The sequence below is a fragment of the Haliotis rubra genome, unplaced genomic scaffold (assembly GCF_003918875.1).
Source record: "Haliotis rubra isolate DU_JTF1 unplaced genomic scaffold, ASM391887v1 Scf1187, whole genome shotgun sequence".
Classification (NCBI taxonomy): domain Eukaryota; kingdom Metazoa; phylum Mollusca; class Gastropoda; order Lepetellida; family Haliotidae; genus Haliotis; species Haliotis rubra.
This window is the reverse complement of record NW_025765100.1, coordinates 1-144179: the sequence shown is the minus strand read 5'-3', so window position 1 is coordinate 144179 and position 144179 is coordinate 1. Positions and strand designations below refer to the sequence as shown.

The window sequence follows — 144179 nt, the reverse complement described above, 5'->3', positions numbered from 1 at the left end:
CACTGGTTGAACTAGATAAAGCCTTCCCAGACTGTTCACCCGTCTGTACTGAGTGACGCAAACATTGTTCTTATGTAGGCTGACGTAACCATAAAGAAGAAGATTCTGTCCATATGGGTGGAAATTCCTTGCATTGAAAATGTGGGATCCTGCAGTTACTCAGACATCTGTGAGATTCTGGCGCCAGCCCAGTGTCCAGAAGCCTTCACGGAGAACAACATTCCCTGCAAGTGCCCGTTTCCAGCGGTGAGTCTACTGTGTGAATATGTCATAAAACGCCCATCAAACATTCCAACTCGTGTCCTGCCATTCACTTCCCACAGAGGTTACTTGTCATATCTTCCTACAAACCTCTGTTCTAATACGGCCATATTTCCCGGTTCTTGTAAAATCCCCTAGCGGCAACAGATCGCAACACGAATTATCTCCCTTCTTTCTATCCAATCAGAACACGTGTTACATCGACTTAGATTCAACTTGACTAACACAAGCAAATGTGGGGCCACAAATATCCCCCATCTGCCGGGGACTTGTGTTGATGTTACACACAAGACGTTTAATGGCTAGCTTGTCCGTTGTCAACGAGGGCGATGGAGACGCCACTGATCCGCCATAACATGACTGAGTTCTGTCTAGAAGAAACGTTTGCGCATCGCGCAGGGGAAGAAGTTTAGTTTTCTCGAAGCATACGGAAATTACCGAGGCCTTGCGAATGATCACTTTTGAAACAACGTCGCTGATTGCACAACTAAATCTGATTGCCTCCAATCACGAGTCTTGAACGCTCACACCATGAAAGGGCCGTATTAGAACAGGGTTACGTAGGAAGATATGACAGGAGTAGAATGGTGTCCTGCTAACACCTACACGTTTATCTACTCACCCGTGCCTGCTGCTAACACAAATGACCACTTACAGATTCACTTGACCCTTGACCTGGCTAAAACAACTAATCATTTCCATGTCCACCAGTTACATTGTCCTGCAGCAGGAAATAGCCTGCACTACCGAGCTTGCTGTTAACAAATATAATTACCCACCTGTCCAACAAATCCCATAGCCTGCTGCTAACAAATATGATCACTAGTTACTTTGGCATGCTGCTAAACTCGCTGGTCACTACAAAGCCTGTTGTAAACAATAAATACAATCATCTACCTGTCCAAAGAATTCCCTATATCTGCGGCAAACAATTATGATCACTAACATTTCCACTGGTGTGAGATACGAACTGATATGATGCATGCAGTATTGCCAATAATACCCTATCACATATATCACTATCGAATATCGATTTTCTGTTTGATAGATAGAATCAAACATGGATAAATACTTTCTTTTTCCTGACAGTTTATGTGTGGATATGAAATGAATAAAGGATAAACATCTGTATGATATTAACAGTTGTCAGGCAAAAAGGCGGATACTATATCACTATCGCCGTTCTGATTTCTTAATTTAAAGATAGCTTTATTAAAGGCGAAGAGGAACAGTTTCATAAGAAGAGCCAACGTCTTAATTGCAATGGATGCTAACACTGTTATCAAGCATGTGATACACAACATGATGATGATTGATGATGGTTGATGATGATGATGATGATTGACGATGATGTGATGGTGGTGGTGATGATGATTGACGATGATGAAGTGATGATGATGATTGTTGATGATGATGATGTGATGATGATGTGATGATGATGATTGATGACGATGATGATGCGATGATGATGATTGACGATGATGACGATGTGATGAGGATTGATTGATGGTGCTTCATGATGATTGACGATGATGATGATTGACGACGATGATGATGTGACGATGATGATGATGCGATGAGGATGAGGATTGATTGATGATGCTTCATGATGATTGACGATGATGATGCAATGATGATGATTGATGATGATGATGATTGACGACGATGATGATGTGACGATGATGATGATGTGATGAGGGATGATGATTGATTGATGATGATTCATGGTGATTAAGGATGATGATTGATGATGATGTGATGATGATGATGATGCGATGAGGATGAGGATTGATTGATGATGCTTCATGATGATTGACGATGATGATGCGATGATGATGATTGATGATGATGATGATTGACGACGATGATGATGTGACGATGATGATGATGTGATGAGGATAAAGACTGATTGACGATGATGATGAAGTGATGATGATTGACGACGGTGATGATGATGATGATTGAGTGATGATGCATCATGATGATTGACGATGATGATGATGATGATGATGATGATGATGATGATGATGATGATGATGATTTGACGTGCGCTTTCCGACAATATATACAAGAGGGATATTAGAAATTATACAGTTGACTTGGCTGATGTATAGAGTGATGACACTGCTAATAGTTGCAATAATAGATCATGGTTATGAAGCCATATCTAGTGGGACAAAGTGCAGTGGCCACTTAATCTTGATTGGTCTTCATTAGCCCTTATATTTTCTCCTTGTCCATCACTTCCTTGATAACGGTGATAGCATCTACACCGAAACGTCGCATCTCTTGCGAAAGTGAAAGTGTCTCTCCTTAAACAATAATAATTATTGTTCCTGTTCAATGCCAACGTTCCTGTTCCTGTTCAAAGATTTATCCAAGGCATCAATCAAACTGTCTAGGCATATTGCTGTTTTATTTCTAACGATTACCAATAACATTATTCTTTATTAGACCACATGTCCTTTATTTCGTCCAAATGTTACCAGATGCATGCTTGGAATCGTGCATCTGTTTAATTCCAAGCATTTGACACAGCACCGACTGATATCAAGGACAGACTTCTTCAACGTTTAATGAAGTCAAAGATTTAATCTCCTATCTCTTCATTTCTGTTGTGGTCTATGAAACATAAAAAGGAATATAATTTGTCCTAATGAACTAATACGGTGAGGAGAAATTTAACCACCATCAAATTGTACCATCAGTCTCCAGCCGCGAATAACAAAAACTATTATCTGGAAATTTTGGAAAGTTATGCTTAGGAACACTTCGTTACTGAAGGTTTACTATGAGGCGATGATATTTTGTGTGTTGTTCTGTGTAAATATCATCCACAAAGGTATTTAATCTTCTTGCAAAATAAAGGCTTGAAGTAGAATACACAATGCCATTTATTGATGGCAATATTGTTGTGACATGCTGTATTAACAGCTTTCGGCCGTGGGAACGGCGCCGATTTACCCTTATCAGGGTAGACTGTGGTCTGGACTACCAGTTGTCCGACTTCCTTTTTTGTGGAAGCTTCGATGGCTGAGTGGGTTAGATGGCTGACTTTGTGTGCTGGCGATTAGGTGCCTGACTCTGAGGGTATGGGTTCGAATCCGGGATGGGACTCGACCCAATAACAGTACCAGAATCTGTACTTTATTGAGAAAGTGTAATCCCAAATATAACATGTGTTAGGCTTGACGTTGGCTATCAGTATGTCTGCATTCAACTGGACACCTCCATTTCAGGGAAACTACACACTCCCCAGTACCCAGTTTGAGATCAACTTATCGAGCCTTCCAACCGGAGACTACTCAGGACAGATTGACCTCAAAATGGGCTCGGCCTCTATTGCCTGCTACGAAGTAGAGATTACACTTGGTTAAATCGAAATGTAGCAAATGGTTGCCAAATCATGATAATAAAGTTTTGTTTATTGCTCATTATTCTTCGGTACTTTGTTTGTAAACATGTTTTGTGTCATTGTATGTCCCGTTGGGGATCAAGCTGATCTGAACTTTAATATGTCGAAAGTACGGGTGTCTTCTTTATTCGTCATTTTTTGTTGTGTCGAACATCGGATAACACGAAGTATTAAAGTATGTTCCTTTAACTTCGACATATCGGTGTTTGTTTTCGACTTTTGCTGAGACAGATATTGTACTAAGCTGTATGGTCCTATTTAACTGTCTTGTTGGAAATAAGAAGGGCGATAAAATGCATTCTGTCTTGCCAGGCGCAGGTATTACCTCCCCTGACACTATCACTTATAGTCCGTTTGACAGTTTCATTTGCGACCGGTGAATTGCTCACTGACACAACTCCAATAATTGCAACGAAACCAAATTTTGCACAGTCACATGAAATCCACAGACCAACTCTGATGATTTGTCTCATAATTTTGGAAACACGAATAAAAATTTGTTTAACAAACAATCATTATTTTTGTCACTTGACACTATTTTTACGAGGGGTACCACTTGCTGGTAGATCACCCAGGTAATCAACACGCGTGTGCAGTGAAATTTCAATTTCAAACGCGCAACTCGCACACCTGGCTGTTCTACCAGCAAGTGGTACCCTCGTAAAAAATAGCGAAAAGTGCCAACAAAATAATGATCGTTTGTTAAAAAACTTTGTATTGTTAAAAATCATCGGTCTCAAATGAAATCAAATGGACTGTACACGGCTATTTGCCGAATAAAGTCCGTTTGCATCCGTCACCACTCGCCTATTTCCGTAACCTCCAAGAAGACACAAGTTGATCACGAACGGTGCGTTTGCTACAAAATCGTACCAGTTAAATGGCAAATAAACATACATTCCAAAGCAACAAATCGTCTTATATGGCATGAAAGTTAGCCATTTGTCCACACCAAATCGTCACTATAATTTCAGACATGAGCATGAAGAAGAGAAAAAATGTCGTTTATTTACAGACTGCCGTCATACAGGAGGAATATTGCTGAGTGGGGTGTTACACAACGAGCAAAGAAATCGGAAAGAGGAAATGGTCATATCAGAACATTAGAGTCAATAATCTGTGTGTTGGATGGGGCGCCTTTGTTGAATTGCAGTATGGTATCTCTGAGTCAAGACTAGTACAAGTAGATACGCACGCACTCGCACACACACGCGCGCACGCGCACACACACACACGCACACACAGACGCAATATCCCCAGTGACAAGCGTCACAAAACATGAAAAGGTACGTCAAGTGTTAATCTGGACAAACTCGTTCACAAGTCAAAGAAGTAAAACTTCATGTCAAAACTTACAACGGAAATACACCTCCAACCCACCCCCAAAACAATGTCTCACATGGATCAATTTTGTGATTTCGTACAGTTGATTTTTTCATATGACTAAGAAATGGAATAAAATAAACAAGATAACACACATATTCTAAAACCCTGTGTTATAGGCCGAGCACAAAGATCATATTGCTTCAAGTATGGTCAAGTTTTAAGATGAACGGGATACGACGAAGACTCCAAGAGTTACCTCCCTTGAATGATTTTTACAGCTAAACATTCTGATAGCTGCACCATTTATTAAAGTTGAACCTTAGCAACCCGAAGTTGTTTTGTAAATTTGTTGCCTCAAACTACAGTTGGCAATATTCTACACACATAACTGCCGTCTTCAAATGTTCAAGTCGCGGCAAGATGAGTGAATTATGATCAACGTCTGACGTCGTTGGATACATCGCACTCACCTATAACACAGAATACAACAACGCGAGCAGTTTTTCCCTCAAAGCATTTACAACTTTCTAAATGGCATTGTGTAATCATAGCTTTCGGCTGTGGGAGCCTTGCCAATCTACACTTATCAGAAGGGTACACAAAGTCCGCAGTCAAGACCAGTTATCCGACTTCCAGTGGCTGAGCGGGTTAGGCGGCTAACATTGAGTGCTGGCGATTAGGTGCCTGACTCTGAGGGTGTGGGTTCGAATCGGAAAGGACTCAACCTAAAAATCCTAGAATTTGTAATTTCACTAAGAAAGTGTAATCCCAATTCTAAGATGCCTAGCGGTTAGAACAATCGAAAAAACACATTATCAGACAATAAAGGTATAGTTTTTGATGACGTAACAATTGAATGACGTTTTCCCGTCACTGCGCAATTCTAGTGTGCCCCTCGTAATCGAACCATTTTACATTTCGTTACAGTGTAAGCGACGTGACGATGCATGTCAGTTGTCATCGCCTCGTACATCCTCCTACAGTAAACTACTCCGTTGCATCCCGTTTCTTAGTTTGCAGTTGCTTCACGCAGCTAACATCACTGGTGGAAACATTACGTTTATGTTTTGCGACGGTTAAAATGTCTCAATTCAACTCACAAGTTTTAGGTTAGCTTATTCTTAATTTAGGTCACCGACACCGTCGTTTGTTATCTGCCTTAAATTAATCGTAATTATCTTTAGAAAGTATTATATTTGGCATCTTAGAAAGAATGCAGTTCGCTCTACCACCATGTATAGTGTAATTAAGCACACTTTCGCCCTGACATATTATAACGTTAAAGCACTCGGACTCAAGCTTCCTCGTACTTTAACTATACTAGTTCAGGGCGAAAGTGTGCTTTATTACACCGTACAATCATGGTGGTAGAGCGAACTGTATTCTTAAATATAACATATGTTACATTTGAAAATAATGGCATTGTGTAATCAAAGCATTTACAGCCTGATATCTTAATTTATGATCTTATTGCACGTCAGATATTCATCCTGACGATGGGACATTAACACACTCGTTCTGTTGATACCATTACAGGCATCCTCTACAGCGAGTGAATAGGATTTTACGCCGCTTTTATCGATATTCTAGCAATATCACGGCGGGGACACCACAAATGGGCTTCTAACATTGTACCCATGAGGAGAATCGAACCCAGGTCTTCGGCGTGACGAGCGAACGTTTTTACCACTAGGCTACCACACAGCCCTTCCATTCCATTCCTCTCAGTAAACTAAAGTATCATACAGTTGTCGGATTGAATTGTTAACACAATCTCCGACTTAAATGTAGTGACCTTAATGCGCACAAATATGACAGATTTATATCTACATCATCTTGCTCTTGTGGCCACAACTATGAAGACTCTGCTCATTATTTCTTCTCATGTACTCTTTACAACGATATACGTCAAATTATGTATTTTTATACTAAAGGATTTGAACTAAAATCAATTTTGTTTGTAAACGAAAACTGTTCCGCTTTAGTAAACAAAGAACTTTTCCTTTCAGTGCACTCGTTTAAAAATGTAACAGGCAGATTTGATCAATATAATTTGTTTACATGACATATACTGTGGAAGATTGGCGTTCTTTCTCGTTTTTGCAACATTTATATATCATTCACATTGTACATTCATCATGACATGTTTACTCTTCTTTCCTTGTATCCCGGGGCGGTATTCATATAAGCTTATGCTTGTTTACCAATCCGGTTCCTTTCTTTGGAAATAAATATGATTAAATCACAATTGTTAACACATCCGTTTTACTGAAATGTAAATACACTCGTCAAACAGAAACACATCCAGTAAAGTATTGACACACCCTTTGGGCTGAAGTATCAAGTCATACATCAATTAATTCGTTAGACTACATGTTTAGGTGAGGTGAAATTGGGTTTAACGTCGCACTTAAGAATATTTCGCTCATATGACGACTAAGCTGGTTTTATAGTGCTAGGTCACTGAGATACCATGCCGCGGTTAAGCATGAATACCCCACTCAGACACAGTATACCGACTCCGAGTTGTTGTAGTCCTTGTTGTACCCATTAATGCCGAGCGCCAGGCAGGGACCAACAAGTACAATATTTTAACGTCTGTTGGTATGACGCGACCGGGGATCGAACCCGGGACCTTCCGCTCTCCGGGAGGACTGATATTTAGGACAGTGTATGAGAAATAAGAATGCAAACTATAAAATGTATCAACATGATTATGACATTTCAAAATGTAACAAACTAGAATGACTCGGCATGTAAACATAATATTGGTGACATTTTTATTAGTACACGAGATGAGTAAATCCATTCTATGAGGTGTCTTCACTAATGTGTTTAATCCGAGATGCTTTGCGATAAGGTTAAAATATGAATCCGCACAATGACTTTATGAAAACATATCCCACTTCTAACACCAAGTTTGGAATCAATGTTTATTTCTGTACATATAAAACGTCACTGCAAAAGAATACAGATTTGTATTTTATAAATATATCAAAACAATTTAAAAGGGTACAAAATGAAATTAAAAATATCTATATAATATATTATGATGAAAACATATGGTAAATTTTATAATAAATTGTATATTTATATACTTATCCTATCTCACTGTATGCACTCTCTCTTCTTCTACGACCATGTGTGGAAACGTGCTGTAGGCTAAGTTGACTTCCACCAACCTAATCAGAACCTCAGAATTCCGTGAGAGGTGCGCATGCGTAGAGAGGTCAGTTTGCGTTGTGCTTAGAAGAATGGTCAGCGACTAATTAATGAAGTAAGGAAAAGTTGGACAAGTTTTGGAAATTTTGAAGATTTTACGACTTTCGAAGCAGTGACAACCTGAAGAAACTTCCCGAAATCGTTTTGTTTTGCAGTGGAATGAAAACAAAAATTCTAATTATTTAATCCAAATTTTATTTCCCCACAATTGTAAATTTATATATACACTAACGAATGCAAGATACTGTACGAAAGCTTCAATACCTTGCTGAGGTCCGATTATGACCAAATCATCTCAAACGCGTCAACATCCAACACACAGATGTTCGTTCGACGCAACCATCTAACCATCTAACATTCTAACACTAATACCCTTACCCACAGTCTCTAACACACTCATTTAACACACACTCCCCGAAGTATCACGAAATACGTTTATATAACAAACATTCATTCATGGAATTCTCGTGCAGTAGCGTTTCCGCGAGGCGTTGTGTTCGCGCATTTACAACACATTGTCCGAGAACAAAACAAAACATCCATAGGATAACTGAACGTCCCAAAACGCAACTGTTCTATAACCTCATCCGAGAACATGCTCATCTGGTGTCCGCGGTCGCAGTGTTTCGGACATTCCATGAACTGTTCTTCAGTCCATTCCCCCCTCCATGATAGACTCCTGTCTATCATATGTTCTGCTGATATCCATGAATCATGAATCACAAAATGAAAAATGCACATTTCAATAAACAACACATCCTGTTTCTTGATCCTCTAAAATAGTCATTTGGTATCCTAATTCGAATCTTCAAAAGTCAATCCTTTACACAACGATCCTTCGAATTCAATCCTCCTGATGCCGACGATCCATGCTCCAGACGAACGATCCATCCTCCAGACGACGAACGATCCATCCTCCAGACGACGAACGATCCTGCTCCCACTGCTTGCATGAACATATCTCGCCTGAACCTCCACATGACTGATCTGCTTAATGTTCTCTCAAGTCATCCTCCGAATTCCACTCGAGTGGACACACCTTCGTCACAGGTCTCATCAGCGTAGTTTTCCCCATCTTTACTTGTACCACTCGAACATGTCCATCCTTGCCTGGATATGTGTTGATGATTCTCCCCAAAGGCCAGCTTCCACGTGGAGAATCTGGTGAAACTACGATGACGACATCATTTACCTTCAGATTGCGGTTAGCCTCTCTCCACTTCTTCCTGACTTGAAGAGTTGGTAGTAGCTCCCTCAACCATCTCCTCCAGAAGTGCCTCACCAGTTCCTGTATTCGTCTCCATCGTTTTCTGGGGTTGTATGACGTAGTATCAACACTATCTGGAGCAAATGTTCCACCGACTTGCCCGTGCATAAGATGATTTGGGGTCAACGGTACATCATCTTGGCAGTTAGCACTTTGATAAGTGAGTGGACGAGAATTTATGAGTGCTTCTGCGGCAGTAAATGCTGTAGTTAGCTCTTCATCCGTGACATCGCCTTTACCCAGAATGGCAAAGATAGCTCTCTTAGCTGACTTAATCATGCATTCAAATACACCACCAAAATGTGGTGCATGAGGAGGGTTGAATCTCCAGACGACTCCCTTATTAGTCAATGATGATCTCGCAGTCGCATCAAGTTGTTCAACCAGATCTCTCAATTCCTTCACAGCGCCTACAAAGTTAGTTCCGTTATCGGATACGACTTCTTTTGGCATTCCTCGTCTATTTGTCATGCGGAAGAAAGCATTCAAAAACGAGTCACTATCTAGACCATATGACATTTCCAAATGTACAGCCCTAGTGGACAAACACGTGAAAAGACACAAATATCGTTTTTGTCTCTTCTTTAACCTCCCTTGGATAGTCAGAAAAGGCCCTGCATAGTCCACTCCAACATGAGTAAATGCTCTCAGTGAATAGCTAACTCTCAGCTTTGGAAGTGGAGCCATAATCTGAGGTCTCGGTTGAGCTTTTTGTCTCCGACAAAAGGCACATTCTGTCTCCCATGCTCGAATCTCTTCACGAGCAGCAATGACCCAGTATTTTGAGGATAGAGCAGCTAAAGTTTGATTAGTACCTACTGCATGTTTACCCGCTTCGTGGTAATGTTTCACAATAAGCCTTGTGACCCAGTTCTTACGAGGTAAGATTATTGGAACTCGTGCTCCCCAAGACAAGCAGTCAGCATATTTCAGTCTGCCACTGCATCTAATTAGTCCCTCTTCATCGATTATTGGCTGGAGTCCAATGAGTTTGCTGTCTTTTGGAAGCTGTTTTCCTTTTTGCAGTGCAGAAAACTCTTTGGCAAACTCCTGTTGTTGCATCTGACTGATGATTCCCATTTCAGCATCTTCGATTTCGTCAACCTCCAAATTACCCATGTGTCGTAATTTTGGTGCAATACGTGCATTGGTAACAAATCTGCATACCCAAGCATATATTCTAGTCAACCTCTTCCAGTCAGAATATCTGGATGGATGAAGACGCCATGTATCATTCTCACCTTCAGACATAAGTGTAACAACTTCAGACATAAGTGTAACAACTTCCCTTTTTCTTGACAGTTTCTTCATTTCTAAAGTACTATCACTTTGAAATCCAACCATTTGTTCTGGCCATTCACTTTCTGTGAGTTTCAGAAATGCTGGTCCTGTCAGCCATGTACTACTGGCTAGGTTCTTCACTGATGTACCCCTGGTTAGTATGTCTGCAGGATTTAACCGAGATGGAACATATTTCCACTGATATGGACTGGTGTGTTCCTGGATATAACCAATGCGATTTGCCACAAAAGACTTGTAATTTCTACTCTGGCTTTTTATCCAACATAACACATTCATACTGTCACACCAAAAATACGTGTTGACAGTGGACATTTCTAACACCTTTGCTGAAGCAACAAACAATTTCACCCCAAGGCCTGCCGCCATCAGTTCCATTCTTGGAATGCTTACAGATTGAAGAGGAGCAACCCTGCTTTTGGAGGTAACTAAACGACTGACCAATTCCCCACTCTGGTAAGTATAGACTGCATATATTGCTGCCCCATATGCATCTTGTGATGCATCTGCAAATACATGAAATGTTTTGTTTCCTATTTCAGATTTGATTCTCAAGCACCGTGGTACTCTGATATTGCATAACTCTTTAACCTCATTTACCCATTTCAAAGTTCTAAGATTCAGATCTGGATCAAGCTCTTCATCCCATCCGAAACCTGATATCCACATCTCTTGAATCATCATTTTCCCCACAATGGTGAAAGGTGTCAAGAGTCCAAGCGGATCAAAGATCCTTGCAATTTCACTGAGAAACATTCGTTTGGTCATTCTCACAATGTCTTCAGGAACATTCATACAGAAACTGAACTCATCATCATTTGCAATCCACATAAGACCTAGTGTTTTCACTGAAGGCAATTCATTCTTGTTTATGTTTACCTTCTGTGCCCTAGATTCTAATGGAATTCCATCAAGGACATCCAACGAATTTGAAAGCCATTTTCTGGCGTTCATACCTGCTGTGCGCCATAGCTCACTCAGCTGATTGTACAGCTCTATCCCAGTCATGTCATCTTCTACCGAATCCATACTATCGTCCATATAGGTGAAGCTTACTACAGTCTCTACAGCAAGTGGAAATTCATTCTGATGTGCTTTTGCATGTTCTTGTGAAATGTATTGCGCTAAGAATGGTGAACAATTCAAACCGAACAACACCCTGTTAAACTCATACACCTGTGGTTCCTCATTTGAATTCATGGGTCGCCACAGAAACCTGAGGTATTTACGATCTTCAGGTTTCACCTCAATTTGTAGGTACATCTCCGAGATGTCACAAACAAGTGCTATGGGCTGCTTCCTAAATCGTAGCAAGATTTCAAAAAGATCATTCTGCAACTTCGGTCCTGGATGTATTATGTCATTGAGTGAAACACCCTGACACTTTGCAGAAGCATCGAATACAATGCGTACTTTGGTTGTAGTTCTGTCTGGACGTACTACTGGAAAATGAGGAAGAAACCATTTACTCTCATTTTCCAATGTCGATACTTTACGAATGTATCCCTTTTGCACATATTGATCTAGAACTGAGCAATAAGCTTCAGCCATTTCTTTGTCCTTCGACAGTTTCTTCTCAGTGCTAAGAAGACGATTGACAGCCATCTTATAGTTATCTGGTAACATCCGTGTGTCAAATCTCCAAGGTATACCTACTTGGTAGTGACCATTGTTGTACTGAAGTGTCTGTTTAACTTTTTCAACTGCACACAATTCATCATCATTGTAGTCATTCATGGTGCTACATGAAAATTCCTCTACTTCCCAGAACTTGTGCACTAAAGCGTTTAGATTCTGCAATTCTGTTCTATTGTTATCAATGAGAAAAGTACCTGCAAAATGTGTTTCATTTTCACCATGAACACGTCCTATGCATGTCCACCCAAGAGGTGTAAGTCTTGCAACAGGTTCTCCCTGACCACCACTTACCTCTTCATATGACCGATGAAGGTCAATGTAGTCAATGCCTATGAGGAGATCAACCACAGTACGAGAACTAAGTTTTGGGAATTTGATGTGATTCAAATGTTTCCATTTATGTCCATGTTTCTCCCAGTCTACTACTTGCATTTTGCCTGTAACTTTTGTTGTTGTAAGAGCTGACATTGATACATCAACTGAACCATCAATGCTTTCTAACCCAAAATTAACAGTCATTGATTCAAAACTCTCCTTTCTGCCATTTAGAACATTCACTGATACTTTCTGATAATGTCCTTGTAACCCAAGTTCTGCAGCTATATCTTCATTTATGTATGTCTGCGTACTTGCATCATCTAAGAGAGCATTGACTGTAATCCTGCGATGTCCATTTGTGATAACTACTGGGACTGTTCTCAATGCTGTGTATGACATGTCACACCTAGAAGTAGACATTGTGGTTGTTTGTGTTTCATCTACTGGATTTAGGGGGCGACTTACTTTTGCACCATCTGTCCAATCCCTTACTTTCCTATCAGTGTGAAGTAAGCGATTGTGATTTGCAAAACAACCACCTATCCCACATTCACTAAACCTAGTGCAACTCCTACCACAGTGGTTGGAGCCTAGACAACGGAAGCAAAGATTCAACCTCTTTGCAACCTCCCACCTCCGACTAACGCTCAATGCTTTGAACTTTGTGCACTTCCACATCTCATGACTTGCTCCTGGACACATTTGACATGGACCCGTTTGACTTTTATTCTCTTTATTGCCAAAGAAAGTCCCATTTTTACCCGATGTTTTACGTTCATGTGACCTCTGCTTTTCAGCAACCCCATTTATGACTTCACTGGCAATGACCTGAAACTCTGATTCTTGCAGAATCCATTCCCTAAGGGCTTCAACAGATTCCTGTCTCTGGGTCTCAAATATCCACCTCTGATATTGTATTACCATGGATTCTGTTAATTTCTTTAGTAATTGTGAATATAAGGTCCCATCACCCAACTCTTCTAACTTGTCTGATTCTCTAAGGTTTGCCACTAAAATATCAAGCATGTCTGCAAACTTCTCTAAGTCCCTGGCATTACCTGCCCTAATTGGTTTGAACTTTGTAATCTCTTCTAACTTCAAAGCAATGTTACGTCTTTTACCACCATATTTGCGTTCAAGACGTTCTAATGCGATGTCATATGCAGCCGCACTATGACCTAAACTCGCTATCACTTTCAGTGCTTCTCCGGTAAGACATTGTCTTAACTGTAACAGTTTGTATTCGGGGGTGGCTGGCGCCATGTCCACACAAGCTACAAATGCTGCTTTCCAATTCTCATACATTTTAATGTCACCATTAAATGTGGGTATCGACACCCTTTTGAGTTGTTTCCACATATCTACACCAAGCTCATGTGTTGTGACAGGGTTCGTTCTTCTGCGAACATCATAATGTGCTCCAGAACTTTCAACCACATTCAACTTGTCATCTAAACATTCGACGTTCTTCTCATGTTTTCCTGTGACCACGTTCTTATTTATGGCTTGTTCCTTGTCACTGTTCTGTTTGCATTTTGTATTCTTATCAGATTGTACTTTTTGCTTTGTCTGATCTTGAGAATGGAATAGCATTGATAAACCTGTTCTTATGCTGCTTACAGAAGTAGCATCTGATCTATCATTCAAGTATTCTTGTGCCATTTTAACAACATCTTCATTAATCCCTTCTACAGACGCAAGTTCTTTGTAGACTTGACTTTTGTTTTCAGTGTCCCCGCTATCTGAATATGCCTGGATCAAATCAACCATGATATTCACTGCCTTAAGGTGAAGTGAACTTACCTTGTCAATTTCATCTCTAACCTCCCGACGGGAAGGAACATCAACTTGTTCTATCAAGTTATACAACTTGTTCTTACATTTTGTGAATGCAGTTTTAGCTGCTGCTTTTTGTTTCTTTAATTTGATAATTTTGTCACCAACGTCTGTTTTAGGAACCTTTACCTCAACGTTTGAAGCTATTTGCTTCATCGATGTCTCCGACATGATGACAAACTAATCTGACTTGCAACTAACCTAACCTGCATGTAAACTAACCTTCCACTAATCTAACCTGTATCTAATCTTGACACGCAGCTAAACTCACCTGCAACTAACCTAACCTAACATAACATAACCACGCTCTGCTACCATTTTGTTTTGCAGTGGAATGAAAACAAAATTTTAATTATTTAATCCAAATTTTATTTCCCCACAATTGTAAATTTATATATATACACTAACGAATGCAAGATACTGTACGAAAGCTTCAATACCTTGCTGAGGTCCGATTATGACCAAATCATCTCAAAGCGCGTCAACATCCAACACACAGATGTTCGATTCGACGCAACCATCTAACCATCTAACATTCTAACACTAATACCCTTACCCACAGTCTCTAACACACTCATTTAACACACACTCCCCGAAGTATCACGAAATACGTTTATATAACAAACATTCATTCATGGAATTCTCGTGCAGTAGCGTTTCCGCGAGGCGTTGTGTTCGCGTATTTACAACACATTGTCCGAGAACAAAACAAAACATCCATAGGATAACTGAACGTCCCAAAACGCAACTGTTCTATAACCTCATCCGAGAACATGCTCATCTGGTGTCCGCGGTCGCAGTGTTTCGGACATTCCATGAACTGTTCTTCAGTCCACGTTTAGTGCAGTCTGAAAGGGGCACAGCATTCAGAGACTTAGAATTTTCGGACCGAGTGACGGACACAGTCCATGGTCCAAGTTTGACCATCATGGCATCAAAGGCGAAGGAAAATGGGAGAAAAGGGCACAGCGCTTTCCCAGTTGAAAAGCCCAAAACAGTTGGCAGGGGATAGACCATCGTCATTTGAAGTGGTCGAAAAACTGTCGACCAAATCTTTGACGATCGGTTCAAGACCGAACTTCACAAGTGAGTCAAGTGAACAAAGCCCGACTCCATCTTGTCCGGTCAGCGAGAGTCACGTTCCAGTGCCTTTAGCCACGCTAGAGGCTATGATGCAGGCGATGATAAACTCGCAGCAACAGCAGACTGACCGGCTAATTGCCAAGCTGGGGCCCCGTGCGGGTTGTGAAATGTCAGATTCGCAGCCGAGACCGAGTACATCCAGACACAGCCGAAGTAATCCGAATGAAACGGATGTTGTGGACAGCCATGACAGTTGTAGCGAAGGGGAAGTTGATGTTTCGGAAAACGAATATGATGAACTCGAAGGATTTTTCAAAGTCGTGAATATTCAAAGTCTGGTGATAAAGACAATTATGATGAGAGTGATGTGGCCAACTTAGTGTCAGAACTCAAAAGTTTCTTCGAAGATTCCGAGGAAACATCGGCAGATGTTAGGAGCGAGCTTGCTTCAACTGTGAGTGATGGTATCAGAAACAATGTCAACATGAAAAAACTCAAAGTTATTATGGATAAGTACAAGCGGCCAAGAAACTGTGAAGCACTGATCGTGCCTGCTGTCAAGGAAGAGGTATGGGACGAAGCTAAAACATACACTCGATCCCGCGACTTGAAACACCAACATACACAAGCCCTCATTAGGAAAGCGCTAATCCCAGTCGTTCAGACCACAGACAGCTTGATGTCAGCGGCCATGGGAAATACTAGTGTGAACATTAAGGACTTGTTGGTCAAGTCAATGGACACAATCAGACTCATGTCAGGGGCCATAAGTGAACTGAACAAAAGGCGGAGAGATGGATTCAAGCCTGATCTGAGTGGGCCTTACAAACGTCTCTGCTCAACAAAAATCACTACCAGTAAGTGGTTGTTCGGAGATGACCTGGGCAAGAAAATAAAAGAAATTTCTGACAGCAAACAACTCAGCAAGAAGATGGGTGAAAATCTCAGAAGAAATTCTCTGACAGGTATCGGCCGTACACAAAACAGACAATTTAATCAGGGCTACTCAGTCAACAATACTCGTGGCGGACACAGGTTCCAAAACCACAGAGGTCGTAACACCACGCCTCAACAACAGAACAAGTTCAAGATCCCTTTTTACAGAAGAGGGAGGGGGAGAGGAAGCCCCAGTAGACGATGTATCCCACACGGACATACAGGTGAAACAATTAAGCAATGAGTATGATTATATTCATACCAAAGATAACTTTGTAGCAGGGAAAATTGCTCAATTTTCTAATGTTTGGAAAACTATAACTTCAGACAAGTGGGTAATTTCATCCATTATGGGAGCAACTATAGAGTTCACTGCCTTACCACATCAAACTTTTATCCCAAAGCCAATTCTCTTTAATACCCATGAACTTGAACAAATCAATAGTGAGTTACACCACATGTATCGGACAGGAGTTATTGAAAAATGTGAGCACTCACAAGGGGAGTACATTTCTAATATCTTCATGAGGGAAAAGAAAAATGGTTCAGTTCGGATTATACTAAACCTGAAACATCTAAACAAAAATGTTGACACTCATCATTTCAAAATGGAGACTTTGAAATCAGCCCTGTATTTAGTTCGGAGAAATTGGTATTTTGCATCTGTGGATTTGAAGGATGCTTACTACACTATACCTGTAAAGTGTTCCGATAGGAAGTATCTCCGTTTTTTGTGGGACAATGAACTATACCAGTATACATGCTTGCCCAACGGACTAAGTTCAGCACCTCACATGTATACCAAGATCTTAAAAACCAGTGTTCTCTCACTTAAGAAAACTTGGCTATGCCAACACGGCCTATATTGATGACTCCTTGTTAGTTGGCGAAGATGAACAGTTATGTAAGAGCAATGTGGAAAACACTGTGCATTTGCTTGATTCGTTAGGTTTCACTATCCATCCTGACAAGTCTGTCTTAAACCCAGCAAAGGAAATTTCCTATTTAGGTTTCAACATTAATAGTGTAACAATGACTGTGAAACTTACAGAGGATAAGAGTGATAAGATCATTGCACACTGTAAGGCAGTTTTAGATCAGCAATCTATCACAATACGTGAACTGTGTGCTTTGATTGGACAGTTAAATGCAAGTGGGCATGGTGTGCAGTATGCTCCACTCTATTTCAAGAGACTGGAAATTCAGAGAAATTCAGAACTGAAAAACTCTAAGGGTAAATTTGATGCACTCATGTCTCTTTCATTGGAAAGTAGACAGGATTTAGATTGGTGGATACAAAACAAACATGAATTTTTCCACCCCCTAGATAGAAAACAGCCAGAAGTTGCAGTGAAAGCTGATGCCTCAAATCTAGGTTGGGGTGGTGTTTGTGGTCATCTTGAAACCGGGGGAAGGTGGTCTGAGACAGAAGTGGCTCATCATATAAACTATCTCGAAATCCTCGCCCTGTGGTTTTCACTTAAAGCTCTCTGTGCAGATAAACTCAACACCCACATTAGACTTCTCAGTGACAATGCTACAGCGGTGGCATATATTAACAAAATGGGTGGAACAAAGCGGTTATGTAACAGTGTCACACGTAACTTGTGGTTGTGGTGTATAGAACACAATATCTGGATATCCGCCGCTCACATACCTGGGGTATTAAACACTGAGGCTGATTGGCAATCTCGAAATTTCTCGGAAGATGCTGAGTGGGAATTAGACTCTACAGTGTTCTCATCTGTTTGTAAAGTGTTTGGTTCAGTACCAAATAGAGACCTGTTTGCTTCTCGCATCAATAAGAAACTAGACAAATTTGTGTCATGGCATCCTGACCCAGATGCTTATGCTGTGGATGCCTTTTCCCTGGCATGGCAGAGTGAACTTAATTACATATTCTGTCCTTTCAGTTTGATGGGAAGAATGCTTCAAAAAATTATCCAGGACGAAGCCGATGCAATAGTGATTGCTCCACTCTGGACCACCCAGCCATGGTTCAGCCTCCTCTTAGAACTCTCGATCGACTGTCCAAGACTTCTACCGAAATCAAACAGGCTGCTGCGACTAAATCATCTTCCAGAGAAAGTCCACCCCTCTGGCAGAAACTGCGCTTGACAGCTTTCAGATTGTCAGGGAACACTTTGAAAGTGAGGGATTATCGACAGACACTACAGACATTATCATGCAGTCATGGCGTGCAAGTACAAGAAAACAGTATGGGACGTATTTCAAGAAGTGGCTGCAGTTTTGTAGTCACAAATGCATCAATCCCATTTCACCAACTCTAAGAGACTGTTTGGATTTCTTAACTGAACTTTTTGATACTGGAGTGAGCTATTCAGCTATAAATAGTGCCAGATCAGCGTTATCTAGTTGTGTTAGTATAAATGGCACTCCCCTTGGACAGCACCCCATGGTTAAGCGATTCATGAAGGGAGTGTTCCATATGAGACCTGCTTTACCGAGATACTCGGCAACATGGGATGTCTCATTAGTCTTAGCTTACCTTAGGGACCTTAGCGAGTCTAATTTAGAAGATCTTTTGTGTTTGAGTAGAAAATGTGTTACATTGATTTTGTTATTATCAGGACAAAGACTGCAGTCAGTTCATTTGTTAGATTGTAGAAATGTTGAACTGAAAGACAGTGAGATAGTTATTAGATTTGGAGACCTCTTAAAACAGAGTAGACCAGGTTATCACTTAGGGGAGATAACTTTGACATCTTATCCAGACAAGAGACTGTTTGTTGTTCATTCCATACAACAATATCTGGAAAGAACTTTTGATTTAAGAGGAGATGAAACAGCCCTGTTCATTTCCACCCAAAAACCTCACAAACGTGTGAGTAAGGACACAATAGCTCGTTGGGTTAAGACAACTTTAACTCAAGCAGGTGTGGATACTGCTGTGTTTAAGCCGCACAGTATCCGTTCAGCTTCTACTAGCGCAGCCGCAGCGGCAGAAGTACCGCTCAGAACAATACTCACCACAGCCGGCTGGCAAAGTGACTGTTCTTTTAGAAAGTATTATAAGAAACCCATTATGGGAACTCCTGGTGACTTTGGAGAAAGCATTCTTAAAGCTTCTTGTATAACCTAGCTTTACATTCTTGTATTGAAGTTGTTTTGCATTTTTTACACTGTACAATATGGCTATGTGAAGATTGATTAAACCATTGTTATTTCAAAAAGATTTGCTGTTTTGAAAAATGAATAAATGTACACTTTACTCTAAACATCTCACGGAATTCTGAGGTTCTGATTAGGTTGGTGGAATTTACAGTTAAGCGAGACTTACCTGTAAGGTGATGATTGACTATAATTCCACCAACCTAAGAAGAACTGAGGGATTACGTGCCCACCCATCATGTTGATTGCCACCCATTGGTGGTTTTAAAGGTATACATTTATTGTTAAAATCTGACCTCTCTACGCATGCGCACCTCTCACGTAATCCCTCAGTTCTTCTTAGGTTGGTGGAATTATAGTCAATCATCACCTTACAGGTAAGTCTCGCTTAACTGTAAATTAAATCGTACTGGCCTCAGACCCGCCCTGACCTCTGCCCTCACTTCGACATCAGCACCTGTCAATCATCTCCGTAAGCGTGCAGCTCTCTCAGATGATCATGTGACTACATGTGCCTGTCATTCTCGTCTTGGAGCTTCCAGTAATCTGTGATGTGGGCAGGTCGGGTGGTATCCATCGCGTGAGATAGGATAAGTATATAAATATACAATTTATCATAAAATTTACAATTTTTAAACTTATCCTACCTCACGGTATGCAATAATCCCACGGTTGGTAGAAGGGCCGCAGATTACCCCGTCAATACATACAACCGGGAAGACGCATATCCCCAAGGAGGCCAGGAGAAAGCACCAACTCACGATATGCAGACTCCAACTTGAGATGGGTTTCTTGTAACCCCTTGGCTTACACAGCACAGGTTACAGGTCATTGGCTCCCTCCCTCTGCAAGCCTTCTGCGTTCTGCTGTTTATTTTGTTGACAGTAACATAGACAGATTCTTTAATACAAATGCATAAAATCTGTGATTTACAATGTGATTAGGTTGTCTGACAAAACATCCACTTGCACAGTTTGAGATCGACTGGGTCATTGGATGAAGAGATATTTACAAAAACCGGGTCCACATGCATTTCATGCCAAACTATAGTTCCGATTCCTGCAGATTGATTAACCAGCCTAATTGGCGAAGAAGCTGTATCGCAAACTGCATGTGACGAAGCAGAAGGGCATGATCGGGAGGACACGCCACTGATAGTGGGTGCCCTCGAAGACAAACCGAAGGAACTTGCGAAGAGCCGGAAAAATCGGGATGTGAAGGTACTCATCCTGGAGATCGAGACTGACCATGTAGTCTCCCGGCTTGATGATTGTTGAGAAGAGCCACCGACACCATACGAAAGTGAGGCGGAGGTTGTAGAAACATTTTATGGAAAACCTTCATATTGAAAATTAGTCTCAACTTGTCCGAATCTTTCTTTGGCACCAGAAAGATTGGCAAATAGAACCCCGGGTCGGTCGGAGCCAGGCCCAGGGCTCGATCGCAAGTTTCTGAAGGAGAGTGTCGATTGTGGAGCGTAGAACAGCCGTCTGAGATAGGATACGTTCGAGTAGCCAAGCTACCATGACAGCACTGAAGAAGTGCTGAATGTAGGAGGTTCGTGGCATGGAGATGTCGGGAACGTACACATTGTACACAGTGATGAAGGCCATATAAACAGTGATTGTAGGAACGTATAGTTTGCCAAATGAAGTGTTGGTCCGCCAGATGGAGTGAGAAAGTTAGTAGATACGTTGCATGGGATCGTCAGTCTACCGGAACATTGGTAAAGTTGATGGAATGGCAGAGGTAAAAAAGACCAATGACTCCAGACACGTTCGATAAAGAGGCGAAGGTAGTAACATCGATGCCTACGGACAGTCCAGACATAGCTGCAGTGACCTCTGAACTGAGGCCTTCAGCTAAAAACGAGTAAACCCAGCCAAAGTGAAAGCGTCTCGGCGATTCTGTCTGGCACCCTCGGTAAACTGTATCTCCCGGCTGACTGACAAACTCGACATAATCACTCCTACCGGGAATGGCACCGTTCATCATCACTGGCAATTAAAGGCTGGGATAGGTATCCGCTTCGTGGGACCAAAATAAGTCTGTCAGTTTGCTTCCTAATCAATGTCCCATCAAAAGTCTCCGGTAAACAAACAGTAGTCCGCCATTGCAAATGCTACTGCAATAACGACAAAACCCGGCAACACGGATGGCAATCAACCAGGCGAGTCCCAACCCATAAAATCTGGGTAAAGTGACGCTAGCTACTTGACCAAACATCACTACTGGTACCACGCGCAGAAACTGTGCATAAATAGACCAGCTTGATATGCAGGAATATTGTACGACGCTTCACTGAGTCTTGTTACTATACTACCCATCAAAAGTTTAGACTCACTAGTGTAAATGTAGCCACTTACTTCAGTCAACTGTTCTAATTGGATTTTGCAAAATATTCCATACTGTTTGAAGGTGCTGTTTACACATGAACTGGTGTATTGTAAAACGAATTCGTAACGTTCAAAAGATTATTGTCATGAGTTCAGTAAATGATGAAACTCAGTGAAAATTAGCGAATTCTAAACAAAACTTTACACCAAAATGCAGCTGTTCACATGCGCGATATTTGCACATGGTTTACAGAAATTTGATGCATGATACTCGTGCCATCATCAACATAAATTTTGCAGTTGGTTCCACCCAGTTAGTGGAGAAATTCATCTTCGATGTAACCATATATATATTCATAACATATAGTGAGTGCTTTAAGTGAGTCTAAACATTTGATGGGTAGTATATATACAGACTACTCGTAGCAGCTGTGTGGTGTATCACTGGGTGTAATCGCGGTTTTGTTTCGCAAGCCTCAGCACCCTTCCTTTCACATCATCGTCAAGTTTCTGGACAAATATGTCAAACCGGGTGGTTGTAGAGCTGATATCTACGTCGAAGGGTAGATAGATTCGGTGAATCGAATCATTCATGAAAGGTGAAGATCGGATGGTAGATGACGGAGGAATCTTAAAAATCCGAGATCATCAATCACCGCCGTAATGTAGAGGCCTGCGCTACTGACATAACTACTACCTCTGTGCAACCAACCGAAACGATGCACTAACTGGAAGCGCCGTACTGGATGAAAGCGTTGATACATAAGAAAGTGTCGCACTGGATGGAAGCGTTGATACATAAGAGAGCGGCGTACTGGTGTGAACGCTCTGTCTGTTCACAAACACCGTAGAAGCAGGAAGCGTAACCCCGAAGCCAAGCTGAGCACCGGTAAAAACTGTAGAAATGAGGTATCAACGCCGAAGTTGGAAAAAGTGTTGAAGTAGAACTGCAGTAGACAAAGTCACTGTAGGTACCGTAGTGTGCGAACTAGTAAACAAACCATGATGACAGTATGCGCATAGAGGGAACCAGATGATTCGGCGAAAGCTGACAGTCCAGCGAACACTGTCGGATCGGCGAATACTGTTGGAGCGGCGATCTGGTATGGTGCAGCGATCAGGATCGATTAGGTGATCTGGTTCGGAACTGTGATCAAGTTGGGTCAAGTGATCTGGTTCAGGACCGGTGCATTCTGTCTTAAACATCATACCATACAGTAATGGTGTACTGGACTGAAAGGTGTTCCAACCAAACAACACTTCACTAAGTTGAATCGTTGTTCTAATCGAAAAGGCACACTGGGCTGAAGTGTTGATCCAATCGAATGCGCCTGCAAGGTACGGGAAAGGTGTTGAAAGGGCCGCACTGGATGCTACCGTCATGGCTGATGTCACCACAGAAATATATGAGAGCGCCGAACTGGAACAAAACGCCGCATTGGAAGCAAGCGGCGCATAGGTTGAAGCGCCGAACTGATCCCTGTGGTTGAAAGCGCCGAACTGACTGCACTCGCCACATGAGAGTGAATGCTTTCACCAAGCGAACCCACCATAGCAGAGGGGGGTGGAGCACTCAACCAAAGCGGCGCTCTGGAAACAACCATCTGCTAAGGTAAAGGCCGTGACTGTGCTACAGAGGTTGTTAGCACTAGGTACCACTCTCGGAGCAGATAAAACTTGTCTGGAGACGGGACTAGACGTTTGATGACGAAAGAGACGACGGAGATACTCGCTCAAGTAGGAGTCTTGAGGCCACCTCTAAAAAATCTACGTCTAGATGCAACCCGTCGATATTCAGAAAAAAACATCATCATTGAAGCGTGAACAAACAGAACACCGATGTGACCAACTACAACAGCCTATACAATCCACACACAAAGCGTGTGGATCAGCAGCGGAAAAGTTGCTGTTGCACTGATCACAGTGTCTGCGTTTCTTTGTAGAACTTTGATTCCATTTATTTCCCATCTTGACAATCAAATAATGTCTAACTGTGAGAACAACACACGTCCACTCGGTGTACCGACAAGAAGAAAGAGAATGACAGGCACACGTAGTCACATGATCATCTGAGCGAGCTGAACGCTTACGGAGATGATTGACAGGTGCTGATGTCGGAGTGGGGGCAGAGGTCAGGGCGGGTCAGAGGCCAGTCAGATTTGATTCAACTTAGCCTACAGCACGTTTCCACTCATGGTCGTAGAAGAAGAAGAGAGGTGTATACCGTGAGATAGGATAAGTTTTAAAATGTATGTGCCTAACAAGTTATATCACATCATGATACTACTGATCAACTCAATTCAATTTGAAACTGAAATTGAATTGAATTGACTTGACTACTGGTGACAAGTGCGTGATATTTAAGACAGTGTATGAGAAATAAGTATAGAAACTATTAAAATGTATCAACATGGTTATAACATTTCAAAATATAACAAACTTGAATTACTCGGTATGTAAACATAATTAATGTTGGTTAGAAGTTCAGTTAGTACATGAGATGAGTAAATCCATTCTCTGTGGTGTATGCACTATTGTGTTTGATTCGACACGTTTTGTGACAAGGTGAAAATATGACTTTCCGCATGTACCTTTATGTTCCAAAGGTTGGACAAGGGTCATAAGTTGTCATTTGAATATCAATATAAAACTCCGGATAATGTCCTTATATAGTGATAAATACATGATCCTGTTATGATAATGAGATTACTATAAGACACCGGGTGCTGATACAGGGTCCTTACATAGACTAAGTGGTAAATACATGATCCTGTTATGATAATTAGATTACTATAAGACACCGGGTGCTGATACAGGGTCCTTACATAGTGATAAATACATGATCCTGTTATGATAATGAGATTACTATAAGACACCGGGTGCTGATACAGGGTCCTTACATAGACTAAGTGGTAAATACATGATCCTGTTATGATAATGAGATTACTATAAGACACCGGGTGCTGATACAGGGTCCTTATATAGTGATATATACATGGTCCTGTTATGATCATTAGATTACTACAAGACACCGGGTACTGATACAGGGTCCTTACATAGACTAAGTGGTAAATACATGATCCTGTTATGATAATTAGATTACTATAAGACACCGGGTGCTGATACAGGGTCCTTACATAGTGGTAAATACATGATCCTGTTATGATAATTAGATCACTATAAGACACCGGGTGCTGATACAGGGTCCTTACATAGTGGTAAATACATGATCCTGTTATGATAATTAGATCACTATAAGACACCGGGTGCTGATACAGGGTCCTTACATAGTGGTAAATACGTGATCCTGTTATGATAATTAGATCACTATAAGACACCGGGTGCTGATACAGGGTCCTTACATAGTGGTAAATACATGATCCTGTTATGATAATTAGATCACTATAAGACACCGGGTGCTGATACAGGGTCCTTACATAGTGGTAAATACATGATCCTGTTATGATAATTAGATCACTATAAGACACCGGGTGCTGATACAGGGTCCTTACATAGTGGTAAATACGTGATCATGTTATGATCATTAGATTACTACAAGACACCGGGTGCTGATACAGGGTCCTTATATAGTGATAAATACATGATCCTGTTATGATAATGAGATTACTATAAGACACCGGGTGCTGATACAGGGTCCTTACATAGTGGTAAATACATGATCCTGTTATGATAATTAGATTACTATAAGACACCGGGTGCTGATACAGGGTCCTTACATAGTGGTAAATACATGATCCTGTTATGATAATTAGATCACTATAAGACACCGGGTGCTGATACAGGGTCCTTACATAGTGGTAAATACGTGATCCTGTTATGATAATTAGATTACTATAAGACACCGGGTGCTGATACAGGGTCCTTACATAGTGGTAAATACATGATCCTGTTATGATAATTAGATTACTATAAGACACCGGGTGCTGATATAGGGTCCTGTTATCACAACTAGCCCAATATATCAGTCCGGGTGCTCTTACTGGCGTACTGTTATCAAAAATAGCAAAATATAACTCCGGATGCTCTTGCCGGCGTCCTGTTTTCACAACCAGCTTAATATAAAACACCGGATGCTCTAAGACAATAACAATAATGTTCCTTTCACAATAAGAATAATTATTTACAGGGTCTGTATTGCCGGAAAAACGTTACTATAGTTACTGGAGCTCACCTGATATGCAGTCAGTAGCATTACATGTCCATAAAGACAGACCCTGAGTTAATCGAAATATAATCTCATTATGTGAAGACACATAGAAGCTAAATGAGCTTAACTACGGAAGCCTTTTAGGGACATTTTTTCAAGATATCAAGTTGAAATTTCAACTTCTTCTCTTGACAGTTTAAGATCAGTTTCTTGAACTTTCAATTAAATATCTATCTTGTAATTTCAACCTAGTATCTTGACATTTCAAGAAAAATAATAAAAGCATGGCCCTAAAAGGCTTCCCTATTAAATTAAACATTCTTTTTGTGACAATCCAAGAGTATGAACAACACAAGGTCGCAATTGAAAATACTGAAACATACATGACTGTGTGTTGAAACTCCATAAATACCAAAGTTAAAATCATTTTGAATACACAATGCCGAGTAATAATGTGCATAGATAACTCAGTATGACTCAAATTCTGTGAAAGGGAACCGTTGCTATTCTAACGAAAGTGCTTGTAGCTCTGTTTACATTTTGTTGGAGAACTTAACCCCCAGGTTCTTGACTTGAATGACTGAGTGAACAGTGCCTGCTCCTACTCTTAGTGCTGTTGTGGGAACTTGGGCCTTGGTTCCCATGATCGTGTGTTCAGTTTTGTCGTCATCTAATTTCAAAAGTTTTTAGTAATCCATCCTCTGATGTCACTGGTGCCGTTCTCTCTTTGTTTTTCTTGTTTGATTGTGTCACTCCCTCTGATATTCGTGCCTTTGGTTTCAAATAATAAATATCACCAAGTTTTGTGGCGAATGTTCGTGACAGGGATGTTGGTCCTTCAATTGTGCCATCCACAAATCCACCAGCAGCCTTCTTTCTTTTCCTCTTCCTCTCCTTCAGTGGGGAGAGAAACGCCCGCCATGTGTATTCATTCACTTCTGGATTTATACTGAAAGGAAATATGTGGGTTTTTATGTATTTAGTTGTACAGAAGCCATTTATACGGTGGCATAATAGGCCCTATTGTAATTTAAAGAAAAAAACCATATGGCCCTATTATGCCACAAATATGAAGACAATGGTCTTGAAATTTCAAGACAAGAAGTTGAAGTTGATCGTTATCTTTCAACTTTCAATTTCAACAAAACTGAGTATCCAGCGTAAGAAAGATCTCCACAAGTACTAGTCTTCTTGTAACTTGAGATATGAAGACTTGAAGACGAAGACACGTTGATATTTTGACAAGTATGTTGATTATGATTTACAAGTCATAAACACTGTGTAAATGTTGCCAAAGCACCACAAATATAGTACCCAATTGTGGTGTATCATTGCCATTTCACAGTCATTGACTTGGGGAGTAGGTTGGAATAAAAGGATAGCTAAAGAACACATTTCTGAAGCTTGGCTTGAAAGTAATATGTTGACTCATAGTCTTCATTATTATATGTATTATATACTGAACATCAAAGAAACGCAACTCTGGCTTTTCTCAAGTTTCTAAATAGAAGACATAAACAAAAACGCTAATTTTTGAGATTTCAATCTTTTCGAAAATTGCGATTCTTATGCTGTTCAGTATATTTATACAGTGTGCCCGCCCTCCCCACTCCCTACCAGTAGCCACCCCCACACCAATCCTTCCAGACCAGTACAGAGGACGGTTGGTCCCTCAGATACTACTCTCAACCAACCTGATTTTGTTTGGTTTTCCCTGCACAGGAGCCCCTCCTTGACCGTCATCGGCAGGTGTATACGTCTCATCTAATTTATAGGATTTTAACTGTTGCCTCAGTGTGGACACTGCTGGAGTCAATGCATCTTGGAGCTGTTCGTAAACTTCGCAAAACTATCTGAAATGGATCGAACAAGAAGTTCTTGACGAATTGAACCCTTCCTGGGCTTGGATTTTTGAACAAATATCATTTCTCTTTCCAACGTCATCAATGCAAATCTATCTCCGTCAGTAAGGATGTGAACAATTGGCACTTCAATCATATCCACATCGAAATGAAGACCCTTCTTATACGCCCATTGCTGCAGGACAACCAGCTGAATAACTGCCTGGGCGTAGGCATTCTCGTCGAAGGAGCCCGCGCATTTAACTTCGATGGCGCCGACAGGAATGCCACCAACTTTCAAAACGTAATCAAGCCTGCAGGATGGCAGGCAGCTCATATCAATCGTCTCTTCGGCGTTCATCGTCAATCCAAGCTCTTCCAGCAGGGGACTCATCATTCCGAAGACGACGTGCTTAACATCCGCTTCAGTCATACTTCGGGTACTTTTGTCAATAGTAATCCTGCTGATGCCGGTGTAGTAATTTTGCATAGACTTTATGCTGTTCTTTTTAAAAGTAGACCAGTCCTTTTCGACGTGGTCAAGCCTCCACCAACGAAACACATCTCTCCTGAAGTCGATGTATTTACACATCATTGGCAGGGTCCAACAGCTGGCACTCGTTGATCTATCGTTCACTGTCATTTTCTCAGTCATGGATCGCTTTTGCTTTGCTTCTTTGTTTTGAAGAGTTGTGGTACACCCGCGTTTGATATCTTTCCGGCGTACTTCCGAGGGACGGGTAGCCATTGTCTGAACAGAAAGTATGATTGGAAACAGAGATCAACTCCTGGCTCTACGAAGACCCGTTTCCCATTGCACTATGTCTGAATCTATTCACGACGGAACTCCGGGAAGAAATGGGAAGGAACATCAGCTTTTCTGTAGATATGATGTGACATGTGAACATAGGTTTTCATAAGAGAACATAAGTCGTTCAAACCCTGTAAAATACTGCGCAGTATCTGTCGTTGATGGGGAAAGCCAAATATATTTATATACCATACTACGTAATGCACAGATTCGGGTACACAGGATCCACAAATTTCTATGCCTGTTATATTTGAACTACACATGTACCCTCCCAGCAATGAATACATTGATAAATTGCTCCCAAGACTGTTTCTTAAACCAAGGCTATTAAAAACGATTGGTCTTTGTAAGCGGATGTTTTAATGTTGTCAACTCGCCTTAGTGATAGCCTAGTTTATGGCTGATATAGGTCAGTATTAATATGCATGTTTATAAAGAGATATCACGTTTATTGTTGAAAGCCGTACACCGAAATGTTCAGTCCGAGAAAAACTTAATTCTTGGCCAAACAATCCTGGGACCGGCATCATGCGCATCAACAGTCAAGGCAATTGGCCCGGATACGATGACACGCCTCGACCAAGACAACAAACTTGACCACCTGGTGCTGCAATCGTCAATACAAATATAGGCGCTACGGTCTCCGGTGTGCAAGCGCAGCATACCAAGAGAACCTGTTTGACTAGTCTGCTCCCGACAGCCTGACCTCGTCAAATGAAACTTATTTTCTTCTTCGGAATGTGTGAATATGTCACTGAAAATTAGGGGCGGATACAGCTTTTGAGACGGGTGTGTGGTGTGTGTGTGTGTGTGTGTGTGTGTGTGTGTGTGTGTGTGTGTGTGTGTGTGTGTGTGTGTGTGTGTGTGTGTGTGTGTGTGTGTGTGTGTGTGTGTGTGTGTGTGTGTGTGTGTGTGTGTGTGTGTGTGCGCACACTATTGAGAAAAGGGAGGGTGCACACTTCATTTTTACCCGAGTTTCAATGGTCATTTAACAACTGCACACCTGCACCACCCCACCCACCCACCCACCCACCAACACACCCCGGATCCGCCTATGAATGTAATTGTGGTTCACAGACGTCATTGTGACGTACGAGGAACATATAGAATACATCGCCCATGTATTTCTATTCAATTTTCAACAAATATTTGCAACATGTGGTATTCTTTAGCAGTTCGTGACTTTACAATGCGATGACATCGTTGCACAGCAAGTCAAATGGCTGTACAGATAGTCTACCTGTTCATTGAAAACAAATGAAGAGTGATTTTTGATGATAAATAGAATCTCACCCTCGTGTCTTCTGATATCAAATATATATCAACACTCGTTGACAAAGTAAAACTATCCTCAGCAAGCCTCCGGTATTTGTAACTTTATCAACTCTGTTGATATAATTGATTTCAGTGGGACACTTGGGTGAGATTCTCTATAGCGTCGTTTTTTAAGAAGATTACTGAGCATGTCCGAGCAAGTTATATGTATAAACACTTTAGTGTTTGAACAGGGCTCTCAGATAAGATGCGTATCTGCGTAAAATACGCATTAATAATTTAGATATACTCATAAAAAGTCAAATCAATGAGTGAAAGATACGCATTACTTCCTCAGAATACAAGTAAGATTTTGTTTACATGCGTGAACCAAACCTGTCAAAATATTGTAGCGAAGATTGTCGAGTTTTGCGAATGAGCTCCCTTAATACTTCTAATTCACGTTCGGGGCACGCTTTGTTGAAAAGCTAGCCCTAAACAGCGTTACTGTCACAACGTGTCCAGCCAATATCAGTAGTATGGGTTCGAAACCCGGATGGGACTCAAACCAACAAAAGTACTAGAATTTGTACTTTATTAAGAAAGTGTAATCCCAAATAGAACATATGTTATAAATATCAGTAATAATACAATTTAGGGCTGCTGTAGATTACGTGATGGCCCTAAACCAGCGTAGGAAAACATTTAATGCAAAATGCTGAACGCGCATTATCATTTATTTCCTGTCGTCTGCAGTAAGAATGACTAACCAAAAGAAACTCGTTTAAAATAGCAAGGAAAAGTAAATAAAACCATGCAATCAGTGAAATACTCCTCCTTTTATTCCATTTGGCATTTTACTCCTCAATTTTAATTTTGAGGAGTGAAATACCCTTGAGTCTAAATAATTATGTGGAGCCCTGCTGTTTGTATGAATAAGATACGTCTTCGAACATGTCAAAACACCAAACACAAACGTACCGTATTTCCTCAAATGGGCACCTCACTCATACTGAGGGGTGAGCTTTTAGCAATATTCCAGCAATATCACGATGGGGACACCAGAAATGGACTTCACACTCATACTGAGGAATGCTAAGTATTAAAAAAAGATATCGATTTTAACTAATCAAAAGCATTCTTCAATATCATGGCAGAAAGCAAATCAAATTTATACTCTGCCATCACACCAGTTTCATCACACAAATCAAATGAGGATAAATCAGTTTTATTTGACATTACATACAGATGACAAAGTAAAATTTCATTTTTACAAATAAACTGGAACATATTTCAAATATTTAAAACATCAATAATATAACTTGAACAAAATATATTTGACTGTTCCTTCATCTAAACCGCTACATTAATGTTAAATAATATTGAATTATTTTTGGATGTTGGACCTAATTAATCACTACAATATTGCAACAACTTTTTTATTTATAAAGAAAAACACATAATTTTTTTCATTATTGAATTCAGATGCAATAAAATGATGAATACTACATCAAACCTTTCGTTAAAGTGAAAAATGGTAACTAGATAACACAAATATTACCCACAGAAAAGGTGAAGATGAAATTTTTTGAGAACTGCCTGTGGGTGGTTGCAATTTTCAGGTCATATTTGTGATAACTGCCTGTGAGTGGTTGCATTTTTCAGGTCATATTTGTGATAACTGCCTGTGGGTGGTTGCAATTTTCGGGTCATATTTCTGATAACTGCCTGTGGGTGGTTGCAATTTTCAGGTCATACTTCTGATAACTGCCTGTGGGTGGTTGCAATTTTCAGGTCATATTTGTGATAACTGCCTGTGAGTGGTTGCATTTTTCAGGTCATATTTGTGATAACTGCCTATGGGTGGTTGCAATTTTCGGGTCATACTTCTGATAACTGCCTATGGGTGGTTGCAATTTTCAGGTCATACTTCTGATAACTGCCTGTGGGTGGTTGCAATTTTCGGGTCATATTTCTGATAACTGCCTGTGGGTGGTTGCAATTTTCGGGTCATATTTCTGATAACTGCCTGTGGGTGGTTGCAATTTTCGGGTCATACTTCTGATAACTGCCTGTGGGTGGTTGCAATTTTCCGGTCATACTTCTGATAACTGCCTGTGGGTGGTTGCAATTTTCAGGTCACATAAATGATAACTGCCTGTGGGTGGTTGCAATTTTCCGGTCATACTTCTGATAACTGCCTATGGGTGGTTGCAATTTTCCGGTCATATTACTGATAACTGCCTGTGGGTGGTTGCAATTTTCCGGTCATATTTCTGATAACTGCCTATGGGTGGTTACAATTTTCCGGTCATATTTCTGATAACTGCCTATGGGTGGTTGCAATTTTCAGGTCATACTTCTGATAACTGCCTGTGGGTGGTTGCAATTTTCGGGTCATATTTCTGATAACTGCCTGTGGGTGGTTGCAATTTTCAGGTCACATTACTGATAACTGCCTGTGGGTGGTTGCAATTTTCAGGTCACATTACTGATAACTGCCTATGGGTGGTTGCAATTTTCAGGTCATACTTCTGATAACTGCCTGTGGGTGGTTGCAATTTTCGGGTCATACTTCTGATAACTGCCTGTGGGTGGTTGCAATTTTCAGGTCATACTTCTGATAACTGCCTGTGGGTGGTTGCAATTTTCGGGTCATATTTCTGATAACTGCCTGTGGGTAGTTGCAATTTTCGGGTCATATTTCTGATAACTGCCTGTGGTGGTTGCAATTTTCGGGTCATATTTCTGATAACTGCCTATGGGTGGTTGCAATTTTCAGGTCATACTTCTGATAACTGCCTGTGGGTGGTTGCAATTTTCAGGTCATATTTGTGATAACTGCCTGTGGGTGGTTGCAATTTTCGGGTCATATTTCTGATAACTGCCTGTGGGTGGTTGCAATTTTCGGGTCATACTTCTGATAACTGCCTGTGGGTGGTTGCATTTTTCAGGTCATATTTCTGATAACTGCCTGTGGGTGGTTGCAATTTTCAGGTCACATTACTGATAACTGCCTGTGGGTGGTTGCAATTTTCAGGTCATACTTCTGATAACTGCCTATGGGTGGTTGCAATTTTCCGGTCATATTACTGATAACTGCCTGTGGGTGGTTGCAATTTTCCGGTCATATTTCTGATAACTGCCTATGGGTGGTTGCAATTTTCCGGTCATATTTCTGATAACTGCCTATGGGTGGTTGCAATTTTCAGGTCATACTTCTGATAACTGCCTGTGGGTGGTTGCAATTTTCGGGTCATATTTCTGATAACTGCCTGTGGGTGGTTGCAATTTTCGGGTCATATTTCTGATAACTGCCTGTGGGTGGTTGCAATTTACGGGTCATATTTCTGATAACTGCCTGTGGGTGGTTGCAATTTTCAGGTCATATTTCTGATAACTGCCTTTGGGTGGTTGCAATTTTCGGGTCATATTTCTGATAACTGCCTGTGGGTGGATGCAATTTTCAGCTCATACTTCTGATAACTGCCTGTGGGTGGTTGCAATTTTCGGGTCATATTTCTGATAACTGCCTGTGGGTGGTTGTAATTTTCGGGTCATATTTCTGATAACTGCCTGTGGGTGGTTGCAATTTTCGGGTCATACTTCTGATAACTGCCTATGGGTGGTTCCAATTTTCAGGTCATACTTCTGATAACTGCCTGTGGGTGGTTGCAATTTTCGGGTCATATTTCTGATAACTGCCTGGTGGTGGTTGCAATTTTCGGGTCATATTTCTGATAACTGCCTGTGGGTGGTTGCAATTTTCAGTCATACTTCTGATAACTGCCTGTGGGTGGTTGCAATTTTCCAGTCATACTTCTGATAACTGCCTGTGGGTGGTTGCAATTTTCAGGTCACATTACTGATAACTGCCTGTGGGTGGTTGCAATTTTCAGGTCATACTTCTGATAACTGCCTATGGGTGGTTGCAATTTTCGGGTCATATTACTGATAACTGCCTGTGGGTGGTTGCAATTTTCCGGTCATATTTCTGATAACTGCCTATGGGTGGTTACAATTTTCCAGTCATATTTCTGATAACTGCCTATGGGTGGTTGCGATTTTCAGGTCATACTTCTGATAACTGCCTGTGGGTGGTTGCAATTTTCAGGTCATATTTCTGATAACTGCCTGTGGGTGGTTGCAATTTTCGGGTCATATTTCTGATAACTGCCTGTGGGTGGTTGCAATTTTCGGGTCATACTTCTGATAACTGCCTGTGGGTGGTTGCAATTTTCGGGTCATACTTCTGATAACTGCCTGTGGGTGGTTGCAATTTTCAGGTCACATTACTGATAACTGCCTGTGGGTGGATGCAATTTTCAGGTCACATTACTGATAACTGCCTGTGGGTGGTTGCAATTTTCCGGTCATATTTCTGATAACTGCCTGTGGGTGGTTGCAATTTTCCGGTCATATTTCTGATAACTGCCTGTGGGTGGTTGCAATTTTCGGGTCATACTTCTGATAACTGCCTGTGGGTGGTTGCAATTTTCAGGTCACATTACTGATAACTGCCTGTGGGTGGTTGCAATTTTCAGGTCACATTACTGATAACTGCCTATGGGTGGTTGCAGTTTTCAGGTCATACTTCTGATAACTGCCTATGGGTGGTTGCAATTTTCAGGTCACATTACTGATAACTGCCTGTGGGTGGTTGCAATTTTCAGGTCATACTTCTGATAACTGCCTATGGGTGGTTGCAATTTTCGGGTCATACTTCTGATAACTGCCTGTGGGTGGTTCCAATTTTCAGGTCATACTTCTGATAACTGCCTATGGGTGGTTGCAATTTTCGGGTCATATTTCTGATAACTGCCTATGGGTGGTTGCAATTTTCCGGTCATATTTCTGATAACTGCCAGGGTGGTTGCAATTTTCCGGTCATATTTCTGATAACTGCCTATGGGTGGTTGCAATTTTCCGGTCATATTTCTGATAACTGCCTGTGGGTGGTTGCAATTTTCAGGTCATATTTCTGATAACTGCCTGTGGGTGGTTGCATTTTTCAGGTCATATTTGTGATAACTGCCTGTGGGTGGTTGCATTTTTCAGGTCATATTTCTGATAACTGCCTGTGGGTGGTTGCAATTTTCGGGTCATATTTCTGATAACTGCCTGTGGGTGGTTGCATTTTTCAGGTCATATTTCTGATAACTGCCTGTGGGTGATTGCAATTTTCCGGTCATATTACTGATAACTGCCTTTGGGTGGTTGCATTTTTCAGGTCACCTACTGCAATGCCACACTCGCCAGGGTCATAAGTATATGAAGATGGAGAACCAATTGTGTTTGTAGACAAAGAAGCCCATCTTCTCATTCCAAAAGAAATGGGGATTGCACAGAATTGTGTAATGTTTTGTTTAAATGGTTTCTCCATTATCCTGAGTACACACTGTCAATACTTAAACTTAATTGTATTTAAATGTGTGACAGATTTCATACCACCTGCGAATACACTTGTTTGTACCAGGGTTGAAACAGTATGCTCCTACCAGGGTAGGGTACGTAGTGCGGTACAAGGCCTTCGGTTCGATCATAATGAAGAAAAACAAAGAAATGGATTGATTTTGACAAAATGATTTGATTTCTAAATATTTTAGAAAAGGTTAAGAAGGTTAATAAAATGACGGTACGAAAACTGCCGAATTTTTGGATTGCATTACGGTATACCGAACCGAAGGCAAAATACCATGGTTCTACTAATACCGCGGTATACCGTTTCACCCCTAGTTTGTACACACTAAGTTTCTCCATTACCAATGAATACCAATCCATGACGAATTCATTTTTCACCAATCTCTTAGAGCCAAGATAGTCGGAAGTTAATGTTAATGTATGGCACATACGACTATCTTAGCGCTAAGAGAGATTCGAAAATCTAGGCCCAGATCATTAAGATCATTACAATTCCTTTCAGGTTTCGCTTTAAGTTATATCGATCGGAATACAAAATATTACTTTGTTCACATAAAAAATCGTCAGTTTATTCCTTGTTTTATAGTTCTGTAATTGATTTTGGTAAAATTTGCTTGTTATTGCACAAAGATCTTTTTCATTTAAACACTCACTGGTCTAAATAAACATAGCATTAATGGCTAACAACAAACTATATCGTTTTAGAAATATCAATTCAAGTTACATCTTCATCTAATCATTATTTTACAAAGTACCAAATACACATGGAATACGTTCAGAAAGAGTGAACTGAAGTCTATTAAGCCAGTGACACTAAAGGTGTAAAATCCGTCTGGGGAACCATGTACTGTGAGACCCCATGGTCCTAGTATGGTGGCATTACCTATGCTGCTGGCGCCCTGTAGCCCCATCCATTTGCATCATGCCAAATACTCAGTTTGAATGTTCTATAAGGTCAGACCCATTTCTTTCTTGTTTTATGGATCAAGAATAAGACAAAAATAGAAATTAATTTTCCCCGCTCAGAAAAATACAATCCTAATGTTAATGTGATATAAGTGAAATACTCTTGAAATCAGTGTGAAACCCAACACTCACTCAACTTATTTTTAGTTGATATAAACAAACCAAAAGACTTCACTGTAAACATGGAAACTCATGTGGGATTTTGGTTGACAGTTTTTTGTTGTTTTTTTTGCCTCCTGCCTTTAGGTTTTCTGAGGACAAAAATCTGTAAAACAAGAAATAAAATTGGTCTGGCCTAACTAGTTATACAACAAATATGCGATATATTGCTTGTACTTATTCGGTCTATTGATAGTTTTTAAAAAAATTGTGCAACTGCAAAACTTGACCAAATCACAATATGGCTGAAATACTACCATGGCTTAAATGAAACTCACTCATTCACTGCAACACTCAGCAATATTTCAGCTTGGACAGCAACAACTAAGTACATGAAATATTATGTTGGTGAAAAAAGATCATGCTGATCTGGGTTTTAGGAGTCTACAAGGTTAAGAGTATTTGTGTCATCATGGCCAAAATATCTCCCGTGGGAAAAACTGTTTAAGCTAAGAATTCAGGACAGGAGGGGAAAAAACAGGGACAGACTAATAACATTGAGAGTTTAGTCTTTAATCGGTAAAATATTAAGTTTTATCAGATTTAACACCTGACCGGGCAGGTCTTACACTGTTGACATCCTAGCTCATATCTACCATCACAGAACACGATCACATTCAAGTTCAGGAGTGGTAGGGTAGCCTGGTGGGTAGAGCATTCCCTCGTCACACTGAGGACCGGGTTCGATTCCCCACATGGGCTCAATGTGTAAGGCCCATTTCTGGTGTCCCCGCTGTAATATTGCTGGAAAATTGCTAAAAGCCGAAAACTAAACCCACTCACTCGTATTCAAGCTTTGCTCAATTAAAAGTGAGTTGCACTTAAAGCACTTTAAACAGTATTCGAATTATATGAGTTAACATGGGATGAATGCGTTATTTGATGCAGGTCTCGGATATTGACCACTTCAGTGAACCACATGGGAATGGTGCAGACATACCTAGAAACATAACTTGTAGGGCTGTGTATCGGCAAATACATTGTACTGCAATATATTGAGATTCAGGTACCTGTATTGCGATACGTATTGCGACACATTGGGGGCCAAATTGTTTGACAGTGAGGGCCACTAATTGTACATGTAGATCCAAATCTCTACATGCTAAGTCCCTAAAACTAATTATTATGGTTCTGGTAACAGCAATCTCAAAATTAGGTTGGAGTGTTGAGGATTATATACTGAGTGAAACAAATAAAGGGTCACAAGAAAATTCCAGCGTTCGTTTAATATTTTCCAGTTTTCATCATCAGCTTTGAATAGAGCTGTGATGATAAAAACTGGAAAGTAATAAAGGAATGCTTGAATTCTCCTATGATCCTTTATTTGTTTCAGTATACCTTCCCTTTCATACAATTTCTAGCATATAAAGTTTTCTCTTTTGTCAACAGTCAATTACGAAGGGGGATCAATTGATAATGAAAGTCTGTAGATTTTTACTTTAACCATAGAGCTACTCACAAAATGTCATACAATATTTTTACCCAATCTGACTTCATACATTCACAATTATTTTACCCAATATCACGTCATACATATTTTTCACCTAATGTACTGGTTGTCAGAAGTAAATACTGCAATACATATCGTTTGTATTGAGAACTGCAGCATACCTGAATATTATGCAGCTGAGGTACAGATAAGCTGCTTATCTGCGTAAATTGCACAAATACTTATGTGAAAACTCAATTCCTTTTAAATCTATTGAGTACAAGTACGCTTGAATTTTTGTAAATACTCAATAAATATGATCTTACATGCGTACACACAAAAATGTCAAATCTTAGCTTGAGTACCAGTGGATAGAAAAAATGACATATAAAATAACTGAGGTATATTGAGAGGTTCTATTTCAGGACATGAACTTGACGTCTTTCTTATCGTTTTTCTTATTACAGATCAAATATAAATAACAAACACTAACATTTAAACTATATTGTATGTATAAAATTAATGGAAAATGGCAAAATACCCAATAGAGTTTGAATGAGGTGGGTACAGTTTATTATGTTCCTCAAAGGAAAATTAGGATACCCAATTGAGATGAACACAAGCGAGTACAGAACTCAATGACCCAAAAAGTTATCTGTAGCTCTAATGCAGACATAATAATTTGGGCAAACATGGATTTGAACCCATGGATGTGTTTCTGGCATTCCCAAGGGAAGCAACTCTGTAACCTGATCTGGATCAGACAATCCAGTGATCAACAGCATGAACATCGATCTACATAATTGGGATACAATGACATAATGTCAACCCAGTCAGCGAGACTTGCCACCCGATCCCATTAGTAAGCCTCTTACTGTAGCACTTTAAGACTGCAGGGCTACCAAAGTGCCTTAATCAATAAGAAGCTCTACTTTGTGAGAGGTGAAGTGTATTGATCATCCCAAACTATTTCCATAGGAAGTATTGCTTAGGTGAATTAAAGAATGGGAGCTAGTTAGTCATTTATGTACTGGAATCGACAGGGGTATTGCAACAAAAGCATTAATGATAGTTTTAATGTTTTACAGTAACTTATCACTTCAATGTGCCTGTTTGTTCATTAAAGTTCATTTCTTTACAAGAAAAAGATTATATATCTGTAAAAAACAAACAAACTATGATTCTTAAAGAATTCGGTCAAATTTACATTTAAAAGTACAGAATTAGTCGAAGGAATCCTCAAAGAAAACACAGTTCAGTAGTATACTCCCTTTCAACATGCTGAAAACATTATTTAATACATAAAACAAATTTTACTTAAAATGTACAATTCTACCAAATGTTTTTCCATAAATATTTTGGCAATCTGTTATTAATTAAAAACAACTATAACAAATACACACATCTGAATTTTGTTAACAACATGTAAGAGCCTTAAAATAAATAACTATCTAGTATTTAAAATTCATCATTATACCTTAAAAAAATTCAATATTAAAATACTATTCTGAAACAAAATTTCCTTTATACATAATTAATCCATTTGAATAACTAGCACTACAGTTTAATAATTCCATTTTCTTAGTAAACAAGAAGAGTTAAGGCTGTGAAGTTTGTCAGCGGGGATTACGTCAATTCGTCTTCTTGGGCTCTTTACTGAAATGAAATGAAAAGGCTTTGCAAAATAAAGTCTCATTAATATCAATTCTATTACTCCTATATGATACTCTGCATAGAAGATCTGACAACACTTCAAATTATCCACATCACCTGACTTTTCTAATCAGCCAATCAACACTAAATCTGCTATATTCTTTGAACAAAGAAGTGAAACATTTTAATCAGCAGATCTGATTTCTTAACTGCAAGAAATGAACATTTACAAGCAGTTCTGAATGGAGATAATAAAGGCAGCAATATCTATGCCCAACAAAACTTCGTGTGTCAACAAAGTCAAAAAGTCTCACCAACTGATCCCGTTAATTAGCCTCTTACAACAAGCACGGCTAACTCAGAAGACCCAATTCTAACCTTTGCAGGGTTGAACTTGACAAAGAGACTGATTGACTGAGTTTAGTTTTCACGCCGCTTTTAGACAATATCCGCCGGGGGACACCAGAAATGGGCTTAACACATTGTGCCCATGGAGGAATCGAACCGGGCCTTCCGGTGGTAATGAGCCAAGCGCTTTAACCACTAGGCTACCCCACGCCCGAACTTGACAAAGAGTCTTCCCAGGAGGAAAGACTGTAATGTGACTGTGAACTCCACTGAGCGTGTGTTGGATACTCAAAGGGAGCTCATAATGAATATCAAGTACATGCTGACAGCCAGAGCATACACCTGTATGTAGTTCAGAATCAATAATATAATCATCATCATCATGGCGATTGGGGGTAGCCTGAGTGGCTAAAGCGTTAAGCTCATCGCCCGAAGACCCAGGTTCGATTCCCCACATGGGTACAAACTGTGAAGCCCATTTCTGGAGTCCGCCTACCGTGATATTGCTGGAATATTGCAAACAGCGTGAAACTAAACTCACTCACTCATCATGATCATCATCACTTTCGAGCTGCTCGAGTGTTTTACCTAATTGTGGGCTGGAGACTTGTGAGGAGAGACATCCATGGCGATTCTCTTCACAACTTTAGGGCAAGTTTCAGGGACACACCTGATAAAATACAGAATCATATATCCTTCATTGAGAACATTGTTCACAGCTAGGACCATGCATTCCGAACACCTATCCCCTCTCTCCTTTTTCTCGTGTGTAATGGTGCCATCTCTCTTCCCACTGGCACTGTTTGTTTTCCAACTACAGTGGTCTCCCTCTTCTCACAGACATCGCCGGACCGAGGAGAAATGTTGGTTTAGAGGGATGTCGGTTTAGAGGGAGTTTTTAGAAACTCATAACAAGCACTTAACATGTGATTTCACCAATCTATGAATCTACTGAACATGTAATTATATATTTGATTTGCATTTTAGAAGTTGGTGAGTAATTAACAGTTTATCCTATTACGCCTTGGCAGGCCACCCGCTCACCCTAGCGTGTAGACTGATGCAATCTCTTGTGAAATTACAATGTCAGTTTCGAGAGAGTCAATTTGCACTAAAAACATGTTTTGGGACTAGATTTGAGTGTCAGAATTCGGAACAGAGGGATATCTTATTAGAGGGAGTTTCTTATATGATATTATATAGGGACAAATTCGGGTCCAAATAAATATGTCAGTTTACAGGGAATGTCGGATTAGAGTGAGTCCACTGTATATGGACCACACAATCCAGTAGTGGTGGTTCGATTAATTGAAATAATCGAAGATTGGTCGCAGTGACTAAACGACCAAGCAATCGATAATGTTTTCTCATAATCAAACACAAACAATTCAGGAACACTTGTTTTTATCAACAATATTTTTCACAAGGTTGGTTTTGTCTGTTACATTTCATAAGCACTACAAGCTCGTTCCAAGTCATGATTGAATTTATCTTAAAGACACCAAGAAAATTTATGTTCCTAGCATACTAGTCATCCTTTAAAGATGTGAACTTTTGCCAAAAACACCCCAAATAACGTTTTTTTCTTTATTTTTTTTTGTGCTTTAACAAATTTCATAAATGACGCTAACCAATTATTTTCGATGTTTGATCGGTGGTAATGAACCAATCATCAATTATGAGATTTTAACCAATTCCCAACACTACAATCCAGTGACTGACAACATGAGCACCAACTCACTCCTCCAGGGTAACATGATGCAGCAATTCAGTGAGTGAGTGAGTGAGTGAGTGAGTATGGTTTTACGCCGCTTTTAGCAATATTCCAGCAATATCACGGCGGGGGACACCAGAAATGGGCTTCACACAATGTGCCCATGTGGGGAATCGAACCCGGGTCTTCAAAGTGACGAGCCAACGCCTTAACCACTAGGCTACCCCAACGCCCCTCAGCAGCAATTCAGTGAGTTCCATCAGTTGATCTCTTGGGAACAGTATAAGTGATGATAATTGAAATTAGCTGTCTACATTGAATACTGACACTGCAATCAATGATGTAAATAAATCATAAAGTGTCCTCTATGTTGGTCATAATATCACTAAAAGAAGTTGACTTGTAAATGGCTTCACATTAGATATGACACTATGATTTGGGAATGCCTTAATTCCAATGTAAGACATTTTACTGAACTTGCTGCCGACTTTGGACCGAATATCATCTTCTGATGTTTGTGTGCTGCTCTATAGGGGTGAAACGGTATTTTGCCTTTGGTTCCGTATGCCATAATGCAATCCAAAAACTTCGGTATTTTCTGTTTTCATACCGTGACTTTATTAACCGTTTTAAACCTTTTCTAAAATGTGTAGAAATCAATTTTTGTCAAAGTCGATCCATTTCTTTGCTTTTCTGGATTATGATTATATCTCATATACCGAACTGAAACGGACAAATCCGAAGGCCTTGTACCACAATACGTACCGTACCGTGGTAAGAGCGTACCATTTCACCTCTACTGCTTAATGACACACTCCAGAATATTCCTGCTATATGGCAGGCTGTATATAATCAAATCTGGACGAGACATAGTGGTTGATATTGGGAGCATGAGTGAGTGGTTGATAATGTGTCAGGCTGTAAACCAAGTAACCAGACGGCCCACCCAATCCAACTGGTTGTCTCTCAAAGACACAATGTCACACATTTTCGACAATATTTTGGCCTAGATTATATATATTAGGGGCATATACACTCACTTTAGCTTCCTATTGATACCATAAAAGATTTATTATCCCTTACGACTTGCCTGAAATCAATAATTGAAACTTTGACGTGAACAGCTTCAAAACAGATAACACTTGCCAAATATGGAATGTAAACATTTGCTCCGTACATCGAAAACTGTCGCACGCGGTGTTGTCGGCGTCTGCCGAACTGGTTTCAATCACAAGTTGGGTTATAGGATATTCATAAAGAGAGCTCCAAGGGACATAACTCTATGGGGTTTGCTTGAAATAATGTTCAGCTGATAAAGGGTGCGGGAGTCCATTTAATGTAATGTTGCATTAACTCATTCGAACTTTTTAATTTAATATTGTAATTTCTAAGATGCTCCGGTGAAAGATCAAAGGTGCCGACAGTACTTTATCAGACGATAATGTGCACTTTTTACATTACGTCACAATGTATTGGCGTCACTGCGCCATTCTAGTGTGCCCCCTCGTAATCGAACCATTTTACATTACGTCACAATGTAAGCAGCGATCATCGCCTCGTACAGCCTCCTACAGTAAACTACTCCGTTGCATCCCGTTTCTTGGTTTGCAGTTGCTTCACGCAGCTAACATCACTGGTGGAAACATGACAGTTATGTTTTACGACAGTTAAAATGTCTCAATTCAACTCACAAGTTGTCAGCGACACGGTAACATTCTCAATGTTTACATTCCCACAATGCAATCGTGGAATGTCGCTTGACTACTCAGCTTCATCTGGATGCACTGATCTAAACTTATGTTGGTAGTAGAAATGCGATGTTCATATTGCCCCATATGGTTTACGTTAATCACAGATGTAATTAAAATAATTCAGAGAAGATATTTAATCCAAACGTAAACCGTCATCAAACTCTTATCATTTGGGTTTTTTCTGGTAACGTTCGTCTTAACGTAGGGGGACAGACACATCAATAGAACAGCGAGCCAGTTAGCCCTGTGCGAGGATTCTTAATTTAGGTCACCGACACCGTCGTTTGTTTTCTGCCTTAAATTAATCGTAATTATCCTTAGAAAGTATTAAATTTGGCATCTTAGAAAAGAAATACAGTTCGCTCTACCACCATGTATAGTGTAATAAACGCAAGCATCCTCGTGCTTTAACTATAATAGTTCAGGGCGAAAGTGTGCTTTATTACACTATACATGGTGGTAGAGTGAACTGTATTTCTTAACTAATTACGTAATATTTTCCGTAATAAATAATACGGTAGCTTCCCCGAGGGCTGATAGTTAGTATTATTGAGAGAAATGCATGATGTACTTTAGAGGTGTGGTGTGATATAGAGCCTTTAAGATAAATCAACTTCTCAACGTGCTGAGAAACCCTGAGGCTAATACAATCCTACTGTGAGGACACATACTGTTCATCGTCGGCTGAGACCTGATCAAAGCGGAGGCGCTTCAGACTTCTTGGCGCTGACTGTCGCTTGTATGCGGAGAGACTCTCTGTGATGTTCCTCAGCTTCTCGGACGACTACAACAACAACATCATCATGAACAACATGTCAGTGTCAGACACACACAACAAGAACATCGCATAGCATTATAAGCACAACAACACACAAACTCGCCAACAACTATGTTTCAAACTCAATACCTGGGTGACAAATTCAGGATTTAATTTAACTTACTATATGTCCGGAGAGCGAAAGGCCGCGGGTTCGATCCCCGACCACGTCATACCAAAAGACGTAAAAAGATGGTACTTGTTGGTCCCTGCCTGGCGCTCGGCATTAATGGGTACAACAAGGATTGGTCGGCTCGGAGTCAGTATAGTGTGTCTGAGTGGGGTATTCATGTTTCACTGTGGTATGGTATCTCAATGGGCTAGCACTATAAAACCAGCTTAAGTCTGGGCTTGTACAAGCAGCCACACATACACATACACACGCATGCACGTCGTCATATGAGCGAAATATTCTCAAGCACAAAGTAAAACCCAATTTCACCTCACCTCACCTTGAGTTTAAATAACAGTTTTTTGTAACATATTATCGATGACACAATATTTATGTCGAAAATGTTTGCATTTGTTCCCTTCAAGATATTTCAGATTATCAATCTGAAATAGCCAGATCTACTTACTGTTAAGTATTATCAATGTTTATTTACTCAGATGAACAACGAGCTTGTGACTTACTCCAAGACCTTCCCCGAAACTGTATAGCAGACTGCTCCTTGGTGTCAGCTGACTCGGTGAGGGTGGCAACTTGAATGGCGACTCCTTCAGCGGTGACACATAGAACCTCTTCCTGCCCTGAATACTGGTGAACATAAAATTAAAATGGGGTTTGCAATGAGATTCGAGGTTATAGCATATATGGGGAGACATCGGTGCTGCAGCCTGGATTTACTTGGAAATCCTACCTTTAGAAAATGTGCATCATGTAATTTTCTGTGTAAAATTGATATTTTATACTTATCCTGACTCATTTATTATTGCTTGTCTCCTTCCTTTCCCGAACGTTAGTGGAACACTTGTATCTCCTTTTTGAAGCTCCCTTTCAAAAGAGCAGACGTAAAATCACTACTCACCATGAGTTGTGTCCCTCTGGTTTTGGCGGGAAAACGGCGGCACCCGTCTTCCCATGCTTCACTCTCTCCGAATAGCTAGCCCGACACTCCGATTTACAGGGAAATCCAAAGTGCCTAGCGGGGAGGTTGGGAGGGCTTACCTCATGAGTCAGGATAAGTATAAAATATCAATTTTACTCAGAAAATTACATATTTTTCCTTATCTTGACTCATGTATTATTGCTTGTAGAATCCGTCGGATCTGGTGGTAGGACAAGCCACTTCTGGATTCCAATTAGTGATTTACGTCTTGCATACCCCCCTATGGGAACTTCCTGGAAGGACTTCAATTTACTGCTAGGCTCTGCTGCTGCTGTAACCCTTGCTTCCAGCTTTCTCTGATGGGGGGACCACAATTGTTAACTTTTGGTCCTTGCTTCTGTTAACATTTTTATGTGGATTTTGCAAGTCCATCTCTTGATGCAAGCATCAAGTGGAGAAGCGACCCTGGGTTAGGCTTGTGCAAGTCATGTGCAGGCGTCCTTACAAGTACTGGGTCTTATCACTTATGCTAGACCGAAATGGTGAATGCCAGAGGCGTCCTCGGTGGCAATGTCTCTCAGGTAGTGGTTGGCAAACACCATGTCCCATTTCCAGAAGCAGCCCTCCATTATCGTCGTGATAGAGCAATTCCCATGTAGAGCGAGTGTTGATGCCAGAGCTCTAATTTCATGTGGATTGGAGGCTCTTGGAGGATCAAGTCCTGCTGCTTTGTAGGCCCGTAGTATGACAGTTCTCATCCATATTGATATCGTAGTCGAGAGATCTCCGTCTGTGTAAGCTGTCGATATAGGGATGAAAAGACGCTTGAATTTTCGTCTCCTGGTCCTAGACCTTTGTAGGTAGACTTTTAATGCTCTTACTGGGCATAAGGATGGAGTCCTGTGTATCCTGTGGCCCAAGGACTGATGATAGTGCTGGGATGTGGAATTGTCTGTCCGGTTGACCTGGCAGTTGATTCTTTGCTATAAAGTCCTATCTCAGTCCCATATGCACGATGTTTTGATTTTTCGTCAAATCGTGTCCTCTCAAAGTCTAGAGCATGTATTTCCGACATCCTTGCTGCTGTTGCTAAGGCGATCAGGAATAGAGTTTTCTGCGTCAAGAACTCAAAAGATGTCCTATCTAATGGTTCATAAGCGTCACTGGTGAGATGCTCAGAACTATGTTGAGGTCCCACGCCGGAGCTTTAAATCTCTGTTGTTGGTCCTCCAGTTTAAAAGAGCGTAGTAAGGCCAGTAACTCTGGTACCTTAGTCAGTTTTACACTCGTCCTCATAGTGATAACTGAGCTCAATGCCGCTAGTTATGTTGAGAGTGTTGACCCTTTTAACCGCTTCGTTTGTCTTAGGTGACAAAGATAGTCCGCCACTTGAGGGTGTGTCGCTTTTATGGCTGTGAAGCCTGTTTTCAAAGCGTAGGTCTCGAAGCTTCGCCATTTGTCGTCGTACAAGTTGCGTGTTGACTTGCGTAAAGCTAGCGTGACTGCTTTCACTGCTCTGGCGGAATATCCTCTCTTATTCAAGCACGCCTTGATACGCTCCACGCGTGTAGCCGGAACACCTGTGGGTTGCCGTGTGCTTGCTTGGTGTGCGGATGTACTAGCAAGTTCGTCCTCTCTGGTAGTTGCAGTTGAGGCGGTCCTAGTTCTTGTATGAGAATGGGGAACCATATTCTCGCTGGCCAGTAAGGCGCGACCAAAATCAGTTGCAGGTTCCTCGTCTGTATGATTTTCTGCAACACTTTCGGTATTAGAGCTGGTGTATTAGAGCTCCAATGTGGATTGGAGGCTCTTGGAGGATCAAGTCCTGCTGCTTTGTAGGCCCAGTAGTATGACAGTTCTCATCCATATTGATATCAGAGTAGCGAGAGATCTCCGTCTGTGTCGCTGTCGATATAGGGATGAAAAGAGCGCTTGAATTTTCGTCTCCTGGTCCTAGACCTTTGTAGGTAGACTTTTAATGCTCTTACTGGGCATAAGGATAGGTCCTGTGTATCCTGTGGCCCAAGGACTGATGATAGTGCTGGGATGTGGAATTGTCTGTCGGGTTGACCTGGCAGTTGATTCATTGCTATAAAGTCCTATCTCAGTCCCATATGCACGATGTTTTGATTTTCATCAAATCGTGTCCTCTCAAAGTCCAGAGCATGTATTTCTGACATCCTTGCTGCTGTTGCTAAAGGCGATCAGGAATAGAGTTTTTCTCGTCAAGAACTCAAAAGATGTCCTATCTAATGGTTCATAAGCGTCACTGGTGAGATGCTCAGAACTATGTTGAGGTCCCACGCCGGAGCTTTAAATCTCTGTTGTTGGTCCTCCAGTTTAAAAGAGCGTAGTAAGGCCAGTAACTCTGGTACCTTAGTCAGTTTTACACTCGTCCTCATAGTGATAACTGAGCTCAATGCCGCTAGTTATGTTGAGAGTGTTGACCCTTTTAACCGCTTCGTTTGTCTTAGGTGACAAAGATAGTCCGCCACTTGAGGGTGTGTCGCTTTTATGGCTGTGAAGCCTGTTTTCAAAGCGTAGGTCTCGAAGCTTCGCCATTTGTCGTCGTACAAGTTGCGTGTTGACTTGCGTAAAGCTAGCGTGACTGCTTTCACTGCTCTGGCGGAATATCCTCTCTTATTCAAGCACGCCTTGATACGCTCCACGCGTGTAGCCGGAACACCTGTGGGTTGCCGTGTGCTTGCTTGGTGTGCGGATGTACTAGCAAGTTCGTCCTCTCTGGTAGTTGCAGTTGAGGCGGTCCTAGTTCTTGTATGAGAATGGGGAACCATATTCCTCGCTGGCCAGTAAGGCATCCACCAAAATCAGTTACCAGGTTCCTCGCCTGTATGATTTTCTGCAACACTTTCGGTATTAGAGCTGGTGTTGGAACAGCGTAAGGCGTTAGTCCTTCCCTAAGAGATGCTTAGAGCATCTGTTGCCCATGCTTTCGTGGATCTGGTATTGGAGAGACCTAATGTTACCAGTTGATTGTTGAATCTTGTGGCAAATAAGTCTATTAGTGGCGCTCCTATCTCTTGTATGATCTGTTTGAAGATCTCTGGATGTAGCATCCATTCTGTTGGGGATGGCTGAGTTGGACGAGATAGTGCGTCTGCTATCACATTCTTGGCTCCTGGAATGTGGCATGCTTATAATGGATGTTCAGATTGTCTATTATGCTGAACAGTTGAAAGCAGAGGTTCAGAAGGTTAAGCCCACCTTGTTGATCCTTGTCTGTTTATGTAGAACGCCACTGTGGAGTTGTCCGTGTGTACCGTTAGATGTGCATTCTTTAAAATGCTGGTCCAGTGGAGTATGGCGTTTATCACTGCTTTCATTTCCAGCATGTTGATGTGCAGATCTTTCTCCTCTATTGTCCATTTCCCAGCTGATACTTTGTTGTCGAGGTGTGCTCCCCAACCTTGAGAGATCGCCCACATAGAGATGCGTCTTGCACTCAGGCTCTGCTAAGTAGGTGCCTCCGCAAACATTCGATCTCTGAGTCCACCATAGTAGATATGGTTTTAGTCTGTCCGGGAGTCCGAAGGGGTCCTGATCGTCCAGATGTACATTCACGAAGACCTGTAGTGGGCGTAGTTGTAATCTCCCTCTCGCGACATATCTTGTGCTGACGGAGGGAGACCCAACAGACTCTGCCACTGTAAAAGAGTGGCCAATGAGAGAGTAGAGCTTGAGATACCATGTGTTGTATCTTCAGCCAACGGTCCTCTGGAACCGCTATGCGGTTTTCTGTTGTGATGAGCCGAATTCCTAGGAACTGCAGGTCCTGTGTAGGCTCTAGTTCCGACTTGAGGAGATTCACTAGCCACCCTAGTTGAGTGAGAAGCCTGATGGTGAAGTGTAGTTGAAGTCTGAGATGACTGGGATCTTGATGAGCTTGAATCCCATCGTCTAGGTAGAAGCACTCGTAGAACCTCGATGATGTAGGTATGTGACTATGGGCTTCGGCTACCTTGTAAACAACCAGGGGCCGATGATATTCAAAATGGCAGGAATTTCCATTGGTAGTGTAGATCCGTCTAGTACGAATCTCAGGTACTTCCTTGATTCCAGATGTATAGGAATATGCAGGTATCGTCCTGTAGATCTATGCTGGCCATGTGGTCCAACGGACGGACGAGACGATGTAGTAGTTGTGGTAGATGAATCATGCTGAACTTTGCTGGTTTTGCGTAGATAATCTCTGTTGAATGTCCTCATGTTGTAAATTAGTCGGAACTTTTCTTTGGAGTTTTTCTTTGAGTGCGAGGAAAACTGGGGAGTAGAATCCTGGTGAGATCTGGTCCTGGTCTATCACCTCTATAAGCGTCCTTCTCTAGTAGAGATGTGACCGCTTCTTGTAAGCCTCTCTGTCCGATGGGTTGCAAAGTTGAACCTCTGTGGTGCGTTTGTTAATGGAGGGGGCTGCTTGTAGTTGTATGTGATATCCGTCTCTTAGGATGTTGGATACAAATGGATCTTGAAGAATTTCCCAGTTCTCCCAGTAGCGTTGTAGGCGTCCACCAACTTGGAAAGAAGTTGAGCGAGGAGCGGCTGGGGTGGAAGACTCCAGTCGTTTCGAACCCAATCTTTCATCGTCTATAGCCTCTGGGTGCCCTGCCTGCGTCCAGGTAGTCCTCTATAGTTGCGGATGGGCGTGACCGAAAGAATCCCTTTCCTCCTTTGGAGGTCCCCATTTCTTTTCTCTTGATTTCTGGATGCCTGCAAATTTGGATTTGCCAGAGTAGTTAGGACATCTGTCTGATGACACTGGCTAGTGTATCAATGGACTTGATCAAGACTTCTCTAGATTCCTTTGTGACTCCCTTGGCGACCTTGTCAATCTCCCCTACGCTAAGATGGATGTTGTAGACCATGGAGCTCTGTACAGCGATCTTAGTGAAGCGTTCACTCCAGTTGCATGATGACAATAGTCCTTGTCTTCTAGCTAGCGTCAATGCTGCTGATATGGATGATAGATGCTCCAACATAAATTGGTGGTCCTTTTTCTGCGTTAGTAGGGCAGAATAAATCATCCGGTCTTCCTCTGCAGTAGAGTTCTTAAACTTGGTGATTAGCGTCTCATTAACTGCCCTGGATCTTTTAAGTCGAAGAACATCCTTCTGGTCATAGTGTCTATCTGTGCCAGCTTTTTGTCATCAATCTTGTAAGATTTGGTCCGGGAGGCGTTGATGATTTTATAGTTCTCATCTATCTTTTGTGCCTTCATGAGCGGGTCCATGTTGTATAGTGAGAACTTCTTTGCATTGAACTGTGGGATATTAGGAGCCTGGAACCGTTGCCTTCCTGAAGGCTGCATCTAAATCCTCTGGTACTTCGAGATGGGATCAATTGGAGGTAGAGTGATCGTGTAGCCACATCATCGCCCTTCATTAGGTACGTGAGTGCTTCATTCTCTTCCTTAGAGAGGGTGACGCTTAGGTCCAGTCCATTAGCCATCCATTATTTTATCTCTGAGTCCGAAAAATATGATACCGCCATCGCCCTCTGTATCATGTCCACTGGTATAAGAGATCGTTGACCATCCTTTGTTGGGGATCTGTGTGGGGATTCTGCGTGGCGATCTACGTGGCGATCACATTACGGGGATGAGCATGTTGAACTACGTGTAAAAGTTCTAAGAGGCGATCTGTAAAGGCGACCTGCGTGTAGGTGAGAGTCTTCTAGTCCGGGATTGCCTTCCGGGCGATCTTGTTGTTGACGCTGTTGAAGATAATTCAGATAACCTTCGCCGGCAGGTGAGAGATTTTGTTGAGGGTATGAGTCCCGAGGCCTCTCTCGACCTTCTAGGTGGTGTAGGTTTCTTTCTCTCATGAAGCGGGTCAGCCTGCGTGAAGGTTCTTTATTAGCCCTCATCATCCGATGACGATCTCATTGGTTCTGAAGAGCATGCCGCCCTCTTGGCGCAGGTTTGCTGGACGCCATGAAGCGTAGATCTGCTCTTCGTCCTAGAGCTAGATTCTCTGGTGGGCCTCTCAGATGTATCATCAGTGTGGGAATTCGATTCGTGCAGGTCTGGATCCTCTCTGAGGTTGATGACTTGAGCATGAGAGACGCCTGGCTGTCCATCATGCGTGGCTCTTTCCCTGCGCCGGGCTTCCATCATCTCCATCATCTGTTGAGAGAATTGCTGCATGAAGGCCCCAGGGTTGAATGTCTGCGGCGATTGTAGTGATGTCGATCTGAGATGGTAGCGATATGGTCCAGGGATCGCTGTGCCTCATGGATCTCTGCTGTCAGTGTAGAAGGTAACTCGGACTGGCGTAGATAGGGCTGCTGGCGCTACCGTTGCTGGACGCCTGCTTCCTTTTCTTATGCTGTATCTGTGGGATGATCAGCAGCGGCTCATCATAAAGTCCTCTCTCTTCCATCGGGACGATTTCGCTAAAAGTCCTCGTAATCTGCGAAGAACTCCCCGAGAGCTGCTTGAAATCTTAGGGTGTAAGAGGCTTCTTCTGCGACGAAGATGGCCTCTTCTTCTTCATTATGGGTTGAGGAGTTTTTCCGATGTAGAAGACCTTTCTTCGGTGTAATGGCGGACAACATCCCACGCCCATCTTCAGAGGACGCCTCCGGCAGGTCACTGGATGGAAGTATGTCGTCTGACAATGATGGACAGCTCTTGAGGGACTCAGCCGGTTTATCCATGACTTGCAAAAGTCATCTGGATTTATCCTTAGCACACCTAAGTACAGAGAAATAATAATTATTAAATTGAATTTGTGTAAATTGCTGACATAAGTTACAGCGAGAGCTGGAAGTACATATTGTTGTGCAACTGGGGCACAGTAAAATGGTCTGCAGCAGATAACCTAAACCATAATCTAAAACAGGTTTTCATGAAATGTAAACAACTGAACAATCACGTAAAAACCGTGAATAAACAGTCAAATTACGAATAAATTTCAAACCATATTGTAGAAGGATACTCCCTAAAGCCTTATAAAGGTAACTTATAGGGAAATAACTAATTAATCAAAGGATATAGTGCCGTATTGGAGACACAGGCGCTCTCCCAACCGTCCACTAGGGCGAAGAAGGAGAGAGTGAAGCATGGGAAGACGGGTGGCGCCGTTTTCCCGCCAAAACCAGAGGGACACAACTCGTGGTGAGTAGTGATTTTACGTCTGCTTTTTTTTAAAGGGAGCTTCAAAAAGGAGATACAAGTGTTCCACTAACGTTCGGGAAAGGAAGGAGACAAGCAATAATACATGAGTCAGGATAAGGAAAAATAATAGCTTTACGTTTCTACCATCGATAAATCGCTATCAGAGTCTCAACAATTGAATGCATCGATAGTTTGATGCATCGTTACAGCCCTAATTAATTGGCAGTTGCTTGTAGCTCCTTATTTGTTATGGAGGGATGTTTGCTGTTCTGATGTTTTGGTGCCCTTATGGCACGCCTAATTCTTTTTAGACATACCTCACCTTTAGTCATTTAATCCCCAATTCAAAACACTTGCGCCAAATGACAAACAAGCAAAAACATTTATTAACTTTACCGCCCAGGAAATCACTGGAACTATGATGGATGATGTAAAGAAATCTGGTTGTTTTTCCATTAAGAGTTTTGGGAGTACTGATAGTTTGGTTATTGAAGAGGAAATTGTGTATGTTAGATATATTGAACAAGATAACCTGTCCCACAATTCTTAGCTATTAAAGGTGCTGGGACAGCAGAACAAATGAAGCTTAAGAAAACCATTTTAAACAGAAGACATATCAGTGATAACAGAAAACAGGTTACATTTGTACAACAAATTTCATGATCATCATCATTGCTACAGTCATCTATTCTGAAAACATGTGAGTTACCTGCTCTTGGCTGTAGGGGGCCCTGTGAGGGGCCCTATAGGGATGGTCTCACTAAACATAACGAAGTTTTTGTTTGGTAAAAATATTTTATTGAAATATTGTTACAACTGTCGTAGGTTTTTTAAAATGGACATTTTAATGCTTATATGTACCCCAAGGAGGACTTCTTCTGAAAAAGAAATGTGGGCACACTTCTAAGGCACACTTAGAAAAAAAGTATTTCTATCCCTGTAGTGTTATAATCGGTATAACGGGTACCCGGGTCGGGTCGGGTAATAGGGGGTCAGGTTCCCAGGTAAGAAATTTGGACCAGTCCCAGCCCTAGTTCATACCCACCACCCTTGCTATAAATTACACGCCCCCGACACACACAGGACAACCCCCTACCTACCTGTAATGCTGGGAGGCAGTGCGGGGTGACATCATCTGCTTTGGAACTGGAGATAGTGTCGGAGCCTGAAAATACAAACAATGGTCAGATTGACATGAACAAGGTGAGTCTGGGAGCAGCTTTAAAGGCTGGTGACAGACAAAAGTATTTAATTCCCTGACCGAAATCACTGAAAGTTAGGCTTAATCATGACTGACACAAACCACCGATTTATCAGTGATTGAGTGAATGCTCCATATCATCATCTATATCATCACCATCATCATCTATATCATCACCATCATCATCTATATCACCATCAGCAGCAACATCATCACCTACATGAGCACAATGTCTGTGCACAATGACAAGCCATGAAAAAAACTTTCACAGAAGTCTGACCTCTTGAAATGGGTTTCCATGCATGTCAACTGGACTTTATTTGTTGTGTAATAATGCACTTGGCAATTTTTCCAGCTATGTGACAGTTGTCTGTAAATAATTGAGTTTGGACCAGACAATCCAGTGATTTACATTATGAGTATCAGCATGTGATGGGCTAAAATGATTAGCATCAAACAAGGCAGCACGCCAGATACCCGACTACTTTATTTGACAAGAAACTTGGTTGAAGGAAAACTGATTTCTATGGATAGTCAACTTCTTTATTGCAATGAGTGCGACGCTTCGGTGTATGTACTAACACCGTTATCAAGCAAGTGATACAACAACTGAAGCAAGGAGAATATATACATAGCTGCATAGTGAGTATATACAATTAACAAGGTTGATGTACATTGGATATTTGATAAGTGATTACAGCAGAGGAGGTTGATGTACAGAGTGATTGATTGTGATTAGAGTTGAGTTTATACAATTGATGAGTTGGACGATACAATAGTTGTGATTACAAGCACAAAGGAGGGAGCATGGAAGCCAGATGGACAAAGGAGGTAGGGAAGGATTACTGGTGGTGGTCTTTGATTAGGTTGTGATAGGCTGACGAGATGAAATAATAAATAAAGAAGTTGACTATCCATAGAAATCAGTTTTCCTTCATCTTCACAACTTCTAAAATGCCTCTCAAAGAAGAAACTTGGTTGCCAAAATGATGATGAAGATCTCACTGTCAAGATGTTAGTCTAGGCTGCTGAAGACACTACTAATTCAAACCTACATGGAATGCCATTTGGTCAAATGTAACTTATGTTTTATTTTGGAGTACACTTTCTCAGTAAAATACTGAACTACTTTGAATCGAGTCCCATCCGAGATTAAAACTTCAGCATAAGACACTAAAGTACCCACAGAGAAACTCTTCCTGAAAGGCCCAAGATTGAACCAGCACTTTACTGAGAAGGTGTAACCCCAAAGATGACATTTTACTGACCTCCACAAAGCAACAAGCATGGGTTGCTGAAGATCAGCAAGTCGGACCACTGCAGCGACTTACCATGGGCCTGTTGACTGAGAACTGAAGAATGTAGGTCTTCATATTCTGCATGAAAACTTTGTTGTAGAATCCGATGATAGAGTCGAACTCACTCCCATGTATGAAGGCACTCTTGTACACCTAGAGCAGACAAAACAACAGATGTAATCTCACGTAAAGGGTATGAAGGCACTCTTGTACACCTAGAGCAGACAAAACAACTGACGCGTAATCTCATGTCAAGTGTATGAAGGCACTCTTGTACCTTCAGGAGCAGACAAAACAACAGGCGTAATCTCAAGTCAATTGTATGAAGGCTCTTGTACACCTAGAGCAGACAAAACAACAGACGTAATCTCACGTCAAGTGTATGAAGGCACTCTTGTACACCTAGAGCAGACAAAACAACAGACGTAATCTCACGTCAAGTGTATGAAGGCACTCTTGTAAACCTAGAGCAGACAAAACAACAGACGTAATCTCACGTCAAGTGTATGAAGGCACTCTTGTAAACCTACAGCAGAGAAAACAACAATCTCAAGTCTAAAACAAGACTGACTGACTGAGTTTAGTTTTACGCTTTTAGCAATATTCCACCAACATCACGGCAGGGGACACCAGAAATGAGCTTCACACATCTCTAAAACAAGAAGACAAAGTCATCAATATCCCCGCAATGGTAAAATACTCTTCAGGAATATGTCAACTAGTTATGATGTCAAATGTCACATTTTTCGACATTATTCTAATGAAAACATACATATGTAATCTACTAATATACGAGCATGCTAGTATCAACAACAGACTGCCTGAGTGCTTCCATGCTTTGATGTACCTCAGTAATGCTGATACAGAAATACAGTGATACTGTTGAAAACCCACAAAGTGGAATTACAGTACTGAAAGGATTTTAAAGTTTTGCTCTGGAAAGCAGCACAAATTTCAGTCCAATTTCAGTCAATGGAGAACTTGTTGCCATGGAAATGCAAAAATTATTTTATTCGAAATCCAAAACCAGCTAAAAGGCACCGGTACCAGTTTACCACCAGGGCTGAAGAACTCTCTGAATGTGTTTTAGAGTTCTGCTCCAGAAAAAGACCATCTACCACCAAAAGAAAACTAACACCCATTTCAGTCAAAAGTAAAACTTGTTGCCATGGAAACACAAAACATATTTTATTTAGAAATTCCAAAACTACCAAAAGTCACCAGTTCACCAAAAGACCTATCTATGTGCCAAATTTGGTGAAGAAACTTTGAACGGTTTTAGAGTTCTGTTCGAGGAAAAGACCGAATTTTCATGGATGGACATATGGAAGCACGGAGTCCAAAATAATACCCCTCGAAAACGCGTTGTGTGGATATTAACCAAATAATATGAATAACAATGCTGATGACAAGGACAGATTAATATGATAGTGAGGCCATGTCGGTGTATAAGAACCTCACAGGGACAGTGGTTGTGTTTTACCGATTGATCCACATTTGCTAAGTTCCTGTACATGTGGACGATCGCCTTGAACTTGATCTCCTTCTCAACCACCTTGCAGATCCCGTACAGCGAACACATCATGATCTACAACACCAACCACACTATTATCACATCACAGTACTTGTTAGAGCTTATATGGTAACTTTGACAGATGTCAGGTGAGATATATCTTATGCCATGCCCACTTATTGTCTGGACCAGACAAACCAGTGATCAACAGCATGAGCATTGATCTATAGCCCAAGGGATAATGATGACATTCGGTCAACCAAGTCAGTGATCTTGATTCGATCCCATTAGTCACCCTTTGGATTGATTGATTGATTGATTGATTGACCACACAGCAATATTCCCCATAGGTGATGGTCTGTAAATAATCAAGTCTGGACCACACAATCCAGTGAGCAACAGCATGAGCATCGATTACATAATAGGGAAGACATGTGTCAACCAAGTCAAGAGTCTGGATCCCAATAGTTGCCTCTTACGACAAGCATGGGTTACTGAAGACCAATTCTAAAATGGATCTTCAAGGGTCCACCTCTTACACCAAGTATGGGTTGCTAAAGACCAATTCTAACCTGGATCTTCATGGGTAAACTGAAAACCAGCCATCATCCTGGCCAAATTGAACACTGCATATAAAGTATAATTGTGAAAAAAGGCATTAAATCAAGTCACCACCAACCTGGTCGATGTGTCTGTTTTTCATCAGTGCTGGCTTGTTAGTGATGCAGTATTCAAAACATGTCCAGATCTTTTGTTGCTGAAGGAAACATTTTAACTTTTAACTGAGTTCAAAATCATGGCAGTCCAATGGGACATTATGATAGGGACTTTCAAGCAAGCAGTAGCTACTGGCAACCTGCACAGGGACATAGGCAAGAGCACAATTCTACACTTGGAATTCTGCTATGAGGAAACATGTCATGTCTTCTAACCAGGGTGAAGTAGGTTGTGTATACTCATTGGGAACCTACACTGAGAATTCTAGGAGAAGTGAGGTAAGCCTACTAACTTGGGACATACACTGACCATTCTGAGAAAGGGTCATGCCTGCCTACTCACTTACACTGAGAATTCTGAGATAGGTTGTGCCTACTCACTTGGGACGTACACTGAGAATTCTGAGATAGGTTGTGCCTACTCACTTGGGACATACACTGAGAATTCTAGGAGATAGGTTGTGCCTACTCACTTGGGACGTACACTGAGAATTCTGAGAGAGATTTGGAAACCTACACTGGGGAATTCTAACAGATAGGTTGTGCCTACTCACTGGGAACCTACACTGGGAATTCTAGGAGATAGGTTGTGCCTACTCACTGGGGACCTACACTGGGAATTCTAGGAGATAGGTTGTGCCTACTCACTTGGGACCTACACTGAGAATTCTAGGAGATAGGTTGTGCCTACTCAATCGGAACCTACACTGGGAATTCTAACAGAGAGGTTGTGCCTACTCACTGGGAACGATACACTGAGAATTCTATGAGATAGGTTGTGCCCTACTCACTTGGGACGCACACTGAGAATTCTAGGAGATAGGTTGTGCCCACTCACTTGGGATGTGCACTGAGAATTCTAGGAGATAGGTTGTGCCCTACTCACTCTGGGACTTACACTGAGGAATTCTATGAGATAGGTTGTGCCTACTCACTCTGGGAGGTTGTACACTGAGAATTCTATGAGATAGGTTGTGCCTACTCACTTGGGACGTACACTGAGAATTCTAGGAGATAGGTTGTGCCTACTCACTTGGGACAGTACACTGAGAATTCTAGGAGATAGGTTGTGCCTACTCACTGGGGAACGATACACTGAGAATTCTAGGAGATAGGTTGTGCCTACTCACTTGGGAACGTGACACTGAGAATTCTATGAGATAGGTTGTGCCTACTCACTTGGGACCATACACTGAGAATTCTATGAGATAGGTTGTGCCCCTACTCACTGGGGAACGTGGCAACACAGAGAATTCTATGAGATAGGTTGTGCCTTCTCACTTGGGATCGAAATACACTGGAGAATTCTATGAGATAGGTTGTGCCTTCTCACTTGGAACCTACACTGGCAATTCTAACAGAGAGGTTGCACCACTCAATCGAACCTACACTGGCAATTCTAACAGAGAGGTTGCCTACTCAATCGAACCTACACTGGCAATTCTAACAGAGAGGGTTGCTCACTCAATCGAAACCTACACTGGCAATTCTAACAGAGAGAGGTTGCACCTACTCAATCGAACCTACACTGGCAATTCTAACAGAGAGGTTGCCCTCACTCAATCGGAACCTACACAGGGAATTCTAACAGAGAGGTTGCACCTACTCACTTGGGGCGTACACTGAGAATTCTAACAGAGAGGTTGTGCCTACTCAATCGGAACCTACACTGGCAATTCTAACAGAGAGGTTGCGCCTACTCAATCGGAACCTACACCTATTCTCGGAGATGCCTACTCACCACATCCTTGGTCACTTCCAGCATGGTGCACAACTTCTGGAGTTTGTGAAATCCTGTCCTCCCAACTGAAACAAGAGAAGTCATTCAGCATTCCTCCATCACGCTTCTATGCTTGTCGAACAATGCTCTCTAACCCACAACTACAAGAGTTTACACCCTGGTGCACCAGTCTTCATACAACGATATGGTTCATCATACATTTTATTCCTTTATAGATACAAGATCATAAACTTGCTAAAAATGTTACTACTACTGAAGGACACTCCCATTCCCATACCTGAAATCCCATACCTGCTGCAAACCCGTTTAAACGCGGGATAGAATTGATCTTCATTAACCCATGCTTGTCGCAAGAGTCGACTAAGGGGATCGGGTGGTCAGACTCGCCGACTTGGTTGACACATGTCATCATATTCCAATTTCGTAGATCAATGCTCATGCTGTTGATCACTGCATTGTCTGGTCCAGACTCGATATCTACAGGCTGCCGCCATATAGCTGGAATATTGCTGAGATTTTTCTATGATAGAGATTTTGAAATTATTGGGGTTATTGGAAATTTCACAGATAAATGTTTTCTGACCTTTGCTGAAGAAAAGGTTGAGAGACTGAGATCGCCTTGGTGCTGGAGCGGACGCTCCATCTTGACCGCCCGGATTCCCAGCTCCTCTGGAGGAAGGACTGGAGTTCACAGGAAAGGTGCCATTTGTTGCTGATGGAGGAATGATACCTGACCGTGGATGCATAGGTGAAAGATACCTGTCGGGGAAGAATGTAGGGCTGTACAGGAAGTGATACATTGCATACATATTGCATACTAAATATATTGCACATGCTGTTATGTGATTTTCACATTCAAAGTTCCACAATAGAAAATGAATGAATGAATGAATGAATGAATGAATGAATGAATGCCAATCCTCATCATGTATAACAATGTCACTTTAAGGTTAAAACACTGTGATGACAATTACAGCAGAGTATGTAATTTTTATAATAAAATTAATATTTTATACTTATCCTGACTCATGATTTTTTTTTGATAAGGAAAAATATATGCTTTCTCATCCTCTCTTCCGAACGGTCAAGTGGAAACTTGAATCCTTTCAATTCCCTTGAAGCTTAACGCATAAAATCACTCACCCTCAATTACCTTCCTTGGTTTCCCCGCCAAAACCCGCACATGACCTTGCCATGCTTTGGTCCTCACTCTCTCTCGATATATGCCCCACTCAGGTCTACAGGGAAACCCGCGGTGGTGAGAGGGGGACTGTTGGGAGGGCTTCATCTCATGAGTCAGGATAAGTATAAAATATTAATTTTACCATAAAAATTACATATTTTTCCTTATCCTGACTCATGATTATTTGCTTACTGAATCCGAGGGAAAGGTGGTGGTCCAGCCACCTACAGGAGTTCCCTGCATGATTGTATTCACATCAGCGTTCAGCTTGATTTACCCCTGGGAAGTTTCTTTTCTGCTAACTTCAGTATCTTCTCGATGCTAATTGGGGACCACCTGCTTATACATAATGTGTTAGAAGTATGCCTAGGTTTTGTGGATTCAGTATACTAGACACCTTGTCTAGATATTCTGCAATGACCCAATATGTTTGTGGCAAGAACATTACCGAACCTGGTATCGCGACCCATCTGTTAAGGCAAGAACATTACCATAACTGAGTCTATGTATCACTCATGCTGTTTTATCTCGTAAGATAGGGGAACATGGACTCTCAGCCGGTGGCAATGGAACAATTGCCTGGCATCAACGAGTCTGCATGACAAGGGTGAGATTCTTCATCATCTGGCCGGCATAGTGAGTTGCTGCGCTTATGACTAGAGGGCCGAATCGATGTATACCAGATACATCTTCCGTGGAGATGTCTCTCAGATAGTGGTTAGCGAAGACAGTGTCTGACTTCCAAAAGCAGCCTTCCATTATAGATGATATTGAGCAATTTCCATGTAGGGCGAGTGTCGAGGCCAACGCTCTTACTTCATGTGGGTTAGATGCTCTTGGAGGCTCTAACCCTGCTGCTTTGTAGGCTCTTAGGATCACCGCTCTGATCCAAAAGGAGACCGTAGTACGCGAGACTTCTACCGTCGTAGCGGGTGATAGCGGGATAAATAGACGCTTGAACTTCCTCCTTCTCATATCAGATCTCTCCAAGTAGATTTTCAGCGCTCTGACCGGGAATAAAGATAGATCTTGAGAGTCCTGTGGACCCAGGATGGTTGATAATGCCGACGTGGAATTGACGATCCGGTTGTCCCGGTAGCTGGTTCTTGGCTATAAAGTCCCATCTAAGGCCTAGATGGACTGCTACCCTTCTTCCCCGTGTCGACTCGCGTGCGGTTGAAGTCAAGGGTGTATCTCTGACATCCGAGCTGCAGTAGCCAAGGCAAGGAGGAATATCGCCTTTTGAGTTAATAACTCAAATGTCATCTGTGTCAGCGGCTCATATACCTCACTGATGAGGTGCTGTAGTACTATGTTGAGGTCCCAAGCTGGTGCCCTGAACTTCTGTTGTTGATCTTCTCACTTGAAAGTTCAGGGCACCTTGGTCAACTTCACCCCCTCATGGTGATGACCATGGTGATGACAGAGCTGATTGCCGGAAGGTAAGTAGACAATTTGGAACCCTTCAGATGTCTAGTGGACTCAAATGCCACAAGTCATCTGCTACTTGTGGATTAGTCGCTCATCTTGCCGTGGAACCCTTGTCGAACAGCATACTGTTCAAAGCTTCTCCACTTGTCATCATACAGGTTAGATCTACGTAGATTCACGTAGAGCCAAGGTTACTGCCTGGTCTGCTCTAGTGCAGTATCCTCGACTCTTCAAGCAGTATGTGATATCCTCCATAACGTGTAACTGGAACGCTTTTGGGTTGCCGTGATGCTGCTTGGTGTGAGGATGGACGAGTAGATTCGGCCAGTCTGGGAGTCGTAGTACTGGTTCGCCGTGATGATCTATGAGGTCTGGGAACCATAGTCCGCTGGCCAGTAAGGCGCTACCAAAGTCAGTTGTAGGACCCTCGTCTGGTTGATCCTGGCGTAGTACTTGTGGTAGTAGGATTCGGTGGAGGGAAGGCGTAAGCCTTCATTCCTTCCCATGATATTGCTAAGGCGTCGACAGCCCATGCCAGCGGGTCTGGCACAGGCAAGACGAACGTTGTCACCTGATTGTTGAAACGGGTTGCAAACAGATCTATGAGAGGGCGGCCGAGTTGGGATGTTATCCACTGGAACGCCTCGGATGTAACTTCCACTCTGTGGGAGACGGCCGTCGCACTGGTCTGGACAGAGCGCCTGCTAGGGACGCTTCTTGCCCCTGGGATGTGGCAAGCCCATCTTCAGGTTGATTTCATCTCTGCAATGTCGAATAGCTGGAACGTCAGTTGAAGCAGAGGCACTGATCTCGTGGACCCTTGCAGATTTATGTAAAAGGCCACAGTGGAGTTGTGTGTGTATCATCAGTACCTGATCTTTTAACTGCACCGCCCAATGTAGTACTGCTTCTATTACTGCTTTCAGTTCTAGCTGATTGATGTGCAGACCCTTCTCTGACCACAGCCCTGCTGTAACTTCATCGTTGAGATGTGCACCCCCAGCCTTGGAGGGACGATCCACGTAGAGATGTCTGTTGTAATTTGGATCTCTCAAATAGGTTCTGCCGCAAACCTTCGACCTTACTGTCCACCAAAGCAGGAATTTCTTTAGACGTTGTGGGATGGCGAACTTCTGAACATTGTCTAGATGAGCTATCAGGAACCTCTGTAGCGGACAAAGTTGCAATCTTCCTCTGCGGATGAGAGCATGTGCCCACGCCAGTAGACCCAAGATTAGCTGCCACATACTGAAGTCTAGTGGAGTGTTGAGGGCGTCTGGTATGCACGACTGGATGCTCTGCCATCGGGTTGTCTGGAACCAGGATGCGATTTTCCAACGCCAGGAATCTGATGCCTAGGAACTGTAGGTCTTGGGTTGGTTCCAACTCCGACTTCTGATGATTCACCAGCCAGCCCAACTGTGTCAACAGGTTGATCGTAAACTGCAGCTGTAGTTTGAGTAGATCTGCATCTTGATGTGCCTGGATGCCGTCGTCTAGGTAGAAGGCACTTCATAGGCCCCCTCTGATGGAGATAAGCGACAATCGGTTTGGTTATTCGCGTAATTAACCACGGGCCGATGAAATTCCAAAAGGCAGGACCTTCCACTGGTAATGACGACCGAACAGGAATTGGGTACTTCCGGATTCTGGATGTATCGGGATATGTAGATAGGCATCTTGCAGATCTATGCTGGCCATGAAGAAGTCGGATAAGGTCGGATAAGATGTCTCAGCTGGTCTTCTCTGGTCTCAACAGGTAATTTCTGTTGAAGCTCTTCATATTGAAGATAAGTCGGAACTTCTCTTGGAGTTCTTTTGGGTACTAGGAAAATTGAGAGTAATACCCGGCGTGAGTCTGCGTTGATCGACGACCTCTCCAGCACCTTTTGCCATCAACATCTCCATAGCCTCGTGAGCTTGTCTCCGCTGTAGCTGAGGATACTTGAAGACCAACGGTTGATCTGTCAACGATGGCGTCGACTGTAATTGGATGCTGTAGCCCTCTGTAAGACTTCTGTGACATAGTCGTCCTGTAGTACTCTCCAATTTTCCCAGTATAGACCCAGACGCCCACCCACGGATGACGGTTTTACAGGAACAGCTGGGGTGGAAGCGCGACCAGTCGCTCGAACCTGCCCTTCAGTAACGGGATGTCCTGCGCCACCAGAGGTCCATCCTCAGCCTGAGTAACTTCTAGTATTACTGGGACGATGAAAAGGATCCCGTGTTGCCGCCACGTGTAGTCGGGAACTTCTTCTCTTTGGTTCTCTGTATACCAGAGAAGCAGGATCATGGTTGACTAGCTTGAGTTGAATGACGCACCATGGAGTTGATCGTCTGTACGACTTGATCAACATCAAGTCTTTGGAGTCTTGAGATACTTCAGGTGACAACTGCCGGATGCCGGCCAAACAGAGTAGGCACTGCCTAAGGCTTCCTAAGTAGAGGCTTGGTGTAGACATCTGGCCACGCACAGGAACTCAGCAACCCTTGACGATGTAGAAGAGTGATGCCTGCCGATGTAGAAGCCAAGTGATTGGAGATAAACTCCTGATCCTCGCTGGACAACTAGTGTAGACCGGATCATCTTTTCTTCCTCCGTCTTAGGATTCTTGAAAGCGTACATCAGCGCCTCGTTGATTGCTCTAGACCTTGCTAACCCGTAAAAGGCCCTACAGGTTGTCGTATCAAGCTGCGCCTAATCTCTTGTCTTCTACCTTGTAACTGCAAGACTTCAAGTCAGTGACCAGGTAGAAATCTTCATCAACCTCTGTAGCCTTGTCGAATTGACTCATGTTGTGATGTCGGAACCATCTAGGGTTAAACTCGCGGAGTATGTTGCCCTTTGTGTCTTGAAGCCTTCTCAAAGGCTGCATTTCAGGTTGTCTGATACCTGGACAATGGGCTTCATCGGCGGGATAGTAATTCATTCAGAGTCATCATCCTTCATACAGTACGCCTCAGCAGGATTAGCGCCTTTGGACGGGGGCGATAACGGGAGACCATCAGCCACCCACACCAGCACCTCAGCTTCAGTGAAGACTAGGTCATCATCTTCAGTATGCTGCCCCTCATCTGCCAGGCTGTGATGTCACGGTCTAATCTCATCTCCATCGCCTGTATCACCCTACGGGTGATGGTATCAGCAAAGTCTTCAGCATTGAGGACCTCACGTTGGTAATCGGATGCTGCTGCGGACTACTGCAACTGACTCATTTGTCGGCCTCGTTGATAGCGCTTGCAAATGCTAATGGGTTCCAGCCTGACTTCTGCTGTCTCTGGCTCTGCAACGGCTTGGTAGACTGCTTGCCGGGATTCCAATTACCTGATAGTCTAACTGCATCACTGCTAGGGGTAGATCGGCATGTCATACCTGAGCGCTGACAGTATCTCAGGACTTTAAGCTGTCTGCTGCAAGGAAGACCTCAGGCTGCAACACTGGAGGACTTAAAGGGCTGGAACCATCTGCTTCAGCACCAGGCACACCAACATCTGTTGATGACGCTGCATAAGGGTATGTACCACCTTGACGATCTACCAGAGTGGGACAATCTAGATGAATGCCTGGATGACGAGGTCTGCTTCCCTGAAGAAGCTGCCTTTCTTCTTATGTTGCGATGCCGCCTCTGCCGGAGGGGACTTCCTTTACTTACAGTCCGCGGAGATACCTTCTCCCATCGGGTGACGCCGCAGACTTCGACTGGGATGACATCGTATATCAGCACAGCTTAAAACATAGTCACAGCAACTCACAACCCTCACAACTTCATCACTTTCTCACGCAGGCTGGTTAAACTCTGCCAACAAGGTTGTGTAATTTTAGAATAAAATTTCCAATGACATGTGAAAATTTCCACAAGTCAAATTTTCACAATTCAATTAATATATGAAGTCACAAATTCAATATATACATATGATTATACACAATAATCAACATCAAGACATAATCAAAAGATTAACCAGCCAAGAAGAACACCCAGGGTGTAATTCAAGCGTTGAGACGTGATGGATCACTGTTTACACATACATTTGTAAACAGACAGTCATCTGAAAACGGAGTAAAACGTGAATTAATTTGACACGAATTGTACAAATTTTGTTAATAATATGATAAATAACATACTAATAACCACATTCACTGTAGAATTTGTGCTATATATCCAAAATATTTGAAGTTATAAGCTGCGAAAGGACCCTGAAGTGACCGCCCAACCGTCTGCTAGGACGATAGAGGAGAGAGTGAGGACCAAAGCATGGCGAGGTCACGATGCGGTTTTGGCGGAAACCAAAGGAGGTAATTGATGGTGAGTGATTTATGCGTTAAGCTTCAGGGAATTGAAAGGATTCAAGTTTCCACTTGACCGTTCGGAAGAGAGAGCAAATAATCATGAGTCAGGATAAGGAAAAATAATCTTTTTTTATAAATTCAATATCCTTACGACAAAAATGGCTAGAGCAGGCACCTCAGCAAATAAGCAGCAAAAGGAGATATAAGTGGTGGATGGGCTGATATTAAAGTATTTTAACCAGTTATAGTGGACAAACTATACCTCAATCTCATTTCCTGAACATTATAGTTCATTTCTGAGCAAAAATGCATTATCGAAATTCCTTCTTTCAGACAAAACAATATTCTCAGACAAAATCTGATTATTTACAGACTGCCGCCATATACTTGGAACATTGCTGAGTGCTCAGTTAAAGAACCAGCAACCCATGCTTGTCATAAAAGGCGACTAACGGGAGCTGACTTGGTTGACCACATGTCATCTTATCTCAGTTGTGTGATTGATGTTCATGCTGTTGATCACTGGATTGTCTGGTCCAGACTCGATTATTTACAGAATTGCCACCATAAACCTGGGCCTAGATTTTCAAAGCTCTCTTAAGCTAAGATAGTCTTAAGTGCCATACATTAACATTATTAACTACTTAATTATCTTAGTGCTAAAAGAGCTTCGGAAATCTAGGCCTTGGAACATTGCAGAGTGCTGCGTTAAACAACCAGCCAACCAACCATCCCCCAGCCCATAACACCAAGCCTCCCTCCAAACATCTGCCCGTCAAAACATACAGTCAGACCCTTTAAATAATCTACAAATGTATTCAGCGAACAGGATCTCCTCTTGTCGATCTACATCACGAATCTACATTCTCACATGTCTGCAGCTGTGTTTGTGTTGTGGGAGTTTGGAGACGAAGTTGACGGAGACTGCGGTTGTGTCATCATGATGTCCGAGTTTTCGATAGCACTAAATAACGATGATCCCTGTGAACGAGAGAGAAAACTTACAGTAAAACAAGGGCAGATTTTTAAAATTTGTCCTTACACCAAAACTAGCATGAAATATAGAAGTGAGTGGGGTGAGTGAGTTAAGATTTTTCTTCACATCAGCAGTATTTCAGCCATACCGTGATAAAACAAGTTTTATGGAAAGATAGGAAAGACAATCTATAGTTTGTTACAATGCCTAACTGTGATGCATTGGCGAAGAGATCAATAATTAGTAATATCTTTGATCATCAATTTGAAAATATCTTAATTAAATATTTTGATGAAATACATTTATAAATTACACACAAAATCGACAGTTATGTTTTTATTCATGGTCGTATCAAGATTATGTTCAATTTGTGTTAAGGGGTGGCGTTACTGGAATTTTGTTAGAAATCACTGCATAAATGTGTCCCCTATCACCAATAAGTTGAAATATTTTGATTTCTTTTGGACCTCTTATCTTAATTTTCCTCAAAATGCTTTCAGCGATACTTAATGATATCTGATCAATACTTTTGTGAGCGATTATTTATGTCTACAATATGTATCAATAGGCAGCCTACATTATAATAGGCAGCCTACATTATACAAACCTCTTTCCAAGCAATGCTCTCCAAGATCTGTGTCTCAACCCACTGCAAGTGCTGAAGTGTTAAAACAACATGTTTGTTTGTTTGTTCATTGACAAAGCAACCAACAATCTTACACATCTATCCCAGCGGCCCTTCACACTCTGGCGCAGTGATGACCTAGCATTACATCACTGCCACAGGCTAATTTGAATATCATGTGACCGTATTTTTCTCTTGTTTGTACACAAACACGCATATTCGTAAATACGAAAAGACTGGCCTAACGCAAGCTTTTCTCCATCCTCTTTATAATGTATTATATTGTTACATAATTATTCTTCTACAACTTTCGACAGTAAGGTTCATTACAATATATATTTATATATCAAACAAGCTGCATCGTTTGCTCTCGGACAACCGATTACAGCGCGTGGAGCCGTAAAGCCCATTTAGCCACTAGTCAAGACGAAGTCCAAGGTTCAATTCCCCTCATGGGTATAATGTATGGAACCAATTTCTTGTGCGCCCCGCCGGCATAAAGCTAAACTCACTCATTCAACTCACTGTTTAATATACACTAAGCACAAACTTTGATAATTTCTCTGGTGAGCTTGGGTTCCGCTCGGATGTAGCTCTCCAGCACTTTGAAGAAGTCGAAGGCCTGGAGATTGAACACATTCAGCACCCACGGGAAGCAGAACTGGGAGTCTTCCCGACCAATCTCACCGAGGGAGGGATTGCCTGGAACACAAGGCATAGAACTGTAACATCCGTACTAGGGGACTACTTTCCTTGTAGCTCTAACATATGTACTAGGGGAGTACGTCTGTCATATGGACTACTTTCTTTGTAGCTCTAATGTCTGTCATAGGGACTACTTTCTTTGTAGCTCTAATGTCTGTCATAGGGACTACTTATCGTATACCTCTAATATTTGTACAAGGGGTCAACTTTCTCTGTAGCTCGAACTTCTGTACTGCAAAGACAACTTTCTCTGCAGCTCTTGCATCTGTACCAGGGGAACTATTTTTCGTAGCACAAACACCTGTACATGGGGACTACTTTCCTTGTTGCTCTAACATCTTTACGGGGGTCTACTTTCTCTGTAGCTGTAACATCTATGCAAGGGAACTACTTTCTTTGAAGCTCTAATATCCATACTAGGGAACTAATTTCTCTGTAGCTTGAACATATGTACTGCAGAGACTACTTTCTATTCTAGCATCTGTACTATGGTGGACTATGTTTTTGTTGTGCTAACACCTGTGCTAGGGGACTACTTTCTCTGTAGCTCAAACACCTGTACTAGGGGGAATTCTTTGTTGTAGCTCAAACACCTGTACTAGGGGGAATTCTTTGTTGTAGCTCAAACACCTGTACTAGGGGGAATTCTTTGTTGTAGCTCAAACACCTGTACTAAGGGGAATTCTTTGTTGTAGCTCAAACACCTGTACTAGGGGGAATTCTGTGTTGTAGCTCTAACACCTGTGCCAGGAAGAGTAACTTTCTGGCTACGTTGAGACATAAACATGAAATTGGCTTAGTAATGGCCACAAAGATGTTTTTACGTATGGCTGCATTTTTCACAAATCATTTTTCTCACCCTGTGTGAACTCTTGAAGTTGTGATGACCACTATTCACCAAACATAACTTTATATTCTGATTTCGCTTAGTTGAATCAGAGCCCAATTTTCTTTTCTCAATATGAAGGATACACATCTGTAAATTTGAAAACCTATCTCAGAAGTAACTTACACGAAAGCCCATATGTCATCAGCACTATCTCCACCGAGGCAGCAAGGAGAGATCGATGGAAACTGTCCGAACACAGAAGCTTGCTGAAGTCATTCGTGGACAACCTCTCGTGCTCCTGGATCACAACAACAAAAACAGTTCACAACGTATTACACTTTCAATCATTCAATCACAAAAGTTTTCAGCAATTATATTAAATATTAGTTCAAAGCTGCAATTCCACTTCGTTCAAATTTCATAAATTTGGGTTTTAGATTGGTTCATTGTCCAGTCATGACTGTGTGTTATCTATAGTTTCCTGAATGTATTTCCAATTTGGTAACATATATATAAGAGAGTTGGATTACATGCTCACGTAGTAGCTAAAATGTTGTAATATCCTTTTATTGAAAACAATACATACGTTTCATAAAGATTTAAGGAAAATATGAAATCACGTTGGGAAAGGTCAATGTACTTGGAAAGTGCATTGACCAGAGTAACCAAAGTTTTCTTGACTAACTTTTCTTAGAGAATAATAATTTCTACGAATTGTCATAAAGGAGGAGGAAAGATCATATCTTGTGTCTCTACACAATTAGGTGGATGGGCATTCGAGATATTTGGGATGTAGATGGTCAGTTGGTCGAAAAAGGGGCACACAGAGGATCTGAAATGATTTGATTCAGTATCTTCTGGCACCTACCAGTCTGAAATATTAGCTGGATATGTAAATTTTTGGTGGTAAATGGCGTAAAGCTAACTAACAATGTCATTTTATAACTGGAAGAATTTGATGGTACCATAAAGGTCCAGGAAATATGGTAATAAAGTAATTAACTATTCAGATGGGACATGAGTCAATTTTGTTTGACGTAGGACATTATTTCGGGGGGAGGAGGAGAGAGATCCATAATTGACAGGAATTGTATTTTGTCACTAGGATGGTAAAGTGGTGCACGATACTGGGCAAGTTCTTCCATTGAAGTTGTGAATCAGCGTTGTGTGTAGACCTGGAAAACTAGTCTGAAGACCTTTGTGTGAGAATTCTTGCCAACAATAAACAGGACTTGACCACCATACTGGACTTATCTTTGAATATCCATCTTAGCTACATCATCCCCAGAACAAGAGTGGATAGACAGATTGCCTAGGGAGAAGGGTCTAACACCCGGACACCCTCAGGTAACACTCTGCTAGCAGCAAAGTCACTACCATGACTCAGATATTCACAAACTTTATGGAAAACAGCTTCTTGTCAAGATGGACAATGGTACAAGAATCTGTATCAAAATGTCACGCTCACAAAATAAAAGAAGTTGTAATCCATAAAATTTGTCAATATTGTCTTACATACCTCTCAAAGAAGTCATTACAAAGATGACTCTTACATTCTCTTGCTGTTTAGAAAATATTGTTCAGACAGTTAATACAATCAAGATGAGACTGACCATTTCCTAGTTTCTCCCATACAAAATATCCCAGAGTTCACGAATAGCGTCAGATCCTCTGACAAATCCAGTAGATTCACCAACAGTCTGACATAAGTTTACAACCCGCCGGCCCCAGTGTCTGACTGTATATTTCACAATGACTTTGACTGAAATTGTTATATGTTTGTTAATAATTTCAATGCCAATTATAAGAAATGTTAACTCTGAAATGTGTGTTTAATTTTATTCTATGGGTCCTGTGAATTTGCAATGTGTCAGACAGACATCTGAAACTTACAGGACCCAATATCCTGTTACTTTGAAACACCATTAAGTGAACACAGATATCCATGAGATAATTTCAGATTATCAGTTATTTTATGTTATAAATTGAAAGACAAGGTGATAAAAGCACAAACTAGCAAAAATTTTGTCTACACATATGGCATTCCCAGGGTTCATACAGCCAAGAGCCCATGAGATTCAAGGGCTTTTCAAGGACTTTTCATGGACATATGATGTGTTTTCAAGCACCACTTTTTTTCCCAAAGTATCACAGACAAAGTTCATTTTCAGTTTTGTAAGGGACCAGGATAGATGCAATTTAATCAAAACGATCGATTGATCGTCAGTGGAACCACAACATATATTTTAATGGAATTTCAAGCACTTTTCATGGGCACAGTAAAAATTCAGGACTTTTTAATTACTTTTGTGGTAAATTTTCAAATTCAAGTACTTTTCATCGAAAGCAGTTAAATTTAGGCACTTTTCAAATCTGTGTGAACCCTGCAAACAAGATGACAGGAAACCTGTTTGATATTATAAAAATTTGTTTGTATGTTGGCTCATGCCGCACTCAACAACATTCCAGCTATTTGGTGGCGATCTATCAACAATAGAGTCTGGCCCAGACAATCCGGTGATCAACAGCATGAGCATCGATCTACGAAATTGGGACACAATGACATGTGTCAACCAAGTCAGTGAGCCTGACCACCCGATACCGTTAGTCGCCTTGTACGAGAAGCATGGGTTGCTGAAGACATATTCTAATGAATCTTCATGGGTCAATATTACATAAATACTGTTACAGTTAAAACAGCTGCCCAGCACCCACCATGTCCAACATGGACTCCATCACTCTGTAGTACAACCTCTTGACCATGGTGAAACGCTGTTCCGCAATGGTCATCTGACTGGACGTGAAATTGGACGTGAACACTCTCTCGAGTTCCGTCACTCTTTCTGCGATTGAGGTAGTTGGGTCGATTGCACAGTTCTGCCAAGAGAATATGTCAAATATAACTTCCCACCCTTTAAGAAATACTGAAGAATGTATATTCTGAACTTGGAAAGTGCTGTGAATTCTGTAAGTCATGGAGTTCAGATCTAAAAGATTTGGCAGATTTATCTCAAGTCACAGAATTCCTTTCATAGCAATCTGCAATTTAGTCATACCAGAAACATGTGATTATGTCCTCAAATCCTGCCACTGTTATTTCACTGGTCGCCCTGTGCTTCATATCAGATTGACTAATAACAGTTTGGTTCATGTTCTGCAGGTGAATGAGTGAGTTGGTTGGTGGGTGGTGAGTATGTGAGTTGGTTGGTGGGTGAGTATGTGAGTGAGTTGGTTGGTGGGTGGTGAGTATGTGAGTGAGTTGGTGGGTGGGTGAGTTGGTTGGGTGGTGAGTATGTGAGTGAGTTGGTGGGTGGTGAGTATGTGAGTGAGTTGGTTGGTGGTGAGTATGAGTGAGTTGGTGGGTGGGTGAGTATGGGAGTGAGTTGGTTGGGTGGTGAGTATGTGAGTGAGTTGGTTGGTGGTGAGTATGAGTGAGTTGGTTGGTGGGTGGTGAGTATGTGAGTGAGTTGGTTGGTGGGTGAGTATGTGAGTGAGTGGGTTGGTGAGTGAGTTGGTTGGTGGGTGAGTATGTGAGTGGGTTGGTGGGTGGTGAGTATGTGAGTGAGTTGGTGGGTGGTGAATATGTTAGTGAGTTGGTTGGTGGGTGAATATGTGAGTTGGTTGGTGGGTGAGTATGTGAGTGAGTTGGTGGGTGGTGAGTATGTGAGTGAGTTGGTTGGTGGGTGAGTATGTGAGTGAGTGGGTTGGTGAGTATGTGAGTGAGTTGGTTGGTGGGTGAGTATGTGAGTGAGTTGGTTGGGTGGTGAGTATGTGAATGAGTTGGTGGGTGGTGAGTATGTGAGTGAGTTGGTTGGTGGTTGGTGGGTGAGCATACTGGCTGACGTGTGTAGGTGAATGAGTTTGCCGGTGGTTGAGTGGGTGAGTGAGTGAGTGAGTTGGTGGGTGAGTGAGTGAGTGAGTGGGTGAACATACCATGGAGAGATGTGAGAGATAGGAGGTAGGTGGGCGAGTGGGTTTGCAGGTGGGTGAGTATGTGAGTGAGTTAGCAGACCAAACTTCTAAAGATGAATCATCAGGAGAGAACATATCCCTTCAGTCTGGTGCAATTCACAAATGGAGTTTCAATTAACTACCATGGGCGACTTTCAGGCCAGTGAAAATACAATAATGCTGTTAAGTGTTTCTAATATCCCAAATCATGAAAAGCCACCAACTAACCCTTGACTGATCAGTATAGCAAGTTTCAACACAAAATCTTCAACAGTTTAGGAATTCGGATACAGAAACAAAAACCAGACAGTGGACAGACAAACAAAGCAACTGATCATTTTATCCCCCCCTACTTTCAAACAGGTGACAACAAAGGGTCTAACAAATATGAAACCTGCTCTGCCCCAAAATCCCCCAAAGAGACAATGAGTGAGTGAGTTTAGTTTTTTACGACGCTCTCAGCAATATTCCAGCTATTTGGCTGCAGTCTGTAAATGATCGAATCTGGACCAGACAATCCAGTATATCAACAGCATGAGCATCAATCTACACAATTGGGATACGATGACATGTGTCAACCAAGTCAGCAAGCCTGACCACCTGATCTTGTTAGTCGCCTCCTACGACAAGCATGGGTTACTGAAGATCAATTCTAACCTGGATCTTCATGGATCCAAAGAGACAATGACCCAAATGTACATTCCTACCTTAAAGTAACAGAGGAGCTTGTCACTGGCCTGATCACTGGCCTGATTGCTGAGAATGGCCTTCAGTTGCTGAACAGTGTTCATGGCAGCTCTGTAAACATTCAATCAAATACATCCTAGGATATGCAAGAGACAATTGCAACATGGAAAACCTTTGGCAATCTGCCCAATGTTGAGAGTAGAAATTCTGAAGACATTTGAACTGGTCAAGCTGCACTGTACTTGCAACTATTCCTTAGTATCCAGTGGTTAAAGTGTTCTCTCAGCACGCCAAGTTTGATCCCCACATGGGTATGATGTGTGAGCCTTTAGCTGTGGTCTTGGACCAGAACCTGTAGCTACTCTCTTGGATCAGAGTCCACAGCTGTGCTCTTCGATCAGAGCCTTTAGCTCTGCTCTTGTTCAGAGTCCACAGCTGTGCTCTTGGATCAGAAAATGTTGCTCTGCACTTGGATCAAAGCTTTTAGCTCTGCTCTTGGATCAGACACTACAGCTGTGCTCTTTGATCAGAGCTCTTAGCCTGTTTCTTTAGACAAAGCCTATACGGATCAGAGTCTACAGCTGTGCTCTTGGATCAGACACTACAGCTGTGCTCTTGGATCAGACTACAGCTGTGCTCTTGGATCAGAGCCGTTCTTAGCCGTTCTTTTAGACAAAGCCTATACCTGTGTCCTTGTTATCCAGCATTGAAGTGCTTGGCAGTGATCTACCTTCACTACAGGGATAGAAGACTCATAAAGAGGCTTAGCTTTGTACTTAGTGGGTGGGTGGTCTTGTGCTCAGAGTCTAAGTCAAAAAACAGTTGAAGTTTAGCAACGTTGGTCAAGGAGAGTCCATGGGTGGGTGACCATGTTTGGCACCTCGACTCCTAAGAGTTTCTAGGACTTCAGTCCTGCCCCACAATGAAACACCTATGTGGTCACACTTTAGGCAAGTGAGTTTGTTCAAAATTGCCTCTGTTCACCCAGCAGTGAATGGGTACCTGGTGGGTAAGTCATCTGACTGTTAACCTTCTCGCGCCTCACTTGCTGACAATACTCATGATGTGGTTTGACAAACATCGATCAGGAGACCAGATTGCTTCTTTAGAGTTATGTTTGTACAATGAGGGGCAAACCAGTAAATTAATTGCTCTGAGAGTTACACACCTGACAGGTGTCATCATCTGTGGAGATCCCGACACACAGGACTGCTCCAGACTGGTTCTGTAAAGAACAACAACCATTAGTAGAATATTAACAAACTTTATGGATAACAACTTCTTTTATAACATATGTTATATTTGGGATTACACTTTCTCAGTAAAGTACAGATTCTAGTACTTTGTTGGGTTGAGTCCCATCTGGGATTCGAACCCATACACCAATAGTCAGGCACCTAATCGCCAGCACATAAATCCTGGATGGGACACAAACCAACAAAAGTAAGAAAGTGTAATCCCAAATATAACATGTGTTATATTTGACCAATTTCTAACTGGCTTTTTGTATTCATAACTTCTTTTTTCATGAGTGTGATGTTTTGACACAAATTCAATCTATGCAATTGGGATACGATGATGTGTCAACCAAGTCAGCAAGTCTGACCACCCTATCTTACAACAAGCGACATCTTAATGCTTATATGTACCTCCAGGAGGAGTTCTTCAAAGAATCAGAAACCTCTACAGGTTTGTTCCAATTTCTACTTTCCTACAGACCTGTGAAGATCCGGTTAGAATTAGAATTGGTCTTCTGCAACCTATCATTTTTAAATCCTACGACAATTGTAACAATATTTTAATAGAAAATATTTACAAAACTAAAAACTTGTTTTTGTCTTGTGAGACCGACCCTACAGGGCCTCCCAGGACCCCCTTCTGCCAACAGCAGGTAACTCACACCGTCTACCTCGTACCTCACTGTTCATTCTGTCGTTTCTGAGGAAGGACGTGCGTGTGTTCATTCTCAGGAATCTTTCCCTGTCTCTGAGGGTGAGGTGAAATTGGGTTTAACGTGGGTGCTTGAGAATATTTCGCTCATATGACGATGTGCATGGGTGTGTATGTGCGGCTGCTTGTACTAGCCCAGACTTAAGCTGGTTTTATAGTGCTAACCCACTGAGATACCATGCCGCAGTGAAGCATGGACGGACGCTCTAACAACTACACCACAGAGGCGGTCTATCCCTATGAAGATGAGTGATAAGAAAGGAGAAATTTCTACTGTTGTTACAAACTGACCTGTTCCTGTTATGGTCGGAGGGTATGAGGTGACTGTCATGTCGGAGAAAAAGCATCTCGTTGATATCCCCTTCCTTTTTATGTCGCTCGTCATACTGTTCTATCAGCCTCTCCAGCTGCAACAGAAAAAGGGACATCTCTGCATCAAAAGTAACCCAACACTTTGACACAACAATCTGAACGACAAATGATGACAACTAAATGAGAATGTTGTGCTCAGTTCTGCAAAGAAAGTCAAGTCTCTATAGCACAGTGTATCTGTTACATAAATTTGGACAGTAGTTGTAGGATAATATAATACGGTCTGAAACAGAACATATGCCAGATAATGTCAAATTTCTGGGGCTGTAAGTGAGTGAGTTTAGTTTTACGCCGCACTCAGCAATATTCCACTATATGGCAAAATTGAGTCTGGACCAGACAATGCAGTGATCAACAGCATGAGCATCGATCTGCACAATTGGGAACCGATGACATGTGTCAACCAAGTCAGTGAGCCTGACCACCCAATCCCGTTAGTTGCCTCTTACGACAAGCATGGGTTACTGAAGATCAATATTCTAACCCGGACCTTCACGGTTCTCTGGGGTTGTAACGAAACATTATGAGGCGAATACAATATGTATTACTCATATCGTATCGCATCATATCGTACAAAGCCAGAAATTACTGATATGGCAATGTCCCCCGCCACAGAAGAATGGAATATTTATAACACATTTACTACATCATTTTTTTATTTTTGTGTGTATGTGTGTGTGTGTGTCACGTACAAGATGCCTGAAATGACTGGTGTCTGCAAAATCACACAATGTAGGCTGTCGACATAATTGAAGACATTGGGTGCAATGTTTTATGAGATATCAAGAGTTTGAAAAGTGGTCAAAGTGTCTTGGTGACCTTGAAAATAAGGTCATGGTCACCAAAATCGACTGCTGGCTGGGTAATGCCCCCAATGTAGGCTGTCACAAAATTTGAAGACATTGGGTACAACAGTTCATGAGATATCGCGTTAAGAGTTTGAAAATCGTTCCACGTCTCGTAGTGACCTTGAAAATAAAGTCCAGGTCACCAACATCGACTGGTGTCTGTGTGATCCCCCAATGTAGGCTGTCACCAAATTGGAAGACATTGGGTACAACAGTTCATGATATATCACGTTAACAAGAATCGGGACGTACGGATGTACGGATGCCACTGAATACATAGTCCCCCGTTCCGCGGCGAAGGGACAACAAAGATATATGAAATACACAATGCCATTTTAGAAAGTGGTCAAACGTAACATATGTTATATTTGGGATTACACTTTCTTAGAAAAGTAAATGGAAGCCGCGGTGGCTGAGCGGTCAAGGCGTCTGACTTTATGTGCTGGCGATTAGGAGCCTGACTCTGAGGGTGTGGGTTCAAATCCCAGATGGGACTCAACCCGAAAAGTACTAGAATCTGTACTTTACTAAGAAAGTTTAATCCCAAATATAACATATGTAACAAAGATATACATTGCAAACTGTGCAATAATTTATATCAATGCATACGACAGGGCCACTTCAAAATAACTCAAGTTACGCTACTGCATGGCTTGGATATATTCAATTTTATGTATCTCACAACCAACAACAACCAACTATTTCCAAAAATAATGCTCTCTTAAACCTATTCATAAAAATATTCGATCTTAGTGACGACAAATACTGAATTGAATTCATGATGGGATACAGATTGATTCACCAAATATGCATTTGAATCCTAACAGGTCTACTAATTTCAGTATTATACTGAGTCACAGCCAGAACAGCCAGTGGTTGATACGAGGTGCAATGGCAAAGAGTCTTAGGAAATCAAACTAAAGAACCTGTACCTGTTACTTCAGGCCATTTGGGCGCTGGGCACCGATTCTAAACAGGGCCACCATGGGGCGACCTACTTACATAACATGACCTTGAACCTCAGACACTGAAGGTCAGGGTGTGGTACTTACATCCAGGTCTCCATCGATGTGCGGCAGTTCGTGGAAGAAGGGTTCGGTGCAGTTCTGCTGAATAAGCTGCACCTGTGAATGCAATGCATGATGTGATCAATACAAGACATGATGTCATCAATACAAGGCATGTCATCAATACAGAGCATGATGTCATCAATACAGGGCATGATGTCATCAATACAAGGCATGTCATCAATACAGAGCATGATGTGATAAATACAGAGTATGATGTTACCAATACAAGGCATGTCATCGATACAGAGCATGATGTCATCAATACAAGGCATGATGTGATCAATACAGAGCATGACATCATCAATACAGGGCATGTGATCAATACAAGGCATGATGTCATCAATACAGAGCATGACATCATCAATACAGAGCATGATGTGATACATACAGAGCATCACGTCATCAATACAGGGCATGTGATCAATACAAGGCATGATCGCATCAATACAAGGCACTGTGTGACCAATACAAGGCATGGTGTCATCAATACAAGGCACGGTGTGAATCAATACAAGGCATGATGTGATGTGATGATCATGTGATCAATACAAGGCATGATGTCATCAATACAAGGCATGTCATCAATACAGAGCATGATGTCATCAATACAGGGCATGATGTCATCAATACAAGGCATGTCATCAATACAGAGCATGATGTGATAAATACAGAGTATGATGTTACCAATACAAGGCATGTCATTGATACAGAGCATGATGTGATCAATACAAGGCATGATGTGATACATACAGAGCATGATGTGATCAATACAAGGCATGATGTGATACACAGAGCATGATGTGATCAATACAAGGCATGAAGTGATCAATACAGAGCATGTGATCAATACAAGGCATGATGTCATCAATACAGAGCATGGCGTCATCAATACAGAAACATGACGTCATCAATACAGAGCATGATGTGATACATACAGAGCATGACGTCATCAATACAGGGCATGTGATCAATACAAGGCATGATGGCATCAATACAAGGCACGGTGTGACCAATACAAGGCATGGTGTGATCAAAACAAGGCACGGTGTGAATCAATACAAGGCATGATGTGATCAATACAAGGCATGATGTCATCACTACAGAGCATGATGTGACCAATACAAGGCATGTCATCAACACAGTGCATCATGTGATAAATACAGAGCATGATGTCATCAATACAAGGCAAAATGTGATCAATACAGAGTATGATGTGACCAATACAAGGCATGTCATCAACACAAAGCATCATGTGATAAATACAGAGCATGATGTGATCAATACAAGGCATGATGTGATCAAAACAAGGCATGGTGTGATCAATACAAGGAACGGTGTGATCCATACAAGGCACGATGTGATCAATACAAGGCACGGTGTTATCAAAACAAGGCACGGTGTCATCAATACAGAGCATGAAGTGATCAATACAAGGCATGTCAACAATACAGAGCACGGTGTGACCAATACAAGGCATGGTGTGATCAAAACAAGGCACGGTGTGAATCAATACAAGGCATGATGTGATCAATACAAGGCATGATGTCATCAGTCCAGAGCATGATGTGACCAATACAAGGCATGTCATCAACACAGAGCATCATGTGATAAATACAGAGCATGATGTGATCAACACAAGGCATGTCATCAATTCAGAGCAAGATGTCATCAATACAAGGCATGATGTGATCAATACAAGGCAAACTGTGATCAATACAGAGTATGATGTTACCAATACAAGGCATTTCGTCAATACAGAGCCTCATGTGATAAATACAGAGCGGGATGTCATCAATACAAGGTATGGTCTGATCAATACAAGGCATAGCATTAATACAGAGCATGATGTGATCAATACAGAGCATGATATGATCAATACAAGGCATGATGTGATCAATACAAGGCATGCCATCAATACAGAGCATGATGTGATCAATACAAGGCATGATGTGATCAATACAAGGCATGATGTGATCAATACAAGGTATGATGTGATCAATACAGAGCATGGTGTGATAAATACAGAGCATGATGTGATCAATTACACTGGTATTTCAGCTCCCCATACTCTCTATACTAGGAAAGCCTATGTTTTGCAAAGGGTGTAAAGGGACACAACTCCCGCATCCAGTTTGTGATACCCTCATCACAAGAACTGTTCAGCTCAAAAAAAGATTCCTATTCATTAACTGTCATGAACACTCACCTCTTCAATGCTTGTTTTGACTTGTTCAGCAAGTTTCAACAACATATTTGTTGTTCTGCTTTCTGTTGTTTTTAAACAACCAATGCGCGTATTACATCTGAAAGTAATGAAAGAAAAAATGCAAAATCAATAAATAAGGTACAGTCTGGCATTAAAATGTTGGGGATCTAAAATACATTTCATTTTGGTAAATGTGGACCAGTGGTTTTTAAAACACTGTTGTTTGTTTCCCACTCAAATGCGAACTTGGCAATACTCAAATATTGTAACAGTGGTCTATAAATAACTGAGTCCGGACAAACCAGTGATTGTTATTACGAGCAATGATTGGGATTCAAACCTCAACCTGCCCCTGGGCAGACACTCTATCCACTAGACCACTGAGAAAACATGTGTGGTGGAAGAAATCTGTATACACAAGGCTGGGAAGTGTTGATGACAGACTCAAACTTCCCATAGAAACCTGTCATCTTAGATCCTTTTGACCCGCAAAGATCTGGGTTAAAATGGATCTTCAGAAACCCATGCTTGTCATAATGGGCGACTAACAGAATCAGGTCGTCAGGCTCGCTAACTTGGGTTTACACATCGTATCCCAATTGTGTACATTGATGCACACGCTGTTGATCACTGGATTATCTGGTCCAGACTCAATTATTCACAGACCGCCCCCACACTCCGGCACAGCGATGACTTAACATAACATCACTGCCACAGGCTAATTTGCATATCACGTGACCGGACTTTTCTCTTGTTCATAATCAAATGCGCATATTCATAATAAGAAGAGACTGGACTCACGAAAGCTTTTCGGCGCTCCCTTCATAATGTTTTACATTGTTACATATATATTTTTCCACAACTGCGACAGTAAGGTCTATGACAGTACATATTTAGATATCAAATGGCTGCATCGTTTGCTCTTCATCAGCTTCGATGACAGCACGTGGAGCCGCACAAACTATGTAAACAAAGGATCGCTACGCAAATCGAAATAGTGTTACATGTTTTAGGATATTTTCTCAATGAAACCAAACCATTCTATCAAAGATGTTTAATTAGTTGTGTAGACTTGTCAAAAATAAAAGAGCTGAGAAATATATAAATTATATTGAATGGACGGTGCAAGATGTGACGAATCGTCACATTTTTCTGGCCATTGGCAGAGATACTATGCTGGCTTGCCGCATGGAACTCTGGGTAGGAGAGTGAGACCGCCCCTATATAGCGGAATTATTGCTGAGTGCCAAGTTAAACAACAAACAAACCAATATTAGTCAGAGGCCAGAGATAAGCGCATTATCCCGGTAAAATACGCATAGAAAAGTTACAATTACGCTTTGAAAAATAATTTTTGCGTACCAATTACGCATTTAAAAGGTTAGATACGCAAAAAGTTTAAAACAAATGCGTACGGAATATATTTATAAAAATCGCTTGCGTAATGAAAAGTTGTACTGATAGTATAGGACAAGTGTTGTACTGTCAGTATAGGATGAGTGATTTTTTATGAAATCATTTCCATAATATATAAGTTGGTTTTGATTAGGTATGACATAAGGCAGAACATACCTTACTTAGGTGAGTAAAATGACTGAAATAGGCACATATTTGAAAGCAGTGGGTAACGGAAAATGAAATACCCACTCAACATTCATAATACCCACTCCAACAAAATACAGTGGGTACAGTACCCACATGAGCTAAATCTTATCTGGAGCTTTGATTAGTTCTTTTAAATCTTACCATATGGGGGATTCAGCAGAAACGACGGCGTTGTTCGGAGGACAAACTCTAAACAACACATGAGCAACAACACAGCATGATTCAGATCCTGGTTGTCCACGAGGAAGTGATCTGAAAAACAGGATTATTTTTATAATTTCAGTCGTGCTACCTGGACACATTGAATGTATTTCATAAATGCCATTTCAATTTTTGATTAGCCATGTCACGCATAATAAGCACTATTCTAATCCCTGCAGTGACTTGTCCAGATTGGTCATGTGGTTCAAGTGCACTTGCTTATGGCACAGGTGTGTTTGAGTGAGACGTTTTCTATTCTTGAGGAATAGAGCATAGGAAGTTTAGGCTAGATTTCGGGAGAATGATAGGTTTGTTCCGTTTGGGTTCAAATGAGAACGACATATCATAAAATAACTCGAAATTGGGATAAGTCAGAGATGCCAACCCTGAATCTAAGAAAAACGGAGTCATGACTGGCTGAAAGCTAGGCCTGAGCATCAAAGGTGTGAGTTTGGGGGTGAGCGAGTGGTGAGCTCTGCCATTTTGTTTCACTTTCATACAGACTATGACATGCATTCAGGAAAAACTTTGTGAAACTTCATCGTCAATAACACGTAATGTACACAATCGACATCCAAAGGATCACACGCTAAGCTTCTGAATGCTTTTACCAGTGTTCACTCAAATAAATCACTGGTGACTTAGAAATTGTACATCGTAAAAATAAATTCAGAATTTTTCTCTCAAAAATCGGAGTTTTTAAAGAGAAATCGGAGAGCAGATTTTGTGTTTGAAAATCGGAGTGCTTGGGATCTCTGATAAGTGCACAAAACATAAATAAGACACAAGGTCCTGAAACCTCTGTACCCAACAGGATCTGAAATCTGACGTTTTTTGCTCAATCACGGAAAAAGTTGTTTAAGAACTTTCATGGAATATTGTCATATTTTCACGCTTCACACTGGGGGTGACAAATGGCTGGTGGAACAGCGCCTGACTAGCTGGGGTCATCTCACCTGGCTGTGCTGAGTTGCACCTGAATGTGTGCTGGTGCTGTTCCACCAGCCGTATGTCACCCCTCGGTGTGAAGCGTGAAATAGCACTATTTCAAGATATTTAATCATTCATCGTTTCCATTTGAACCCAAACTGACTATAAGACATAACTAAGAGTCAAGATAAAGAAAAAACACACACTTATTTTGAATTCTATAACAACTGATCAAATTGAACTCGAAGGCTCTTTGAAATTCTCTTAAGACAAGGGAGGTAATTAAACTGTAGATTTTGCCTTTTTCCAATGAAACATCTCTCTGACTTGGAACCTTGTACACAAAATAACCTACAAACATTGAAGGAAGAACAATACATTCATATCTCACTTTTTGTATGTAAGAAGATCGTCCAACACAGCTTTTTCCTAAATGACACTCCTTCAGATTCAGGCACTGGTGGCATCACATTCTCGCGGAAATATACATTTTCCCTGAAAATAGAACATTTGACATCAGAACTTAATGGAAAAACTGGCCAACTGAACAAAGGCTTGCAATATCATATACCAGCCAAGATGACCTTAAATAGGTTGATACCTATACCCATGATCACCTTTACATATTATGCATGGAAATTTTTGCCAAAAAAAACTGGTCAATAACTTGATAGGAGACAATCCGAAAATCAAATGTTAGCATGAACCATGCCTCTTATACACAAAAATTGACAATGAATGCAACAAATTTTAATAGCACGTCCACATTGACACAAAAAAAGTCCAAATACTTTCCATAAGATTTCAATCAAGTAACAATAAGTTATCACTGAGTTTGGTACTAGCTGGGTTATGGTATCATTTGCAATTTAATTACTGTAACCGTGTGATGATCATGATACACAATACAATAACAGTAACTGAATTACAACGATATTACAACATAGTATCAATAATAATATTTAAGTGTCTGGGACCCCCATTTTGTAGTCCAGGAGCCCTGAAATTAGTAATAATGGTAATAGTCCTCTTATATGGCGGTCATATCCACGCACATTACATGCTCACGGCGCTATGTACATTGAAACATTACTATCCCCAGTCACAGGACACGATCATAAGTATGAGTCCCATGGACCCTCAAATACAGGACTCAAAGTAAATCACTGATGAGCAAAATAGGATCAACATGAACAGTGCTTATCTCTGTCCAACACGTTAGTTCCAAATATCTTGCAAAGCATAATGCAATTCATATACCTGCATCAGAATTATGTAGCATCTATATTGTACGCTTCTAAAATGCCACTCAAAGAAGCAATTCATATACAGAATTATGTAGACAACACACAGCCAACCCAAATTGCAACTAAATTTATCATAACTGTAAACATAGTTCTAACTTGTTATGACTGTAAAGAGGTAAGATGCATTATACTGCTAAGAGCACCAATAAAATGGAAGAAGCTTTATTATCCCATCTTATGTCAGAACTTTATTTTTGATTGGTTCATGTAACCTTCAACAAATTACCAAGTATGCCTCGTGCATGGCTGTACACCTAAATAAAACCTTACACGGGATGCATAAAACTGACTGACTGACTGAGTTTGGTTTTACGCCGCTTTTAGCAATATTCCAGCAACATCACGGCTGGGGACACCAGAAATGGGCTTCACACATTGTGCCCATGTGGGGATTCGAACCCGGGTCTTCGGCATGACGAGCGAATGCTTTAACCATTAGGCTACCCCGCCGCCCCGGATGCATAAAAACCTGTATAGGATTAGTAATAGTGAACATTTATTAGCCCAGTTCGCAGATACTTCCATAAGCCGTTATGAACACATTAACCTTTTTTGCACATTTTTCCGGTTTAAAAATAAACATTGATAAGACAAACCTGATTTGGATTGGCTCCAAAAAACGTAGCCGAATGAAACTATTGAAGAACTGCAGAATGGACTGGACTGAAACATTTACTGGGTATAGTACTATAGTACAAGGTATAAAGCCATTTATTCCCCTCCTGAGAGAGGTTCAAACCCATACTCACTATAACGTCTTGTTACTTCACAATTTGCCTACTGGCAAACAAGGATAAGTTGAGCACGACCTGACAATTGACCCTTACCCAGATAGCATTCGAACGTTGGCCCAATGTTGGCAAAACCATTGCCAACGTTGGGCCAACGTTTGAATGCTATCTGGGTATTAGCATGTATGAATGCCGCTGACTGGCGCTTGCCATTGTGAGCGAAGGGGCCCCAGGTTGTCCGTGATCAAGTGTAGCGTGATGGGTGAAGAGAGAGACAAACCGGTGGAATACATTCTTTCTCCATGTACATAATAACATTGTATGCCACTTCTCGGGTCTGAGAATGTATTATCTGACTTTGACATGCTTAATTCTCTCGAAAAATATATCTATACATCCAAATATTACCGACCAGCTGCACCGACCACGTGAGAGTCTTATGAGCAAGGCCTGTGCAACTACGCGTGGAATCAATTTCATCGTCATGCACTGCACATGCACTAGCCTACATCTGCTTTAACTTTCACAAACCAAATGGATTTGCTCATTGCCATGCACCACCTACTTCTCGTAAACACGTTCTCTTGCGCCGGTCCAACTTATCCTTGTTTGCCAGTAAGTTCCAAATTCTAATAATGACTTACTCGTTAGAATCCTCATCTGTTTTGGGGTCTTCTCTAAATACAGATCGGCATAGCCTACAACATGAAGATAACACATTAAATATCAGTGAACATCTGGATTAGAACTGGTCTTCAGCACGCCCATGTTTGTTGCAAGCTGTGAACTGATGCAATCGGGTGGTCAGCAGGGGTGGAATTAACTTTACAATTGCTTGTGTACTCCAGTACAGGGCACATGTAAAATCACTTGCCCTGATAATTTTTCCGCTATATACCAGCCGTTTTCTTGTCGATTTTTTATAAATAAACAACATAATTAACATTGGAAAGTCAACTAGACACTGGTACAGTGTGATATACAAATTTGCTTGCCCGACAGAAAAAAAACACTGGACTCAGATGTCGGGCAATGGGATATTTCCACCCCTGGTCAGGCTTGTTGAAATGGTTGATCTAAGTCATCGAATCCCAATTGTGTAGATCAATGCTCATGATGTTAATCACTGGATTGTCTGGTTGAGATTTGATTATATACAGGCCGATGTTATATAGATGGAATATTGCTGAATGCAGTGTTGTACAACAACCAAACATACACCAGGTGACATCTGGCCTTATAACATCTTAATAATCGTTCCATTGGCGTTCTAGAGGTTGGTGCGACCGCCCCCGTGGTGTAGTGGTTAGAGCGTCCGCCCAGAGAGCGAAAGGTCGCGGTTTCGATCCCCGACCGCGTCATACCAAAAGACTTTAAAATATGGTACTTGTTGGTCCCTGCCTGGCGCTCGGCATTAATGGGTACAACAAGGACTGGTCGACTCAGAGTCTGTATAATGTGTCTGAGTGGGGTATTCATGCTTCACTGCGGCATGGTATCTCAGTGGGCTAGCACTATAGAACCAGCTTCAGTCTGGGCTAGTACAAGCAGCCGCACATACAAATACACACGCATGCACGTCGTCATATGAGCGAAATATTCTCAGGCACGAGGTAAAACCCAATTTCACCTCACCTCACCTCTAGAGGTTGGTGAGAACAGGTACTCCACCATGGAGAACAACTTGCAGTTTATTGCATTTAGTGTTGTTTAAGTATAGACTATGAAATAGATTCATATTCCAACTTCAAAATGACGTAAGAATCTATATATCGCTAAATATGTTCTTATTTAAACATTTCTGGTACAATGGACCACAAAGATATTCTGAAGATATTTGTTTTTGTTTGTTTGTTTAATGTCGCACTCAAAAATATTCCAGCTACTCCAGTAGTCTGTAAATAATTAAGTCTGGACCAGACAATCCTGTGATCAGCAACATGAACCCAGTATTCACAAGTATGGGTTCCTGAAAACCAATTCTGAACCAGATCTTTACGGGTCCAGTGTTAGCAGAATACAGAGAAAAAACACGCAACTGTTGCATCCAGGAATTTGGGATTAAGGGGACATCCCCCTTAACCATTACAAAAGAGGGGGACCTGACACCAAGCAGGGGGGATTACATATTGACTGCAGATAGGTATTTACTGTAATGCTGATGCCATCACAGCAATGATGTAGGTGAAGAAACCACTTTGGGTATTTGTCATGAAAAGAGAGAGAATAATGAAACTTGTTTGGTTTAACAAACGGAAGATTATATCAACACGATTCGTGGTGTTGCTTACATATTTACCAAAGATGCTTTTGATTTGCGATATGCAAATGTGTACACGAGACCCACACATGTTATGCAGGTGCATGAATTGACATAATATACGTGGGTACGTGGTCATTTATATTGCGTGAGATGTCGCACATTGATTTTCATTTTCTGCGGGATATGTACGTTAATAGGGGTGAATCCCACTATCGCGCAGCCTGGATGCAACACTGAACAAGTTGGAATACTTTCTAGTAAGTATTACCCAAATATGATATTCAATGGGTTTGTTACATCTTGAATGCCATATTTTTTTAAAGTCCCGGATGTGATAACTATCAAACATAAATTTAAACAGAGTGAAATGTCAACAAGTAGGCCTACTATTTTCATCCTTGGCAGATTTTGTTATTTAAACTGCTTACTTTTCAAATGTGTGGAAGAGAGCGGACACGATACAGTAGTTTTTCTCCAGACTAAGCAGATGTAGCCGGACGGACTCGCTGACAACTACCCTCTCTTTCAACACTCGCATCCTCCTGAAGAACTCTGTGATGCTGAAACACATCAAAGTACAAACATGATGGCTGTCTACCATGTTTAGTAAGATCTTGGATCACATCAGGTAGCCTAGTGGTTAAAAGCCTTCTCATGTCAAGCTGAAGACCCGGGTTCGATTCCCCACATGGGTATAATGGGTGAAGCCCATTTCTGGTGTCCCCCGCCATGATATTGCTGGAATATTGCGGCATAAAACTATGCTCACTCACTCACACGCTCAATTCTGACCGGAGTAAGGACTGACATTTTTTAACAAGATTCATTCAGAGTAGTACACACAACCATACATAACAAGGTCTGTGCCTAGTGGTTAAAAGCGTCACTAATCACGCTGAAGACCTGGGTTCGATTCCCCACATGGGTACAATGTGTGAAGCCCATTTCTGGTGTCCCTGATGTGATATTGCCCTAATAGTGCTAGAATAGGTGCCTCAGTCTGATAGTGCCGGTTCGAGTCCTGAATGAGACTGAATCCAAAATGTACTACAATCTGTACTTTCGTGAGAAAGTGTAATCCCAAATATCTCATATCTTACATCTGACCACATTCACCACAGGTATTGTGTTTTCAGGAACACTTTGATTTAAATCTTGGATAAATCTCTGATGGATAAATCTCAAAGGCTGCCAATGACATAAGCTGACTCTGTCAGGTGAGCTTCAGCCTTCTTGTACTGTAACCATGGTAACCATTGACTTACTTGAGGTTGGTGTGTTGTAGCAGGTTGGTGAGGGTGATGCTGGGATTGCCGTCAAGGTAGCCGCACTGCAATTGGGGGTCTAGTGGACCGTAGGGCATCCTAAAATCAGAGGTAAAACTCAATCTAATATGTTTATAAGACTGAATAGTGAATAGGTTTCCTGAATGCCATTTCAACAAAATAAAAGCAAGAAGTGATAGTCCAAAATGTTCAGACACTCGTCATGCAGAAGACCCGGGTTTGATTCATCACATGGGTACAATGTGTGAAGCCCATTTCTGGTGTCCCCCACTGTGATATTGCTGGAATAATGCTAAGAGTGCCCTAAAACTAAACTCACTCAAACTCAAATGTTTCTCTTGTAAGATAAAGAAACATGTTTGCTTGTGTTTGTTTGTGTTTGTTGGTTACACATTGCACTCAGTAATATTCCAAGAAGGCATCCTGCTAATCATCAAGCCCGGACACAAAACTTGACCTGCCATCAGGCTGACATGCGCTATACATGTGGGTGGACTGAACCCACTGTAGGATACACCTGTGTTGATAGATTGAACCCACTGTAGTATACACCTGACTGAGCCCACTGTAGTAGACACCTGACTGAACCAACTGTAGTAGAGACCTGACTGAACCCACTGTAGTAGACACCTGACTGAACCCACTGTAGTAGACACCTGACTGAGCCCACTGTAGTAGACACCTGACTGAATCAACTGTAGTAGAGACCTGACTGAACCCACTTTAGTAGACACCTGACTGAGCCCACTGTAGTAGACACCTGACTGAACCCACTGAAGTATACACCTGACTGAACCCACTGTAGTATACACCTGACTGGACCCACTGTAGTAGACACTGACTAGACCCACTGAGCCCACTGAAAAGTACACACCTGACTGAACCCACTGTAGTATACACCTGACTGAACCCACATTTACCTGTACACCTGACACCTGAACCACTGTAGTACACACCCCTGACTGAGACCCACTGTAGTATACACCTGACTGAACCCACATTGTAGTACACCTGACTGAACCCACTTAGCCCACTGTAGTAGACACCTGACTGAACCCACTGTAGACTGAACCACTGTAGTACACACCTGACTGAACCCACTGAAGTATACACCTGACTGAACCCACTGAAGTATACACCTGACTGAACCCACTGTAGTACACACCTGACTGAACCCACTGAAGTATACACCTGACTGAACCCACTGAAGTATACACCTGACTGAACCCACTGAAGTATACACCTGAATATACCCATTGTAGTATACACCTGACTAAACCCACATTAGTACACCTGACTGAACCCACTGTAGTATACACCTGGCTGAACCCAGTATACTACCTGACTGAACCCACTGTAGTATACACCTGACTGAACTCACTCTAGCATACACCTGGCTGAACCCAGTATACTACCTGACTGAACCCACTGTAGTATACACCTGACTGAACTCACTCTAGCATACACCTGGCTGAACCCAGTATACTACCTGACTGAACCCACTGTAGTATACACCTGACTGAACCCACTGTAGTACACACCTGACTGAACCCACTGTAGTACACCTGACTGAACCCAGAGTTGACAGCACTTACCTCGAGTCCACCATCGCCATGTACAAGGCACATGTGAATAGGTCAAAATAAGAAGACTGAAAAAGAGAGAAATCTTTAAGATCGCATCTTTAATTCTTGTATATCTTATCTATAACTCTAGCAGATCTCATCTTGTATTCTTGTATATCTTATCTATAACTCTAGCAGATCGCATCTTTAATTCTTGTATATCTCATCTATAACTCAAGCAGATCTTATCTTTAATTCTTGTATATCTCATCTATAACTCAAGCACAGCTCTCATCTTTTATTCTTGTATATCTCATCTATAACTCAAGCAGATCTCATCTTTAATTCTTGTATATTTCATCTATAACTCAAGCATAGAGCATAGATCTCATCCTTACTTCAAGGAGCTGGTCCCCCCTTTAACACCTGCTGACAGAAAAGCACATCTCACCTGACCCTCCCCAGGACTGCTCCCCATCATCAGACACTTCAGCTGGACCAGAGCCTTTTTCTTTACATCCTCTGACAGCTCGAGCTCTTCACACAACTTCAGAAAGTCAGTATCCATTTTCTGAGCTGTAGGCACCTTGGTGTTTTCCTTGGTCATATCTGTGCCCTGGCTGCAAAACAAATACACAACTGTTTGACGTTCACCAGACACTCATTTTCAATGGTTTCAATAAAAGATGCACAATATTCTCAGCTCGATTTCTAACACTCGGATGATCATGATCAGACAGAGACGTAATGTGTATGTGAGACGGCCTACTGTCTCTTGTTTGTGAGACAGGTACGATCTATGATATTAAGTGAAGAGTTTGACCCTAATTAAATCAATCACCGAGGAACAAAGTATGGTGGTTAAGTGTCAGTCGTGAATAAACAGGTTTCTAGGTCTCAGTCTTTGATAATGATTGGACTTTCAGACATATACTTGATGTAGCTATTGTTCAGATTCTGAATAAACTGCTGTACACCTATTCTTCAGGTGTGATAAAATTGAATGAAGATCTTATTTTTCCAAGTTATTCTTGGGTTGTTGGAACTGAAATAAGGATCCGTAAATGCTTCGAAATTTTGCAATTGAAATAAAAATGTAACCATGTACAGTCATCCCTCACAATAACGCTCTTCGCAATAGCGCGGATTCGGTTAAACCGCGGGGTAATCCGTGGCTCCCATAAAAAAAGTTGCCCAGTGATCACACATATTCACATCATCGAAAATAGCACACCAACAAATCCGCTGTTGAGCTCTGGTTAATCACGTTGTAAACTAGTGAAATTCAGTGCCGATTGCAATTAACAATGTTTATCGTACATATCCATGTTTCTTTAGATGCTTAAAACATGCAGAGTTCCAGCTATATGGTTGTGGTCTGTAAACAGTCTGGACCACACAATCCAGTGATTGCCATAACAAGCATTGATCTGTGCAATCGGGATACAATCACATGCATGACAAACCAAAGATTTTAACAAAAAGGATGGGATGCTGAATACTAATTAAATCTAACCCTGTTCTTTTCAGGTCTAAAATGGGATGTGTTAGTCACCATATTGCTCCATGAAATCCTGATACATCAATAGGACTGAGACGATTCACTGTGATACATTTAAGTTTGATACAGCTATCGTATCGTGGACTGGTGTATCGATATAAAACGATACACAACTTTTTTTTCAAAACAGTATTATCTTAAACATGTTACAGTACTTATTTAGAGAAAAATACGCAAGTATGATAGAGTTACTTGTTTGTTTATTACAATAGTGTTATTGTTAAACACAAACAACTTGAAATAAATTATTTTAAATCTTGATACTGTGTCATTCTTTCAAGGTGTATGTATTGTGATACGTTTCGTATGTAAAATATTGCGATATGTTTTGTATCGTGACATAGTGTATCGTCCTGCTCTATACATCATCTCAATCATTTTTCACATACGTCATACTGACATATCCATGCCATATTGTCATACTGAGAACATGGTGAAGGGGTAGTCCAGTGGTTAAAGCATCACTCATTAAGCTAAAGACACAGGTTCGATTCCCCAATAAGTGCAATGTGTAGCCCCTTTCTGGCGTCCCCCGGCATGATATTGCTGGAAAATAGCTAAAAGTGGCGAAAACCTAAACCCACCCATTTGTGCTGTTGGGAGGTTTAATTGAACAGATTACTCTTCATTAACAGTATAAAATACAAGAACAAAACAGCTTGAAATGAAGGGACAGGTATAATGTAATACTAGTTGGTTTTGGCAGCTTTGATTCTTACTGTGACAATTTTTTAATGAATTTGTTCAACCATCAACAACATATAGGTACATGACACGGAATCGTTCATTCACTGCCAAGTGGTGTTTATTAATTAACTAATAACATTGTAACAATTTCGACTTTTAACATGCTAAATGAATTGTCAAAGTTCAAGTATGTTTGTCCATTGATTAACCCCATACAGAGGGAGGTGGTCTGTAAATAATCAAATCCGGACCAGAAAATCTAGTGATCTATGTAATTGGGGAACAATGACATGGGTCACCCAAGTGAACCATCTGACCATTAGTCACCTCTTACGACAATTATGGGTTGCTGGGGACCAATTTTAGCCAAGATCTTCACGGGTCCAAACACAATGCAGGCATGGCTTAAAATCATGATGACTTGAATAGTCACATGTATTTCCAATAATGTTTTTAAACCAAGGACAAATGTGTATAACTGACATATATCAAGTGATATACGTTGCACTGACATACTGAATACTCAGTGAAAACTATCCATACCTAACAAGACTGACAACTTGTGCTTAAATATACAAAGGCAAAAACAACTATCCCAAACCACAAAGTGTTGTCCAGCAACTTGTGTCTAGTAAAACTCTGTGCACTGATAAATTTGACTTTTGTGTAATAATTTCAGGGTGTTTGAAATTTGAGTCTACATCTTGAAGAACAGTGTTGACTAACCAGTAATTTAGTCTGGACGATACAATCCAGTGATCAACATCATGAGCATTGATCCATGCAAATTAGGATACGATGACATGTATCACCCAAGTCATCGAGTCTGATCACCCAGTCGCCTCTTACAACAAGCATGGGTTAGTGGAGACCAATTGTATCTCAGAACTTCACAGGTCCAAATACAAAGGAGCCATGGCTTAAAATCATCACAATTCAGTCCCATGGATGAAGAATCTGAGACGATCTTCTCTTGGTAAACGCATACATGGCACAGTTGATCACCACTCTCTGACTCATCTGATTGCTGATCAATTTGTGGACTTCAAAATTCTTGTTAATACTGACTGAACATGGAGCATTTGGGGCATTTCTGATTAACTGTGTAAAACAAACCTTATAATATACAAAAGTCAGGTTTTTCCTGTGTCTGTCCTTCTAAACTTCAAACTTAGAAAGATTTCTTAACTTCAGTCATTCACACAGCTTATTGGTGTTCTGCCTGTAATCGGTGGCAGTGTGCATGTGCCCACTGTCTTGCTTTAACTCTAAGCTAGAATAAATCAAACGTAACCTGGTGAATACTAACAAAATGTCTTACCGTCAGCGTTAAGATCTAAACATGGATTGACTGTTCTCTTCCAAGTTGAAATAATTTTTACAAAGAGATCGGTGAAAATTTGTCAAAACAAACAAGGGAAGTAACTCTATTTACTAGGAAGCGAAAGAGCTCACTCGTTCACCGGGTTATTTTGTAATCCTTAAATTGAGATCAGAAACATATACGATTGAAATTTATGTATTGAAATATTGCCTATTCATATAAAATAAAACATATCAGAATGAAGGGTTTCCTCTGCCCGACGCGGTTACTTTGTAATATGATGCAAGCAAAATATTTAGTTCACCCCAGTACAGTTCTCACAAATCCAATAAAACGGAGGGTATAAGATCGCGATCGGCCTACCTATTAAAGTAAAGATAATGAAAATATTACGTACACATTCGGTTCAATACCAGTTAATTACAACTTTGACGACCGGTTGTGAAAACGACAGGTCGAAAGTGGGCAGGTCACACATCGACAAGTTGTGCGAGCAAATCAACAGTGCTCGACTGGGATAACCTACCCTGAATCCTGCGAACTGGCGTCTCTCTCTTCTAATTCAGTCGCCATATCGATTAACCGTTCCACAATCAATCATATAAGGTTTGATTTGGTGTATGTGATCATCGATTAGTCCGAAATGTTTACAATGATTCGGCACATCACAAACTTCATCCATGAAAGATTACCCGCGAAATTGTAGGTTACTACACAAATCGGACATTTTGATTGGCTACAGCTGACCCATGCGTACGGGGTCACCTGAGGTCAAAGTTGACTTCGCGCTATAATCTGGATTCTGGAAGCTGATTGGTTCGTTTTACTTACAGCGTTTACTATGCTGAACTAAAACAGGTCGATACATGTCGTCAGTTTTCAACGTGGATGTTTAAGTGACCGAAGAACAGGATAAGCATACTCACAAAGGAGGAGTATTGTTATCATTTTATGGCATTTAATATTTGGCATCATGAAAATTGTTTTGTTCTTAGGTAAGACCATTTTGAGTCTGACAAAAGTTAATAACAGCTAAAACTCGCCATAATTGCAAGGTTTTCGTGGCCTAACAATACCAAGCAATGTTAACCTATCGATTAGAATAATGATTTATGTGAATCATAAATAGAATTCAGAACTCCTAAGCGAACATTTGTACCTCAATCGTTTTCTTTTATGTGACTGCTTTTTTGTCTACGAATCTTTCATTCCATTGTTTTTTTAAAAGGCTACCCCTGTTTTCCTTGACATTTTACTATTTACCACATATTCTCTGATGTTTTTACATATGTATATTCATTTACTGATATCTCAAATTCGGTGATATATATCAATAAAACCAACGTATGTTTAGATACCATCTATCTAATTCTTGAAAAATCACATTCGCCTTATTCGCCTTGTGAAAGGCAAGAATATTTTTAAGTTTCCATGAAAGACTGATAGAAATATGGATGGATCTAATATCCATGTATATTCATGTCTTTCCAACTTCATGTATGTCTTCCATAGACTTCACGGGGCGCCGGGGTAACGTTCGCTCGTTACGCGGAAGACCCGGGTTCGATTCCCCACATGGGTACAATGTGTGACGCCCATGTCTGGCGTCCGCTCTTGTGATATTCCTGTAATATGGGATGGCCTAAAAGTCGGGCCAAGAAAAGTCGGGCCGGGCCGGGCCACCGGGTAATACTAAAAATGGATTGCAGAATATTAAAACGAAACCTGCACATTTAGGTCGATACTTTTCCTGCCTTCACAAATGCATAGTTTGATTGAAAATATATAGTTAATGGTGAAAAAACCCACACAACAACAATGACCACATACCGAGATTCCTGTAGAAAAGACACCGTCTTGTTGTTATGTGTTTTCCTTGATATGAGGGAAGGTTGCTTACTTCTCTTAGCGAGTGACATCCTGGGGTCCTGGGCAGGAAGTGACAGTGTTTTGACTGCTTTTCTTTCCTTAATTAAGATATTGGGGTTCCCTAATTAACCTTTATTGTCTCATGCTGAATGAGCACAGGATGTTTATGTTAAAGAACCACTAAACTTTGTTTTTTGTTACTCTTTTAACCATTACATATGAAAGATTTGTGGTTAGTCTTATGCGGAACACCAAATTTATTCTTTAAAAACTTGTGGTTAATTAATACCGAGCGATTAAAAGTGGCCAAAAAGTCGCCTGCTTCCCTCTCGCCCGCCAACGAAACCACAGACAGGTTACGTAACTCTGTCGCCAGAGCACTGCAGTGACGTCATATGAGGAACGATTTTCAGTTAGTTGTATAGAAAATGTGTAGCACGCTCATCATTTTGATGATTTCTCGGCATCAACGATGACATGCCGAATCGTTGCTTTGTCGTCAATTGCTCCTAGGGGTCGGGCGATGGTGTCCCCATGTACAGATTTCCACAGGACCCCGCAGTTCGTGCTAAATCGGTTATGTTTGTGAGTGCGAAGCGAGCGTTGTGGAAGCCTGAAACGATATCTTACTTGTGTTCAGATCGCTTCACTGAAGTTATAGAATCAAAACTACTTACTAGTTGTTGTAAAATATGCATATGATTGATGACCATAAAGATTTTCTATGACACAACTTGTAACATAACGATTTCTTCCTCGGAAGTGAGGTTGTGGTCGAAGTAACAATAATATTGTAAGTAGTATTATATTGACACCCACCTCGCTGCCACGAGAGAAATTGTTATGTTATACGCTATGTCATGCAAAATCCTATTGGCCATCAATAAAATACATATTTTACTACCAGTAGAAAGTAGTTTTGATTTTGTAACTCGGTGAAAACAAACCTAAATACCATTTATCCTCAGACTGGCGGATGTTCCCGACAGGGCGCCGCCATTTTTTAAAAATAAACAAATCTGTTAGAATTAATGAGATTATAGTTTGTTTTCATCAAGTTAGATAATCAAGACTACTTTCTACTCGTAGTTAAATATGTATTGGAATCATAACCAAACGGATTTTGCATGACACAACTTATAACATAACGATTTCTTCCACGGAAGCGAGGTGGGGGTCGAAGTCACAATACTGCGCGATAAATTTCTTGCTACATTCCCATGGTTAATGTCCACTCACCAGTATGTAGATACTAGTCAATGTGCGTCTTTATATTTGGTCTTATAATCCTAATTAGTTTATTATCATACTTGTATCCATTTTGAAACTAAATAAAATAATAAAAAGCAGACGATCTGCTGATACTTATAGTGAATTTATAACAGAACTGTAATATCTAGACATTTTATAGTTTGCCAATGTGAATCATAATTCGCACACACACCCTAGTGCATGTTGTCTGACTCATTACACAATGATTCTGTTGAATGCTACGACAAATGAATAAAATCAAAATGCAAATATTAAAATTAAAACAGATTAAAGTTATAGGAACAATATCAGGCCATTACCTTGTTCGAGGAATGTATCCATCAATATCCACAAAACTGTTCCAAATGATGTGTCTTTTAACAGTTTAATATACGAAAAAGTGATAAATCTTTTCAGGTATTGGTGTATAGTCTCATTGGTCACCCAAGATAGCACACCTGGCAACTAATTGCATAATGTCCGCCTTTCTTTAAAAACAGTAATTTAGTTAGCCAATAATGGGCAATCAATCAATGTATTGCCGGTTAGTCCTTTGAAAGAAGGACGTTGTTTTACGCAGACACCGACACGACAGAGTGTATTCAGTATAGATTAGTAAATCTACATACATAAACACTACCTTTTGACAATTCCGCTGTGTAAGATAAAAGTAATTAATCAATCAGCGTGTTATCGGTTAATCCTTTGATCGATGTTTATAATGTTGAATATTTACTCCAGACACAAGAAATGCCAAATGGGAACCTTTGTCGGGTAATCTAAGTGTGTTACCACTAATTATACCTGTTATAAATTCATTAACTGACCATCAAGTGAATGATGACAAATAACATGTGTAGGTTTATACCACCTAACACGGGTTACAACAAGGGAGTATTAATTACTGTATTGCATGTGAAAACGTATGGGCCGACACTGTTTTGAGAATACAAACAGATTTTTACATGACATGATTAAATATCGAGGTAAAAAAAATACAGAAATGGGATCAATTTAGATCAGTCATTATACAAATAGGGCCTAACGACACCAATCGATTTTGACAGAATCGTCTACGAAAACAAGTTGTAACTCGGAAACTAGGCAAAGCAGGAGACAAAATTAAATGACAGTAGATTGTGAGAACATATAGCTTTTATTTTCCACAACAATTGTCACGATTTCAGGTTTATACAAGCCTGTAAACAAGATCATTTAACCCCTAAAATGTAGATGAATTCTGCATCGGCCCGCAAAGCTATTCCTCATATGACGTCACAGACGCGCGCCGCTCTGATTGGTTGAAATTTCGTTCGCGGGTGAGAATTGTGCACTGTTGTCAAAAAGGTCGATTTAAGTCAATTAAAGGTCGAAATGAGTAGTTTTAATGACGGGGTTTCATTTATAACGATGCCAGTTAGTGATTGATGTATTTTTACCCCCCTAGGGTTTATGTGACCTTTAAAGAGACGTGGATATCGGCGAGTGTCAATGGGCAAATATGACATGATTATGTATATTAAAAGAAATATTTGAAATCACAAAATTTTGTTATATGTTATTAAGGATCAAACAAAGTATGCATTCACAAACACAAAAATTCTTATGTGTTTTCATTGTAAACAATACCAGTCCAAATCAGATAGCCAGCGCGTATGCATATGCTTATATTTACTAATACACATGAAACACAAAATGGTATTATATCTACCTAAATACCACTTCATCAAGTAAAGTAAAAGTGAAGCCCCTTTCTCTCTCCATTCCTAACAATTTAGGGGAAAAAAGTCCTCGGAAAACAAAATCCGCAATCAAAAGTGTTTAGTCTCTGTTCGGCCCGACTTGGCCCGTGCTGTCAAAAACAACCTAAACCTCACACGTGTATCTTGAAATGTGTTTATATCCATAGATTAGTAATATATGTACCTACATACCACTTTACAGAGTCTCAAAGCGTAGTATTTGAAGCAAAAACGTTGCTGAAAGTGAAGCTCTCTTTTCTACATATTCTCAACAAAGACACTGTATCACAAGCGTTCGGTCAGCCTTGGCTCGGGCTTCAAAAACAACTTTCACCCCACACATGTCTCCTGATTTGTGTTTAAATCCATAGATTAGTATTATATCTACCTAAATATCAATGTGTGATGTTACAAAATGCCACATGTAAATATAACTGGTTCGGTAAAGTGAAGCCCTTTCTCTCCCAAACACAACATAGCCTCAATCAAAAGTGTTAAGTCGCTGTTCGGCCCGACTTGGTCCGGGCTGCCAGAAACAGCTTAAACCTCACACATGTATACTGATTTGTGTCTATATCTAAAGAATAGAGTTATATCTATCCAAATACGTCTTTATAAAGTCTCAAAGCGTTGTATTTGAAGCAAACATGTTGCTTAAAATGAAGCCCTAATTTCTGTACATTCTCAACAACCACATAGTATAACATGCTTTCGGTTCGGCTTGGCCCGGGCTCTCAAAAACACCTTTAACCTCACACATGTATCCTGATTTGTGTTTAATTCCATAGATTAGTATTATATCTACCTAAATAGCAATGTTTGTCGTTACAAAATGCCACCTGTAAAGAAAACTGCTCCGTTAAAGTGAAGCCCTTTTCTCTCTCCATTCACAACATAGCCTCAATCAAAAGTGTTTAGTCTCTGTTCAGCCCGACTTGGCCCGTGTTGTCAAAAACAACCTAAACCTCACACGTGTATCTTCAAATGTGTTTATATCCATAGATCAGTAATATATGTACCTACATACCACTTTACAGAGTCTCAAAGCGTAGTATTTGAAGCAAAAACGTTGCTGAAAGTGAAGCTCTCTTTTCTACATATTCTCAACAAAGACACTGTATCACAAGCGTTCGGTCAGCCTTGGCTCGGGCTTTCAAAAACAACTTTCACCTCACACATGTATCCTGATTTGTGTTTAATTCCATAGATTAGTATTTTATCTACCTAAATATCAATGTGTGTCGTTACAAAATGCCACCTCTAAAGAAACCTGCTCCGTTAAAGTGAAGCCCTTTTCTCTCTCCATTCACAACATAGCCTCAATCAAAAGTGTTTAGTCGCTGTTCAGCCCGACTTGGCCCGTGTTGTCAAAAACACCTTCAACCTCACACATGTATCCTGATTTCTGTCTATATCTCTAGAATAGAGTTATGTCTACCTAAGTACGTCTTTATAGAGTCTCAAAGCGTAGTTTGAAGCAAACACGTTGCTTAAAGTGAAGCCCTATTTTCTATACATTCTCAACAACCACACAGTATCACAGTCATGCTTTCGGTCCGGCTTGGCTCAGGCTCTCAAAAACAACCTTAACCCCACACATATGTCCTGATTTGTGTTTAATTCCATAGATTAGTATTATATGTACCTAAATATCACTGTGTGATGTTACAAAATGCCACATGTAAAGAAACCTGCTCCGTTAAAGTGAAGCCCTTTTCTCTCCCCAAACACAACATAGCCTCAATCAAATGTGTTAAGTCGCTGTTCGGCCCGACTTGGTCCGGGCTATCTGAAACAGCTTAAACCTCACACATGTATTTTGAAATGTGTTTATATCCATAGATTAGTGTTAGATCTACCTAAATATCACTTCACAGAGTCTCAAAGCGTAGTATGTGAAGCAAAAACGTTGCTGAAAGTGAAGCTCTCTTTTCTACATATTCTCAACAAAGACACTGTATCACAAGCGTTCGGTCAGCCTTGGCTCGGGCTTTCAATAACACCTTAAACCCCACACATGTCTCCTGATTTGTGTTTAATTCCCTAGATTGGTATTATATCTCTCTAAGTATCAATGTGTGATGTTACAAAATGCCACATGTAAAGAAAACTGCTCCGTTAAAGTGAAGCCGTTTTCTCTCTCCATTCACAACATAGCCTCAATCAAAAGTGTTTAGTCTCTGTTCAGCCCGACTTGGCCCGCGCTGTCAAAAACAAACTAAACCTCACACATGTATCTTGAAATGTGTTTATATCCATAGATTAGTGTTATATCTAGCTAAGTACGTCTTTATAGAGTCTCAAAGCGTAGTATTTGAAGCAAACACGTTGCTTAAAGTGAAGCCCTATTTTCTATACATTCTCAACAACCACACAGTATCACAGTCATGGTTTCTGTCCGGCTTGGCTCGGGCTCTCAAAAACAACCTTAACCCCACACATATATCCTGATTTTGTGTTTAATTCCATAGATTAGTATTATATCTACCTAAATATCAATGTGTGATGTTACAAAATGCCACATGTAAAGAAAACTGCTCCGTTAAAGCGAAGCCCTTTTCTCTCCCCAAACACAACATAGCCTCAATCAAAAGTGTTAAGTCGCTGTTCAGCCCGACTTGGTCCGGGCTGTCAGAAACAGCTTAAACCTCACCCATGTATTTTGAAATGTGTTTATATCCATAGATTAGTGTTAGATCTACCTAAATATCACTTCACAGAGTCTCAAAGCGTAGTATGTGAAGCAAAAACGTTGCTGAAAGTGAAGCTCTCTTTTCTACATATTCTCAACAAAGACACTGTATCACAGCGTTCAGTCCGGTTGGCCCGGGCTCTCAAAAACACCTTAAACCCCACACATGCATCCTGATTTGTGTTTAATTCCATAGATTAAATACAGGAAACGGGTGACAGCCGAAACAACACAACACAGTATTATCATTGATGCCTTTTGGCTGTTACCATTTGTCTGAAAACTGAGCAGAAATTTAAATACACATCTGTACTGAAAGCAAGTACACGGTAAATGAAGGTTGTGCATCAAACCGGAGACTTGGCCTTATGGCACTTTAATATAGTAAGTATTTGATGAATGCAAACAATAATCCCTATCTGAATAACATACCGCCGAAAGAGCACAGATAATATCTGAAGCCAGCTGCTTCTGTCCTGCTGGTCTCAGGTGAAGCCCATCGCAGGCAATGAACTCCTGCCTTACTCCCCCGGAAGACATGAAGTTAGGGTGGCCGACATAGGTCAATCCATTCTCACCACAAAAGTGTTTCACTTTCTCGTTGAGGGTGTAAGCCTTCTCGTTGAGGGAATCCTGATTTCCACGGCCTTGTCGCCATCTATTCCGGTATCTTGGGGTGACACCGGAAAGGAGTATCACAGCTCTGTGTAACATAGCATACAAAACATTATGTGCATCCACCAGATATTTTGCCCACCCGCTGAAATCTGAAAAATGGAATTTATCTAAACAATCTGTAGTCGGACACTGCCTTGGACGTTTGACCTCATATAAGTAAATGTCAGATTAAAAGAAGTTGTTATCCATAAAAACGTAACATGTATTCAAATGTCAGATTGAGCTTGACAAGTTTTTAAACGGGTGCATAAAATAAGATGGGTTCTGCTTCCTTATAATTTCAACCAGTTTCGCGAAGTTGTCAAAGACCTGCCCAGGCGTCCTAGGCATGTACGCCAGGTCGTTGATCCCAACGTGGACGATGATGAACTGGAAACAATGTTGAAGTAAAACTCACTTCAGAAATGACTCGATTTGGGCGGTCAAAACATAAGATACGCTTTTAGCATCCGATATCCACAATGATGGGTATATTATGACTACGCGCGTGAAATAATCCTCATTCTGTGCACAATCCGACATTCTTCAACTGTTTCCTACCTTAAAGTTCTCCATGTCCCACAAGAGATCGGGAATGTCAGCCACCTTGGCTCCGGACAGAGACCTTGTCACGATCCCTTCTTTCTGCATATAACGTCCAACATGCTTCAGCAACGAGTCGCCAACAAGTAATGCAGACATTTTCAGATCAGATGATTTGAATATAGGCTGCTACTGCCCAGCTCGGCCAGTTTTATATGGATGCATTTGGAGAAAGCTAGGCGAGACACTGTGGATTTAATGAAAACATACTTCTCCCACTGCTCTCTCTAATACTTCTATTGTCTGTATGCGTGTTCAGGAAAACAGGATTATCTGAAACGCTTGAAGTTCACAACATCAGGAAACGGCATCACCGAGTAACCTTTGGCAAAGCTCTCACAGTGAAAACAATGTTCTCCCGGGCCTGAGCTGGGCAAGACAGTGTCATTGCCGTGGATGTGTTTTCATACTTTCGTATGTTCAAATTATATAACCATAACATCTCATACGGCAAGTCATTTTAGCTGATACCTTCTGATATTTATTAAATTACTGATATCATGAATAGCTTCAGCCGGCTATCTATATCTGTACTAGTATGAATTGATGTTTATACTGTGGAAACTGTACGGAGAACATCCTGTATTCTGAAACCACTAAAAAAAACCCCACCTCTTTCAAGCATTTCATGTCATATAATTGGGTATAATATCTTCTGATATTTATTAAGTTACTTATATGTGTAAATCATATCACGAATAGCTTCAGCCTGCCATCTGTATCGGTACTAGTATTCATTAATGTTATACTCTGGAACATAACACGAGTGGAAGCATAAATACTTATATATATATAATAGAACCAATGTCTCATTTTTAGCATTTCTAATTTAGTCAGTGATTACATGGCCCTCTGTGATAAACGTTATGAAGAAACGGTGGAGTAATAATCAATAACACTGAAGGCCCCTGAACGGTAATTAAGGGCAACAATGGAGTATGTTAATTGAATCACAACACCTAGCTGATTGCAATTAGTCAAGGGGCAATTAAACAAGCTGGATACAGGTGTAATTAACAGGTGTATTAATTTCATTAGCCCGCACAGAGCCAGATTGAACACTGGGCTTCACTTTAAGCAACGTGTTAGATTCAAATACATGTACAAAGCTTTGAGCCTCAATAAAGAGGTATTTAGGTAGATATAATACCAATCTATGGATTTAAACACGTTTCAAGACACATCTGTGAGGTTTAAGGTGCGTTGAGCGCCCGGGCCAAGCCGGACCGAACGCTTGTGAAACTGTGTCTTTGTTGAGAATGTATAGAAATTAGGGCTTCACTTTTAAGCAACGTGTTTGCTTCAAATACAACGCTTTGAGACTCTATAAAGACGTTTTTAGGTAGATATAATACAAATCTATGGACATAAACACAAATCAGGATACATGTGTGAGGTTTAATGTGTTTTTGAGAGCCCGGGCCAAGCCGGACAGAAAGCATGTTATACTATGTGGTTGTTGAGAATGTATAGAAATTAGGGCTTCACTTTAAGCAACGTGTTTGCTTCAAATACTACGCTTTGAGACTCTATAAAGACGTACTTAGGTAGATATAACACTAATCTATGGATATAAACACATTTCAAGATACATGTGTGAGGTTTAGTTTGTTTTTGACAGCACGGGCCAAGACGGGCTGAACAGCGACTAAACACTTTTGATTGAGGCTATGTTGTGAATGGAGAGAGAAAAGGGCTTCACTTTAACGGAGCAGGTTTCTTTACAGGTGGCATTTTGTAACATCACACAGTGATAATTAGGTAGATATAATACTAATCTATGGAATTAAACACAAATCAAAATACATGTGTGAGGTTTAAGGTGTTTTTGAGAGCCCGGGCCAAGCCGGACAGAAAGCATGTTATACTATGTGGTTGTTGAGAATGTATAGAAATTAGGGCTTCACATTAAGCAACGTGTTTGCTTCAAATACTACGCTTTGAGACTCTATAAAGACGTGCTTAGGTAGATATAACACTAATCTATGGATATAAACACATTTCAAGATACATGTGTGAGGTTTAGTTTGTTTTTGACAGCACGGGCCAAGACGGGCTGAACAGAGACTAAACACTTTTAATTGAGGCTATGTTGTGAATGGAGAGAGAAAAGGGCTTCACTTTAACGAACCAGTTATCTTTACATGTGGCATTTTGTAACATCACACAGTGATATTTAGGTACATATAATACTAATCTATGGAATTACACACAAATCAGGATATATGTGTGGGTTTAAGGTTGTTTTTGAGAGCCCGAGCCAAGCCGGACCGAAAACATGACTGTGATACTGTGTGGTTGTTGAGAATGTATAGAAATTAGGGGGGTGGTGGGGTAGCCTTGTGGTTAAAGCGTTGGCTCGTCACGCCGAAGACCCGGGTTCGATTCCCCACATGGGCACAATGTGTTAAGCCCATTTCTGGTGTCCCCCGCCGTGAAATTGCTGGAATATTGCTAAAAGCGGCGTAAAACTAAACTCAGTCAGTCAGTCAGTCAGTATAGAAATTAGGGCTTCACTTTAAGCAACGTGTTTGCTTTCCAAACTACGCTTTGAGACTCTATAAAGACGTACTTAGGTAGACATAACTCTATTCTAGAGATATAGACAGAAATCAGGATACATGTGTGAGGTTTAAGCTGTTTCAGACAGCACGGACCAAGTCGGGCTGAACAGAGACTAAACACTTTTGATTGAGGCTATGTTGTGAATGGAGAGAGAAAAGGGCTTCACTTTAACGGAGCAGTTTTCTTTACATGTGGCATTTTGTAACATCACACATTGATATTTAGGTAGATATAATACTAATCTATGGATTTAAACACAAATCAGGAGACATGTGTGGGGTTAAGGTTGTTTTTGAGAGCCCGAGCTAAGCCGGACTGAAAGCATGACTGTGATACTATGTGGTTGTTGAGAATGTATAGAAATTAGGGCTTCACTTTAAGCAACGTGTTTGCTTCAAGTACTACGCTTTGAGACTCTTTTAAGACGTTTCTGGGTAGATATATTACTAATCTATGGATAGAAACATATTTGAAGATACATGTGTGAGGTTTAGTTTGTTTTTGACAGCGCGGGCCAAGACGGGCTGAACAGAGACGTAACACTTTTGATTGAGGCTATGTTGTGAATGGAGAGAGAAAAGGGCTTCACTTTAACGGAGCAGTTTTCTTTACAGGTGGCATTTTGTAACATCACACATTGATAATTAGGTAGATATGATACTAATCTATGGAATTAAACACAAATCAGGATACATGTGTGAGGTTTAAGGTGTTTTTGAGAGCCCGGGCCAAGCCGGACCGAAAGTATGTTATACTATGTGGTTGTTGAGAATGTATAGAAATTAGGGCTTCACTTTAAGCAACGTGTTTGCTTCAAATACTACGCTTTGAGACTCTATAAAGACGTACTTAGGTAGATATAACACTAATCTATGGATAGAAACACATTTGAAAATACATGTGTGAGGTTTAGTTTGTTTTTGACAGCACGGGCCAAGACGGGCTGAACAGAGACTAAACACTTTTGATTGAGGCTATGTTGTGAATGGAGAGAGAAAAGGGCTTCACTTTAACGGAGCAGTTTTCTTTACATGTGGCATTTTGTAACATCACACATTGATATTTAGGTAGATATAATACCAATCTATGGAATTAAACACAAATCAAAATATATGTGTGGGGTTTAAGGTGTTTTTGAAAGCCCGAGCCAAGGCAGACCGAACGCTTGTGATACAGTGTCTTTGTTGAGAATATGTAGAAAAGAGAGCTTCACTTTCAGCAACGTTTTTGCTTCACATACTACGCTTTGAGACTCTGTGAAGTGATATTTAGGTAGATCTAACACTAATCTATGGATAGAAACACATTTGAAGATACATGTGTGAGGTTTAGTTTGTTTTTGACAGCACGGGCCAAGACGGGCTGAACAGAGACTTAACACTTTTGATTGAGGCTATGTTGTGAATGGAGAGAGAAAAGGGCTTCACTTTAACGGAGCAGTTTTCTTTACATGTGGCATTTTGTAACATCACACATTGATATTTAGGTAGATATAATACCAATCTATGGAATTAAACACAAATCAGGATACATGTGTGGGGTTTAAGGTGTTTTTGAAAGCCCGAGCCAAGGCTGACCGAACGCTTGTGATACAGTGTTTTGTTGAGAATATGTAGAAAAGAGAGCTTCACTTTCAGCAACGTTTTTGCTTCACATACTACGCTTTGAGACTCTGTGAAGTGATATTTAGGTAGATCTAACACTAATCTATGGATATAAACACATTTAAAAATACATGTGTGAGGTTTACGGTGTTTTTTTGACAGCACGGGCCAAGTCGGGCTGAACAGAGACTAAACACTTTTGATTGAGGCTATGTTATGAATGGAGAGAGAAAAGGGCTTCACTTTAACGAACCAGTTATCTTTACATGTTGCATTCGATAACATTACAAAGTGATATTTAGGTAGATATAATACCAATCTATGGATTTAAACACATTTCAACATACATGTGTGAGGTATAAGGTGCGTTTGAGAGCCCGGGCCAATTCGGACCGAAAGCTTGTGATACTGCGTCTTTGTTGAGAATGCATAGAAAAGACAGCTTCATTTTGAGCAAGGTGTTTGCTTCAAATACTACGCTTTGAGACTCTGTAAAGTGATATGTAGGTAGATATAATACTAATCTATGGATATAAATACATTTCAAGATACATGTGTGAGGTTTTAAGTTGTTTTTGACAGCACGGGCCAAGCCGGGCTGAACAGAGACTAAACACTTTTGATTGAGGTTATGTTATGAATGGAGAGAGAAAAGGGCTTCACTTTAACGGAGCAGTTTTCTTTACAGGTGGCATTTTGTAACATCACACATTGATAATTAGGTAGATATGATACTAATCTATGAAATTAAACACAAATCAGGATACATGTGTGAGGTTTAAGGTGTTTTTGAGAGACCGGGCCAAGCAGGACAGAAAGCATGTTATACTATGTGGTTGTTGAGAATGTATAGAAATTAGGGCTTCACTTTAAGCAACGTGTTTGCTTCAAATACTACGCTTTGAGACTCTATAAAGACGTACTTAGGTAGATATAACACTAATCTATGGATAGAAACACATTTGAAAATACATGTGTGAGGTTTAGTTTGTTTTTGACAGCACGGGCCAAGACGGGCTGAACAGAGACTAAACACTTTTGATTGAGGCTATGTTGTGAATGGAGAGAGAAAAGGGCTTCACTTTAACGGAGCAGTTTTCTTTACATGTGGCATTTTGTAACATCACACATTGATATTTAGGTAGATATAATACCAATCTATGGAATTAAACACAAATCAGGATATATGTGTGGGGTTTAAGGTGTTTTTGAAAGCCCGAGCCAAGGCAGACCGAACGCTTGTGATACAGTGTCTTTGTTGAGAATATGTAGAAAAGAGAGCTTCACTTTCAGCAACGTTTTTGCTTCACATACTACGCTTTGAGACTCTGTGAAGTGATATTTAGGTAGATCTAACACTAATCTATGGATAGAAACACATTTGAAGATACATGTGTCAGGTTTAGTTTGTTTTTGACAGCACGGGCCAAGACGGGCTGAACAGAGACTTAACACTTTTGATTGAGGCTATGTTGTGAATGGAGAGAGAAAAGGGCTTCACTTTAACGGAGCAGTTTTCTTTACATGTGGCATTTTGTAACATCACACATTGATATTTAGGTAGATATAATACCAATCTATGGAATTAAACACAAATCAGGATACATGTGTGGGGTTTAAGGTGTTTTTGAAAGCCCGAGCCAAGGCTGACCGAACGCTTGTGATACAGTGTCTTTGTTGAGAATATGTAGAAAAGAGAGCTTCACTTTCAGCAACGTTTTTGCTTCACATACTACGCTTTGAGACTCTGTGAAGTGATATTTAGGTAGATCTAACACTAATCTATGGATATAAACACATTTAAAAATACATGTGTGAGGTTTACGGTGTTTTTTTGACAGCACGGGCCAAGTCGGGCTGAACAGAGACTAAACACTTTTGATTGAGGCTATGTTATGAATGGAGAGAGAAAAGGGCTTCACTTTAACGAACCAGTTATCTTTACATGTTGCATTCGATAACATTACAAAGTGATATTTAGGTAGATATAACACCAATCTATGGATTTAAACACATTTCAACATACATGTGTGAGGTATAAGGTTATTTTTGAGAGCCCGGGCCAATTCGGACCGAAAGCTTGTGATACTGCGTCTTTGTTGAGAATGCATAGAAAAGACAGCTTCATTTTGAGCAAGGTGTTTGCTTCAAATACTACGCTTTGAGACTCTGTAAAGTGATATGTAGGTAGATATAATACTAATCTATGGATATAAATACATTTCAAGATACATGTGTGAGGTTTTAAGTTGTTTTGACAGCACCGTGCTTCTCACTCATGAACGACAAAGGCATCCAAGTTGGGGTTAAAAGTTTAATATACCTTCTTCGCACATCGGCGGTTACATTTGAACTGAGCATGGGAAACACATGTACAGGTACTTCCGGAAGATACAAGGGAGTTAATTGTTTTTGTATTTTACATACCGCTAAAAACAAATGAGTAAAGTGACTGATGCGTATGTACAATATTCACAAAGCAATATAACTACAGTTTACTCCAACACCCCCACTTGAACTGTAGTTATGTACTATATACACATGATCAATGTCTTACTGGTTACTGAGTTTGACAAGTCTTCTCAGTCTGATTGATGACACCGGCTTGGTGAAGACATCAGCCACATTCAGTTCTGACGCAATGTATGCAAGTTCTACCATACCGCTCTGGACTTCAGATCTAATGAAATGGTATTTAATGTCTATATGCTTGGACCTCTGCTGGGTCACAGGGTTTCTCGCTAATGCAATTGCGCCCTGATTATCGACCATTACAGTAAATGAGTCACAGTCTCCACTCATGTCTTTCCACAATTGTCGGAGAAATTTACCCTCCTGTACTGAGGCTGCCATGGCCATATATTCGGCCTCACAGGTTGACAGCGCCACAGTTGGTTGTTTCTTACTTCTCCATGAAATCAGAGCTCCATTATCACTCAACCGGTATGCATAACCAGTAATGCTTTTCCTATCAGGTGATGATCCCCAGTCTGCATCTGAATATCCCACAAGTTCAAGTGGAAGAGATGATTTAAAATATTTCAAACCTTTGTCACTGGTGCCTCTGATGTATTTCAATGCTTGTTTAGCCATACCAAGATGAGTTGATGTTGGCTTGGCCATATATTGAGAGAGTTTAGTTACGACATAACATAGGTCTGGTCTTGTCGAAGTCATGATATAAATCAAACTTCCTACGATTTCCCGGTACAGTCTCGGATCATCAAGTTGTGTCGTCAGCTCGTCGCCTGATTTATCGACACCCTGTTCACAAGGAATGGCCTTTGGTTTGCAGTCCTTCATACCGAATTTCTCCAGCATCTTCTCCATATGTTTCGTCTGCTTCATTTCCACACTGTTTCCTTCCCAGCTGAATTCAATTCCAAGAAAACTTGACAGTTTTCCTAGATCCTTCATATTGAATCTTTCACACAATACATTTTTCACATGTTGAAGGTTTGTATCATTTTCAGCAGCAACTATGATATCATCCACCCACACTATCATAATCACAGGAGAACCATCCATACTCTGACAATACACACAGGGATCTGCAAGTGACTGTTCAAACTGCAGATTTTCTATGAGAAATGTATGAAGCAATGAATTCCAATTTCTACCACTCTGCTTCAGACCATACAATGATTTCTTCAATTTCCACACAAGCTTTTCACCATTTTCACCTTGAACCTCAAATCCTTCTGGTTGGTGAACATATATCTCACAGTCGATTGGCGCGTTCAGGTATGCTGTCTTGACGTCCATCTGATGAACTACCATATCTCGCTGAACCGCAAGCTGTAATAGAGTCCGAATTGAGGTCATTTTGGCAGTAGGAGCAAAAGTCTCATGGTAATCGATGCCTGGAACTTGTGAATATCCCTTGGCTACATACCTTGCTTTATATCTCTCACCGCCGTGACCAGATTTTATGTCAAATACCCATCTTCCCCCCCCACTGTCGATTTACCTGCTGGTGGGTTGGTGATTTCGAATGTCTCATTGTCACGTAATGCTGTCATTTCTTCCTCCATTGCTTGATACCAATTCTCTTTGTCAGGCGATGACATTGCTTCATCATATGTAGTTGGAATGCTCGCCATTTTGTAGCAGTAGTGTACAGTGTACATTGCACTATCCTCAGATTCAGATATGTCTGATTCACATACATAGTCCTCCATGCGTTTGGGTTTTGTAGTTTGTCGTTTGGGATATCTACGCGTTGGCTCGACTTCTTGTTGCTTTTGGTTTCCTTCTGTCATTGGACCTTTGTTCTCTTCATGTTGTGTTTCTTCTTTCTCCTGTTCTTTAGTTTCTTCAGCCTCAGGTCTCTTGTAGATTTCCTGTTCTTCCTCATAGTCAGGTTCATAAACAGTTTCTGTAAATGTTTCTGTGAATTTCACACATCTTATTCTTCTGACTTCATCCTGTTGAGGGAAGTAGACCAGGTAGGCTGGGCTTTCACGATCATATCCAACGAAAACACCTTTTTCGCTGCGATTGTCCAGTTTCTTCGTCCCTTGAACATAAGCAAAACAAGCTGTGCCGAAAACATGCATATTTGACAGATTTGGCTTCTGACCTGTCATAACCTCAAATGGTGTCTTGTTTAGTCTCTTGTTGTAACACCGGTTCCGAATGTACGCTGAAGTCATGATAGCATATGACCACAGAGTCTTGGGTAACTTGGCTTCAATGATGAGGCATCTCGCCATGTCGAATAGGGAACGCCATGCCCTTTCTACTGTTCCGTTCTGATGGGGTGAGTACGGTGCTGACCTCTGGTGACGTATCTTGTTCTTGATGAGAATGTGCCTAAATTTCTCGCTGGTGAATTCTGTCCCGTTGTCAGTCCTCAAGGTGACCACTTTTCCAAATGGTGCCATATCTGCTAAGAATTTTTCTGTAGCTGCTGGTGTGTCACTTTTCTGTTTCAGGAGATACAAGGTAACAGTACTTGAGTAATCATCAACAAATGATAGAACATATCTAAAACCACCACGAGCTGATGGCTCAATGGGTCCCGCTAAGTCACAATGAACCATCTCAAGTGTCTTAGTTGCTCGTTTGTCAGGTTTCCTATCTATCCACTGGAACATCTTTCCCTTAGCACAAGTGTCACATACATCATTCTGTGCCTTACCAGCAATCTTCATACCATTTACTGCCTCTTCTAGTTTCATGACATCCTTCATGTTACAATGTCCAAGAATCTTATGCCAGTCTTGGGCTGAATGAGTAACACATTTAGATGAAACAGTGTTGTTCAAGTAATAAAGTTTACCATGTTTTAGTATGTTGAAGGTAGTACCGTCTGGAGCCTTCAAACATGCTCTGTCAGGATTAAAATTGATGGTTGCTCCCTTGTTTGTAGCTGCCTGCACAGACAAAATGTCTTGGTTGAACGATGGAACATATAACGCATCCTCCAGAATCACTTTGTGTTGCTTACCGTCGACATCACACAAAGAAACACATGCTTCACCTTTAGCTTGGACAATCCCGTTAGTTCTACTTCCATCAGCAAACTCGATGTAGTGTTCAGATGTGCGGAAAGTCTCGTCAAAATTAACAAACTTGTCTTTGTCAGTTATGATATGTGTTGTAGCTCCACAGTCCACAAGAAGATTGTTAAGAAGATCCCCAGTTTCATCTTGAACACTAACCTTGAATGCTAAATATGAATGTTCTGGCTCACAATTTTCTTTCTCATTACTCACACTTTTGGCAGTATCTCTCTTCCGGCAAAATCTTGTGTCATGTGTTGGACTTTTGCATATGTCACACCATCGGCCTTGTTTCTTGTTTCCATTTGGATAATACTTCTTTGGTCCTTGTGTCTGTTGCTGATTCCTTCTTCTACACTCTGATGCTCTATGTCCGGGCTTTCCACATGAATAACACTTGAATGTCATAATACTGTCTTCACCTTTACGTGTATATTGTATTTTGTCAGTCTCTTCATAACTTCGCAGAGCCGTTTTAAACTCCGAAAAAGTCATGGTCTTATCTTTTTGTGTTACCACTATAGCAAAGGTTTTATATGAAGAAGGTAAACCTTTAAGTACCATTGCTATCAAGAGGCTATCGCTAATTGTCTCACCTGCCATTTTCAAAGAATTCGCGGCAGTCTCCGCCTTGATTACATAGTCAGTTGTACACTCCGTTCCCATCTTCAGCGATGTGAGTTCTGTGTATAACGAGATGACTCGTGGTTTTCCGCTCCCTAAATAATGTTCTCGTAAAATTTTCAGTGCTCTTCTTCCATCATCCTTAGCATCCCTCATTACGAGGGCTAAGCTTCTATCGTCCAGGCATTGCACCAACTCAGCAAAAGCATCAGCATTTTTGCTAGCAGAGGGGCTCTCTGACGACTCTTCGGTCGGTAATATCACGTCGTATAATTTCTGCAAACGCATATGTCCGAGGAATTTCACCTCCCATAGTTCATATTTCTCTTCCTCTCCGTCGAACATCAACCGTTGCCTGGGCCCATAACCTGTTGACATCGTGCTTCTCACTCATGAACGACAAAGGCATCCAAGTTGGGGTTAAAAGTTTAATATACCTTCTTCGCACATCGGCGGTTACATTTGAACTGAGCATGGGAAACACATGTACAGGTACTTCCGGAAGATACAAGGGAGTTAATTGTTTTTGTATTTTACATACCGCTAAAAACAAATGAGTAAAGTGACTGATGCGTATGTACAATATTCACAAAGCAATATAACTACAGTTTACTCCAACACACGCAGTAAAGAAAGCATGTTATACTATGTGGTTGTTGAGAATGTATAGAAATTAGGGCTTCACTTTAAGCAACGTGTTTGCTTCAAATACTACGCTTTGAGACTCTGTGAAGTGATATTTAGGTAGATCTAACACTAATCTATGGATATAAACACATTTGAAAATACATGTGTGAGGTTTAGTTTGTTTTTGACAGCACGGGCCAAGACGGGCTGAACAGAGACTAAACACTTTTGATTGAGGCTATGTTGTGAATGGAGAGAGAAAAGGGCTTCACTTTAACGGAGCAGTTTTCTTTACATGTGGCATTTTGTAACATCACACATTGATATTTAGGTAGATATAATACCAATCTATGGAATTAAACACAAATCAGGATACATGTGTGGGGTTTAAGGTGTTTTTGAAAGCCCGAGCCAAGGCTGACCGAACGCTTGTGATACAGTGTCTTTGTTGAGAATATGTAGAAAAGAGAGCTTCACTTTCAGCAACGTTTTTGCTTCAAATACTACGCTTTGAGACTCTGTGAAGTGATATTTAGGTAGATCTAACACTAATCTATGGATAGAAACACATTTGAAGATACATGTGTCAGGTTTAGTTTGTTTTTGACAGCACAGGCCAAGACGGGCTGAACAGAGACTAAACACTTTTGATTGAGGTTATGTTATGAATGGAGAGAGAAAAGGGCTTCACTTTAACGGAGCAGTTTTCTTTACAGGTGGCATTTTGTAACATCACACATTGATAATTAGGTAGATATGATACTAATCTATGAAATTAAACACAAATCAGGATACATGTGTGAGGTTTAAGGTGTTTTTGAGAGCCCGGGCCAAGCAGGACAGAAAGCATGTTATACTATGTGGTTGTTGAGAATGTATAGAAATTAGGGCTTCACTTTAAGCAACGTGTTTGCTTCAAATACTACGCTTTGAGACTCTATAAAGACGTACTTAGGTAGATATAACACTAATCTATGGATAGAAACACATTTGAAAATACATGTGTGAGGTTTAGTTTGTTTTGACAGCACGGGCCAAGACGGGCTGAAACAGAGACTTAACACTTTTGATTGAGGCTATGTTGTGAATGGAGAGAAAAGGGCTTCACTTTAACGGAGCAGTTTTCTTTACATGTGGCATTTTGTAACATCACACATTGATATTTAGGTAGATATAATACCAATCTATGGAATTAAAACACAAATCAGGATACATGTGTGGGTTTAAGGTGTTTTGAAAGCCCGAGCCAAGGCTGACCGAACGCTTGTGATACAGTGTCTTTGTTGAGAATATGTAGAAAAGAGAGCTTCACTTTCAGCAACGTTTTTGCTTCACATACTACGCTTTGAGACTCTGTGAAGTGATATTTAGGTAGATCTAACACTAATCTATGGATATAAACACATTTAAAAATACATGTGTGAGGTTTACGGTGTTTTTTTGACAGCACGGGCCAAGTCGGGCTGAACAGAGACTAAACACTTTTGATTGAGGCTATGTTATGAATGGAGAGAGAAAAGGGCTTCACTTTAACGAACCAGTTATCTTTACATGTGGCATTTGATAACATTACAAAGTGATATTTAGGTAGATATAACACCAATCTATGGATTTAAACACATTTCAACATACATGTGTGAGGTATAAGGTTATTTTTGAGAGCCCGGGCCAATTCGGACCGAAAGCTTGTGATACTGCGTCTTTGTTGAGAATGCATAGAAAAAGACAGCTTCATTTTGAGCAAGGTGTTTGCTTCAAATACTACGCTTTGAGACTCTGTAAAGTGATATGTAGGTAGATATAATACTAATCTATGGATATAAATACATTTCAAGATACATGTGTGAGGTTTTAAGTTGTTTTTGACAGCACGGGCCAAGCCGGGCTGAACAGAGACTAAACACTTTGATTGAGGCTATGTTGCTAGAATGGAGAGAGAAAAGGGCTTCACTCTTAACGGAGCAGTTTTCTTTACAGGTGGCATTTTGTAACATCACACATTGATAATTAGGTAGATATGATACTAATCTATGGAATTAAACACAAATCAGGATACATGTGTGAGGTTTAAGGTGTTTTTGAGAGCCCGGGCCAAGCAGGACAGAAAGCATGTTATACTATGTGGTTGTTGAGAATGTATAGAAATTAGGGCTTCACTTTAAGCAACGTGTTTGCTTCAAATACTACGCTTTGAGACTCTATAAAGACGTACTTAGGTAGATATAACACTAATCTATGGATAGAAACACATTTGAAAATACATGTGTGAGGTTTAGTTTGTTTTTGACAGCACGGGCCAAGACGGGCTGAACAGAGACTAACACTTTTGATTGAGGCTATGTTGTGAATGGAGAGAGAAAAGGGCTTCACTTTAACGGAGCAGTTTTCTTTACATGTGGCATTTTGTAACATCACACATTGATATTTAGGTAGATATAATACCAATCTATGGAATTAAACACAAATCAGGATACATGTGTGGGGTTTAAGGTGTTTTTGAAAGCCCGAGCCAAGGCTGACCGAACGCTTGTGATACTATATCTTTGTTGAGAATATGTAGAAAGATAAGCTTCACTTTCAGCAACGTTTTTGCTTCAAATACTACGCTTTGAGACTCTGTGAAGTGATATTTAGGTAGATCTAACACTAATCTATGGATATAAACACATTTGAAGATACATGTGTCAGGTTTAGTTTGTTTTGACAGCACAGGCCAAGACGGGCTGAACAGAGACTAAACACTTTTGATTGAGGTTATGTTATGAATGGAGAGAGAAAAGGGCTTCACTTTAACGGAGCAGTTTTCTTTACAGGTGGCATTTTGTAACATCAGACATTGATAATTAGGTAGATATGATACTAATCTATGAAATTAAACACAAATCAAGATACATGTGTGGGGTTTAAGTTGTTTTGAGAGCCCGGGCCAAGCAGGACAGAAAGCATGTTATACTATGTGGTTGTTGAGAATGTATAGAAATTAGGGCTTCAACTTTCAGCAACGTGTTTGCTTCAAATACTACGCTTTGAGACTCTATAAAGACGTACTTAGGTAGATATAACACTAATCTATGGATATAAACACATTTGAAAGATACATGTGTGAGGTTTAGTTTGTTTCTGACAGCACGGGCCAAGACGGGCTGAACAGAGACTAAACACTTTTGATTGAGGCTATGTTGTGAATGGAGAGAGAAAATGGCTTCACTTTAACGAGCAGTTTTCTTTACATGTGGCATTTTGTAACATCACACATTGATATTTAGGTAGATATAATACTGATCTATGGAATTAAACACAAATCAGGATACATATGTGGGGTTTAAGGTTGTTTTGAAAGCCCGAGCCACGGCAGACCGAATGCTTGTGATACAGTGTCTTTGTTGAGAATATGTAGAAAAGAGAGCTTCACTTTCAGCAACGTTTTTGCTTCAAATACTACGCTTTGAGACTCTGTGAAGTGATATTTAGGTAGATCTAACATAATCTATGGATAGAAACACATTTCAAGATACATGTGTGAGGTTTAGTTTGTTTTGACAGCACGGGCCAAGACGGGCTGAACAGAGACTTAACACTTTGATTGAGGCTATGTTGTGAATGGAGAGAGAAAAGGGCTTCACTTTAACGGAGCAGTTTTCTTTACATGTTGCATTTTGTAACATCACACATTGATATTTAGGTAGATATAATACCAATCTATGGAATTAAACACAAATCAAGATACATGTGTTACGTTTAAGGTGCTTTTGAAAGCTCGAGTCGAGGCGGACCGAACAATTGTGGCCGAGATAATGTTGAGAGTGTGGGGAGAGATCGTAGCTATCATATAAAGGGGCATGTTTTAAATACGATGAATAATGAATTTATGGGGTAGTATGTGATTGGATATAGATGTAATAAACCGATGGAAATGTGTATCGGAATTGACTGAAGTATTTATACGTTTTAAATCCTCGTTTCGTTTAACGATTCGACTTTTAGACGTAACCTCGGTCAGCCAGTTCACAGGCTTCTCGTCTTCCTGAGTTTTAGCCGATTTACTCGTAATAAAGTTATTATGGTACGCGTTTATGGCTTCTGATTGATCATTATTACCATGCGTGTATGTTGCATTAATTAATTGTAGGCATGGTGATCGTTAATGGGTTTATTAGCCAATTATATATTTGGCCCGTCTTGGCCCGGCCCGGCCCGACTTTTAGGCCATGAGAACCAACCGAGATTAGCAACTGTGGTGAGGAAAATAGACTATTATTTGTCCCTCCGTTGTCTTTGAAGCTATGTCGCTGCAACTGGTACACACGACTCACACCGGCGGCATAAATGTGTATCCCAATTTTGGTGGAAATCGGATGGTTGGTGTCCGAGTTACGGGTGTTTAAAGGTGGAAAACATGAGCTCCGAGGACAGGAACACTTGACCCCAATAGCTTGCTCTTTGACAGGCCGTAGCTCCGTTGTCCTTGGGTCTACGTTCAAAACAATTAGTGTTCTGGAATCGTCGTGTTCAAGTGTCCAAACGGTGCATTTTAGCGACTTGAGCCGTCCGGGCGAAATGGTAGGCATTTCGATTGTAGGACACATAATGCATTTGTGCAATTGTCAATGCCATATGGCCGACAAACGATCCAATTTTGTATATGCATGTAAGAACACGAAATGTTAAGCATCTTATGCTGATGCATACTGCCAGGTTTTACTGCCTTCTGTGCGGAACTCGAGCAGCTATACTGTTTATAATGTAGTATCTTCAGAATCTGACGAAATCCAATATGGCCGCCAAGCAATACACATTTTGACATGAACCCAAGAACGAAAAATGTTCAACATACCAAGTTACTACGTACTGCCAGATGCTAGCTGCACAGTTGACATAGTAATGTTGCTGCGATTTTTTGAAAATACATTTTAGTACAAAATAAACAACAGAAGCAAACATCTAGATATCCGTAACTAATCAAGATATCGCAACATAGCTTATGGGCATTGATATTTGAGGTATATGTTGTATATCTGCACATTTACAGCGTTCTGCAGTTCATACATTCAGAGTTATGGCTTGCGAAAAATGCCTACCCCACAAAATCTGCAAATTTCCGATAAACATCTTCAATCCAATATGGCCGCCGCATCACGTGACTTTTGACATAGGACCAAGAACAGAAAATGTTCAACAACCAAAGGCAACTTCAGAACAATCGTTTAAAGTGTTGTGTGTGGTAAGTTCCGTTTGGCACAAAATAGCAAAGTAGCCCGTGAAAGTTTTTGAAGACAACTTTTGCGCAAAAGTAGCGTCCAATATGGCGGCCATCATATAAACATAGGCACATTTGACGATGCTACTGTGTAGTAAGGTGCATAGACACAAAGTATGCAAAGTTTGAAAGCCGTAGCTCTTGAAGTTTCAGTGCAGCACATTTTGGGAGGAAAGTAGTCAGCATTTTGCTGAAAAACATCACCAAAAACTTCAATCCAAAATAGCGGCCAAACGGTGCATTTTAGCGACTCGAGCCGTCCAGGCGAAATTGTAGGCATTTTGATTGCGCATCTGCTCCAGAACTTTGGCACACATTGGAGCATTAGTTTTGGAGAAATTTGCATTTGAAATTGAAATTTTTGAATTAATTTTGAATTATCTGCCCTTTGCTATTGGTCCTACAGCCTACAGATTTTAAAGCGCGATATGTACCCCTCGGTGGGCATCTGGGTGATTTTTGTCAAGGCATTCTGTCCAGCGGTGCTCTCTGTAGCTCAGTTACAAAATACGGCGGAAGAATAAATAATAATAATAATAATAATAAAAACACGAACGATTACAATAGGTCTCCTGCCTAATGGCAAGGAGCCCTTACAATAGGTCTCCTGCCTAATGGCAAGGAGCCCTAATAATGCTAAACCAGTGATCATAGCAATTGAGACGGTGATGGTGATAATCACCTCACTGCCACAATATTGAAGTTTCCAAAGAGGCTTGGTTGAATATCAAGGGTAAGAGCTGATGTATACACAATTGCTTGTCTCTATATGTAACTCGGGATGTAATGTGATTGCTTGCTCCTCTTACATATCTCAGGAAACGACTCCAGAAGATTCCCCAACTAGCTGGGTCGAAATGTAGTGGAAGGGTCGGTAGGGTTGTAACACCCTGTATACACTAAACGCCAAAAGAAACGTTACCCTCCTTCCTTAATGAAGGAGGTACCTAGAGCTATCTTCAGCTGGCGTTGTGATCCGTGGACGCCCACTTCTTGGCCTGTCTACGGTGACCCCAGTCTGTCTGAAGCCCTGAATAGTCTTATAACCATGATCCTGTGGCATCCGAGGGCGTTGGCAACAGCAATGTATGTCGTCGACCCCATCTGCCCCATTACAATGGCCCTTTCTCTCTCTTCAGCTGTTAATCGTGGCATATTTCTCGTATCTGTGTATCATATCATGTATTCTAGGCCCTCTTCATACCCTATAGAATCATTATACATGTGAAATGGATGCAAATACTGCTTGAATATTACTGCGTTTTGGCGATTGATATTGCTATGTGTAAACAGGAAATGGAAAAATGTTACTTTGTAGACAAAAATGTTCACAAAGATAATTTTAGATGTTCCTAAACAATTTTTCACAATATCAAAGACACGTTTTACTTGTTTTCACTAACTGAAATAACTAATTCGAGTTGGGGGTCGTTTTTAACATCTTTTATCCTTATAAAGACACGAGGGCCTGTGATCAAAATCAAAATCACTGTTATTGGTTTATTTCATCATGGACGAATATAGAACAATTTAACTCTTCTGAAAAAGATGCATTTCACCTAAATATGAATGCATTTGAGAATTCATTTTCGTGTTTTGCATAAAACTGTGTTCGTAAGCTTTCTTGTAAACTAATACCTTCTTACATATCTTTGATGGTTTTTCAGTAATTCATAAAGGTAGGAGGGTAACGTTTATTTTGGCGTTTACTGTACATGGTAGCTTCCAGACTGTCTAAATATAGCACAAGTCCAAATATGACACACCATTGCCACTCACTGCCGATCCCCATGTACGATGTATTACCCTCGGAACACGGTTTCACAATTATTAACAGAATTTTAACAACAGTGTTTTGGAATAGCCTCTATTTGAAACACCTTAGGTGGCGCCAATATGCCTTATCTTTACAACAAAATAGAGCACGAACGTGTTTCATGTCGCAGTGTAACATGACAATGCACATAGCAAACTATTAAAAACTTCCTTCTAAAAATGACAGATATCGGAAAAAAGTGATGGTTTATCACGATGCACCTCAAGCATGCAAAAGTGGACAGGAATAGCTTGTTTTTGCTTGTTGTTTCACGCCGCACTCAGTACCATTCCACCACTATGGCAGCGGTCTTTATATAAGCTGTACCAAACAAATAGCACCCGGAGCAGTGCATGCCGTTATCTCCTGAACGACAGACTTTGTCACGTGATCTTCCTTGATTAACTTTGGGACAGTTCCATATGTTGTACAGTTTTGCGTCTAAAAGTAATAGGTGTCATGATTGTGGATGTTGTGTTCCTGTGTATCCTGCTGTTTGGGTCACTCTCAGGATTTATCCTGCCCACGACAAAGCCAGAAGGTACAGATGACATGTCCACAATGAAGAGACACGTGCTACTGTTGGAGCAGAATGTGGACATCCTTCAAAGAACGTCCGCGCAGCTTCGATCAGATCTAACGGCAACAATGACAGATCTTCAGAACACACAGACACAACTACAGACCGCACTGTCAGACCTACAGACCAGCAAGACACAACAAGGGTTCGCAGCTCTTGAGATATCCTCACTGAAAAACGAAGTGAATATCCTGGAGGGCAAGCTGAAATTGTCAGCAGACGACATTGCTGCAGTCCAAACGGAGTTAAATCCATGCCACACGGTAGCTCGAATGGCGATGTTCAGTTGAATCTGACACTGTTAGATGTCATGAGTCGCGATGTGAAGCTGAACACCGCTCTGTTCAGTACTTTACAGACGGATGTCCACATTATACAGAACAACCTCAGTTTCACATCCTCGGAAGTTGCAGCTCTGAAAAGAAACATGTCTGGTGTTGGTAAGTAGAAACTCTTTTAGAATGTATCCAGAGAAATCCACTAACACGCCTCAATGCTACAGTTCTAACAATCAATGCCCTGTTTAGTTCTTGAGTTTCTTGGGTGTGCAGTATGGACTCTAGACTAAGGCTTAGTCTCTGAATATATATAATTTTGATAGTAACAAACAAGCCCATTTATATTGAAAAGGAGCCCTTATAGGGAGACCAGAGGTTCAGAACCTGAGGAAATCTAGACTTGCTTTATTCAGGGCTTTAGCACTGCAGAGAGGCTTGGCAGTAGGGAAATTAATGTGGTTCAGGGACTGTGAGACAGACTGTATGGACTCTTACTGGTACCCTTCTTTCATTTTTCTGTATTGTTTAACGCCACACACATCATTACTCGCTCAACATGATGGCTGTCTGCAAAGAATCTAGTGTAAACCAGACAATCATGTGATCAACGTAATTAGGATACGCAACAATGACAAACTACCATATCTAAATGACCGTGTTAAAAAGACAAGAAATGCATATTGTAGAAGATAACCACGTTCTTGTTAACAGTCTTTGGGGCGGTGGGGTAGCCTAATGGTTAAAGCGTTGGCTCGTCACGCTGAAGACCCGGGTTCGAATCCCCACATGGGTACAATGTGTGAAGCCCATTTCTGGTGTCCCCCGCCGTGATGTTGCTGGAATATTGCTAAAAGCGGCGTAAAACCAAACTCAGTCAGTCAGTCAGTCAGTCAGTTAACAGTCTTTATTTTGTTATTTCAAACTTGACCGTTATTTCTACTTTCACTAAGTTGACAAGTTGGTGTCCAGTAATGACACATATATGGAAACTTTGGGCAACATTATCTCTACACTGTATATTCGTTGGAAAACACCGCAGCGCCATCACAGACTTTTTTGACCTCATGTCGTTTCTCCCTAGTCACTTACTTCCGGTTCGGACTATTAACCGGACCATAAAAAACAAAACCTCTAAATTAGAATGTGAATGTAAAAGAAGCGCTCGTAATAGTTAAATGCAAATTATTTCTCACACACGTCCTAAACCTTCTCGACGGACTTATATTTTGAATAAACCAATCACGTTCTTTATGTTTTTGGTTTTATTTATTTATTTATTTTTGAACAGCAACAAAGATCCCAGATGTGGCTTTCCAAGCACATGATCCACCCAGCCATACACCTTCATCATCCCCAGTGCTATTCCAGTTGGTAAACTACAACGCAGGCTCCGGATACAACAGCAACACAGGGAAGTTCACTGCGCCAGTCAGCGGTACCTATATCTTCTGGACACAGCTTGAAATGGGCGGAGGATCGAACACTGCCTTGTACGTCTACATAAAAAGGACAGGAGGGATGAATATGGCGGCTGGTTACATGGAAACATTGTCAACTTTTGGTGATGTTGATGCTTCTGCCCAAACTGTTGACCATCTGGAGAAGGGACAAGAGGTATGGGTGGAGATTACTACCACATATGAAATCTACCATAGTGCATCGTATTTCGGTGGTGCCCTTCTGTCCGTATAGGGTGATGAATGTAACAGTAATTACAAGTGAGGCAGGTTAGTTTTTGGCATTCCTATTTAAATATTATAGCCAAAATCTTAAAACAATGTTAACAAAATTATCTTTGTTGTTGTCAAAAATGTTGTATAAAAACATGTTTGCGTTTGTACCCTCAATGATCTTGAGTAAAGTCTGTAACTGTGACCGCGGTGTTCGTCCACTGCCATTTAATAGTCATTTGATCACTGGATTGTCTGGTCCATATAGCTGCCCAAAATATTGCTGAGTGCGGCGTTACAAACCATTCCCATTACCTGAAAGACACTTCTCCCTAACGGTAAATCCCAACCCTAGATCCGACATTCCAATCAAATGCGCCTATGACTTCGCGGTTAAATTTTGGATTAAACACAGTCCTTGTATCTAAAAATATACCTCAGATACCTTTTATGGTGTTCAGTCAAACTCAGTATCAAATAACGACAGATGTGCTGCAAAACGCCTCTGCAAAACTGACATACTTGGGAAAAACACACTGGCAATAGTTCCACGAGACGGCAATTGTTCTAGCAGTGTCTGTTTGAGTTCAGACGCTTTGGTTAGGTTTTGCTTGTTTAACGCCGCACTCAGCAATATTCCAGCTATATGGCGTCAGACTGTAAATAATCGAGTCTGGACCAGACAATCAAGTGATCAATAGTATAAGCATCGATCTACGCAATTGGGATACGATGACATGTGTTAACCAAGTCAGCGAGCCCGACCACCCGATCCTGTTAGTCGCCTCTTACGACAAGCACGGGTTGCAGAAGACCAGTCCTAACCCGGAGAGTTCAGATGGAATCCCGTCACAAAAACAATGGCTTACTTCCGCTCCACCATCACAGACCATCGCAAGATGTCTTGAGTGAGTGACTATTTGTACTAATTGATATACTGAACAAACAAAGAAACTTCACACTTCACACACCTAAATCCCATCGAACACGAATGGGATGCTCTTGGAAGAAGACCGCCGCCATATAGCTGGAATATTGCTGAGTGCAGCGTAAAACTAAACTCACTCACTCACTCTTGGAAGAAGCCTTCGTGCCTCGAGACTTAAACCTCAGGTTCTGAATAAGCTCAAATAAAGATGACCATAGTCCCTGTGAAATAAAAAAACGTAGCCCCATCGTGATATTTATTGCCTGGAGGGTACACCACATTAATGCCCTCAATCCTGTTTGTTTTGGGTTTTTTTGTTTTTTTTTATGCATATATATATTTATAATTAATCCAATTATATGGCACTGAACTATACACAGCAAGGGCATACTCTAAGCGCATACCACTAAAACGTTGTCAGTAATTAAGGAATGTATGAATCATTAGGCCAGGGCCTAGATTTTCGAAGCTCTCTTAGCGCTAAGATAGTCGTAAGTGCCATACATTAACTTACTTACGACTATCTTAGCGCTAAGAGAGCTTCGAAAATCTAGGCTCAGGTTTATAGGCAGCTTAGGAAGGAGAGCTACAGAGCTCAGTGGCTGAGTGTTTGAATGATCTGGCACCAAATGTCAACGTGCAGGGAGATAAAGACAAACTTCATGGATGAACAACTTCTTATTCGGGTGATGCGACGTTTCGATACCGATTCTTGTATTGTTGTCAAGCATGTACAGTTGTACAGACTGTGTAGTAGCAATGTTCTATACCGGTCTCTAGTTTGACTTTTGCCATATAATACAATGTTATTTTTATTGTGGTGATTGATGCCATTTTGGCAAAGTAAGGCTCATTTGTTGTGAACACCTGGTGTTATCACTGACTGACTGAACCCGTGAAGATCCGGGGTAGAATTGATCTTCAGTATCCCTTGCCTGTCGTAAGAGGCGACTAACGGGATCGGAGGGACAGGCTCTCTGGCTTGGTTGACACATGTCATCGGTTCCCAATTGCGCAGATCGATGCTCATGCTGTTGATCACTGGGTTATCTGGCCCAGACTCGATAGACCGCTGCCATATAGCTGGAATATTGCTGAGTGCGGCGTAATACCAAATTCACTCACTCACTCACTGAGAGTCTCCAAAATATTTCGGTATATCATCGCCATTGTAATCTTTCGGCAGATGCTACTTCTAAAATATATCAGGGGCGGTGGGGTAGCCTCGTGGTTAAAGCCTTGGCTCGCCATGCCGAAGACCCGGGTTCGAATCCCCACATGGGTACAATGTGTGAAGCCCATTTCTGGTGTCCCCCGCCGTGATGTTGCTGGAATATTGCTAAAAGCGGCGTAAAACCAAACTCAGTCAGTCAGTCTAAAATATATCAGTGAGAAATGACAAGTAGCCCTTTGAATTATTTCACGTTATATTCCAGAATTACAGTTTCATATTTAATAAATACGATTGATAACAATTTGTCCGCTGAATTGCAGGTAAAAGATCTTCGCTGAAATGGGAAATGTACTCTATTAAGGGTAAAGGTCTAGACATCAACATTCTAATTCAACTTATTATGTAACACGAGTTCTGATGGGTCAATGCTATACATTTCCGACCGTATAATCAGCATATACGGTCGCAATTTGAAAACCGATTCACCGAAAACTTTGAATGTATCCCTACACTATTGGGGTAACGCTGTTTCGCAGGACATTGTCATTTGCAGAAGCCATTGGTCAAATAACTCCCCTATCCAGCTTAAATGGGTGGAATTTGTGTTAAAAAAGACAAAACAGTATCATAAATTTAATTTTAAGTTCAAACAACTTACTCGCAACGGACTGTTGACCCAACACTGTTAGATCATGAAACAAGGTTTATGACGTCATTATGGAGCGTGACGTCACCTGCTATGACGTCATTTGACAACAGAACTGATAATGGCCCGTAGTTGAGGAATCAGCGGGCCGCTCATTTCTGTAACTAGAGGGTGATTTCATCATAATACCGTCCATTTTATCTAAAATACTATGATCTATTCATCATTGTCTAACTTAGTCTGTGTGCACATAATAAACGAGTGTAGTTTGAAAAGGGAACTACTTTCTCTGGCGATGGTGTAAGTTGAAGGAGTGATATGATTAACCTTTGACCTAGAGGAACTTTGACCTGGTTTAAATAATGAATTTCTTTCACGAAAAAACAGCGTAAAACGAGTTGAATTAGAATGGGGATAACTGTACTGTGTTTGACTAATTAGTTATCCCCTAAGTAACATGCTTATAAAGGCAGACCTCATTCAACTGTCAACAATTTCTGTCACAATGCCTACAGACGAGACAGATAACAGGCAGACCCTAGACTGCAGGGGGGATTTGTATATAAATTACATAACAATTCAGTTGGGTTTTTTTTTAATTCAATGACTGAAAAAGTTCTGTCATCACATATACATTGATTTAGTTGACATTGTCTTGCTAGATGTCACCTGTTCCTGACGAGGGGTAGGCCTGGCGGTATTCCGCATGTACACACTGTGTCACATCAATTTGTAACAATTTATCTAAAACACTTAATGTTAAATCTTTTTAAAAACCCGACCACTTACGACATAATGGGAATGTGTAAACCACACGTGTCAAAAATAAAGTGTCACAGACAATAGCAGAAAAAACTCATTAGAACATTTAAATTGTTTATTTTTATACAGCTACCTAATAACCAATATATCCCATATAAATTAACTTGTACAAATAGAATAACTTATATTGATCTTCAGTAACCCATGCTTGTCTTAAGAGGCGACTAACAGGATCGGGTGGTCAGGCTCGCTGGCTTGGTTGACACATGTCATCGTAGCGTAGATGGATGCTCATGCTGTTGATCACTGGATTGTCTGGTCCACGTCCGATTATTTACAGACTGCCGCTATATAGCTGGAATATTGCTGAGTGCGGCGTAACACTATACTCACTCACTCACTTAACTAAGTCAGAATGTTACATCAGTACAGACACACTAGAAGAATGCAATGTCGGTTCGCTGATTCCACTTTAAACTATTTCACCGTTGTTCCTCCAATGTGCGGTTACCTCCCTTGGTGTGTTCATTTTGAGAATTGTGCATAAACACGGTAGATTATTCAGCTTCAGTATATGTACTTATTTGATGGAAGCCCCATCTTAAATAGATCAAATTGACTCTTAAGCACAATATCGTGTTATCGCTTATTGTCTTACGCCGCTTTTAGTGATAGTAGCAGTAAAATTGACATTCAACAAGTATATACTCGGAAATGTACGTTAGAATTTGTCATTCGTCACGATTCGCCCCGTTCCGTAACCTGCACGGAATAACACGACTCGGTCACGAATGAATGCCTCGAAACATCTTGGTATATAAACTGCAGCAACACAGAACACCGAGCAAAAAGGAAATTACATAATTCGCCAAAACGGCACAGATACGGCACGACTTGCTCGCGAGCGTTTGTTTTACGCCGCACGCAGCAATATTCCAGCTGTGCGACAGCGGTTTGTCAATAATCAAGTCCCAACCAGAAAATCCAGTGATTGACAGCATGGCATCCATCCACGCAGTTTTGGATGAAATGCATCAACCAGGTTTAGTTTGTTTTGTTTGTTTGTTATTAAACGCCTCACTCAGCAATATTCCAGCTACTTGGCGGCGGTCTGTAGATAATCGAGTCTGGATAAGACAAATCAGTGATCAACAGCATGAGCATGGATCTACGCAATTGGAATACGATGACATGTATCGACCAAGTCAGCGAGCCTGACCACCCGATCCCGTTAGTCGCCTCTTACAACAAGGATGGGTTGGTGAAGACCAATTCTAACCCGAATCTTCTCGGGTATTACACAGATTTCATGTTACATCACAGAAGAAGACAGTGCAACGTGTGGTACATATAATATCTGATATTTTAAAGCACGGGTGTGGTTCAGACAGGCAAAAGATCGTAATCATGACTATTGGATTCGAACTCATAATCTGACTGACTGACTTTGGTTTTACGCCGCTTTTAGCAATATTCCAGCAACATCACGGCGGGGGACACCAGAAATGGGCTTCACACATTGTACCCATATAGGGATTCGAACCCGGGTCTTCGGCGTGACAAGCCAACGCTTCAACCATTAGGCTACCCCACCGCCCCGAACTCACAATCTACATCGTGCACCATGTTCTCTTTTAACTGCAATTATACGCTTAACATGACCGAAAACAAGACTTCACCAAACAGACCTCATCATAAAATACGAGTGGATAAATTTGGGGTTATGAAATCGTTTAGCGAAAATATGTGCCTCTACCAATTTAAAACCAACTTTGTAATTATTGTAGTATTTTTCATACTAAAGTTTCTGAAAATATGTAACTTTGACCAGAGACCATATAATATTATATGGTCTCTGCTTTGACTGAACCAAATAACTTCATTTTGAATTGAAAATGGTATCCCAACTGCGTTGATGCTCATGATGTCAATCACTTGATTGTCTGGTCCAGATTTACAGACCGCAGCCCTATAACTTGAATATTGCCGAGTACGGCCTTAAAACAACAGACAAACATAACAAATTTGATTTTTTTTCTCAGTTCAACAGCCACACGGCAACGTTCGCAATGTTTATACATTGTCGCGTGACTAGCTTCATCTGGATTTACCGTTCTAAACTTACGTTGGTAGTGGAAGTGCGACGCTCCATGTGGTTTACGATAAGCACAGACGTAACTAAAATTATATAGAGATGTTTAACCCGAACGTTAAATGTACCATCTTCTAGCTGGTTTTCACGGTAATGTGCGTCTTACCTAAGGGGACAGACACGTCACTGTAACAGCCCGTCAGGTAGCCCTGAACGAGGATGGTTAATTTAGGCCACCGATACCGTTTTGTTTGTTTCTGCCTAGATTAATTCCTGTGTGTATTAAATCTGGCATCTTAGAAAAGAACACAGTTCGCTCTGCCCCCATGTTTAGTGTAATAAAGTACACTTTTGTCCTCGTACTTTAACTATAATAATTAAGGGCAAACCTGTACGTTATTACATTACAGATCTACATGGAATGCAGAGAACGAACTGCATTTTCTCTAATGAACGTCCGTTTTATCACTGAGGAATTACAGGTTTTGACTGGTGTAATTCGGTTTAGGACAATATTGTCACACTCCGGCACAGCGATGGCTTAACATAACATATGGCTTACCGCATGGAACTCTGGGTAGGAGAGTGCAATATGTGTGTTACGTCACAGGACGTCATTCATGGACAGAATACAGACCATCGAAGGATAAGTGTATCGTCATAAAAATCACAAACCTTCTAATCTGTGGGTGATTTTCGATCGGACCAAAAGGTAAAGGCATTAGGGTATAGTTTCATGTTATAGGTGACACATAAGGAATCTGTTGAACGGTCAGAGATTCAGTATTGGGGCACTTGAAAGTTAGGGTTGATTACTGAGTCATCATGGCTGCATCTCGCTCGACAACATGGTCATATTTGTTTGTAACAACCCATTCGGTAATATATTACATCATATTTGACAACCTGGGATGATATCGCTACATATTGCTTGGTATCTTACCATTTCCGAAAATGTACCCTATCGCAAACCAGAGTACAGAAGTTGTGAGAACTATACCCCATAGAGAGATAGCAGCGATAAGGTGCTGACTCCTGGCTTGTTTGAAGAAATCCTTCGCGGCTCTCGCGCCGCGGCTACCCGAACGGCGGAGTCCATTTTAATCAAGCGGGACGTGGTCAATAGATGTCGGGGATGCTGATGGATTCTATACTTAATATGTCAATGTTTGTGATATTTGGAGAAGTTCTTTAGGAACCGTTCATAATTTGATGAAGGGGTGATGATTATTATGGAGAAGCATGCACAATATGTGAATGACAACACCCCACACCCCACACCCCACCCCATGTCATGTGCAAAACCTGACACACCCCTACATGTGAACAAATTGATGATTCCTGTTAGAATTGGTCTTCAGTAAGTACTAACCCATGCTTGTTGTAAAGGCGACAAATGGGATCGGGTGGTCAGGCTTGCTGACTTGGTTGACACATGTCATCGTATCACATTTGCTTAGATCAATGTTCATGCTGTTGATCACTGGCTTGTGAGGTCCAGACTCGAATGTTTGGCTGGAATATTGCTGAGTGCAGTGAAAAACAACAAACCCTCCACCCAACCAACCAGGTTTGCTGAGTGCTGTAGACCATACTTATTAATGAAATAGAATCAATAAAACACATATGTATGAAATAAAACATGCACTGACACAAAAGTCAGTATAATACTCAAAATGGTTTAAGCTCACTGTGCCTGCAGTAGGGATTAGAATGGATTATAGGTATAAACATGGGATTAAAAGCTTGGGGATTAGTGTTTATAGTTCATAAAAGTGACTTCCCACACCTTGATAACAGGAAATCCCCCATAGACAATGCTTTAGAACAGCAGTTTATTCTCATAAAAATCACACAAAGTGATATAGAGTACATACAGTGAAATTTAAAAAAGACACATATATTCTTTTACAGATTGTGCTGATTTTTGTATAATTGAATTAAAATCACAATTCATAAGATGGACAAATGGCAACAATTGGATTTGAGCGGTAGTATTCTGGGCCCTTATTCTCGAAACATTCGTAACCCTAAGACTTCTAAACTTTGATCGTAGCCAGTGTATTAAGAATGGGCTTAAGAAGTTTGTAGGGCTACGAACATATCGAGAATAGCTAGCCAGGTAATTTTGTTTGACGTTGAGAAGAGAGTGATGGACAGACAAGTAGAAAGTGGAATCGTAGAAAGTGGATTATGAGTATAAACATGGGATTAACAGCTTGAAAATTAGTGTTAATAATTTTCTCAAGAGTGACTTTGCTAAAAAGCGATGGGTACGTTTTTTATAAATGTATTCTCCCTTGAACCAAAGATAGATTTATTAAATAATGGTCCCTAACTTTCACGTAACACTCACAGACAATTAATTATGGTACAGCAAGTAAGCGCAATAAGCCTTAAAAACATTGCATTCCTTTTCCATGTTTGGCAGTCTGTAAATAATCATGTCTGGACCAGACAATCCAGTGATCAACGGTGTGAGCATCGATCTATGCAGTTGGGATATGATGACATGTGTCAACCGGGTCAGCTAGCCTGACTCCCCAACCCCGTAACTTGCCTCTTACTATAAGCATGGGTTACTGGAGGTTGCCCCTTTGTGAGCGTCATGGCTATCAATATAGATCATAAACATTGTTAACTAAGTATCGATCGATTATCGATAAATATCAGAGAAATAACTTCGGGCAAACGTGCCAAAAGGTCAGAAAAACATTAATATATTTCACATCACTCGTGACATGTTTATGCATTACTAACACAACAGCATCCTGAACATAATTTAGTGGTTAGAAGCAGTCCATGAATAAATACCTAACTTTGTATATTGTGTGAGTAAATTAACAAAATATCACATGAGTTAAAGGCACAATGTCACACCACGTTTCTCTAAAATACATAATGCATTTCCTTCAGTAGCACTAACTATCAGCCCTCAGGGAAGTACCATATAATTTATTAAAAAAAACAATTACATATTTAGGCCAGACCAATTCTATTTCTTGTTTTACAGATTTTTGTCCTCAGAAAACCTAAAGGCAGGAGGCAAAAAAATAAATCACCAGTCAAAGCAAAAACCCACATGAGTTTCCATGTTCATTCTTTTGGTTTGTTTATATCAACTAGAAATAAGTTGAGTGTGAGTTTAGGGTTCACACTGATTTCAAGCGTATTTCACTTATATAACATTATTAGCAGTAGGATTTTATGTTTTGAGCGGGGAATTTATTATGGTTTTTTTTTTTTCCCATCAGCAATATTTCTGATCATCAATTATTTAGCGAGCCCAGTCAGGGGCTTGGATTTTATTAATTACCATAGCATCTGATTAAGAATTGTAACACCTTGTGTAGGGCAGGCTATCGATATAGAGCAAAGAGATCAATAATTATTAACTAAATATTGATCAATTATCGTCATGAAAGTAATTTTTTACAAAAATGGCAAAAGGGTCTTCACATCACTGGTGAATAGTGACATATTAATAGATTATAAACAAAACTTGTCCGGAGCATTATTTAGAAGCAGTCCCCAAATGAAAATATAGCTTTGTGTATTGTGTCAGTAAATTAGCACTATGTGTCATTACAATAGTTTAGGCACGATAATATTGATGACACAATTTTAATATCAATAATCGGGGCGGTAGGGTAGCATGGTTAAAGCGTTCGCTCGTCACGCCGAAGACCCGGGTTCGATTCACCACATGTACAATGTGTGCATCCCATTCCTGGTGTCCCCCGCCATGATATTGCTCGAATATTGCTGGAAGTGGTGTAAACCACACTCACTCACTCATATTGATAATCATTGATAATACTTCCCATTGACGCTATTTCCGATTATTGATCTGTATAGCCAGCCCTAACCTTGTGTTTCAGGTCAAGATGCCAAGACAAGATGGGAGACTGTCTTGGGATGAATTAGTCATCATAATTGCTGGCTTCATCTGCCAGCAGTTTGAGGATATATTCCTTAGACTACGCCTTCATGCCCATCAGCTGGTCCTCCATCATCTTCATGGTGTCAACGAAGCCAGTCAGGAGATCCATCTGAGCAGATCTCACATGGTTCCTCAACAGTGCACAGGTAGGTGAATTATATTTCTAGAACCGAAATAATGGCCAAATTTGATATTCTTTTTCATATATTCAGAGGCCCAGATAAGCTGCGTATCCGGGTAAAATACGCATAGAAAATTTCCAATTACGCATTGAAAAATAATTGTTGCGTACCAATTAGGCATCGAAAATGTTAGATACTCAAAAAGTTTAAAACATATGCGTACGGAATATATTTATAAAAATCGCTTGCGTAATGAAAAGACATCGATTGCTATCAAGTTGTACTGTTAGTATAGGACAAGTGTTGTACTGCTAGTATAGGACAAGTGTTGTACTGTCAGTATAGGACAAGTGTTGTACTGTTAGTATAGGACAAGTGTTGTACTGTCAGTATAGGACAAGTGTTGTCCTGTCAGTATAGGACAAGTGTTGTGCTGTCAGTATAGGACAAGTGTTGTGCTGTCAGTATAGGACAAGTGTTGTGCTGTCAGTATAGGACAAGTGTTGTGCTGTCAGTATAGGACAAGTGTTGTGCTGTCAGTATAGGACAAGTGTTGTGCTGTCAGTATAGGACAAGTGTTGTGCTGTCAGTATAGGACAAGTGTTGTCCTGTTAGTATAGGACAAGTGTTGTACTGTTAGTATAGGACAAGTGTTGTACTGTCAGTATAGGACAAGTGTTGTACTGTCAGTATAGGACAAGTGTTGTACTGTCAGTATAGGACAAGTGTTGTACTGCTAGTATAGGACAAGTGTTGTACTGTTAGTATAGGACAAGTGTTGTACTGTCAGTATAGGACAAGTGTTGTACTGTCAGTATAGGACAAGTGTTGTACTGTCAGTATAGGACAAGTGTTGTACTGTCAGTATAGGACAAGTGTTGTACTGCTAGTATAGGACAAGTGTTGTACTGTTAGTATAGGACAAGTGTTGTACTGTCAGTATAGGACAAGTGTTGTACTGTCAGTATAGGACAAGTGTTGTGCTGTTAGTATAGGATGAGTGTAGATTTATGAAATCATTTCCATTATATTTAAGTTGGTTTTGCTTAGGTATGACATAAGGCAGTACATACCTGCTTAGTAAACTTACTCAATGACATATACTTAGGTGAGTAAAATCACTGAAAGACCCACATATTTCAAAGCAGTGGGTAACGGAAAATGAAATACCCACTCAACATTCATAGGACCCACTCCAAAAACAAATACAGTGGGTACAGTACTCACATGAACTAAATCTTATCTGGAGCTCTGTATATTCCTCCTTAGAGTACTTATAAGCATTTAAATGCCCATTTAAATTCCCTATGACAGTTGTAACAATATTTGAATAAAATACTTACAAATTTACAAAACAAAAAACTACGGTTTTGTCTTGTGAGACCACCCCTACAAGGCCCCACGGACCCCTACATCCAAGAGCAGGTAACTCTAGACTATAACCTTGTCCCTCACTTTCCATGCTGAACGTAATCAGACAGAATGTTGGGAGCGGGGTGGCCGTACCCCAAGGGGGAATATATTCAAAGAATCTGCAACCTCTACAGGTTTGTTCGATTCTTTTTCATATATTCCTCTTTAGGGTTCTTATAAGCAGAGAAGGGGAGGTGGGATATCCTAGTGGTTAAAGCGTTGGCTCGTCCCGCCGAAGACCCGGGTTCGATTCCCCACATGTGCACAATGTGTTAAGCCCATTTCTGGTGTCCCCCGGCGTGATATTGCTGGAATATTGCTAAAAGCGGCGTAAAACTAAACTCAGTCTAAGCAGAGAAGATAACCCCTCTCTGTTCTCTCCCACGCCAGTTTTGCCACTGTTTGCCACAGGAGACGTTCCCAGTAGTGACGTTCGGTGAATATGAGTGGCCTGGCAGGACGCTGACAAAACAGGTTCCTGGCTTGGAGACATCGCCGAATGGAGTCTGTTACTGACTGCTCCCTGGTGGTTTCCTGTGGTCACCCGAGCTGTTTCTGTGGCCCTTGCGAATCGGTCTTGCAGGTGTTGATGGACGCTATGACTGTCCTGGCGACGTGTTGTTACATGGGGTCGACAGGCTATATGACCACGATTCAAGTTTTCCTCAAACTTGACTTCCGGTGTATATTTAAGAAATATAGTTCCAAATATTTCATTGATACTTAAATGTCATTTCCAATATTACGACGTTTTCTCTTGCCTTTATGTATATATTTCCAAGCACGTTTTTCAAATCAAAATATGCCTCCTATTGTAATAGAGATGGGTTTTTAATCCACGAGAACTTGTCCAAGATGAGTTGAGATTGTATAATAGTTTTAAGAACATGATAAAGTTTTCCAGAACTAATATGCCTCCATCGTTGTAAAATGTTTTTTATCCACAAGAACTTGCCCTTGTCCTGTTGAATATATAATGGCACATCAATTTCAGACACTGATGTGACAACGCCACTGTTCGACCGACTGATGTGGCAGGAGCATGCTGACCTGTTGAGGAGAACTCATCTCCAGATGCTGCAGGTTCCTCGGATCCCGCTGCAGCAACAGCAAGGTATGAACATCCATAGATACATAGATAAGGAGTCAGCCTGTGAAGATCCAGGTTAAAATTTGTCTTCAGCAACCCATGCTTGTCGTTAGAGGCGACTAACGGGATCTGATGGTCAGGCTCACTGATTTGGTTGGCACGTCATCATATCACTTTTTCGTAGATCAATGCTCGTGCTGTTGATGGACCCGTGAAGATCTGGATTAGAATTGGTCTTCAGCAACCCATGATTGTCGTAAGAGGCGACTAACGGGAACTGATGGTCAGGCTCACCGACTTGGTTGGCACGTCATCATATCACTTTTTCGTAGATCAATGCTCGTGCTGTTGATGGACCCGTGAAGATCTGGATTAGAATTGGTCTTCAGCAACCCATGCTTGTCGTAAGAGGCGACTAACGGGAACTGATGGTCAGGCTCACCGACTTGGTTGGCACGTCATCATATCACTTTTTCGTAGATCAGTGCTCGTGCTGTTGATGGACCCGTGAAGATCTGGATTAGAATTGGTCTTCAGCAACTATTGGGGACCGGGTGGTCAGACTCGCTGACTTGGTTAACAATTACGCAGATATTTATGTGAAACTGAATTCCTTTTGAGACTGTCACGTACAGTATGCTGGAAATTTTGTAAATACTCAATAAATTTGATCTTAGTTCTTACATGCATAGACACAAAAATGTCAAATATTGGCTTGCGTAGCGTTGGAGAAATAAAATGAGGAAAACTGAGACGTTCTGTTCCAAAACATGAACTTGGCAACTTGCTGTCCTTCTTCCCATTTCCTATATTACTGATCAAATACAAATAACAAACACCAACATTTGAACTTTTTTATATTTTTACAATTAATTGAAAATGGCAAAATACCTAATTGAATTTGAGTGAGGATGGTACAGTTTATTATGTTCCTCAAAGGAAAATTAGGATACCCAATTGAGATGAACACAAGCGAGTACATAACTCAATGACCCAAAAAGTTGTCTGTAGCTCTGTCTATCTTGGTTCAGGATCTGCCATCTCACTGGAGCTCCTTTTCAATATATATAGAACGTGTTTGAGATGTGTTTATATTAAAGTAATGTATTTTCAGTGACTAAGCACTAGTCTCGAAATATGGCTACCAAGGATATACCTTGGTCTGTCTACGAGACACTTAGCAATGACTTTTGAGATTCTCAAGACTAATGGTTTGTCTCTGAATATATGAAATTTTGATAGTAACAAATAAACCCATTAAATTGAAAAGGAGCCCCAGTGAGATGGGAGATTCAGAACCTGATGGAATCTAGTCTTGCTTCATTTAGGGCTTTAGCATTGCAGGGAGGGCTGGGCAGTAGGGGAGATAATGTGGTTCAGGGACTGTGAGACAAGACTACATTGCAGGGAGGGCTGGGCAGTAGGGGAGATAATGTGGTTCAGGGACTGTGAGAGGGACTACATTGCAGGGAGGGCTGGGCAGTAGGGGAGATAATGTGGTTCAGGGACTGTGAGACAGACTACATTGCAAGGAGGGCTGGGCAGTAGGGGAAATAATGTGGTTCAGGGACTGTGAGACAGACTACATTGCAGGGAGGGCTGGGCAGTAGGGGCTGGGCAGTAGGGGGAGATAATGTGGTTCAGGGACTGTGAGACAGACTACATTGCAGGGAGGGCTGGGCAGTAGGGGATGTGGTTCAGGCTGGGCAGTAGGGAAAATAATGTGGTTCAGGGACTGTGAGACAGACTACATTGCAGGTGCAGGGAGGGCTGGGCAGAACTGGGAGAAAATAATGTGGTTCAGGGACTGTGAGACAGACTACATTGCAGGGAGGGCTGGGCAGTAGGGGAAAATAATGTGGTTCAGGGACTGTGAGACAGACTACATTGCAGGGAGGGCTGGGCAGTAGGGAAAATAATGTGGTTCAGGGACTGAGACAGACTACATTGCAGGGAGGGCTGGGCAGAAGGGAAAATAATGTGGTTCAGGGACTGTGAGACAGACTACATTGCAGGAGGGCTGGGCAGTAGGGGAAATAATGTGGTTCAGGGACTGTGAGACAGACTACATTGCAGGGAGGGCTGGGCAGTAGGGAAAATAATGTGGTTCAGGGACTGTGCAGGGAGACAGACTACATTGCAGGGAGGGCTGGGCAGTAGGGGAAATAATGTGGTTCAGGGACTGTGAGACAGACTACATTGCAGGGAGGGCTGGGCAGTAGGGGAAATAATGTGGTTCAGGGACTGTGAGACAGACTACATTGCAGGGAGGGCTGGGCAGTAGGGGAAATAATGTGGTTCAGGGACTGTGAGACAGACTACATTGCAGGGAGGGCTGGGCAGTAGGGAAAATAATGTGGTTCAGGGACTGTGAGACAGACTACATTGCAGGGAGGGCTGGGCAGTAGGGAAAATAATGTGGTTCAGGGACTGTGAGACAGACTAGGTGTTCTACTGCATCAGAATGTGGCTATCAAGCGGACTACTGTCCTAACAAGAAACAAAATGAGAAGTGTTTGTTTAGCTCAGTCATTGTCGATGCAAGATTTCCTGTTTGAAGCAAAACAAGTGTGTACACAATACACAATACCATTCAGAAAGTGATCAAATGTAACATTCTTATATTAGGGATTAAACTTTTGGCCATGGGAGCCGTGCCAATTTTAACTTATCTGAGGGTACACAGAGTCCATGGCCTAGACTACCAGTTGTTCGACTTCCATTTCTGTGGAGGTCGCTGTGGCTGAGTGGGTTAGGTGCCTGACTCTGAGGGTATGGGTTCGAATCCCGGATGGGACCCAACCCAACAAAAGTACAAGAATCTGTACTTTACTAAGAAAGTGTAATCCCAAATATAATATATATTATAGTTGTGTCTGTTTTCTTCTTCCTGTGAGAGCCTGTTACTTACCACTTCAGTGAGTATTAGAACAGTTTGTGACTTTCTCTTGTTAGGGTGTACGGTTTTCGACGGCTCCATAACTTGGTCTCAGCACAAGAGATGGCTACCCAAACATCTCCGGATCAATTCGGGACCGTGGCTGAAGCACCAGCAGAAGTTACCTGCCCTAAAGCTGTGACGTCAGGAACTGCGCCAGCAGAGGAATCACCGGCGCCAGCAGTCGTCAGCCCCAATGCTGTTTCATCTCAGACTGTGACAGCACCTGCAGCTGCAGCCGCAACGACTGCTGCCGGAATCGCAGAGGTTCCTAGTGGACAAGCCTCATCCACAATGGTATTTTACACTCTATGTCAGATAAAACTAATGGACGAAGGATTAGGTTAAATGTGTTCCATCATATTAGACAGTCCAGACTGAGATGTACAAGGGATGTTCTTTTTTTACAGTGACTGCAATGTTTCGTTCTGGATACTGACACTGTTATCAAGCATGTTATGATGTTTTGTTAGAGGATGGCAGTAACATAGCTCATGTGTGGCCAGAAATATGTTAATGTCCTCGGTAAGCAATTAATTTTAAATTGGTTAAAAGAATTTTGTTTTGTTTGACAATGTCCGTTGGTAAAAAGAACATGATCTTGTCATGAGGCATGTCATTTTCTCACCCGACTGCTCAAATGAATTTGTCATAACGAAGGGATGTAACTCTTTATTCATTGGTTGAAACTTTGCGATAAATGCTTACTAAGTAATTCATATTTTGCAATGAAAACTTGCAAATTTGATTTACATTTCATGTTTATTTTTTTGGAAATGAGAGTGAGCAGTATAGAGAAATATCAGAAAAGTATTTTATACTGGATACAGCACACAGGATATATGTCTTTTCTTGTCAAACAATATCCTCTTATTGAGTGACTTAGCAGTGGGATGGAGGAGCAAATGAGAAGCTCTTTGTACTACGTTGCTAGCTTGGAGTACTGTTTGTTGCAGACACAGGGAGACTCTGGCTACAGCAGCAGTGGGAGGCAGGATGGAGGTGGAGATGGAGCTGTTTCACGTGAACGTAAGTCCTGTTTTAATACTCAATGAATTTTGAAAAGAGGTGAGGTGAAATTGGGTTTAACGTTGTGCTTGAGAATATTTCGCTCATATGATGACATGCATGCGTGTGTATGTGTATGTGCGGCTGCTTGTACTGTCCCAGACATAAGCTGGTTTATAGTGCTAGCCCACTGAGATACCATGCCGCAGTGAAGCATGAATACCCCACTCAGACACATTATACTGACTCCATGCGGACCAGTCCTTGTTGTACCCATTAATGCTGAGCACCAGGCAGGGACCAACAAGTACCATATTTTTAAAGTCTTTTTGGTATGACGCTTCGATCGCCAACCGCGTCATACCAACCGCATCATACACGCATGCACGTCGTCATTTGCGAAATATTCTCAAGCACGACGTTAAACCCAATTTCACCTCACCTCACCTCATGATGTCAGTCACTGGATTGTCTGGTCGAGACTCAATTATTTACAGACTGACGCCATATAGCTGGAATATTGCTGAGCACAACTGTATGGATTTATCAGTTACCTTCAAATCAGACCATCACTCTATACTGCTGACCATCACTCTATACCGCTGTCCATCACTCTATACCTCTATACCGCTGACCATCACTCTATACCACTGACCATCACTCTATACCACTGACCATCACTCTATACCACTGTCCATCACTCTATACCGCTGTCCATCACTCAATACCGCTGTCCATCACTCTATACCGCTGACCATCACTCTATACCGCTGTCCATCACTCTATACCGCTGTCCATCACTCTATACCACTGACCATCACTCTATACCGCTGTCCATCACAATCTGCAATATATTTCTGTAATTTCAGCCTTGCCATTTCGCCCCGGTGACACGAACAATGCAGCCCCGAAGAACAGCTCAGACAGGAACCACGCCTCCAGCGGTGATGGAACCACCGCCAACAACTCTGATGATGAAGGCAGAGATGATGAAGAGCATGGATGATGCTGTTTAGTGATTAGTAATGCCTAATAAGACTGAAAGCGTAGTCCCCAGGGGTGTGGAAAATAACAATTCTAGATAACAGTCAATCACTGATGTGTCGAACTTTGATGTGTCGAACTTACAGCTGTCTCAATGTGAAAACTTGGTACTTTCGAATTTCTTTCTTTTGTATTTCTTAAGTAATCGCTTTCCACTGACTCATGCTAGACAACTGTTTTGGAACGAAACGTCACATGATAATATAATAAAGCAGTTATCATCCATAAAGTATCTTACCTTTCTTATAATCATTTTGCAGTTGTGTCAGACTGTGTTCATACATTGGTTTCTTCAACTTCGACACATTGGTGTTTGACTGTATAGCTTTGAAAACAGTCTAAGTAAACTTAGGCTCAGTATTATTCATTACACTGCTATACTGAATCTAACAAAACCTAGTAGAAGGTCGCGTCAGCTAACCTTTTCAATGGACCAATCAGAACACAGCTCACCAAATCGCGAATTTTGACATTCGCACATACCTTTTGAACTTTTACCTCGAAAAAGTGTTGTACCCGAACGATTCCAAATGCTATTTTCCATACGATCGCTTCCGAGTGATGCACATGGAGCACGCCACAACAGTGAGTAAACAATCGCTGAATATAGCGTTTTGTCAGTATTGTCAGGATGTCAGCTTGCGGAAATATTAGCTAATGATAACCATGTCAACAGAAACCCAAAAGCGTATATTCTGCAGGTCATAATATAATATCTGTGTTTTATGCGGGTTTTCATTTGTTGTGAGATCAGTGTTGGCTTACAGGGGAAGAGAAAATCCATTTTGTAAGTCCCGCCAAACCCTAAATAGTAGCCGTTGTCTGATTGGTTAAACTCCGTCGTCAGGTGTCACGTTTGATTGGACGGTCATAGGTCGCTCAAAGGTTACCTGCCGCGACCTTCCACAAGGCTTTGTTAGACTCAGTATAGCAGTGTAACGAATAAAACTGAGTCTAAGTTTACTTAGACTGTCATGTAGACATATCCTGAGCCTTGATGGGAGAATCAATTATTCGACGTGGTTGAAAAAGCCATGGATATACTAGTATCAGTCAGTATTAAAACAACAATTAATGAAAGACTGATAGTTTTTATAAAATAGGTTTTTGGGTAAGTGATCCGATTTACACTTGTAGTTTTGATGTTTCCACACTCCTGGTCTATCTTTATTGGTTACACATACTCATTGTCTCTAGACTTCTTTAGTTTTTGTTAGGCAAGTAGTTTACAAAAATAATGTCCAATTCCAGTCAGACAGAAGTTGTTTCCTCCTTAAAAAAATTCAAAAGGAATTGCTCAGTTTGTTGCAACTTTGTGAATTGTCGTTTTTGAGAAGTCGAAGGGAACTGTTGAAAGGCAGGATCTTCCAAAACAATAACATCTTCAGGTTTTCCATGGGACGAAATCTATCAGGGGATGTAGTGTTTAAGTCAAGGTCATGAACTTTTGACCTTGAAAATGAATAGTAGGGCTGGTTATTGATATTGATCATAGAGATTGACAATCGTTAACGGAACATCGACCCATTGTCGTGAACTTTGAGCAAATGCCAAAACCATCTGAAAGTAATCATTGAATTTCTCATAACTTTGACTGGGGACATATTTAGGCTTATATTACTAATTACTAAAATAATCATTTTTCCCATTGATGATAATTTCAATTACCAATCGTTTCAGTCCGCCATAATGAATAACATCTCCATCATAGGGTCAGGATGGGTTGAATCAAAAAGCAGTCTGCGTCATCAAATGGAAAGCTGTTATGTAATGTCAACTGCTCCCTTCAGTAAAAGCGTTATGAGCCATGACACTTTTGTATGTTTTTGACAGACTTAGTTTCTGGGTTTATGAATTTGTTAAAAACGTTGATAATATGGGGCATCTCAGATTATTTGTTTGCTATGTGAATATGGGAAAACAAATACTTCAATGAAATTTACTTTACTAAAATTACTATTTTTATACATTTTATAAAAAATTTAATGCAGTTTATATTTAATACATAATATATAAGTTCAGATAATATTTTTTTAAACAATTTACAAACAATTTATATTATATTATTATCGATTGTACATGCAGAGCCTATTTTCTACACACTTAAGTCATGAAAATAAACTTAATGGTTGTGATAGAGCTTGACTCCTATAATAATATTTTGAGAGTCTTTTAGAAAATTGTTGCGTCAAATATGCAGGAATCACTCGTCATGTAAAACCCTGAATACAGTAAAAAATCAGCAGCTGACCTACGTATTATTTATAATATTCAGTGAAACCACAAAATTATTTCTTGACATCTTTTGACCATGTTGATAGTGTTAAATTATAAAAATGACCACACTATCAAATTAATTTCATATTTGTGTTCCCTTTTATCCTGCCTTTCTTGGACTCATTATGTTACATTTTCGTATATCTCGCTTTGATGAATAACGTCAAAATTCAGGTAACAATATTGGTCTTGGTACAGACACACCTGCATGTTTTGTGAGATGGTCACAAGGTCAAGGTCTTATAGTATGCGATGAAACAGAAGTAGCAGATTTTGACTTCTGTTTTTTGGCACGAGCACTGTATATGCTGTAAGAAGCACCCTAGCACTTACAGACTTGACTTCCAGTAATAAGTTCAATAGATCCACCTGTAAGTTAAATTTAAAGTGATATGTTGATGTTATGCAAGTATATATATTTTCCAACATGGAGCATACATACATTGATAGTGAGAAAGGTTCATTTGGACTCATTGTCTTCCCATATTTATTTCCATAGGATTTAGAGGCATTAGGGGTAGCCTAGTGGTTCAAAGCGTTGGCTCGTCGTTCATTCCCCTCATTCAGGTGCAATCTGTTAAGCCCATTTCTGGTGTCCCCGCGAGTGATATTGCTGGAATATTGCTTTAAAAGCGGCTTAAAACTAAACTCACTCACTCACCCATAGGATTTGTTTTGTTTGTTTGTTGTTTGACCCTGCACTCAGCAATAGTCAGCAATGGCCGGTGGTCTGTAAATAATCAAATCTAGACCATACAATCCAGTGATCAACATCATGAGCATCAACCCTCGCATGGTGGGATAATGATGACATGTGTCAACCAAGTCAGCGAAAGCCTGACCACCTGATCCGTTATTAGCCTCTTCGACAAGCAGCATAGGTTACTGAAGAAGATCAATTCCAACCGGATCTTCACGGGTTATTGGCATGGGAATAGTGTATTCTTAAGAACTTTGTTACTTGTTCATTGGACATTCCATTAAACACAATCCATCATGAGACCTTTTTTCAACGACATCAGATCTGTTATGTAGTTTTATGTAGATGTGTAACCTAGGCAGCCTGTGTTGTTCTCCCAGGGGAGTTGAGAATGAATCTCGGGTCACTCAGCTCAAATGACCAGGTAATTGATGGTGTTGTGCCTTGAGCCCTACACTTAAGTCAGGAATCATACACATGATAAACATCCTCAAGGTTATTGTTGTTGTTGTTGTTGTTGATGTTGATGTTGTTTCTTATGGTATTTGTTTTTTCTGTATGCATAACTATTTTGAGGCAAGAATATTGGGTGACAAATAGGGTTGGGTATTGCCAAAATTTTTAGGTATGCGATATATTGTGATGTGTTAGTGTATTGCAATATGTATTGCAATATATTGTGAAAGTGTAACACATGGGTTAAGGTAATAAATTACGGTTTCCTCTTTCTTTTTGAAACAATGCCACTGGCCTCTGTCGCGACTCAGATGTAATTGTACAAGAGATTAAGTGAAAATGTTTCCAAATTGAAGACTTCGGCTCTAAAGTTTGGAACTATTTTTGTGTTAAGCTATTTTGGTTTTGTTTATCCTTCACGAAGTGCTGGTACCAATCTATTAAAATTATATGGTTTAAAAAGTCACGTAGAAATGCAATTATATGACAAATAAACATTCTCAAAACTATTGATGTATAATAATACAAAGGAAATACAAGTATCCTTAGTAGTTTTGACTACATCATGAAAAATTACTGATCATATCGGTGACCTAGTTTGTGAAA

At 40.9% G+C, this 144179-nt stretch overlaps 6 protein-coding genes and 1 long non-coding RNA gene across 8 annotated transcripts; 4 read left to right on the top strand and 3 right to left on the bottom strand.

Annotated features, from left to right (window-relative positions):
* Positions 1 to 9215: 9215 nt before the first annotated feature.
* On the bottom strand, positions 9216 to 10610 carry LOC124260148. Its single transcript, XM_046694395.1, has one exon. The coding sequence runs from the start codon at positions 10608 to 10610 to the stop codon at positions 9216 to 9218; it is 1395 nt and encodes a 464-aa protein (XP_046550351.1).
* A 13908-nt stretch (positions 10611 to 24518) lies between these two features.
* On the bottom strand, positions 24519 to 28969 carry LOC124260106. Of its 2 annotated transcripts, none has more exons than XR_006893998.1 (2): positions 27932 to 28178; positions 24519 to 27186 (listed from the first exon to the last, which is right to left on the bottom strand). XR_006893998.1 is itself a non-coding variant. In XM_046694356.1 (2 exons), the coding sequence occupies exons 1-2, from the start codon at positions 28824 to 28826 to the stop codon at positions 27166 to 27168; spliced, it is 621 nt and encodes a 206-aa protein (XP_046550312.1). In that variant the 5' UTR covers positions 28827 to 28969; the 3' UTR covers positions 24519 to 27165. The 2 variants fall into 2 exon arrangements, 1 of the variants encoding a protein (XP_046550312.1); XM_046694356.1 differs by lacking the exon at positions 27932 to 28178 and adding an exon at positions 28227 to 28969.
* Positions 28970 to 31646: 2677 nt separating this feature from the next.
* Positions 31647 to 35445, top strand: LOC124260179. Its single transcript, XR_006894017.1, has 2 exons — positions 31647 to 31765; positions 35374 to 35445. It is a non-coding gene; the product is annotated as an uncharacterized LOC124260179 (long non-coding RNA).
* Positions 35446 to 40707: 5262 nt separating this feature from the next.
* Positions 40708 to 94337, bottom strand: LOC124260136 (retinoblastoma-associated protein-like). The gene is made up of 28 exons (XM_046694385.1): positions 94165 to 94337; positions 90518 to 90686; positions 90097 to 90152; positions 88481 to 88579; positions 87644 to 87775; positions 85597 to 85650; positions 83306 to 83409; positions 81925 to 82035; positions 80259 to 80275; positions 80179 to 80226; positions 77955 to 78026; positions 75974 to 76089; positions 74901 to 74957; positions 73753 to 73843; positions 71810 to 71971; positions 69278 to 69392; positions 68111 to 68262; positions 67543 to 67593; positions 66831 to 66940; positions 59638 to 59813; positions 59055 to 59119; positions 57277 to 57354; positions 56568 to 56672; positions 55118 to 55237; positions 53686 to 53750; positions 45035 to 45158; positions 44256 to 44368; positions 40708 to 40789 (listed from the first exon to the last, which is right to left on the bottom strand). Exons 1-28 carry the CDS (start codon positions 94209 to 94211, stop codon positions 40708 to 40710), a joined length of 2691 nt encoding a protein of 896 aa, XP_046550341.1. The 5' UTR covers positions 94212 to 94337.
* A 26005-nt stretch (positions 94338 to 120342) lies between these two features.
* LOC124260169 lies at positions 120343 to 121322 on the top strand. The gene has a single exon (XM_046694430.1). It carries the CDS (start codon positions 120912 to 120914, stop codon positions 121320 to 121322), a length of 411 nt encoding a protein of 136 aa, XP_046550386.1. The 5' UTR covers positions 120343 to 120911.
* Positions 121286 to 123147, top strand: LOC124260160 (C1q-related factor-like). Its single transcript, XM_046694421.1, has 2 exons — positions 121286 to 121472; positions 122599 to 123147. Exons 1-2 carry the CDS (start codon positions 121286 to 121288, stop codon positions 123000 to 123002), a joined length of 591 nt encoding a protein of 196 aa, XP_046550377.1. The 3' UTR covers positions 123003 to 123147.
* Positions 123148 to 129176: 6029 nt separating this feature from the next.
* LOC124260153 lies at positions 129177 to 140500 on the top strand. The gene is made up of 6 exons (XM_046694407.1): positions 129177 to 129294; positions 132464 to 132671; positions 135055 to 135174; positions 138106 to 138385; positions 139045 to 139117; positions 139966 to 140500. The coding sequence occupies exons 4-6, from the start codon at positions 138152 to 138154 to the stop codon at positions 140100 to 140102; spliced, it is 444 nt and encodes a 147-aa protein (XP_046550363.1). The 5' UTR covers positions 129177 to 129294; positions 132464 to 132671; positions 135055 to 135174; positions 138106 to 138151; the 3' UTR covers positions 140103 to 140500.
* The last annotated feature ends 3679 nt before the right edge of the window (positions 140501 to 144179 follow it).

What these genes read in the sequence shown, in the direction of transcription:
- LOC124260106 (XM_046694356.1), bottom strand. Translation starts at nt 28,826, where the DNA reads ATGGCTACCCGTCCCTCGGAAGTACGCCGGAAAGATATCAAACGCGGG. An exon ending in TCGATGTGGATATGATTGAA is followed by an intron (nt 27,187 to 28,226) that starts GTGCCAATTGTT and finishes ATTTCCTTTCAG; the next exon opens with TATAAATCCAGAAGTGAATG.
- LOC124260153 (XM_046694407.1), top strand. Translation starts at nt 138,152, where the DNA reads ATGGCTACCCAAACATCTCCGGATCAATTCGGGACCGTGGCTGAAGCA. An exon ending in GACAAGCCTCATCCACAATG is followed by an intron (nt 138,386 to 139,044) that starts GTATTTTACACT and finishes TGTTTGTTGCAG; the next exon opens with ACACAGGGAGACTCTGGCTA. An exon ending in TGGAGCTGTTTCACGTGAAC is followed by an intron (nt 139,118 to 139,965) that starts GTAAGTCCTGTT and finishes CTGTAATTTCAG; the next exon opens with CCTTGCCATTTCGCCCCGGT.
- LOC124260136 (XM_046694385.1), bottom strand. Translation starts at nt 94,211, where the DNA reads ATGGCGACTGAATTAGAAGAGAGAGACGCCAGTTCGCAGGATTCAGG. An exon ending in GATGACATATGGGCTTTCGT is followed by an intron (nt 68,263 to 69,277) that starts GTAAGTTACTTC and finishes CTTGTGTTCCAG; the next exon opens with GCAATCCCTCCCTCGGTGAG. An exon ending in ACAAACACAGCTGCAGACAT is followed by an intron (nt 59,814 to 66,830) that starts GTGAGAATGTAG and finishes CTTCCCCGACAG; the next exon opens with GTATCTTTCACCTATGCATC.
- LOC124260160 (XM_046694421.1), top strand. Translation starts at nt 121,286, where the DNA reads ATGCCACACGGTAGCTCGAATGGCGATGTTCAGTTGAATCTGACACTG. An exon ending in AAGAAACATGTCTGGTGTTG is followed by an intron (nt 121,473 to 122,598) that starts GTAAGTAGAAAC and finishes ATTTTTGAACAG; the next exon opens with CAACAAAGATCCCAGATGTG.
- LOC124260169 (XM_046694430.1), top strand. Translation starts at nt 120,912, where the DNA reads ATGATTGTGGATGTTGTGTTCCTGTGTATCCTGCTGTTTGGGTCACTC.
- LOC124260148 (XM_046694395.1), bottom strand. Translation starts at nt 10,610, where the DNA reads ATGGGTAATTTGGAGGTTGACGAAATCGAAGATGCTGAAATGGGAATC.